This window comes from Polypterus senegalus, chromosome 10 (genome assembly GCF_016835505.1).
Source record: "Polypterus senegalus isolate Bchr_013 chromosome 10, ASM1683550v1, whole genome shotgun sequence".
NCBI classification, from domain to species: Eukaryota; Metazoa; Chordata; class Cladistia; order Polypteriformes; family Polypteridae; genus Polypterus; species Polypterus senegalus.
The window spans coordinates 102,749,701-102,893,879 of record NC_053163.1 but is presented as its reverse complement, the minus strand read 5'-3'; the positions used below and the strand labels follow the sequence as shown (position 1 = coordinate 102,893,879).

The window sequence follows — 144,179 nt, the reverse complement described above, 5'->3', positions numbered from 1 at the left end:
AAAGGGTGGCTTCAGGTTGCCTGCTTGCCAAAACATCAAGGACTTATGTACACTCTCATCTGGTCAACATCCTTCACTCAGGAAATATAGGTAGTCACAGAGTAATGAAACAAGTACAAGTTGGGACCAATTGTTAATGGATATTTACATGCACTGACACCAGGCATGTTGAGCAAATAAACAAATTTATTTCATGATTATTTCACACTACCTAATGAACTCAAGTAGAGTCCCAGTGCCCCACACTGAAAAACCGCCACTGGCTCCTCCCCTCCCTTCTTTAGTCCATTTCTCTGTCATCTAGTGGGCCCACTTAGTCACTAGAGCAGTAAAGACTTCTTAATAGTCTTTAACTTATACACCTAAATATGTCCCAAAATGCCCCAGCATGTATCTTATACTCTGACATGTTGCTGCTTACAGAGACAGTGACAGAAAATCCTCAACAGTATTTCACACCAGATAAATCAGAAATCATTTATCACTAACATTATCAAAGTGTTTTATGTTAGTCCCTGAGGTTCACAAACACCATCATTAAATCACTCTGTACCCTACCAGAGCTACAATAGTGAATACATATTTTCTTCAAGGAAAATCCTGTCTCCTTTTCTCTTCACTCTGTACATCACCGAATACAAATATAACACAAGGCCATATCATTTGCAGAATTTCTCAAATGATTCTGCATTTATGGGGTGTATTGATAAGGGGGATGAGTCAAAGAAAAGGGGTCAAGTGGATAATTTTGTTTTTTTTGTGCAGAGATCATTGTCTCCACCTAACATCAGCAAAACCAAAGACCTTGTTATTGACATGTCCGGTCACAAGAACTTCGGGGTTGTGGGAATTCTGTGAATATTAATCAATAGGACTGTCACCCAGGAGGATATCATAATAATGTGGGATTTGGAAAAGAAATTTTAACTTAGTTAATTAATTATCAGTTTTGTCTTCAGCAATACAGCTAGTTAATCCAATAATTGGGCAAGGCTCCTACTTTATTTACCTTACCTTTCTCTGCTGTTGGAGGCTGGTCTCCGGCCTTTAGACTTATATCAAGATAACTGAAGCACACACATTTTAAGAAGCAGAATAATGCAAGTTATTGATAAACACAAGGATTCCATAAGCATGATAAATGCATATATACTGTATGGTGATATAAGACTGGATACCGGCACACTAGACAAACAAACATATAACTTATAGGCTGGCTGTTTACTTATATTTAAAGCTCTACTTTATCTTGGCATGGATAAATACTTTTAAGATAACAAGTCTTTCTGAATTATGTCCGATGTTGTGTGGCATTGATGCTTTGTTGTTGTTTTGAGTTCAAGTGGAAGATCCTTCATGCATTGAGGTGCACTCTTTCTCTTTGCTGCATGATCCCTATCAGCTGTGTGCTGCTGCTTCCTCAGCTTGCCTGCTGCTGTATTTTGCCTTTTCATAGGGAGAAGGCATCACTCATTCTAGCCTAAGAGTTGAAGTAATGGCTTCTCAGTTTTGTCAGACTACTGGCACACAGCTTTGGTTTGACAGACTGGGTCTCAGATTCTGGCCCACAAAGAAGAGAGTTCCCCATCAATGAGAGACTCCCAGAGAGACTCCATGAACTGCTCTCAACTTGCCATTCTCTCCTTCTACTCCTTCTCGTCTCTCTTACTTTGAGAGATGGGGTGCATGTAGTTTTAAAGGAAGGTTGAACCTTCTCCTGGTTGGATTAAAGTCACTACCTGTTACAAAATCAGTGTCTTTTAATAGATTTTTTTTCTGTCAATCTTAGCTGTCACCTCTTGAATTATAGGTCTTTGTCCTTGCTTGAGTCCATTCCACGCCTTCTAATAATAATAGTAATAATAATACTAATACATTTAATTTATATAGCACCTTTCCCATGCTCAAGGTGCTTAAAACACAAATAAATACAGTATATACAAAGCATTAAATAGAATAAAAGAAAGAATAAATCAGAGTATAATACTAAATTCACTACTAAAACAAATGCCTGAACAAATTACATAATTTGTCATATAATACACAGATTATTTTGAGAATCTGGACAGAGAGGTAAACTGAAAGAAGGGGAAGAATGTCAGTTTACATTAAAAGCCTTCCTGAACACACACGTTTTAAGTTTTAAGTGTGCATGCAATGTTTTAATGGTTGTTTCTTAACACAGATTAGGGTAATTACATAATATGAACCTACAGTATTTGCTACTCTGCAGCTCTAGTTAGTTAAGTGCAGGGAAGGCAACAAAAATGTTTTTTTCATGGTTAAAGTGATATTCTCCTACAAAAAGAACACTTGGAATTATGGTGTTAGCAATCTCAATCACGTTCTGTTACCTATCATCACACTCTTCAGCATCATTGAAACCAAAGCAAGCTTTCATGGCTGCATGGAGCTCCTGTTTCTGATTTTCTCTGAAAGTCTTTTCCCTGATACTTGAATCCTCTTAAAACTTTTCAAAAAGTATCTTTCCCTTCCATGCCAGATCAGCTAGTGTCATTCAAACACCCAGCCATACTGTAAAGAGGGATATTTCCTTGTAAGTATGGGGTACTGGGTAACTCATAATACCAGAACATGGTTTTATAATTATATTTTGTAAAATGCCAAAATTTTCATCTTTAATCTTTCAGAGGGCCTAACCAGGGGTGCCCAATACGTCAATCGCGATCGACCGGTACATCGGAAAGGTAGTGCAGGTAGAACGCGTTGCATTCAAAAAAATGTTTTTTTTTTAAACGTTAGTCTATCATATATCCTCCCTATGGCATTTGCCACTTGATTGACATACAAAGCGGCCAGTCTGAGATCTCTTTTCTTCTATCACACTGATCATCCCACACGCACGATCAAACGCGCGAGCTACTGCAAAACTTTGGCTGTGATCTAGTTAGCCTTCCAATTTATATCGACTAAATTAGGGATTTAAAAAAAATTGTTGGTTATAGGCTGGATGTGGAATTGGAAGAGGATTTTTTTTTTCTCACAATGTCACAATCGAAGTGCATTTGTCTGATCTATCAATCTATCATTGCTATTCCAAAGAAGGAAAAGGTGGAAAGGCACTTTCGAACTGTTCATAAAAAGTACGAAACTGACTTCCTTCCGAAATGCGATCTGAGAAAAAGAAAGGAGAGGGAACTAAAATCGCAATTAATCGAACAGCCGTCATTTTTCACTCGTCTGAATTCCAAAGCAAAGGCAGACACACCTAAGCATCGTTCCTGGTGAGTCACTCCATCATTAAGCATAAGAAGTCCTTCCAAGATGGAGAGATGATAAAAGAGGCCGTCATTGAGGCAGATGGCTAGGGAGATTTCAAGACCCCTGGCCGGAGAAAAAGGAGTTTCTCTTTGTCATTAAACATGCAGAATACAAGCAACTTAATAACGATCAATGGCCGCTAGACTTGGCATTTTTTTCCGATCTGACCAACATGTTGAATGAGCTTAATTTACAGCTGCAAGGAAAAGAGAAAACCATGGTCAATATGATTAGCTCAGTTAATGCTTTCAAACGGAAAATGCAACATCTGTCCTCAAAGCTGCAGCACCTCGATTTGGGGAACATCCGGAACCTCGCATCAGAGCTGGAGACGTAATGGAAGGCGTGTGCGCAACTTGACAGCATCCGCTACACAGAGCAGATTAAAAATTGTCTGTCAGCCTTTGACAAACGGTTTCAAGACTCAGCTTTACTTGAGCCAATTGCTACATTTAATTAATATCCATGTAGGGAAGATGTTGAGGGTGATTCACCAGCATCAAAAATTGCAAAACTGTTTCGCCTAAAACTCTTCTACAATGGAGGATGAGATTTTGACACTACAGGTTGACATTCAGCTGAAGTCTGGGGCTCTTGGACAGTTTTGGAACTTACTCACAGAGGAAAAGTACCCAAACATGAGGAAATGTGCTACCTCCCTGACTGCATTATACGGCTCTACTTATTTATGCGATTCAGCCTTTTCCCACATGAAGATTATTAAATCCAAATACTGTAGTGACCATAAATGTATTGAGTTGTTATTGTACCATAAGGGTCATTCAGTTATGCAAGGTACGACAACATATATTTTATGTATAAAGTATACTCAGTGTATATATATATATAGCATTTTTAATGTAGGTAGATTATTTCAATCTGGTCATTTTAAAAGTAGCTTGCAAGCCGAAAACAGTGTGGGCAACCCTGATCTAAACAACAACAACAACAACAACATTTATTTATATATCACATTTTCATATAAAAAAATAGCTCAATGTGCTTAACAGTTTACATCTTGCCCAAAGAAGGGGCCTGGGTTGCATCAAATGGTTGCATATTATAATGTTTTAGTTAGCCAATAAAAGGTGTCATTTTGCTTGACTAGATGCCAAAGAGAAAGTTACAAGACAAGAAAAACACATAAGATAAGGCAATAATAATTAACAAAGGAAAAAAATATAAATCTAAACAATCTTAAAAAACAGATAAATATCAAGTAGAAGAGTAGATTCCTTATACACAATGTTATGATGTAAGTCTCTAAAGATGATTCTGGTGATAAGGAGGACAGAAAAAAACAAAAACAACAACAAAAATAACTCCAGTTAAGATGGAGAAAAAAACAAAATGTGCAAGTGTTCCAAGGCTTAAAGACCACCCAGTCCCCACAGGGCTTTCTACCTAATATAAATGTTCTTAACGCAGTCTTCTTTGTCTCCAGGCTTCATATGAGAGAATTCAATGATGTCGGTCTCAAGGACAGCTAGGGCACCTGTCTTCATTCCATCATCACAGGTGGCCACATGGTGCCTTGATCATATGGTGGTGGCACAAATGCTACCACTGAAGAAACGACAGCAGATAAAAGAAGAGATTAATAAAGATTTCAAGTCCCTGAAGAATATGATCATTCTATGCTTATATTGTCAAATTGGAGTACATCTAAAATGTAGCTATGAAAAATGGGTTTTTGGCAGTTTTCTAAAATGTTCCACAGTATTAGCTTGGCAAATTTCTATTGGTAAAGTATTCCAGATTTAAGATGCATGACAGCAAAACGCCACCTCACCATTCTATGAAGCTTGGCTCTTGGAATTATAAGCAGACTGCCATTAGAAGATTTAAGGTTACGACTTGGAGTGTAGGGGAACTGGCATTCCAAAATATAGGTCGGAGCAACATTGTTTAAGGCTTTATAAACCATTAGTAGTATTTTAAAGCCAATTCTAAATATCACAGGTAACCAACGTTACAACACTAAAACTGGTGAGATGTGCTCAAATCTTCTTTTCCTAGGTAAGGTTCTGGATGCAGCATTCTGTACTAATTACAACCGATTGACGTCTTTCTTAGGCAGTCCTGTTAGGAGTGCATTACAGTAAATTAGTCAACTAGAAACAAAAGCGTGAACTAATTTTTCCGTGTCTTACAAAGTTATATAAGAGGTTTAACTTCATCTTTATTCCTTAAGTGAAAAAATGCAGCTCCTTTTTTGGAGCGGCCTCTGGAAGCACCCAAGAACTCCCACAGGGTCGGTCTTCTGGACTATAACTCCCAGGTAACTCTGTAGGTGTCCAACTTAAGAGCCAGTCAGAGGAACACTGACGCCTTTTGTGCCAGGGGATGGATTGTCCATAAAAAGGCATTTCCTCAGGTCCTTCAATTAGTAGTCCCTGATAACAATTGAGGTTCTACTCAGCCAGGCTGTGTTTCCATTCCAGTGGTCCTTCCAGCCAGGTAAGGAATCTTCCTCAACCCCCACTGGGATGCATGGCCATCCTCTAATGGCAAATGTCAATATGAGGTAAGACTTTGAAGTTTCATTAACGAAAGTCTATTGACAATGTCAAAGACAGGAATACTGTGGTTGGATGGTGGTGCACAATCCCTTTAGTATGTTAAAACCATTAAGACCGCAATCAGTGGTCTACTAAGCAGTGGAAAAAAGTAATTGGGTCTGAGGACCTATCCTTCACTTTGTTTTTTGCGAGCACATGTAAGTTTTATTTATCAAATGAAATCTACATGTAGTATTTGGGCTTTTTATAGGTATAGGTATAATTTGTGGTTTTATTTTGCTTGTGTGATTTTTAAGTCAAGAACTCTGTTTTGTAGTTAATTTTGTTTAGTTTTAAATTAATTACATTTTTCTTGTTCCTGTTGTTTACTCAATGCTTTAAGTAGCTTAATGTGACGTTTTCGATCACACTGTTGACTTTTAATTTTGACGTTTCAATAATTAATTGTGCTGGTTTACAACCACTGCCTGCTTTCTTGACCTCACTTCTGGTTCACTGGGCCTCACCCAGTTTAAGTTCTCACCTCATAATAATTAAAGACTACTCATCTCATCTCAATCCTGGCTTCATACTGAAGGGTTCTGGTGGTTCTGATATGATGTGACATTTGCTTTCCTGGCATGACATTTATTGATTCCCTGACAGGAATTTTCAAACACCAGTAAATATAAAATAATTATTAGTGGATGTAGGTCCTTTCAGCCTTACAAAATGATAATACTTATTCCACAGGACATGGGTGATCAATGAATACATCGAAGAGCATGTTTGTAATGTAAACCGTATACCATGATCATCCCGGTCATCAGATGTCAATCTATCTGTGAATTTTGATTTAATTAAAGGAAATGGCCTCACAAGAGACTGAGCAATAAAAGAGCTAAACAGTTGGTTGTTTTAGCATTTTATTAATTTTATTAGAATCAAACAAAAATCCATATAAGTAAGTCAAGTTTAACAAAATTAGGTTTTGAAAAGTAAGATTGGCTTTAAAATGCAGTTTTGTGTCTGTAATTGTGCTTAAGAAAAACAAAATAAAGCTTCTTTGCTTTGGCCCCCTGCTAACAACCTTGACATATATATTTTTTTCTCCACAAAGACCTCTTTAAAGTTTTTGTCTGATTGGAAACATCATCTGCCCATTTGAACCCAATAGTGTCAAGATGATTGCCTCTCCTTGAACTTTGCAGAGTCGTGAAGGGTGTGCTTTAGCTGTGTTTTATGAAGAGCAAGCACACTTAGGTAGATGAGTGATATAAAGTGGTCTGTAAAGGGGAAAACTCAGATAGCAGTTTGTCTCCTACTGTAAAGTAGAGTTAAAGTCATGTGCAAATAAACTAAAGAAAGAAAAACAGCAAAAGGAGAACCCTAATCAAGGCATTAAGGTAAGAAACTTAGGATGGTGAGGTAGGAAAGAAAAATGAGGACAAAAATTCAGGAACAAAGATGGTATCCTGACATTTCTTTAAGTTTTGTAGGTGTGTCCATTATTCAGGTAGTGGAGCCGTTTGTAGCGCATTGCACTGTCCATCACAATGGTGTTAAAGGTGGGGTATGGAAACCAAAGGACTGACTGGAGGAGAATCACTTCATGGTGTCCTGAATAAAAAGTAACAGCTGCCACCACATCTCTATAGTATTGTTTTTCCTCTAAGACAAAGAGCATGTGTGCAGCAGTGTGTCTTCACAGCTTAACATCCTTGGTTTAATTCACACTCAGTGATTGTTTACAGCTTGTGTATTCTTAATTTTCACATAGTTTCTACTGAAAAGACTGTGGTATCCGGATGGAGGTGGTACCCAGCCGGGACGCCCGAGAAGACCGGAGGAGGGCTTATGCCTCCTCCAGACCTGGAAGGGGTGACCACCCTGGGGACCGCGGGTAAAGAGCTGGGAAGCTCGACCCTGTAGGGACTCGGAGTTACCGTCAGGGGGACCCCAATACCTGGAAGACCCTGGACCTCAGCACTTCCGCCACACTAGGAAGTGCTGGGGGGAAGAGGAACAGTGACACCCGTCACTTCCGGGGAGACAGCCGGCACTTCCGCCACACTGGGACGTGTCGGTGGGAGGTTGCCAGGAACACACCTGGAGCACATCCGGGTGCTTATTTCAGAGGGGGACAAGTCGGGTGGAAGATTGGACAAGGTCTCTGGAGGAGGCAAGAGGCAGCCTGAAGAAGAGAAGAGAGAGAAAGAAGACATTGGATTGGCCTGGACTGAGGGGTATTGGGGGGCTTGTGAGTTCTGAACTGTAATAAAATAATGAAAAATAAATGTGTGCTGGATGACATGAGTGTGTCTGCCTGTCTGTGTCCAGGGCAATGTTCACAACAGTTAGGTTAACTGATGTCTTTAAACTGGTCCAGAGTGAGTGAGTGTAGGTGTACCTCTGAATGGATCTTGTGGTGGACTCATGTAGAATATGCATCCTAACAATGTGGTAAAAGCATTAACAGAAATACATATAGACTACTCTAGGTTAGATGTTCATCTTCCATGAATTTTACTTTATTCATGTCAAGAAGCTACTTAACAGCTAGGAAGAGCCTGTTCTCAGAACTATGAAGGCCAACCTGAGAACCAAACCTGGGCAGGCAACTATAGTCCATCACAGGGCACACTGAAAACCACAACAGGTTTTGATCAACTTAGAGCAAATGATCACTTTAACCTGCACATCTTTGGAATATAGCAGGAAATTTAGGCTTCAGAGCTGTGTTGCAGCCATGCAAACTATTGGGCTACTGTTCTTCAATAAAATCTTCAACACACATCTTTTCAATAATATCAAAAATGCAAGTTTACAGGGAGATATTATAGAGCTGAGCCTATACAGTTTAAGCAAAAGAAGATTAAGAGGTGACATTATTGAAGTGTTTAAAATTATAACAGGAATTAGTATAGTGGATCATGAATGTTATTTTAAAATTAGTTCATCAAGAACACGTGGACAGAGTTGGAAACTTGTTAAGGATAAATTTCGCACAAACATTAGGAAGTTTTTCTTTACACAAAGGACGATAGACACTTGGAATAAGCTACCAAATAGTGTGGTAGACAGTAAGATGTTAGGGACTTTCAAAACTCAACTTGATGTTTTTTGGAAGAAATAAGTGGATAGGACTGGCGAGCTTTGTTGGGCTGAATGGGCTGTTCTCGTCTAGAGTGTTCTAATGTTCTAAATAAAAATATAAGAACTTTATCAGGCTTACTTCTTCAGCTAATAGCTGCACCGTCCCAAAATAATATAATTTATTTAAATTATATGAGGTAGGAACAACTCAACCTCAGTGTTTAACATGCAATGGTAAATTAGTCATTGATGAATATGTGTCTCTTTGGTTTACAAGTGCTGGGTTCAAAACATGTGACCAATGAATCAGTGTTGGACTTTACCACAACAATCGCTATACAAATATAAACTTACAGGCAGAAAATATAAGGACAAAATTATAGAATTGTAGTTTTCAATTTCTGTCCACTAATTTAATGCGTAAAAAGAAACATAAGGATGATAAAAAGCTTTGAAAGAAAAATAGAAAAATAAACCCTCTATGAGAATGGTGCTAAAGAAGATTAGCTCATTTTCCAGCATGCCCTGCCTGTAATGGAGTCATCTAAATTCAGCATCTAGACATTTTCAAGTAGGTGTGCACGGAGAGGAGCCAAATTGAAAAAAGAAATTTTGCTTTATATTATACATAGTTTGTGTGCACATTATATATAAATATAAAGCTTTGCACTCGTTTTCTTTTAAATTGCTAGCATTGCAGTTATAATTTTTTAGACAAAGTCCTTTCACGCACAGGAAGAGCATCAACAGTGAAAAGGTGACTTTTTAGACATTCTTACAAATTTAAATATTAAAAATGTAGAAAAAAACAATCGAGAGAGATATTAGATTGTAATTGACATTTCATTTTATCCTATGTTAGCTAGTTAGTTAGTTGGCCTGGTGTGAGTTGATGGAAGCATCTTTTATGGGGTAGCAGCACAAAGCTGAGTTTACAGGTAACTGCCAAAATAATGGAAAAACTTGAGTAAATGAGGGATGAAAATTATACTGAAATCAGGTATGAGAGTTAGGTGAGATCATTTAGCAATTAATATCCTGCAATGCTTGAGGTCATGTACAAAAATACTTAGCAGATCGATTGTCTCATTATGTTGGATGCCGACGTGGTGCTGATTAAAAAGAAACAGTGGCTAAGATGATGCTAGCATGGTAATGGGAAAGAAAGATATTATCAGCTTGAAGCAAATGTGGTTGAAATCACAAACCCATTGACCATGATGCTTTTTTGTTGAATTCACATATCTATCTATCTATCTATCTATCTATCTATCTATCTATCTATCTATCTATCTATCTATCTATCTATCTATCTATCTATCTATCTATCTATCTATCTATCTATCTATCTATCTATCTATCTATCTATCTATCTATAGATAGATAGTGAAAGACACTATATAATAGATAGACAGACAGATGGTGAAAGGCATGATAGATAGATAGATAGATAGATAGATAGATAGATAGATAGATAGATAGATAGATAGATAGATAGATAGATAGATAGATAGATAGATAGATAGTGTAACAATAGGTGCTATATTGCGCCCGACCCAACACAGATGGACACGGAGACATGTGTAAAATAGACAAACTATTTATTTTTCTTCCCCTGTGGGACACATCTTCCCCGTAATACCCTCAGGCACAACACAGGTCCAAGTACAGCACACAAAGTACCACAAAGCACACTTCCTTTTTTCTACCACCCCTCCCAGACAACCTTGTCCTCCTCCAACCAACTCTGGCCACTGAGTGGTGGTTGCTGGCCCCTTTTATTGGGCACCCGGAAGTGCTCCAGGTGTTTGATTGCTGACATCCGGCAGCACTTCTGGGTGTGGCAAAACTAATGCCCAGAAGGGTCCAGCAGCTCCTGCTGCAGCACCCCCTGGCAGCGCCTGCTGAACCAACAGGGCTGTGGAGAACTCCATCCCCCATGGAGCCCTGCGGGAGGGTGAGGCACCGCTCCAACCCAGGGGGGTGACCATCCATCGTCCAGGGGGAGGTATTGCACTGTCCAGAGTTGCTCCTCCTGAATATATAGTGAAGGGGCGTCCCGGCCGGGCATGGGACCCGGCCATCCGCCACAGTAGATAGATAGATAGATAGATAGATAGATAGATAGATAGATAGATAGATAGATAGATAGATAGATAGATAGATAGATAGATAGATAGATAGATAGATAACTGGTACAATACATAGGTAAGATGATGGCACAGTGGTTAGTGCTCCCCCTGCCATGTAGCTTTAGTATGCTGGTCCAGGTATTGTCTCTGAGGAGTTGTATGTTTTCTTTCAGCTTTCCTCCTCTTGAATCCCAAAGATATTCATGTTAGGTTGTTTGTGAACTGCACGTTGAACCTCTATAATTAAGCATGATCTTCATCCATGGTTTGTTCCTGCCTTTCATCCTTTACTACCATGATAGACTCCAACAACCCTGAAATTTTATAAATGAATTACAGAGTTCAACCAACATGCAATTAAGAATATCACCATTCCCTGTAAATGTGTCAAGACTTCTACTACTACTACCATTACTACTACCACTAACTTAACAGATGGGCACATATGTCTTTAATAAATATATGTAGTGATTATATTGAGGTGTGCATCTTACCGTCTTTATTCAATAATAAAATTATTTACAGTTTGCTTTTTTTTCTTGTTTTCCATCCTTATTTTTGGACCATTAATGGATTTTTTTCCCCGATAAGCCAGTGTCAATTGCTGGCACCATTAAATACCTTATTATTTATGAGATATCTTCATCCAATGTGACTTATGGATTATGAGCATTAAAGTTTATAGCAGAACAAAAAAGTCACATTCACTGCAATTATCAAAGAAAATAAGAATGTTTGGCAGAAAATCAATTTACAGAGCAGAGTGACCGGATAAGTAGGCAACAACTGATGAGTACACAGGGACACGAAACGATGCGGAACAAAGCAATTTGAGGAGGCTGGAAGGGGACGGCATACAGTGTGCTGAGGACCTCGTGTGTAGATTTGTCACATGAGCCCCACTGCCCCTTCCCAAGGTAGTTGGCTATTTTGACACATTTATCAAAAATAAAAATTCAGCTTTTGGATTTCTTTTTCTGTAAAAAATTAATAAACACTTTTCTTCCGAGCTCCATAAAAGAAATCGTTCATACTGATCCGCCTGCCGCCTCACTCCCCAGCAATAACACACCTATTAGGAAAATTAGTGTTCAACTAGCCATGAAAACGAGATGAGCCATTAAATACTTTCCGGGTGAAAAGAAATGACCCCTCCGTTTCATCTTGACACTCGGTGTGTTATCAAAATAAACTTCACTCCGGCAGGCGACATCATCCATACCTCCCCCCCACCCCCACCTCTGCTTTGACAGCACTGAACACTAAAAACTTTTTTTTTTTCATTTTAATTTTTCCTAAAACAAATAAATAAATTGCAATTTTATCTTTGCTGATTGCCAGGTTTCCAGTGTCTAGGGATGCTTAGTATTCAGTAAGTGGCGTTGGGAGTAATTTGCTGCAAGATAATTCCTTTTGGGCCCTGAATCAGGCATCCCCTGCAGAGGAGACAAACAGAACCATCTAGGATGAAATGGTGCATGATAACACTGCTCTTTGAACAGAGCTATCTAAATGGAAAGAAAATGGACATGTGTTACTGAATACCGAGCTACTGTTTGCACAGAGCTTTGATGTTTATTTCCCTTTTTCCAGTCATTTATCCCACAGAAATTGTATTAAAGGCAGACAATCATTTGAATAAACTCTTGAGCGGTGACGGAGGTCCTGCTGGAAGTTATCTTGAGAACCCAAGATGAACTGCTTTTGTGGAAATCAAATGCTTGTTGTTTCTCATTCTGTTGCTTTAAACCTGGGAACTTGTGTGTGTGTGTGTGTGTGTGTGTGGATCTTGGTTCATCTTGCAAAATAAGGCAAGGGGCCAGGAGACTGAACAAGTAAGTCCCATGTTTAAGTCCCACCACTGGCTCACTATGAAATCTAAACCATTTTTTATATAGTACCTTTTATAGAGAGGTACTTTATAAATAGACCACACTGCCCACTTAGAAATGTCCATGTTTTTGATATAAATTAATACATTTTTTAAGATACCATTCATTTAAAAGTACAGCCAAGACATTACTAGTGTGCTGGCTATTACTGCTTGAATCGACTGATTTTTCATTTATTACATGTGGCTCCTGTTTCATTTGCTACTCCTTCAGTGTCGTAATTGTAAACTCCCTTAGCTTATCCTTAATCAGTCATGTATAAATGCTAGTTGGTTATTCGAGAAACCTTTGTAACAGCATTTGCACCTCTGGTACAGGTTATTCTGTTCACTTTTGTTGCCAGGCAGTGGCATTTCTAAAGTTCAGTTCTGGGTTCAAAAAGTGCCAAAATAAAACATCTTTCTTGACAAACATGTTAGTCTATGTTTTTGCAGAATGAAGGTTATTCAATGTGATAAATTGTAAAGAAACTGAAGTTTTCATACAAAGGTGTCTATTACTGTCCGAAAGAAGATGACAAATTGGATCTGATCAGAATGGAAAAAGGGGAAGGTCCAGATGGACAACTACATAAGAGGATAATGACATCAGAGTCTGAAGTTTGAGGAGCATAAGTCTTATAGGTCTTCAGCTGGCTTCTTCACTAAATATACACCAAATACCAGCATCGGCTGCATCAATGAAAAAATGACTCTGGGACATTGGCCTTAAAGAAAAATATATCTGAAACTAGTAAATAAAATGAACAGGTTGAAACTGGAGAAAGATCATAAGCATTGGACAGAAGATGACTGGAAAAGCATTTTATGGTCAGCATCTAGGAATTTGTTTTTCTCTGTCCTGCCCAGGTCTGCCAAAAAAGCACCCTGTGACCCTAAAGTGGATTCTAAAAATACTACATAAAATACTGAAGGATACCTTACCAAGATATGAGCAAATGTTGTTTTAAACTCATGCAATTATTTAACACTGCTTTTTCAACTGTGGTCAGTGGCCTTGTAGAGGGACACCTACGACTCCATTAAAGGCACACAGCTACAAGAATTATCAGGCCTACACATTTTACTGTAGAATATGTCACATTTACTTTTCTACGGAGTAGGTTTGGAAAATTGTCATCATTGGCCTGGACACGATATTAAAAGTTCTAGCATTCTATCTACCAAATCATATTGTCACCCATTTGTCCTTGCCATTATACAGAATGTTTCTTCAACCCTGTGGAAATTACAAATGAATTGCTTGACAGGCACTTTGTTTGGGAAATGAGCATTTCTGGCTCCCAGCTCCCTAAATTTGAGTTTGATTTTCAGCACTGCCACTGTATGGAGTTTACATGTTCTCTCAGTGGCTATGATAAGAGGTCCATGGCGCCATGCAGGTTTTAAATAAATAATGAAGTCCTGAGAGCATGCAGGCTTAGAACAGGTGCAGGTGGGAGCAAGACAGTGCTGCTTGACTGATCACGCACTCACGTGGAAATGCGAATGGATCAATCAGGTGCCTCATTCATACCTCACGGTGGACAGAGGGTCTCATCTGCACCTGATCAGGTTGTACAAAGAAGCTTGAACAGCAAACAGTAGGGGACATCAGAAAAAGAAAAAGGAATTAGAAGAGATGAATAAGAAAGACAGAAGTTAAGAAGAAAGAAAAAAAGCAAGAGTGAGATGCAGGATCAGGAAGAGGAGCCTGTGTGAAACAGGAATGGAGAAAGGTGGCTGGGAATGAGTCTCAAGAAGAGGAGCCTGGGGCTGAAGAAGGGGCACTCCAATTGAACAATGCTGGGGAGTAGGAGCGGCCCATTATGTGGTGTCTCCCACAAACTCTAAAGGACTGGCAGCATGAGATGTGAGTGTGGCTTTCCGTGGGCCCCATGGATACAAAAGGCCAGGCAACTGGGACCTGAATCAGGTATTTAAGGATAACTGCACCTCTGTGAGGGCAAGTTCACATAAGATAAGTGGAGGAGATGCCAGATGTTAGAGGGGAGCATTAGGGCTCATATTCTAAGAAAGAACTCTAAATCTAAGATTTTAACCTCGTTTAATCGGATTATTTATTGATTTGCTTTAAACCTCCACAAGCACTGAATTTTATTGAAAATTATTTATTTATTGGTTTGATGCACTGCACTATTGGTACTTTAATATTTTGATTAGATTTTGAGTAAAAACACGTGTCCCCTTTGCACCTACCCATTGCTGTGTATGTTCTTGTTTGCCCGGCTCATCTCGGTTTATGACTATTGACGGTTTAGGATCGGAAAGGCACCTGGAAGTAACCAGCGAGCGTGGAGCAACCTGGGCCATCACAGTGGCCATGCCAATTTGTAGACAGATGCAACCCAAAGATGTTGTGCTAAGTTAAATAAACACTCCATATTTAGTGAGTATTAGTGTGTGTTCCATCCAATGCTGGTTGATGCTAAGATAGATGGCCACTTCTTAGCCCATGTAATGGAAAAAGTTAGGTTGGGAAATAAAGTGAAATTCTATGATGACAAGGTCAGATTTTTCATCCAGAAATATATTCAAACACAATCCTTTCTAACTTTGTATCCTGTTTCCTCATTTCACCAATACTGGCATGATTGAAAATCCTAATTTGATTACAAATATACATCTGCACTTGAATTTAATCTCCAGCTTTAGACAGGACAGAGATGGACTATCTTTAAAAATTAAGGTCGCTAAGGTACAAACATAACCCTGTAGTGTCCAAGATGCTCCAACCACAGGTACAGATTGGGGAGCATGCACTGGTACAGTGCATTGCTGTACCCACCACACGACAGAACAGCTTGGCATCATAGTTGGGAACCCCCCAGGGCAGACATGTTTAGTTCCCTTCACCCAAAAATGACCATCTATCTGCTGCAGCCAGGTGTTATGTGGGTGTCCCCTTGGCCTGGTTCAGCTGCTCAGGTCCTCAACAGTTAGGATCCTGAAATCCAGATCACACTTTTCGGAATTGTACCACATGACTGTAGTTCTTTGGGACTATGTGAGCAAGCGCTTGTTCAACACAAAGTCAAGCCAGCGGTACCCAAGGATTCTCTGAAGAGACACAGTACTGAAGGAGTCAAGTCTTCATCTCAGGTCACTGGATAGCGTCCATGTCTCGCAACCATATAGCAAAACAGAAAGCACCAGGTCTCTAAAGACTTGGACCTTCATCCTTTTGCAAAGATATCGGGAGTTCAACACACCCCTTTCCAGCGACCTCATGACCCCCCATGCTCTCCCAATCAGTTTACTGTCTAAATAGGAAGAGTCACCAGAGACATTCATTTTTCTACTGAGGTAAGTAAACCTCTCCACAAGGATGACATTCTTGCCGATGGCTGTGTCCAAGAGGTCTTTAAAGGCCGGGATCTTGGTTTTTAGCCTAGACACTCAGATTCCTTGCTAAGTTTTTTGAGAGCTCCGATCAGAGCCTCCATTGACTGAATGAAGATCACAGCTATCAGCAAAGTAAAGAAGTGAATCTTTATCCAGCAACAGATGTCCCACAGCCACTGGACCCCATGACCCTGCCCAAAACCCAGTCCATGCAAGCATTGAACAGAGTAAGAGTAAGAACACACCCCTGATGAACCCCAGAATCAACTGGGGGAAAACACAGAGGCTCTGCCTCCACTCTGCCCAGCACTCACAATACCAGAGTACAGGCCAGCCATGATATCCAGCAACTTTGGGGGAATCCCACAAAGTTTCAGGATGTCCCACAGGGCAGCTCGATCAACTTAGCCAAATGCTTTATGAAAATTGCCAAAGAAACTCTGACAACATTCATCTTTGCACTCCATGAGAACTCAGTGCCAGAATGCAGTCGATGGCAGACTTCAAAGGTGTTAAACCAGACTGCTCTGGTCACTGGTAGGTGAGCAAGTGATCATGGATCCTACTGTGGACAACCCTATCAAGGACGTTACCCGACACCGATAGCAGTGTCCCTCTGTAGTTGTCGCAATCCAGGCGATCATCCTTCCTTTCCAGATAGGGACAACAAGTCCCATTTTACAGTCAGTGAGGATGATGCCCATCTCCCAAATGGAAGCAAAGATTGCTTGCAATGCAAGGAAGACAGCCTTGCCACCAGCCTGGAGAAGTTTTCAGCTGGTTGACCGCCTGTGCAATTTTAGTGAGACCAGGCTGGTTCACAGCTAATTGGAGGATCAGCCTCAAGAAAAGTAGACCCCAGAAATCCAATGTCCTAGTTGGAGGATTAGCTTTAAACAGCTGCTCAAAGCAGCCTTCCTAACCGGTAACAACTGCAGCATCATCCGTATGGTCCATTCCATCACCTGCCCTGACTCTCTGAGGAACAGATTCGGAGGTGCGTAATGCTTCAATTCCTCTGTAAACAGGACATTGGCCTCTAGACTATAGATGGTGTATCTTTCTCAAAGATTCCTCTAACAAATGCCTCCTTATCTGCCCTGAGAGCCCTTGCAGCCATCCTTCTCAGTTCCTGGTACAGACCGGAGTTGCTATCAAGCCGTGCACTATGACTCCTCTCGATGATATTCAGGGCGCCTGTGAGATGAAACACCTCCTTCTAGGAACACTGGTAACATAAACACAACCCTCAGCAACCTTTAGGGTCTTGTCATGTAAGCTCTCCCACATCACATTAGGATAATCAGTCGCACCCAAATCTGCAGGTTCCTCACGTAAACTGTGTTCATTAGAAACAGACTTATCTTGGAGTCAGGCCAAGTCCGGCTTCATTCTCCAAGTAGTGAGTAGCCTACTGAACTTAAGTTGGATCGTCAGAGTAGCAATAACAAGTCTGTGGTCAGAATTCACAAATTAGGGTTAGGGTACTTCTGTACACTCTGCAGTTCTCTAGGACCCTCCAGCATCTGCCCACGAGGATGTTATCAATCGCCTTCAATGCACCACCAGTATTAGAGTACCAGGATCCAATGATGCAGCTCAGGGTGATGGAACTAGGATCCATTTTCAAAGTCAAGGAACATGGAGCCATTTTCACCAAGATCACCAGACCTATGGGGACTGACACAATCCTCATAGTCAGCCCTGTCAGTGCCAGTGGTCGCATTAAAATGACTCATTACCAAATAAGTATCACCTCATTGACACCCATCAACCACCGAGTGAAGATGTGAATAAAATGCCTCCCTCACCAAGTCATCATTCACTGCGGTCATAGCTTACACTGAGACAACAGACAATGCACGCAGAGAGTGCCTTATTCTGAGTTCCATAATACACTCATTGAAAGGAGTGACATTGGACACCATTGGGAGGAGCCGATCCACCACGGCAACAGCTACGCCCTGAGTATGACAGCCATGAGGATGAACAGAACAATAAAAGGTGTACCCACCTACAACGATCTGGCCAGTCTCAGGTCTGCCCACCTCAGAGAGTGGGGTTGTTGAAGCATGGAGTTTACAAAGCTCCTCCAACAGCAGAGGGAGATGGTCATCATGCTGGAGAGACAAGACATTGCACACGCCTACCCGACCAATCATGTATTTATCAAACCACTTCATCTGGTTCAGGATATAATAAAAGAACTATCTTTATTTTACGGAGCATCTCTCTGTAGTGGATGACATCCCAAAGTTTTTTACAGGTACAGAACTTTTGTACAGTTCTACAGTAAAGTAACCCACTTTATAAAACCTCTTCATCCTATTTTAAAGCTTTCAGGTGAGACAACCTGTCATTTATTAATGGTATATTTTACAAAACATAGGCTAACAATGACTTATTTAGAGTTGGCAGTGTTTTAGTTTAAGGTTCAAAACCTTAGCCACCGGTCCATAATTCCAGCATCCATAATTACAGTGGATTCAGACAGTATTCAGACTCCTTCACTCTCTGCTTACTTAATTGTGCTACAGATTAAAATTTAAATAGACATTGTTATGTTTCAGCCAGCATGTCTCCTCTGGCTGGGGTTCAAAGTGTCATTTCTTGTTGTTTTTTTTTTATTATTTTATATAGTTTATTTGTGTTAATATTTACTTCATGTATTATACACGTTTTTATAATTGTATGTTAGAAAAGGGGAGGGGCTTTAGTTATGTTGTGTTTAGTTAGTTGTGCTTTTTAGTTGTTCCCACAAGGGGCAGGGTCACCTGCTCATCACCACTAGGACCAGCCCTCCACCCTATTAAAGGGAGAGCCTCCCATGGTTCCTTTCGGTTCATTGAAGAGTTGGAGAGTTCTTGTGAGTATTTGTGTCTTTGCTATTGCCTTTTGATTTCCTGGATGTTGAACTTGTGCTGTGTTTCTCGACTTCATCTTTGGATTTGTGTATTGGGATTATGTAATTGATTTTTTGAACCTCTTATGTTTGTTGACATTGATTTTTTGGATACTGTATTGTATTGGAACTCTGTTTTCTGTGCTTACTCTTGCCTTTCAGGCAACTCTTTGTGCTGTTCAGAGCTTTGTGCCTGCACAGACTTTTGAACAAATCAACTTTTTATTTTTATCAAGATTTGTCTTGGCCCTTTGAGATTCTAGTCAGGGTATGTTGACAGTCTTTTCCCCCTGTAGTGGGCAACACTGGAAGTGTTTTTGCCACTGTGCTTTTTGAACTCAGCCAGTTCATGACAGATACATTTGCCATTTTTGCCTGTCAATCTACACTCAATAACATAAGGCATGTTTTCAGAAAGGTTTGCAAATTTATTAAAAACTAGCTGTCCCCTGGGGCTTCTCCCGGGTAGTAGTGAAACAGGACAAACATTAAATATCAATTACAAAAAATAATAAAGTAATAATTTGTATTGAGAAGAATTTATATTGATAGCTTTCGTATCTGAGGGCCTCTTGATATACAATATTTTTGGTTTTGCTATCGGGGTGAGAATGTAGCTGTAATCTCTTTGCACAAAAATGTCAAAAGTTGTCAAGGTATCTCTGGCCAAGCAGAAGGTAGGTTTGCTTCAACGTTAGACATTGCCACCGTATATGATTGTGTTCAACTCTGATGGGAAAGCATCCCCCACGTAGCATGGCCATGATATCTCTGCCAATGAGCAGGTACCCTCTTAAACACACATAGCTCTGATCTTTCTCTCAGAAATCTCAAACGTTGCTCCTAAAAAATCTGTAGATGATAATGTCTGCTGAACAAACAGGTATCGCTAACTAAGTGGAGTCAAGGTATGCTCCAACATATGGCGAGAGGAAGAGCAACTCGAATGGAGGCTGTAGCATGAGTGAGGATGGCCTGAGCTGGCTTCCTACTGCTGAGGTCCTGCCCCCCTCTCCCCTTGGCCCACAGTCTCTCGGATTTGTGCGAATAAATCAGTTCTGCAACCAAGCTATAATACTAAGCATGATGAGAGAATAACAAAATCAACCGGAATGTTCAAGCAAATTAAAGAAAAAAACCCAATCTAACTCAGTTAATTGGTTCTCTCTTTACAAACAGACAGGAATACCGAAAGACAGACAGACAGACAGACAGACATTGGATTTTATATATACAGAGGTAAAAAAATGAATTATTTGATTCACATAGGTATTCAGACCATTAATTCAGTACTTTGTAGAAATCCCCTTTGGCAGAAATTACTGTACTGCTTCAGGTCTTCTTTGATAAATCTCTTTCAGCTTTACACTCTGGGATCTGAGTAATTTATTTCATTCTAATCAGGCTTTGTTAGGCTGGAGGGGAAGGGTCTGTAAACTGCCATCTTCAGGTCTCTCCACAGATGTTCAATGGATTTTAAGTCTAGACTTTCACTGGACCACTCAAGGACATTCAGAAACTTGTCCTAAAGCAATTCCAGTGTTGTGTTGGCTGTATGTTTTGGGCGATTGTTATGCTGGAAGGTGAACCATTACCAGAGTCTTAGGGTGTGTGTCCTCTTGAGCAGGTTTTCTTCAAAACCTCTCTGCATTTGGCTGCATTCATCCTTCTCTCAGTTCTGACCAGTACCCCAGTCTTTACCGCTGAGAAGCACCCCCATAGCAGGATGCTGCTACAACCAAGATTCAATGTAGGGATGGCATTAAACAGGTGATGAGTACTGCCTGGTCTTCTCTAGACTTAGCACTTGGAATTCTTTTCAAAGAGTTCAATTTTTGTCTCATCAGAGAAAAGGCAGCTCTCAGAGTGCTTAAAATTCAATTTGGCAAACTTCAAGCAGGCTGTCATATGCCTTTTACTCAAAAGGGGTTTCCTTCTAGCCAATCTGTCATAAACATCTGATTAACAGAGTGCTGCTGAGGTGGCCATCCTTCTCACATCTCAGCTGATGACTTCTGAAGCTTTGGTAGAGTGACTGTTGGGTTCCTGGTGACCTCCATGACCAAGGTTCTTCCTGCCTGGTTGATCAGTTTTGCCAGACTGTCAACTCTATGCAGCGTTCTGGTGATTCCAAACTTCTTCCATAGAGACCACTGTGCTCCTGGGAACACCGAAAGCTTTAGAAATAGCTTTATAACCCTTCCCAGATCTATGCCTCAACAACTTTTTATTGTGGAGGACTGCAGAAAGCTTCTTGGACTTTATGGCTTGGTTTTTGTCCTGACATGTAGTGTGAATTGTGGGGCCTTTAATACACAGGTGTGTGCCTTTCTAAGTGATGTCCAATCAATTCAATTTGCCACTGGTGAACTCCAATAGAGTTCTAGACACATCTCCAGGATAATTAAAGCAAACAGGATGGACCTCACTGGAGTGCTATGGCAAAGGGTCTGAATACTTACATAAATGAGAGACTTCAATTTTTGATTTTTATTAAATTTGTAAACATTTCTGAAAGCATGTTTTAACTTTGTAGATTTGAGTGTAGATTGATGGTATTAATTTGCAAATTTATCCATTTAAAATTAGATCTACAACACAATAAAGTGTGCATAGTGAAGGGGTCTTAATACTTTCTAAATCCACTGTAAACATAGAGAGTTTAAGAGTGAGCGTGACTGTTTATCGTCAGACATACAGTATGCAAATAAAGACAAAGTAATAAACTAGAATTGTAGAAAACTGATTAGTAGCTACAATTGACTCAGAAAAATTATAAAAAGCATCTGGTTGTATGAGATTTGAAATGCTTTGAAAATCAAATGGAGGGAAATTTTGTATTAGATGGACAGATGCATGAATAATGACAAATATGGGGATTTCCAGTTAACTTTATGTAGGCAGTCATGCAGGTCGTTCAGTATTCAATATGTCACTGTGGTCTGTGTCATTTCTTAAGCTTTGTACACATGTACATAACAGGATTAAAAATAATAGTGAGACATAGCTGACTAAATTAGATTAGATTAGATAAACCCTATTAACTCCATGGGGAAATTCAGATGCATACAGCAGCAGAAACATAAAAATAATGGATACAGTCTCACGGGACAAAACATACAGCCAATCAATCAACTGCAAATAAATACAAATATATTTTAAAATAAACTGAACGAGTATATCAGGAGGAAGTATTGCCTGATAACAGCAAGGAAAAAAGACCCACAGAGGCGCTTCTTAGCACATTATGGTGCAATGAGCCTGTGGCTAATAATTCTCCAAGACAGAGGCTCCTGGAGGGGACAGAGGGAAATTTCAATGATGGCCTCCAATTTTTCCACCATCCCCTTTTCTACAACAGCTTTCAGTGTGTCCTTTGACGGGACAGGCTTTCTTGATATGTTTGTTCAGGCATTGTGTTTTTTTTAGCTCAAGTTTCATCTTCAGGAGACTGCAGTATAGAGCAGCACACTGTGGACACAACTATGGACTGATAGAATATTTTTGAGTCTCCTTAGAAAGCACAGTCTAGCTTGGTCCTTCTTACAAAGTGCCACTGTGTTGTTAGACCAGTCCAGTTTGCTGTTCATGTGAAGTCCCTGGTGGAAATATCACTGTACCACTTCCACGTCCTACCTCTGGATGGTGACTGCTCTTATAGGCTCCTTGGAAAGCAGGAGTCCTCCACAACTTTGCTGTACTTTGACTCATCTTCATTAATAATAGCTGCCTATGATGAAGGAGTCATTTGAAAATTTCTGTAGATGACAAGTGCTGATATTGTGCTGGAAGTCTATTGTGCAGAGGGTGAATAGTCAGAAAGACAGGACAGTTCCCTGAGGTGCTCCAGGATTACACACCCCTCACAGCCTCACACAGCCTCAGCCTCTGTTGTTCAGGTAGTCCATGATCCAGGAGATTATGGGGGCATCAAGCTTTAAAACCTTGAGTGTTTTCTCCGATCGATGAGACAAAATGATGTTGAAGACACTGAAAAAATCAAAGAATATTATCCTGACTGTGATGATGGTAGAACAAGAAGCAAACTGCTTGAAAAACAAAGATCAAAATGGTCAGGTGGATGTATGGAGTAAACGAGGAAGGTGAACATTGAATTAAGAGACAGATTTGATGTGGGGTCAATAGGTGCTGTGCTAATGAGAAACAGATTTGGGTGGTTTGGAATTGTGAGAAAAAAGGTAAAGGATGATTGGGTGAAGAGATGTCCCAAGATGGAAGTGAATGGAATGAAAACAAGAGAGAGGCCAAAGGAAATATATTAAGAGGACAACCTGGCAAACTCAGAAAATGGGCAATAAACCGTTGATGATGAGATTACACTGTACCAGTCAGTGAGAAAGTATTTCTTGGGCACTGAAACTCTGAGGAAACTCTGAGAAAGGTCTTTGAGCAAAAGGGGGCAAAGTTCCAAGTTAAACAAATAATAGCATCTTAAAGCTATGAAAACTGTTACAACACCCTGGCACTTAACAACTCCATAAACACTGGAACTCAGACACTAAAGCAGCACTGCAGCATCTGCCTTCCTGGTAAAATCAAATTAAATTAAATCAAACAAATTGAATTGCATTTGTTACATACTTGTTCAGATCTGGTAGTCATAAATGGCAGCCTCCTGTAATCTTCCATATTCAGCACTTCTGCACATCCAACAGCACCTGAAGAAGATAGTGGCCAGAGTACTGAGCATCTCAACTAACTGGAAATGAGAACGAGAGAGAGAAATTATCCTAACTGCTGCAGAAACATTACACATTTACAAATTTGATTTTCAAGCAGAGCATACCATGGACTGTAAACTGATTGATTAATATGAGCCAACTATAAAATAATATTTGTGTCATGATTGTTTTTTTTTTAAGTACAGTATCTTTTGACAAGTACTAAATTTCTCAGCATGGAACCTGGTCCATTCTTAGAGATAATGCTCCCAGCTCTTCTGTCCAGTCAGAGTGAAAGCTGCCCTCCAACGCACTTTCTAAGAACAAAGCTCATAGCTGCTGTCTATAGACTGCACTTCATGCCACTACATACTTTATGCATCCACTTTTGACAACACATCCTTTGGACTGCGATTCTCCCATCACCTTTACCAGCACTCTTCACTGATCTGCTTATTCTACTGAGAGCTAAGCAAAAGAGAAGTGAAACGGCCTTTTGAAACACTTTACCGATAGAAATATGCCAGGCTACTATCATTGATCAATTTAAAAAAACACTTTTTCAATCTGGCTTTTTCATAATTCCTTTTTGTTTTACTTCTAATAGATTATATAAACATTGCTTTACCATATACTTCATAGATGTGCTATCACTATTAATCCCTACTTTCTCTTTATTCTTTTCCATTTTCTCTGTGGAGGCATTTTCCCACTGCCACTTGATCACAGTATTGTGCAGCCACTTGTGATGATGGAATGAAAGAAGACCTTCTAACTGTTCATGAGACCAACTGCATTGAATTGACAAATATGAGGATTAAAAAATAACAAGACTGACTTTAGTACATTTATGTTAGGTGGAATGCTCAATGGGAGCTGGAAGGTCTTTTGGCCTGGAACCCCTGCAGATTTTTTTCTTTATGCATCTCACTCCTGGAGTGTTTTTTTTTTGTTTGTTTTTTCTGTCCACCCTTGCCATCTGACCATAGGATTGGACATATCTTAATGGACTTAAAAAAAAATTAAATTAGGATTCTAATGCTAATATATATCTGTGTTATGTTAAGTGCGTATTGATTCTTTACACTTTTTTTTATATATTATTTATTTAGTCATATATAATTATCTACTGTGAAAAGATCAGACTCGACACACATAAAAAGGTTTGGGGCAGTCACCCGCATATTATCCCTGGTTGCAATGGGTTGAATTTGTAGACAGACGTGTCTTGGTTGGAGTCCAGACATGTTTTAGGTTTTGGAATTAGGTTTTTTGGAAGATGTTTTAAGGAGGAAGGCTGAAAGTGATTTAGGAAAACCAGAAGTGACCTTCTTCTGACGTCATCTCTGGCACTGGAACCAGAAGTGGCCTCATCCTAGGCACCGGAACCAGAAGTTACGTCTTCCAGGATGGGTCAGAGGTTTTCCCGCAGCTGGTCTGCTAAGACACAGCAGGAGAAGGTTTAGTGCACCCCGCCACCCCCTGGCCTGGCAGGGAATTACCTTCACTTGGTCCATACAACGTCCTCCTACTCGCACGTACGTGACACTACTTTTAACTTGCTGATTTTTTTCTTTTGTAACTCTTCTTTTATATTATGTGAAGCACATTCCTTGTATGAAAATGTTTTATAGAAATAAATGTTGTTGTTGTTCTGTATATGTTGATGAAGTAAATAAAATTTCAAATGCTCCAAGATTGAAAACAGCTAACAAAGTCTTTGAATACACTCAGAGGCATTGCCATGCATGCATCTTTGAATTTGTTTTGTTATTCTCTTGTTTGTTGTAACGAGTGGCCAGACATATGGTGAGCCGGCTTTATTGTTTTCTGAAAAGTGCTGTAAAGAAATAAGACAGATAAACAACAAAAGAAGAGATGGGGGAATTCCTCGTATAATATTGTTGGTCCAAGTAATCGTAAATGACTGATTCAATGGTCAAAACTTGTAAAAATACAATAGACAACCAAGCAATCTCTTCACGGGTCTTTTATGCAATGGTGGCAGGAAATGAGACACTGAGAGGAAGCGGAAACGATCTTGCAGGAAGTGACGTCGTTATTGTGGGTCAGAAATGACGTTGTCATGGGGAGTCGGAAGTGAAGCCATCAAGGGGGAACTGGAAGTGAAGTCATCAATACAGGACCGAAGTGACATCCTCGGAGAAAAGGAAACAGAAGTGATGTCATCATCGCATCATCGGAGAGCCAGAAGAGGTATTATTGTGTGGGACTGAGGCGAGAACATTTTATTAATCTTCTGTTAGTCTGTTGGGAGAAGAGAGAAGGCGTTAGTACTCTGTTCCAATCCCCTATCTCTTGTTCTTTACGCCCAATTGGACCCTTTAGGTGCTCCTTAAGCGCGCGTGTGTCACAGTGCAAATAGCTAAACACTGCTCAAAAGTTTTTTTCCTTTAAGCATGTTGTAAATTCCATTGGGTACGCACTTGTTCACCAAGTCATAGACAGACATTCTGTTTCAGTACGTTTCCTGCCTTATACCCAGTGCTACTGACAGGTTAGGTTGCAGTCCCAGCATGACCCAAAATTAGATTAAGAAGGTCTGAGAATGTTGCGATAAGTTACTGAAGGTCCAACACTTCAGCTGTGCTTCACACCTCAAAGAAATTTGGACATTGGTGCTTTCAATGGAGTAGGATAATAGTGAAGTATTAATGAGCATTGCTTGTATTTGTGTTCTGATGTCAGAGAGCAATTAGTGTGACCAAGCCTTGGTAACAAAACATGGGGATTGGGGGGTGGTGGTGTATAATTGAAATTTTAAATTAGAAATCCTTATTTTCCGGGTGCAACTGATAGAAATGTCAGTGTGTAACATGTAACCTGACAGGCAGTCCTTCAAATTGACTCTTTCAAGTCTTTAATCAACGTTCAGAAAAAGGCCTGCGCTGAAGCCAAAATCCTTGTCATTCTAAATGACCCTGTTTCTTTTTTTCGGGGGTTTTGTTTTGTTTCATGCATTTTGCTGGCAATCCGTTCTGCAACTGACATCTGCTTCACACAGTTAATCTGTGATAGGCCATTAATTTCAATTAGCAACGCGCTGATGTCAATAGGCCTTAAACAAGGCTTAATTTTAATTGTCTACGCTCAAGGAGCAATGATGGGGTTTTTTCGTGGGGAGGGGGATTTGTTGAAGGGAGATTCTGTAAAGAGTGTTTTGTCTGTTAATTGAGCAATTAAAGGAGTGCGGGATTTCGGTTAAGTAAGTGCACACAGGTTCCTCCCCCCCCCCCCCACCCCTTATTTTCTGATATGGTAGGTGCAACAAATTATCCTTTCGCTTTTTACATTTCAACTAATGACTGTTGAATAATCAGTTTGTCATTTAATTGCAGCATAAAAGCCTGTATCCTCATTCTGCACCTGCCACAATTTGTCAGTGTTTATCTATTTTTATTATTTTACCCTGATTTCCCCAACCACAGGCACAATGTAATTTCACCAGGAGCCTGACGCACACATATTCTGTTTATCAGGATACAATACATTTTTGATATTAACTGCAAGTAATTCACTGAACACATTGTGGAAAATTAGTCACATGCTGAACAACTGCGCCCCCCACACGAGTTCATGGAACTGTGAATAAAAGCATTTTTCCTGAAACTAAATCCTTTTAGATCAATACTCTGTCTGCAGGTGGCTTTGCTGACTTAAATAAATAAACATGTTTTTTTCATAAGATAGCGAAAGGTGGTGGGGTGGGATGATGATGACAGAGTGGATTGTGCTACCGCCTCATACTTCTGGGTGACAGTGTGGGGTTCAAATCACATCCCAAATATGACTTTCAATTGGCCATGTATGTGGAACTACACTAGCAGTCAAACGTCTGGACATACCGAGGAATTTTCATGTTTTTGACAGAGATTGATCTTTTTTTTTTTTATCAAGATACTATTAAAACGATTTCAGCCAAGACATCACTAGTTTTTCTAATAGCAATTACTGCTTGGAATGACTAATTTTTAATTGATTATTCACATATGACTTCAAAGCTCCATTTACCTTCAGTGCCCTAATGGTAAACTCCACTAGCTTATCTCTGATTGGCCACGTAGAAACATTAATTGGTTACTCAAGAAATCTTTGTAGTTGCATTATTCTGATCTGCTCAGGTGCCCAAAACATTGCATTAGTGCTGTTAGAAAAGAGAATATCAGCAATTTCGGAAATGTCTGCTATTGCTCAATGAGAGCAGCAACAAGCCATGGAATTAAAGAACGGGTTTAATTAACAATGAGGATCGGCGCCTCATTAAGCAAGTGGTTGGAGTGAAATTGGTTGGAGTTTGAGGCCCTGACTTAGTTGGTGTTCTCTTGACTCGCTCACTCCACATTTTATTTCTGTTTGGGTGCCAATTAAGGAAAGAAATGAAGCAATTCAGATGAACAAATCTTAAAAAAAACAAGTAATTTAAAACTAATTCAAAAGAAGTTAATTACAAGCATAAATAGGTCACTAATTAAGAAAAGGGTTAGAATGAAAACCTGCAGCCACTGCGGCCCTCCAGGACCAGAGTTTGAGAACCCTGCTGTACACGTGACAATTCTATTACTAGTACTACTGGGGGGTGGCAGGGGTTTGAAAAAAGCACTGCACTCTTTGCTTAACTTGAGTACGTGCTAAATGGCAATGTGGTCTCATCATTTCTGGCCATTCTGCTCCGACCTTTCCATGCTCTTTACTGCCGTTCACAGACTGTTCTTGTTTTTTCGCACAGTTCTGATTAAATCCATCTCCTGTCCTGGAGGTCCACAGTTGCTGCAGCTTTTCGCTTTAACCAGTTTCTTAATTAGAACCCATTTATTTACTACTAAAGTGATGTATTTTGTGGGCTTAGTTTTAGTTAACTCATTTGTTGCAATTCAGAATCTTTAATTGTTTTTATGTTAATTGTCTATTTTACTTTTAAAATGCTGCAATTAGGTTTTAGTTGTTGCCTCTTTTCTTAACCAGCCATCAGTTAATAAAGAGGTGCAAACGACCAAGAAACCAGCTAATGTGTTTCCATTTAAACCCGTGTACATACATCATGAAGTATCTGTATCAATACAACATTTTGAAGTAAATGAGAGAGAAGGCTGCATGGAGTTTGCATGGTCTCCCTGTGTCAGTGTGGGTTTCTTCCGGGTAATCCGGTTTCCTCCCACAATCCAAAGACATGCAGGTTATGTGCATTGGCGATCCTAAATTGTCCCTAGTGTGTGCTTGGTGTGTGGGTGTGCGTGCCATGTGGTGGGCTGGCGCCCTGCCCAGGTCTTGCTTCCTGCCTTGGCTGGGGTTTTCTCCAGCAGACCCCCGTGACCCTGTAGTTAGGATAGAATGGGTTGGATAACGGATGGATGGATGACAGATAAAGGAAGGGCCACAAAACATATGGATAAATTCCTCAGAAAACAAAAAATATACACTTTTTGACTTGGAGGAATGAAAGCACTAACAAGCCATATAATTAAATGCCAAGTTTAATTATCTGTTAGGCCTGGCCCCTACTTATGAAACTGGTTGGAATGAAAACCTGCAGCCACTGCAGACCTTCAAGATCATAACTGAGTACCTCTGGTTTAAAGACTGTTGCGGGTGAAAAATCCCAGAAGATCAGCAGTTACAGAAATACTCACATCATCCCATCTGGCACCATGGATGAAGTCACTGAGATCACATTTTTTGATGAGAATATTATCAGATTCTCCTGAAATCTGTCTGCATGACTCTATTGTATATACTGTGCTGCTGCCAAATGATTGGCCGAGAAGATAATTGCACAGATATACTTAGGTACAGGGGTTCCTAATAATTTTCTCAGTGAGTGTATGATGTCTTCTCCCAATGGACCAAGCATGAAACCCAGGGCATCCACACTACAAACTCATACAACAACAATATTAACTTCTATAGTTCACTTTCATATAAAAAAATACCTAAAGTGACAGATATACAGTAAGTAGTAGTCATGGCAAAGGAGGAGAGAAAAATAAAAAGTCCAGCAGGAGTGAATACTGGAAAACCTCTAGGAGTTCCAAGGCCAAATCACCAGCCAGTCCAACCTGGGCACTGTGCAATCATGAATGTCTATCTAGAAGCGGACTCTGGTTCATTTATTGTTTATTCAATACGAAAACCCCCCCTTCCCCCTTTACCTCCATCTCTTCCTTCTCTCTCTTCTTTTTCTTTCACTTTTGTCTCCGTGTCCGGTTCGAATCTTAAAAACATCTGAAAATATTTTTAATAAAGTTTTGGTATCAGGCGTGACGTCAGCAGAAGCTGTAACGCTCCACCTGAGAGAAAAACTGTAAGGCTAGTCGCCAGCATTCAGACATCAATTCGGCTTCACAGCCGAACAGGACACGGTAAAAAAAAAAAAAAATGAATGTCTATTTATGATAATATACCTCTAGCCTCATTACAGAAAAGATCTTCATATCCTCTATTGTCAAATGTGGCCAGAGTCCCTGGGGTGTTTCGGAGGGGTCACCACCACAGGGTATTGGAAAGAGAAAGCAAAGATATATGAAAAAAGATTAGCATCTACTGCATTTTGATTTGAAAATTTTATTCAATAACAGTAGAAGTATTACAATTTTTCAAAGACCTTTTTTCAAATTTAAAAGCTTTTTTCAAACTGTACAAGCTAGATGTACATTGTGTCTACTGGGAACACACCCCAAGTTTTTGATGTACAAAAAGCTCTTTTATGCTTTACTCTAGGAACATTGTGTAAAGCAGAGCTGGAAGATCTGAGATTGAGGTTAGGGATGTATGGGGATAGCCTTATAGGCTATTAACAGAATTTCAAGATCAATCCTAAAACACACAGGTAGCCAATGTAATGTTGCTAATATTGGTGAAATGTTTGATTTTTTGATTCTTGGCTGAAATTCTTGCCACTGCATCCCAAAACTAGCTGCAGTCAAATGATTTCTACATGGCATCCCTGGCAGCAGTTCAGCTCTGAGCACCCTGCCCAGCAACCCCATTCATGAAGATTTTTTCACCCAGTTGTATTCCTGATCTCACTGTTTTGGTCTCCCTTTTAGTTTTCCATTATGGTGATGTGGATCACTAGGGAGTACCCTGACAGTATCCCAGACGAGCCACTACTGTGTAATCTACCTAGAGAAAGCTCTGCACAAAATTATCTTTATCATCCACTTTCTAATAAACTGAATTGCATTTCGTATATAACATCAGCAAAATTACATTCCCTATCCAGCGGATTATTTCCATCAACTGCAGCTCAAAGATTGCTGCCATGTCCAAGTCAAGAAACACTGAAAGCCAGCATTGCTGAAGCCACTGTCCTTTCACCTGGACTTTGATCACATCGAAAAAGGAATGCAAGTGGTGTGCAGCGGAGACCTGGTTGAGCACTTAACTGCAGACCCTTCTCTCTCAGGTCTTCTTTCGCAGCAGCTGACGGAGTTGGACCAGCAGCACACACATTGACAACAAGAACATGTTCAGCAGCTAATGCTGTTAAGCAAACAGCAAATATCTGAGGCACTGTGATCCCAGCGGAGTCACTAGGAGAGATGATTAATCACAAATCAGTGTAACCAGGCTCAACTGGAAACACTCGGCCCTTGCATAAGCGTTTTTAAGCTTTAAATTTATATAGTGTAATGGGTTTATTCTAGCTAATGTACTACTTATTGAACTTGAGCATCAACCGTTACAGGAAGCGTTAGAGCAATTAACCTGAAAATGATGCTCTGCCTCGATGTTCTTCTCCTGTCTTCTTTATCGCTCAATATTTTGTGCAAATACACAAATGAATTCACGGTGTAAAGAGAAATTATAGCTAATGCAATCGCTATCCTGAAAGAGCTGTGTGTGATTAGAGCAGGACAATTAGCTGCAAGCTTGTGTAACAATGACACTGGCAAACTGCAGCACAGACACCACAGTTGTCGGCTGTGTGCTTTTTGATAATGACTTGTATGAAATACATGTATTGCATCTTTACTTTTCATTCTTATTTATTTCTGGAGAATTTGACAAGTGTGTGTGTGTGTGTGTCTGAGCACTATGAAACAACAAAGAAAGAAAGCAAGCTTACTTTTCTCACACTGGCAACCAACCGATAGGCAATTTCAAACCACGTAAAGAAGCTATTTAGTGAAAGAGGACTCCAACTGTTCACTACAGAGCCCAATGAATGGCCCGTAATCCAGACTGATTGAAACTCAAAAGTCATGACTGTTAAGTTCTTTGAAAATGGTCTGCTTGTATTAAAATAAAAAACTACAAACTGCAAACCTCGTTATTGCTAAGCAAGCCCCACTCCCGTTGTGAAAGCTTTCAATGCACAGATCTGTCAGCTCTGTAAAATGTATGGTAGCTCCCCTCTTTACAGCGCCTTGCCTGTAACATAAAGTGCAGCACAGCATGGCGGCAGTCTGTCTTGAATGTTTTCTCTTCTGAAGCGTCTGGTAGGCCAAACCTTAAGCAAAGCTTCTAGAGTGAGCCGGAAACGTGATGGCCCCTACAAGAATATACACTCTGCCAAAACACCATGAAGAAATAAGATGAGCTGTTGTTGGCAAAAAGTTGTGGCAGCTAAAGGAAATCATACTCATCCCTGCGTTTTCATGGTTTAATTAAGTAAGCAAGACAGGTGACTAGGACTGGTCTTCAAGGCCGTTAGTTACACCAAGTCTCACCAATGAAAGGACATCTGTAGGTGGCTGCTGCAAATTGAATATTATGAAGTGCACAAGGTGACAAATGCTTTACTGCAAATACATTTTGAGAAAAAATATCCTCCAATACTATGACAATATATACATCTGCTTAGTCTAAGTTGCATTCATGGGACGTATTGGCCTATCTGGGCAACACAGGACATAAACTAGTAAATAAAACAAAACCCCAACCCACTCAAAGCAGGCAAATTTAGAGCTTCAATAAATTTAAGACACATCTCTATGGGTATCAGATTAAAATATGCAAGGGCCACACATACTGTGAGAAGGACAAAAGGGAGTCCAGGCTTGAGCACTAAGCACTGAGCCAATCAATCCACTTTGAACTGTTATTTACTAGCTAAACTTGTATTTTCCATTACAGGGATGTAGAGGCCAGAGCCAGGTACATTTTAATATTAATATACAGTACATCATTATACATTGTGCCACTGTGGATATTTTACCTATTATTCATTTTGTTTAAATCACTGCTGCTTCATCCTGATTTTGACAGAGATTTCTAAGATTGTAAGAAAAACTGTCAATAGAAAGAATCAGCGAAATTTCATATAAAATTTTGGGAATTTCAGCTAGTAGAAAAATGAAGTTAGCATGGGAACAATAACACCTAGAACCGATAATGTAATACAATCTGCAAGTACATCTACAAGCTCTTGAATATGGGCACAGCAAATGAAGCAGATGGATCCACTACATGATGTACACATTTAGTAGTAAGCTCTTTCAAGGGCAGCTATGATTTGTTTAGTAAATAAAATAAACAAAGGAAAAAGATTAAAAAATTCAGCCATACAATCTTTTGATTCAATTAAGTCTTTTCAAGGTTACAGAAAGCTGAAAGATAACAGATAAAACAGGAACCAGAGCAACATAAGACAACTGCTCTGGGCAGAATCTGAATCAAACATGTGACATTACTATTGTAAAAGAAAAAAAAATCAAGAGAGAAATTAAGAGTAATCAGGGAGTGTTATTTTGATTTATTAATAAACAAAGCTGTTTTTAGTTACATTTGTTTTTATGACATTTCAATACCCACTATAAAGGTTTGGAGCCCCATTTGAAATCTGCCAAAATATACCCACTTCTAATGGCTCTGTCTTCAAGTGGATATTACCAGGGCAAATAAATTCAATCAATTATAAGATATTAAATTATTTCCCCACGTTACATTTTCATTATCAATTTACTCACAGAATTCTAATTTCCCAACAAGTATTTCCTGGTAAGCATTTCTGCTGGTCATTAACATGCTTATTATCTCAGTATTTTCTACAAGCAAAATTGTAAATGAATTGATAAAACCCAGTTTATTTGAGAAAAGAAAAAAGAAAATCCTAATACTAGATATTAACAGTTTAAATCTGTGTCTTTCAAAGAAACATGAGAAACAACCATTCTGCAAACTGATTCTTCAATTTTATGAATTTTGGCAGCTAGAAATTAACTGATTTTTCTGAATGAACTGCAAACAATACAATGACATACAGTAAGGCAAAATCTATACACAATTTCCCAATGTATAGAAAATAAAAAACTGAATACACAGAGTAACTATGAATGAAGAAAATTAACTGTTTATATCCCATCATCATCTTCAATCAAGGTACTTTAGCTTTTCAAATGTAATTCTATGAACTACAAAAAGAAAACTATATAAATTATCTTAAAAGAAACAAAAAAATGTAAGAATAGGGCACTGCTCAAAGTCTGGCTGTTCACCAACATCCAATTAAAAAATACAAAATTACACTGGAATGCATAATATCATTATGCATAAAAATGAAAGCATTAAAATAGTCAAGCCAAAAGTACTGCATTTACACACTGTGCTTCTTAAAAAATAAAATTACTACAATTAAAAGAAATTCACTGTTACATAATGCAGTCAAGTATTTATTGAATGTCAACTCCAAATAAGTATAAAGACTGCAAAGGTTACATAATCTACACACAATCCGACTGGTATTTCTAAACTAAGAAATTCATTACACATTCACACATAATAAAACTCAGATCATACACACATATGAAGCAATCCTGAAATATAAAGTAACACTTTGACATTTACAATTTTAATGGAGTCAGTCATTCATCTTTCATAATCCAGTGCAAAGAGGAGGAAAATAATTGGCATGTTTGCAGAAAACAGCCTCAGATGTCCATACAGTAAAGAAAATCTGAATTTTACCTATCTCTTAACTTTATTTTTCAGAAATGTACAGCTTTTGTTCCTGACAAACTTTCTGGTATTGTTACTCCTATAAGCAAACTGACAAATGAAAATGAAATTATGAAGTTACAGCGTTATGACAACTTTTAAATGTACTCTTTCTTAAGATGGAGTAACAAATAAGTTTTAGATGTTAGAAATTTAGAAAGGAAAAATTAGGAATTCAAAATATGTAAGACAATATGCATGGGCGTTGTAGCTATTTACATTTAAACCTTCCTAGAAAGTAACCATTTCTTACTATATTGTAGGTCTACATGAGTGAAGCTGTATTTTGTAGAATACGCCTCCTCTATTAAAGGTAAGACATTTAAAAAGCAATGTAATCAACTGAAATATCAGTTATTTTTTTTCCTCAATACTTTTTAATATTTACAATTACCCGTAATATTTACAAAAGTTCACATCGGTGTACTGTACAAACAAATGGCTCGACAACACTCCCATCTTCTGGACAGTTTCATGTACTACACCAGGAAATGCACAGGAACGCTTTACTTAACCCCAAGTTAAATAAATTATAATCTCCTGAAAAATTACAGAGAAAAAATATCTGAAAATACTGTCTATTTTCCTGTGTCACAATTATTCACAGATAAATAGAAAACTACCATATGAGAGTATAAAGCATAATATACTGTATTTTTAAAGCACCTTCTATTGAAAGTTCAACATGTGGAAATTAAATTTAGTCCAGAGATGGTATGAAACTCAGGTTTGTTGTTAGAATTCTTATCATTACATAATTTATATTTAAAGTCTGTAAAGGGCGAGAAAAAGACAGCCCACAACATAAGTTTTTTTTTCCCCCAAACAGTATTAGAATTGTGTTAAATTACAGTAAAGGTAAATGAAAACCAAAGTCAACTTCACTCTTACTACTTAGTGGAAAAAATCTGCATTCAACCATTATTAAGTTGAGGTAGTCTCTGATAGAACTTGTAAATCAATGTGACGAAAAACAAGCAAATATGGTTTAGAAAAAAACAACAAAGATGGTTGTGAATGATTTTCAGATCATCATTTTTGGACCCAATATTTTTTGTGCAACTTTGCATATTTTTAGCATATATTTTCTCACAATATTTCTCTACTTAAACAGAAATTCCTAATATTTTCATTATCTAATGTTTTATATTGTCATAATCGTATGATGAAAATAGTTTCATTTTTCTAAAAATTAACCGTTGCTGTTAACTTGCACTTTCTAGCAAGATTTTATTTTATTCAATTTGTAAACTGAGTGTTATATGCGTTTAATAAAAGTCTATCTATATTCCTCTCAAAATATCAAATCAATTTACAGTACAAGTTGTAACTGACATTGCTTTTAATTCACTGATCTGTCATTTTTAAAGAATATCTCTGTTGGTTTAACAGTCACAATTTCTTTAACCATTTAACAGAAATATAAACATACTTTTAACACATTTCAAATAGCAAAGTAAATAAAAGTTGTTCAAACTTAAAAAGCATTAATATGAACATAAAAAAACAGCTTTGTAGTTCACTTGCCTGAAGGCTGGATATGATATAGTGCTCTAACCAGTATCAACAAGCAATAATCTGCATTTCATTCATATTTAAACAAAATGTATCACAAAAGAAATTTAAAGAGACATCTACAAAGTCCAGTAAATGCCCTGCAAACTAGAGAGCAATAGTAATATTTCAAGAGCTCAGTTTTGTTTATTAACTGCAAACTCACAAATAGAATATTTAATGAGTCCTAACCAGCAAAGGTCTCCACAGGTTATGCATAAAATGGTTCACCCAGAAACATCTGTACAACAAATTTATCTACAATGCAATCAAAATACAGCAGGGCGTGGGCTAGAATACATACCAAAGCACAAGTGCTATAATTAAGGTAGGAAAAAAGACACCCCAAAAATATAATACTGCAAGCAAACAAAAATATCCTCTGTCAAGCAAAGGCAGAGACAGTTCCATGTCTTAGTGTATTGTTACATAATTCAAAAATAGTGTGGCTTAATGGCTACAAATGTGACCCATTTTCAACTCTAACTCTCCAAAAAGGAGACTCAGTGTTCCCTCTGTGCTTCAAAACCCTGCACTCAAGCAGGTTTCAATGCATAGTCTAATTTAAAACATATATTATGTTTAAAAAAAAAAAATCACATCTGTCCAATATTTTTTGGGGGTTTGGGAGAGCCACTTGTTTCACTGGTTTGGATTCCTTTGAAGTGACTATGTAAATTAATAAAGTATTAATAAGATGTCCTCAGCAAAAACAGGCTTACAATTAGAAACTTTGATATGAATTTATTTGGATCATTCTTAGCATCTTTTTTTCATTTCAGTATTTGTATATTTCTTTCTTTGTAACTTTGTTTAAAGCTTAGAGGGAGCACTGATATGTTATGTCACATTAAGATATCTACATCGCCTTCATTGTCCTCTTCAGTCACTCTAAGGGAAAGCACCTCCTCGTTAAGGAAGAGTCCACTAAGTCGTTCCTTCCGAGCCTGTCGCTGTTCCTTCAGCTGTCTTTTCCGTAAGGCTTTCTGCTGAAGTTTGCGTTGCTTGGATCTTTTCTGCAAAAAAAAAAAAAATGAAATGTGCAAAACGTCAAGCTAGAAAATTTAGAAGCTATCTCCAATAAATGGCAGATCTGAAAAAAAAAAATATATATATATATTCTGCTCATCTTCCTAGCATTTACTTCCTTCTCTCTCTTCAGTATATGCTACAGGGAAGAAAGTTAACGCTTGGGTGGGTCACTTAAAGACACACTTGCATTTTCTAGCATGTGTGGGTTCTTACCTTGGAGTCACGAATTCTTTCAGCAGCACTGGCAGACAGGTTGCTATCACTGTGTGCACGACTCATGTTGGCGATGCTGCAATTCGAGTTAGAGTTGGATCCTCCACTAGAGCTGCTGGCAGAACTGACCATGCTGGCATTGCTGCTGCTGGCACCACTCACACCACTAGTACTGGCACTGCTATGGGTGCTCCTCTTCCAGCTTTCTCTTGTACTGGTTGGCCGCAGTCGTGGACTGTGCTCCTTGATGTAGTTTCTGACCTATGCACAGCAAATTGATGTTAATGAGTCTTAGTCAAAATGGGATACAGAACACAGACATATTTAGCACCACTGCCTTTCAACTCATTACCCCTTGATGTTCTTGCATGATGCACAGACTAAGAATAAAACAATTATTTTGTGTATTAGAAAAATATATTTGAGAAGTATTAAGACTCAAGTTATACTATAACTGCAGTTCTTCTTGGTGATTTGGGATTCTACAAATCACATTCATTAAAGCCTGAAAAAGGCCAAATTTAACACAACAAATGTTTATCTTTCTAAATAAGACAAAAATACCTACTGTACACTGTGAAAAACATTCTAATAGCTTACTTCAAACTAACTTAATTACACTGACCAACTGAAAGTAATGTACAAATTACCTGTGAAACGTTAAGTGTTTAAAACTTTACACTCTTCACTTTTACTAATCTGTGATAATTGACTATGAATACTAAACCAAACATTAATGAAAGCATTTGACATATTTAATAATATACTTGGGTTGGGTTAATCACCAGCATTAAAACAAATTAAGTTTTCATTTACATACACCTTTATAACAAATTGGTCTGAATCTAACAAGAAAAGTAAGATATTACAGATTGTAACCTGTTTCAGTTTCTCATCCGTCAGGCAGTTGAGTTCAATGATGAATTCGCTATCTGTAGGAGATATCTGTGCACTTGGGTCAATAATTTTGATAATGTCCAGCTGTTCTCTCAATCCCATCTCAGTACTGACCTTTCGACTTAAATACTCAATGTATTCAACCTGAATTAAAGCAAGGATTATCAAGTTAATATTATAAAACCATGCAGCCTAACATAACCTTACTCCCCTTACACTAGAGGTGGAACAGATGTCAAAAACAAAATCACAATATTTGCAGGTACTGTCATGATACGCATCTTGACATTAAGTTTTCTTCTAGCCTGCAAGTTATCGAAAAAGCTAAACCCAACTGGAATTGGGTCTGGAAATTGACAGAGGAGAAAAAAGTAGTTTTTATTCAGTGTTTATTAAAATAAGGAGATATCTTACAAAGCTAATAACCAGTCAGTAACCTTACACAGAATCTCAAAATCTGAAAAGGGAAAATAAACAAAAAAAGAAATACAAAAGAAAAACATCTGTATTAGTCAATTAAACTACTACTCACAGATGCATAGTATTTAGATATTTCAAAAAGCGTTAAAGATGATAAAAGAATCATGCTCAGAAAAGAAGCAAAGATTGATAAAGTAAATCTGATTTCCTTTCATCCTAATAGAAAGACAACTCAAAGATCACAATTTCTAAAGTGAGTATTTCAAAATTCCTTGAAGCAGCATGGCATTCTCACAATAGAAGTCTCCAGTTAAGACACGCATTATACAGCAAGTGAATATCACCTTTTCATTAAGAGGAAGTGGTGATGTCACACAATGGTATGTATGCACATATATCCCGCAAAATAAGGTGCTAGTTAACACCAGATAAACTGAGCCTGAAGACAGGGAAACAATTACTGTGCAATTAATGAATGAAAAAGGAAAAAAGTATAAATCACACTAAAACTTTTCAGAATCTTACAATTTGTACTTTCCAACAAGCCTCAAAACAAATCACAATACCTGCAATACACCAGAAAGGGAAATTCTATACCAACTAGGTTATCTACTGCCATATAGACTATGCGTACTTTACATTTTATTGATAAAAAAAAAACATTTAGGAACGGATATTTGTCTCATTTAACTCAAGCCATTTAACAATGAATATCTTTGAAATAATATAAATAGAAATGAGTGAAAAGAAATTAAGAATTCATCACTACAGAATCAAAAATACAAACAGAAGTTACTCAAGTACCATCAGGTTATGATCTAAAGTTGTGGGTGGGTGTAATTTTGGCAAAGCTTATTTTTACTGTTCTTGCTCCCATTTACTGATTGATTTTATTTAAAATGTGATAAAAAATATTATGCACTAGAAATACAAAACATTCCTCTTCAATATGCCTTGTGCCATGATGCCATAGACCTCAAAAGCTAAACAAAAACGCAGTAACTTATAATCCAGTCCATAAACTGTCTTCTTACTCATACCAAAAACCCCTACTGATCAAATTCCAAAATTAAAAAACATACGCAGTGGATTTAAAATTGATATACATAAAAGATGATACCTGTTCATCATTAGTCATAGCACTCCATGGTAATTCATCCAGATTTCTATGCTGCTTGATTTTTCGTTTTGGGATCAAGCAAGGAGAGCTAGGAACACTAGGTATAATATCAGACAACACATCACTTCCACTTGCAATATCACTACCAGGCAACTTACCAAGAAAAAAGAAGAAAAAAGAGAAACTTAAATGAGTATATACTTATAACACATTAAATTAGTTATTACTTTAAGTAAAAAAAAAACACATTTTTAAAAAAATTGGCAATAGTATAAAATTTAATAAAAACATGGATAATTATATTACACTATCCACTATTCCAATAATTTCTTTTTGAATTTTAGCAGAATCTAGAACTTATATCTGAACACCTCAGAGTAAAAAAAACGAAACAAAAAAAAACTCATATGCTTTTTATTTGAGGATCTATATAGTAACAGAGGTTTTGAGGTAAGAATTTAATAATTATGGACAACGTTTTTGAGAGATAAAGCCCAAAACTACACAAGATGCAGTTCTAGAGAAGCTGTAGATGGACAGGATAGCCTTACACAGGTTATCTTGCAACCATTATATTGTTACACTAGAGATTTTGCTCTTTAAATTAAAGTATTACTGTATGATGTGGGAATATAAGTGCTTCTTTAACTGAGAATTCAGTGTACTGGAAACAGTGAATCCCAGCTTTGTCAAACTGTAAAACAGGAGTATCCAAAACCAAGGAGGGCTACAAGTTTTATTTTATGCTACATTTATCAGTGACCAATCATTGTTGTTAACTGATTTATTCTCCTTTCATTTTAACAGCATGTATTTTAAAACCCAGTCTTCTGGATTGATACTTTTTCCTTAAATGGTAGCCAAACAAAAATGAGATGTGAAGTGAGCCAAAAGATCACCATTTAAGTCTGGGATTCAAACTCCACCCAATTTTTTAATTTGAAGCCAATTCTTGTTCATTTAACTATTACTCAATTCAATGGCATGTTGCTGACCACATTCTTCAACAGAATACATTTTCAAAACAGTTGATTTTCTTTTTGCTAAGAGCACCGTCAAAATACTTTGTAGATCTGAGCAGATCAACATTACCAAGACTTTCATCTTTCTTTATTTTCAGATATTACATGACAGACACAGGATAGCTGGTCATATGTTGGCTCATTTTTTCATCTCACTATTGCTTGCCTGCAAAAAAAAAACAATTGAGGGGTCTGAGTCTTAAATAGCAAGTCAATTGTAATTAAGGCAAAAGAAATTAATTAGCAGCAAAGAAAACTGGTACCTAATTAAGAAAATGCTTAGGATGAAAATCGGCAGCCATGGTAGCCCTCCAGGATCAGATATTGGGCACTGCTGCTGCATAAAGTCAATATGTTTGATGTCACCATAATAGTATACTCTAAACTGTAATGGCAACATATACTTAAAAATCATGTACTTGGGTGTATTTTTTAGGAGTCACAAATGTACAATAAAATTTTTTCTTTATTCATACTTATTGTTTTAAAAGTCAAACTTTACTGGAATTTAACTACAGAAATGAACCAGACCAACTATTATTAAAAACAATTTTTGTTAGAACTCAAAAAATAATCACAACAAAAAGACTGAACATGGCAATGGCAAATTGGATTATGGAGTATATAAATTCCAAGTTTTTATAAGCTGATCACCAATACTTATCATTGCTTTTTCAAATTGTTCAGAGACTATATAACCAAACCAATCAATCACCAGATTTGGGGAAAAAAACAATTTAGGAGTGTACTTGGGCATCAACTAATACATTCTGATGTTTACAAAATATTTTAAGTTGGACAAGGTTCCAAAATTCAGCAAAAAGAGGTATTGCTGAATGGATATCTAGCCAGTTGTCCCTGAAACAAATAGTAGCCTGTCTTTGATCCTAAGAAGTAATCCAAGGCATGTGTTTTAAAGCTGCCTTCAGGTCAAAAGCCAGCCGAGTCTGGAGTTGAGAAAAGGGTGACTGGAGGGAAGAGAAAGGACAGATGTACACAAAACTAGAGGATGTGCTACTGGGAGGTCTTAAGTACATGCTGGAACATAATTTCTTACAACTTTCAGACTTTAGTCAGAAATAAATAAAATATTCCAACATAACTATGACCCTGATTGAAACTTGCCTTTCAATATGAATTGTATTGACCAAGTTAAGATATCATTGGGTACTGTAATTTAATAAAATGAGCCATGAAGCATTGTCTTGAGTGCAAGAATTTGAAATGCTACAATTGCTGATAAGACTATTACCATTTACCTAGTGTGCTACCTAATTGTGTGCTAAGTAATATTCACTTTGAAAATCTATTATATAAATTTTAGTTTACTATTTTTACCGATTGGTCATAATGCAGAACTCTGAACTAGAATTATTTTATTTAGCATAATAAACTGTTAATAAGTAGCCGTTCAATGGATAGCAAACTTGGCATATTTTGACATATAAAATTTGACCAGAATATTATCAAATCTTTAGTTTCTGAACAACCCGATTATTCCACTGGTGTTCCAGACTTTTCTATTAAACATTGAGACTCAACCAACCACTGACCAAAACAGACACACCATTTGCAATACATTAAGTTATTTTTTCTGTAACTTTATTAAATTGCGTGATCTGCAAGCAAGGTTTCTGACTGCTTGCTTGATTCATTTACCCTACCTGCCACTCAAACTCGCTGTCTGACCAGTCCCAATATGTACTAATAGATGAAGACACATCACTACAGACGCTGCCTTCAGGAAAAAAGTCGTAGGATGTAAACTCCTGGTCATCTAAGAGAGAGTAGCAATCATCCTGGTCTCCAACAGACACAGATGAAAACAACTCCTCGCTGCACTCGGAGCTGGCAACACTGGTACCACAGGAGGTCAGATTCCATCTGAAAAACATGTATAGGATTATTGTCATCCTTTTTAGAATGATTACAGAAGACAGACAGAAATGTATAAAAAGCCAGACCATTCAACATGAGGTATGACAAAATTAACAGCAGATAAACCTATATTCTTAAGATTTATAACTCTGAACACCTACAAGTGTGTGTCTGATTTGATTTAATCCCAAATCCCACTTATGGGTTTCTTATAAAATTTAACTATTATTTAAACTCAATTCGCTAAAAATGCACAATACAAAACACATGGTTTGCTTAAAGACTATGTATTTTCTTAACTTATCTGATGCATCAAAAGTAATTCTGAGATCATATAGGACACTTGCTATTGAACAAAAAGAACACTGCTCTGCAGCAAAAATCCCCTTGTGCATTAAAAAGAAAACTGCACACTTTATAAATTCAGGTGTACTAAATCAGAATCTGTAAAACAAACTGTTTCAGTATAATACCAAATTCAGTGGAAAATGCTATTTAAAAAAACTATTGTTTAAAAAATAAGTTACATGTGTTTTATGGCACAAGTATTTTCATGCTCAAAATACTATCTAAAGCATTTTTTTGAGTTGAGTCCTCTTCGTACTTAATGTTAGTTGAGGCGAAACCTCAATTTATTATTTAGTACACGTTTTGATCTCAAACAGTATTTTTCTCCCTTCTCTTATTCCTTAAAAATATGCAGCAATTTATATTTACAAAGTTAGAAAGAATTCTATGTTCCAGAAGAGAGAAAGAGGTTGTTCAAATGGTTTTTACAAAAATATGTAAGGCCGGGTCGATCCATCAATTACCTTAAACAGGTAAGCAAATGGTAAAAGAATACACTCCCTTTCTTTATTTCTGGGGGGAGAGGAGTTTGTTACATGATTTTCCTGGGAATGCAAAGGCGGAAAAAACTACAAGTACTTTATTGATGAGTTACTCTTTCCTACCTAGCAACATGTCAAAATTTACAGTATTACCTATACTCTTATTCTATATATATCATTTATATATATATATATATATATATATATATATATATATATATATATATATATATACACATACACACACACACTAATAAAAGGCAAAGCCCTCACTGACTGACTGACTGACTGATCACTAATTCTCCAAGTTCCTGTGTAGGTAGAAGGCTGAAATTTGGCAGGCTCATTCCTTACAGCTTACTTACAAAAGTTGGGCAGGTTTCATTTCGAAATTCTACACGTAATGGTCATAACTGAGAGCTATTTTTCTCCATATACTGTAAAGGAGTTGAGCTGGATGGCCGTGGGTGGCGGAGTTTCGTGTGACGTCATCACGCCTCCCACGTAATCACGTGAACTGACTATCAACGCAGTACGTAGAAAACCAGGAAGAGCTCAAAAAAGCGCTGAAGAAAACATGCATTATATTATTGAGAAGGCAGCGAAACAATAAGAAGCGAGCGACTGACATATACAACCATATTCATGAGTGCTGCTACTTCGGAAACAAAGCACGGTGTACACCTAAAGTTTAAATTAAGTTCATAGACAGGCTGCCGCTGGTGTTTGTAATTTAGTGCCTGCCCATATAAGGCCGTCCGTCAGCGGCAATCCAATAGAAACACTGGCGCTATATATTCACGGGTGAAGGACTGTGCTTATGCAGAGGAAGATGAGATGGTCAGGGTGGTGTTTGGCACAAACTCAGCGAAACTGCGAGAGAAACTTTTAAGTGCCGGGTCTTAGCTGACATTACATACAGCCATGGACATCACACGAGATGGCACCAGCACAGCTGGGAACCTTCGATGCAAGAACACCAAGCGGCTCACGTGAACTGACGCAGTGCACAGGCAAAAAGCAACAGTTCCAAAGAGTGCTGAACAAAACCGAATTACACAATTGAGAAGGCAGAAAAAAAATATGAGGCGTCTGATACATACAAGCATATTCATAAGTGCAGCTACTGCCGAAACAAAGCACACGGTGGAAAAAGAGAATGTCCCGCTAAAGGAAGACAGTGGAAAAAAAAAAACCCAGTGCATGCAGTGTGTCACGTCTCAGATAAAGAGGAAGACGAGCTGTTTATTGATGCAGTAAGAAACGAATCGATGAATGAAAACTCTTATCTTTACAACGATTGAAATCACGGAATGTAACTTGAACACAACACATCGTACACATACGAGCCTGATTGAAACAAATAATATTAATCAAATCCTTGATGACAGCAACATTCAATAACACTCACAAAACAATTACTGTATATTGACAATCATGTTACGTTATTTTTAAAATGTTCCCTTTTCTTTTTCATAACTTCTTTACCACACTACTTCTCCGCTGCAAATATATATATATATATATATATATATATATATATATATATATATATATATATATATATATATATATATATATATATATATATCCCGATCTACATACTCTCAAATAGACAAGCCACACACCGTGGCGCAATTGTAGAGGCTTCGCCTCTAGCGCCGACATCCGAGGTTTGATTCCCGAGAGGGGATGTATGGAGTACATTCATTCATTTTAACCTCGCATCTCCTTGGTTTGGGACGTACGAAAAAGTATGCGGTTAACGCAGAATCATGTTACGTTATTTTTAAAATCTTTCTTTTTCTTAGCACAAGCACAGCTGAGAAGCTTTGATGCATGTACTCCATAACAAAAAATAACACAACTAATCACACTGACAATTCCAAGCAAAGGGGAACTATTGTCAATGCATGATTTCCTGGTACATCGATTACACTGATGCACACATCACAGCTACAAAAATGTTAAGAGTCGGAATGAAGCGCGTTCCTACGACTGATCGGAGGAAAATTTCATTTCAAAAAACTACCTGAGCGAAGCCTTGATAAAAGCACGGTTTTGTGCACACTGAAAAGCAAGCAAAATTAGATGCATTACTGTGTGTGTGTATATATATATATATATATATATATATATATATATATATATATATATATATATATATATGCCAGCAACACTCATGACAATGACAAAACAATTACATTGTCAATCATGTTACGTTATTATTAAAATGTTTCCTTTTCTTTTTACTTCTCCGATGCCAAACGCAGGTATAGATAGATTGATAGGAATGTTGTTGTCATATCTATCTATGACAAAACAATTACATTAACAATCATCTTACGTTATTTTTAAAATATTTCCTTTTCTTTTTCATAACTTCTTTAACACACTACTTCTCCGCTGCGAAGCGTGGGTATTCTGCATATATATATATATATATATATATATATATATATATATATATATATATATATATATATCTATATCTATATCTATCTATCTATATACATACACACACAGTGGGTACGGAAAGTATTCAGACCCCCCCTTCAATTTTTCACTCTTTGTTATATTGCAGCCATTTGCTAAAATCATTTAAATTAATTTTTTCCTCATTATTGACAGACAAAAAAAAGAATTTTTGAAATTGTTGCAGATTTATTAAAAAAGAAAAACTGAAATACCACATGGGCAAACTCCATGTGGACTGTCATGTGTCTTGCCTCTCCTCAGTGTGTGGAGACAACCAGGCACTGCTCATCACTTGTCCAATACAGTCCCCACAGTGAAGCATGGCGGTGGCAGCATCATGCTGTGGGGGTGTTTTTCAGCTGCAGGGACAGGACGACTGGTTGCAATCGTGGGAAAGATGAATGCGGCCAAGTACAGGGATATCCTGGACAAAAACCTTCTCCAGAGTGCCAAGGACCTCAGACTGGGCCGAAGGTTTACCTTCCAACAAGACAATGACCCTAAGCACACAGCTAAAATAACGAATCAATGGCTTCACAACAACTCTGTGACTGTTCTTGAATGGTCCAGCCAGAGCCCTGACTTAAACCCAATTGAGCATCTCTGGAGAGACCTAAAAATGGCTGTCCAACAATGTTTACCATCCAACCTGACAGAACTGGAGAGGAACTGCAAGGAGGAATGGCAGAGGATCCCCAAATACAGGTGTGAAAAACTTGTTGCATCTTTCAAAAGAAGAATCATGGCTGTATTAGCTCAAAAGGGTGCTTCTACTAAATACTGAGCAAAGGGTCTGAATACTTAGGACCATGTGATATTTCAGTTTTTCTTTTTTAATAAATCTGCAACAATTTCAAAAATTATTTTTTTTGTCTGTCAATATGGGGTGCTGTTTGTACATTAATGAGGGAAAAAATTAATTTAAATGATTTTAGCAAATGGCTGCAATATAACAAAGAGTGAAAAATTGAAGGGGGTCTGAATACTTTTCGTACCCATGTATATACTGTATAATTGTTTTAGCTGTAAGCTAAAAATTTTCAAGTTTAAATAATTCATTTTACAAATATATTTGTTTTAGAGAAAAAGTGTTTTTTTCCCATTTTGAACCTTCATCTCTGAAGAAACTGGATGTGATAGAACAATTAGATTGACAACACCTTAAATTTTTCAGAGAATAGAAATATGTTGTTTTTTTTTTTTTGCAGACCAGTGTGATGTTTCAAAAATATCAGTAACAGTATCACAAAAATAGTTGTGTGAGAGAGAGAAAAATGTCTAAACCAGCTAGCTAAACAAACAGATGAATATCGATAAACAATAAGAATCGCCACTGGAATGGCTCAGAAATCATGTACTTTAAATAAAGCACAGTAACTACAAGGTTCAGAGCAGTACTGTCAGGGTGCCTCATCAAAGCCAACTAGAAAACAATTGTGTTTGCCCAAAAAACATCCATTACTAAATTCATTTAATCACTTTTACGACACAAACCAATCAGAGTTTCATCTAAACATGTTTTGACTTTGAATTAATTATTTTAATAGCATACTTTGCACTGGCATTTCAATCTTTTATCAGACTTATCCATAAATTAATAATGCCAGCCATTGTTGTGTTATTAATCTATGTACAAGTAATATAACATTAAATCCACCAAGTAAAAGATTTGCATAATGGAAAAAACACAATTAACGAACCTGTTACTGTGGAAGCGGTGAAGAGGATCAGTCCTGTGGCAAGATGAAAGTTGGCAACCAAAATCACTAATGTCCAAAGTGCCTTCATCGCTAGCATTTCCTCGTTGCGACAATAAAGGAAATGGCTCTTCGGGAGCCAGGAATTTCTCATATAAATTTTCAGACATTTTCAGCATTAAGTCACTAAAAAAATACGAAACAACAGATATTAATCAAGTCCTAACATTAGAGAAACTATTTCTAGATGTAGGAAGAAAATATTAATAAATTCACTTAAATATCATAAAGTTTCGCCTAGACCCAATGGACTGCCTTACAATCAACAGCATCCTTTATTTGTGAGAGAATATTTTTTTTTTCTTGTTATACTAGACCTTATTGCACTGAGAGACATGTTTCTCCAATCAGATACTAAAATCGTAATATTAGCCCCCTTGCTTAATTAGATAGCTTAGAATGTTCCTGATTTTAGCATAAACATTAAACAACCTGAAAGTTTACAGCCCTTTAAACAATTCGATAGAGTACTGTTAAACTAATCTTCCTTTTCCATTGTTTTTCATTTGAAAAAAATAAGAAAATACCATTCACATAACTCGGTTGTATAATATCTATGGTGTCCGATTTATCTAATATACTTAAGTTATAAAGTATGGTATTTCAGCTACAGTACTGGAATGTCGGTTCCTCATTTACAAGATAAGCAATCTGATGTGTATGCTTCACAACGTGACTGGAAAATTCTAGCACCACTGAAAATGATACAAACTGAAAAGATAATGTTTCATGGACTTGTCAGATCAGGACATGCGTTTTATTGCTAGGATGCACCTCTTGCCTGCCTCACCTTCCAGTGAAATAATCTGTTTTGATCCATCAGAAGGATCATCGCACACAGTGTTTTAAACCCAGTAGTGACCAGTGCTGAACAATGGCATATAATGCAAAAAAATCCCTGAAAAAAAATCTCATGTTACTTATGTTGTGTAATCCATGCCAGTTATTCACTCGAACCATCCAAAACATGTGAAGAGCATGCTTTTTCAATTTAAAAGGCCTTTCCAATGATGCTTTAGTTTCTCATTTATGATTTGCACTTTTAATTCTATTTAACAATACTTTATCAAAATAAAAAAGGTTTTGAGCTTACAACTGAATAACTGATATGTGGATTATGTAACAAAAGTAACATGAGATTTTTTTTTTCCCCTCCCTTTTCAACTGACATTTTTCACATTCTTTGCAGTTGATCATCGTTGGTCACTATTGAATCCCATTCTATTAGAAACTTTGTAATATCTTTTCTACACAAACACGAGATTGAAATTTTTCTTGACCACCACTACAAACTATAAGGGGTGAGTAACATATAAAAGAGCAGTACTTTTGGGTGAAACTTTCCGTTAATATCAGTTTTCATGCAACTGTGAATATTTGACATAAATAGATTACTAGAGAAAGAAGTACAAAAAACAGAATTGGTTACATGACTGGATGTAGGAATACTAGAACACAAGAAGCGTCACAAAGGAGAGGCAGCCACCAAGCTTGTTTTGTTACTTGATTGCATTATTGTCCCAACATCTTGTCCAATATGTTTGTAAAGGTAGCCAAGGTTTAAGCTTCAACTACAGCACCTAACTCTTTAGATTTTTACATTTCTACAATGGATGGACCAATATGATGAGAGATCATATAGTCTGTCAACTCCTCAATTTCCTACTGCAAAATGTGTATCCTATTAACTGGTATACTTTTAATAATGAAAGTCACTTTCAGAAATGTTGTATCATAAAATAACTATAAACAAAAAGACTTAAAATACATTAATGAATAGATTCGTTGTGCTTACCTGTTATATAAATTCAGGAAAGAATCTGAATCTGGTCCATGTGAAGCACATTGCTGACTAGGATGGGGCTGAGCTACTTATCACTCCTCCTATTAACATATAACAAAACATTATACATGTTGTACAATTAATAAGTTTTAAAAACATCTAAATACATTGAAACAATGAAAATAAGACATACATTACTTTGCAAACTGTACATTTAATCAACAAAATGCTTAACTGTATCAATAAATAAGAGGAAAGCTTTGACTCTACCTAATTTCATACTAAATCTTGAACGCATTCAACCATTTTTTTTAAATTCCAAAGAAAATGAACAACACAAATTGTCGACATTACTATTAATAATGTATATCTGCCAGATGCCTTTACCCGAGTCAACCATAAAGTTCGGGCTTTATGACAACTGCTCAGGGTTACATGTGCACTTTTTAACAGCTTAAAGCCTCCGATTGCTTACCTACCAAGACTTGGAGCGGCACATTTATTATATAAAGTCTAAGGCCCTGACCGCTGCGCCACATTGCCTGTAATGCTTTCCTTTTCGGAAACTATAAATAGCGGACTACGTGCCTCTAAGCAGATCCTTTAAGCTAACAACTCTGGAGAATTACCGAAACAATAATGAAGGTGGAACTGTCCAGTTGTCCACAATAACACAACTCGGTCACCCTTCTTTGGCTCACTGGATCACAACAAAAACACCCCCGGATATGCTGAAAACAATCTAATGGTTCTACGGAAACCCCCTAAAGGTACCCGATGGGGCAATGGGTCCTTGTTGACTTGCTCCAAATAGGTAAATGAGTTGGTAACCCAGCATTTATAATAAATAAGATGAAACATAAGCGGTCCTCTAAAGGTACCCGGACAATCCAGCACTATCCCCGTAACACGCCCGTTTCTTCCATTCGTTGTTGCAGTCCCTGTCAACCGAATTGCCACTGTTATAGTCACATAAAGGTAACGATCTCATTTGTTTACTCCGTTCACTCTGAGTGAACTTCACAACGTATCCCCCATGATGACGCCTCGTCTCACAACCGTCTATTTTTTTTTAATTAAAAGCCCTGCCATCGTCATACGTCTGCAGTAACCAATCCACAATAAACATTCAAAATCTAAGGAAAATACTATATTACAAACCAGTTAACCCTGGGCAGGGAATTATTGTTGTTGCTGATGTGATTTGACTAAAGCCCTTCGACGTAGGAAAAATGACTTCCTGTCTCTTTTCCGGGAGCAAGGACAGCCTCTTCCGCCGCTAGGGCGAGCATGTAGAGAATCGCAGCGCCCCCTACAGTTTGGAGGAGATAGAAAGAGTTCAAACACACACTGTTTGGCTTTTCAATGAGGGGACTCTGACCAATTAAACATGTGAGAGCATTAAACATACTATTTCTGTATATACAGTACAGTACATGAATAATAACATAGATAGATATTTGTCATTTCTGTTAAAGCCTTTTAGACTGCCTTGCTTTTAATAGTATAGTGCAACTTTTTAACATTGCAACAGGTTAAGTGCTTTTATTCAAGTACTTGGCAATCTTGCATTGATCACTGATATGTGAAATGGAATGTCTAAGTCTAAAAGGTTTGAGAAAATTGTTTAGCTCAAGAAGGCTCCTGTTACACTTCTTTAAATTGGGGTGGTAATCAAAGCAATAGGTTCACTACTAAGCTTTTACTGTGATGTGTTTAATTATACTGTGGTAGGCTGGCGCCCTGCCCGGGGTTTGTTTCCTGCCTTGCATCCTGTGTTGGCTGGGATTGGCTCTAGCAGTCCCCTGTGACCCTGTAGTTAGGATATAGAAGGTTGGATAATGGATGGATGGATGTTTAATTATAGCATTGCACTGGGTAAGTTTAAAGCTTATCTAAAATATGAATCATTGGGATGTAGGAGGAAAACTATAGAATACACATAGAAAAACAAAAGGAGAATGTGCAAGCCCCACAAAGTAAGTGGTCGAACCAGGATTCCAATTCATTCTTCTGGCATTATTGGGCAGCAAAGCGTGTCAATGACCCAATCGGATTCAAAATCTGGACTTGTATAATCAAATATAAGGCTTTAAGCTTTTATTTTCCTTTACCAACAAGCCAAATGTGCAGAAATAAAAATTATGTTCTGTTTATTATATATTGCAAAGTCAAGTAATATTAAACCTAAAATAAAACTAAACTCCTGTGTGTGTGTGTGTGTGTGTGTGTGTGTATTCAGTCACCAGAAAAGGTTAGTTAAAGTGCATTGACAAGCATTTATTATACTTCACTTAGTCAGCATCCCAGCTGGGTGTTGAACTGACATTACTGTGCTGCAAGCTGGGCTACTTCACCACGTATCCTCATGTTGCTAATAAAAACTTAAGAAAGCTAACATTAAACTCACATATGTGTAAAATAAAAAATGCGCCAACAAAGATATTTGAGCAAACAGCTTTATGACATTTTAAAATATGTTTTCATTAAATGAAAAAGTGAACAGTATTTTCTTTAGATTATCCAGTATTCTGGTGCAAGATAAAAAGACACTTTCTTTTGGAACTCGGATCCCTAGCCTCAGAGCCACCACTCTGCCCATTGAGTCAGAGAAACAATAGAAATAACTATTATTAATAATATGGGCTCAGTGGCACATTACTGTGTACATGTGTATTCATTAATCAAGTTTAATCAACCTAATCTAATAAGAGACAAAAGAAATATGAGGATCCCATAGACACGTTTCACTTGAATCCACTTCCAGGTGCTGGGTAACATCCGGATTCTGAAATTTGTGCTATCCCCCTCCCCTCAGATCTGCTGCTAATAGTTTACTTATATGCAGTTGTTACTACTTTTGTTTTTATTAGTTATTATCTATTACTATTTCAATGTGTTAATCTCAATTAATTTACCTATTATTTATTTATAGCATCGTACACTATTGTTCATTGCTCGCCTTGCACTTGTGATTGTGTATACGTTGCACCGCGAGTCTGGGGAACGTTATTTCTGGTCACTGTCTGCTGCAACACTGTGTATGGATGGCATGACAATAAAGCCAATTGACTTACTTGATTTCGTTTTTATAAGTGTTAACGTCACCGAATTCGTCCCGTTAACTCTACGATTATGCAAGTAGACCTCGCCTTTTAGAACAGGCCTTCCCTTGTCACATGACAGATTTCGCGACCTCATTAAATGAATTGCTGAACACATGATCGACAGCCAATAGTAGTAAGCAAACCTTTCACATGACACACTGGGTCAACCCACGTGACACTTTTAGTCTCTGGTTTTGGAGACTATGTTTTGTTAACCTTAAGAGATTTTTTTCCAGCTTGAATGGATTTTCCAGATAGTAACAGGTGACGTTGTTTACTTAATCGTCAGAGGATTGTTTAGCGAAAAGGAAAAAGAAGGATTTTATACAACCGGTTATTATTGGTGAGATGGCTGGAGCTGGAAAAACGGCGGCTGTACCTCCCTCCGTGGTTCACGACAGAAGCAATTTCCTCGGCGCCAGGATCCCCACAGAGGTGGATGCCTTGCCCAAACATCTTCAAGATCTGGATAAAGAAGCGTTCAGAAAACTTTTGAGGGGTACGCAGTCCTCCTGTTTTTGTTACTCGTGTGTCTTTTGTGCAGTGAACACTAAAGCAGGAAAAACCGTTTTTTATGATTAAATATTCCCGTTTGTCTCTTAATATTTTTCTGCTTATTTCGGGACCAACAATCATAGGTGCTTGCTGCACGTTTTCACAATAATCAGTGTTAATATCGTAGGCTGTTATTCCTGCTTAACTAGAACAAGGTTGATAGTCAGTCAGGTTTTAAACTTTTATAACTTAAAGGAAAGCACGCCATTTTAAGTTGATTATGTTCAAAATGCAAGGCATAGATTTTTGCGTTGGAGAGATGGTTACTGTTGTTTGTGTGTGTTCTTTATCGTTTTATACCCTTTCCCTTAAGATGCACGCAGACCCACTTTCTTTCATTCTGTTTGATATTGATCTTTGTGCAAGGTCAAAAAGAGGTAATTCCCGTGCTAACTATAGTATGTCAAATATAACAACTGCACTTGGTTGTTCTTGTCAATGTGGGGATGTAGGATTACACAACTACAAACTGCATGGGATGACCGAGTACATGACTCCATGCACATTTTGCAGCAAAGTCTCCCATTTGTAAATATTAACACGCTTGCTGCATTCTGACAGTACCTTTTCAACTCACAAACCTGCCACTACGACTGAAGACAAAGTAATATCTGTCACTGGGGATGTCATATTTTTCACAAATTGTGATCTCCTAGCATGCCTATGACTCTCTACGATTATGTAAATGAAGTCTGTGATTGAAAAACCCTGGAAAGTTTAAGCAATTAGCCTTTACTGCTGTACCCTTGTATGTATGTATGTATGTATGTATCTATACTAATAAAAGTCAAAGCCCTCACTCACTCACTCACTCACTCATCACTAATTCTCCAACTTCCCGTGTGGGTGGAAGGCTGAAATTTGGCAGGTTCATTCCTTACAGCTTCCTTACAAAAGTTGGGCAGGTTTCATTTCGAAATTCTACGCGTAATGGTCATAACTGGAAGCTGTTTTTCTCCATTTACTGTAATGGAGATGAGCTTCAACGCCGTGGGGGCGGAGTTTCGTGTGACATCATCACGCCTCCCACGTAATCACGCAGTACATAGAAAACCAGGAAGACCTCAAAAAAGCGCTGAAGAAAACATTCATTATATAATTGAGAAGGCAGCGAAACAATAAGAAGCGGCGGTGACATATACAACCATATTCATGAGTTCTGCTACTGAAAACAAAGCACGATGTAAACCTACACTTTAAATTAAGTTCATAGACAGGCTGCCGCTGGCATTTGTAATTTAGTGCCTGCCCATATAAGGCCGTCCGTCAGCGGCAATCCAATAGCAAACTGCCACTAAATATTCACGGGTGAAGGACTGTGCTTATGGAGAGGAAGATGAGATGGTCAGGGTGGTGTTTGACACAAACTCAGCGAAACTGCGAGAGAAAGTTTTAAGTGCCAGGACTAAGGTAACATTAAATACAGCCATGGACATAGCACGAGATGGCACCAGCACAGCTGGGAAACTTCGATGCATGTACACCGAGTGGCTCACGTGAACTGGCGCAGTGCACAGATAAAAAGCAACAGTTCCAAAGAGCCCTGAACAAAAACAGAATTACACAATTGAAAAGGCAGCAAAAATATGAAGCGCCTGATACATACAAGCATATTCATAAATCCAACTACTGCGGAAACAAAGCACACGTTGAAAAAAGTCAATGTCCCGCTAAAGGAAGACAGTGTAAAAAAAACCATGCAGTGTGTCAGGACTCAGATAAAGAAGAAGACGAGCTGTTTATTGATGCAGTAAGAAACGAATCGATGAATGAAACCTGTCATCTTTACAACGATTGACAAACACGGAATGTAACTTGAACACAACACATCCTACAAATACGAACCTGATTGAAAGAAATAATGATAATCAAATCCTTGATGACAGCAACACTCAGTAACACTCACAAAACAAATACTGTATATTGACAGTCATGTTACGTTATTTTTAAAATGTTCCCTTTTCTTTTCTAGCTTTTTAACACACTACTTCTCGCTGCGATACACGGGTATATATATATATATGTATATATATATATATATATATATATATATATATATATATATATATATATCGATCTACATACTCGAATAATGGATACTTTATTCGCCATCAATGATTGTTTTGGTAAAGCCATACTCAGTGTATTCATTAGATGAGCGGTAAAAAGTAAGAGCGAGGGGAGGATGACTTATTGAGGCATGCAGGCTGTAGTGCGCGTCAACTCTATCTGAATTGCGCGATCACATTTGAAAAAATATATCTTTTCAAGTTCTATTTAGTCCATATGTGTCAAACTCAAGGGCTGCCCAGCATGTAATTATATCCGGCCCGCGAGATCATTTTATATACTGTATTATTGTTATTAATGGCCCGGGTATATGAAGCGCTGGTAACACAATAAACTACAGATCCCATAATGCAGCGCTTCAGCTGCCTTGCGAACACTTACGCGTTAATCAAGTCTAGCTTATGATGCTGCAAGTTATTGCAAGCTAGCTCACACGATGCTGAAGAGAAAAGTTGATTCTGAAAATAGAGCCTTTAAAACCGATGGGAGGCTGAGTATATGTTTACTGAACCCGTGTGTCTCATTTGTGGAGCTAATGTGGCTGTAATTACAGAATTTAATCTAAGACGGCACTATGAGACAAAACATCAGGGTAACCTGAATGCAATGCAGAAGATACAGAAAGCAGAAGAATTAAATAAGAATCTGACACTTCAGCGGACGTTTTACCCGTGCACAATCACAAAGTGATTTCAAGTGAAGCTGCTTTTATGGGAGACACAAATGCACCAGTGCAACTTGCCCCACTTTCCCTGTTGCCAAGTAATGTTAAACCAAGTCGTCACTACGGTGTTCCCAAATCGCACTTTGCTGATAAACTGAGCGCACTGAGTTTGCACGGCGCTTTGGTGACTTTGAAGAACAAAAAAAGTCCGTCTACATGCGGCTCGAACCTTGTGCATGTTTGGTAGCACATATCTGTGTGAGAAGCTCTTCTCAGTGATAAAGACTAACAAAACAGCACACAGGAGTCGCCTCACTGATGAGCACCTGCAATCCATCCTGAGAATCTCCACAACACAGAACCTCACACCAAACAGAAACGAACCTGTTGCCAAAAAGATGCCAGGCGTCCAGCTCTAAAATGACATATGAGCAAAGACAACTGAATGATTTGATTTGTTATTGCTGAAAGGAACACATTTTATTTATATTTCTAGGTTTTGTTATGCAGCATGTTCATATTTGAATTTGTATAATTTTGACAGGATATATTTTTATGGAGAGCAAAATCTTTTGGGATATTTAAAATCTAAGTTTATTTTTATATAAAATTACATAAGAGTAAAGAAATTTGAATGTTTGTTCTTTTAACGTTTACTTTATTTCTAACTTGTATAATTTAGACAGGATATATTTTTATGGAGAGCAAAATATTATAAGTTGTTTAAGGTTTGAGTTGATTTATTCACGAATAATATTCCTGTCTGTTTTTACCATTCCTACCAAAGATATTTCTGTCGACTAAATAAAAATTCCTTCTATTTAAAATTTAAATAGAACTTGAACAAATACGATAGTTCATAATATCCACGCAGACTTGCACGTAAGAGCGGGAGTTATCCGTTTTAACAAGCAGCGTATTGCACTGATACGAAATAGCTGTGTGTGTATATATGTAGATATGTATGTATATGTATATATGTTTATATATGTGTGTGTGTGTATGTATGTATATATATATGTATTTGTGTGTATATATGTAGATATATATATATGTATATATATGTGTGTGTATATTTATGTGTATATGTATAGATATGTATATATATATATGTTTATGTGTGTGTGTGTGTAAATATATAAATATATATATATATATGACAGCAACACTCATCACTCACAACAGTGACAAAACAATTACATTGACAATAATGTTACGTTATTTTCAAAATGTTTCCTTTTCTTTTTCATTGCTTCTTTAACACACTACTTCTCCGCTGCGAAGCGCAGATATTTTGCTAGTGTATAATATGTGGCACTGTGTCTTGGTAGTTAGGACAGTTGTTCCAGAGTCCTTGGTGTGTATCACAGTCCAGGCACTGCCTGCATGAATTTTACATGTATTCCCAGTGTCTGTCAAGGTTGCTCCTAAGACACACACATTCCAAGGAATATGCTGTTTGGTTGGCAGCATTATATTTTTTCAGTTTGTTTAATTTTATGTCGTATTGGATTGGGAACTTCCTATGTTGCATCTCATGTAACTGGAAAAAAATGTTTTTTAGAAATGTGTCTAACTTTACATATAATTTATTAATCTTCAAAGGTAAATTCAAATGCAAACCACAGCAAAAATATAGAATGTATAAGACAACAGAATATGTTCTATGTTCCCATAACCTCTGGCTGGAGTAAATGACAGGATGTTGCCTAGTGGCAGCAGGCAGAAAAGATTCCCAGAGGCAGTTCTTCTTGCACTCTGGTGGAATGAGCCTGTGACTCAAAATACCTTTTGGGCACATGATTCCTGTATATTCTAAGTTTATTGCGCTAACTAAGATGCAAAAAGTTGTGAGAAACAGGAGACAAAGATAACTGAGCAAGCGAATCACATGTGTGGTATTGGCTGCTAAGACAAAGATCTGTGGCATCCCACAGATGAGGTACGTAGTTCAACAGTTCTTTAATGAACTGTAATTTTTTTGATTTTTTTCAAAATTTAAGTTCTGATAAATTAGTGTCGTTATTTATGGTAGTAAACAATGACAATTAATAATATTAGATACAAAAATAATCCAACAAAACACCAAGCACAAAATGACACAGTCCAGTTTTGCAGATGCTGATAATGTTGGTGTAATTATGAAATGAAATACAATGTGAACAGCCTCCTGAAAGTCATGTAAAGTTTTTTATCCTACAGTTTTTATATTAAATGTATTAACATTTATAAATGTAGGCATTAAAGCACAAAATTACATTCAGTAACATGTAGTATCATGTAGTAAAAAATGTTCTCGTATTCAAATATGTTTTTTCTCAAGGACTTTTATTTGGTGTTTTGCACATTTAATTCTCAATTTCTATCCTTATTACCTCAATCTGGGGTGTGCTTATTTGTTTTAGGAATTAAACAAATGTGGCATTGTTTTTCTGATTTTGCTTGGAATTTTTTTTTTTTAACTTTGTTACATGAACAGCTGTTTGTATAATACTTTAAAATGGAAATGCAGTGGAAATTGTTGCTTTTCATTGGCATTCATTATGTTTTTGCTTTTTACTGACTCCAGTTAAGCAGCTTGTTTAATTAAATGGCCTTTCTTGTGGTCATTTGATAGTCAAATTGCTATATTTAATTATAACCTTTTGTTATGAGTTATATTACAAAACTTTTTTCTTTCATTTTTCTTTTTCCCAGAAAAAGTTTCTGTCTTAATTAAATACAAGTAGAGACAAATAAAAAGCTGATTTTAAGTGTGATGAAAATAGTAATGAATAACATAGAGGCACTGTGACACATGAGGTTTCTTTTCCATTTATGAGATTATTCCAAAAAAAGAAACTGTTGCCCTGAAGACACAGGAAATTTATGCATACATGTTAATTCCCGTTAAAGGTGAAAGATCCCAGTTTAAATAATGGGAAAAGCTGTGAAATGCCATTTAATTAAGTAAAGTGCAGGGATTGATTGGAGCACGAACCCTAAATTTTCTAAATACCCCTATGTTAAGGAATTTAGTTTTCTTCTGTTGTCCAAAGATATATGGTCAGGTAGATTTAATTTACATGTCTCTTAATTAACTAGGAATGAGTAAGTGTGCATACAACCGGTGGTAGATTGGCTTATCTAAGATGAACTTGTAGCTTCGTTTTACAGGGTACATTCTAGATTCCTTTTGCTTCAGACAGGTAGGCAGATTTGTAAAACAATTTTGTAAGTGTATGTACAAAGTAGTAAGGGAACAAAGACCAAATATTTGTTAATAATATAATTATAGTGTAGTTTAAAAGGTTATTCAGACAGTTCCACTATAGTATTTTAAAACATGCTGTATGTCGTCACACACAAATGGCAGTAAGCCTTTTTCATATTTCTGATTAGACTAACCAGTGTCCCTTGTTTATTACCACAAAATTAATCTTAAAAAACTTTGTGGAAAATACAGACTATATTTTAAATTAAACTTTTTAATTTCAGCTGTAGTAAAAGCTCTGGAAGGAGAGGACAGCCGAGAATCTGTTAGAAAAATTGCAGAAAGTGGAGTGGTGCCTGAAGAAAGGATGAGCTACATTATTGCCGGAATGTACACTTTATTGAAGGAGGCATTAAGGCTTCCACTGTCATCTCTTAAACAAGAGGTATGGTTTAAATATTTTTTACAGCAACTGTCTTCTCATTCACAAAACTGCACAATATCATAATTGATGTTAAATGGCATGTTTGGTATTGCCCAGCTTGTCCTGTCAAGAATTGTAGACTTTGTAATTTTCCTTTCACATACATCACATTAAATACAAATGCTCTTTTGTGAACTTAGTACCATATTTGTATATCCAGCTTGGCATTGCATATAACAGTCATGCTGTATTGGTCATCATCAGTGAAGGTATTGTCTCTATTTCATTAGGTTTAGGTTTAGTTTATTTATATAGCACATTTACAACAGCCACACGACTGACCAAAGTGCTGTACATTTAGAAACAACAACATAAAATAGAAATATACGATTTAGCCAAAAGAAGCACAGCAGAAACACATAAAAATAATTTGTATAAATATATCTATACATATACATATATCTACACTTACACACATCTAGGTAGGCAAAATAAGGCCTAGTAAGCCAGAGATAACAGATGTGTTTTTAAAATAGATTTAAAAATAGTCAGACTAGGAGCCATTCGGATTTCAATAGGCAGATCATTCCAAAGACGAGGCCCAATTACCGAGAAAGCACGGTCACCTCTACGCTTTAGTCTGGAGTGTGGAATTAAAAGAAGGTTCTGATCACCGGATCTCAAACTTCTCAGGGGTATATTGGTGAAGCAATTCAGATAAATAGATGGGTGCTTGTTGGTGTAGTGTTTTAAAAACAAATAATAAGATTTTAAAATGTATTCTAAATTGAACAGGCAACCAATGAAGGGACTTCAGAAGCGGAGTCACATGATCCATTTTTTTCTTTTTTAAAAGAAATTTAGCAGCTGCGTTCTGGACCAATTGAAGACGGGCAATTTGGGATTTGGAGATGCCATAATAAAGAGAGTTGTAATAGTCGAGGCGAGATGTAATAAAAGCATGTATGGCCATCTCCAGGGTCTTGTCAGTGAGATAAGGTTTAATTTTTGCAAGCGTGCGAAGCTGATAAAAGCTCGATCCGATCACGGCAGAGACTTGTTTGTCAAGTTTTAATGAGTCATCTAACAGGACACCCAGATTCCGAACCTGTGAAGACCTGAAAGCTGATAAAGGTCCCAGGTCAAATTCCGGGGCCTTCATATGTTCAGAAGGGCCAAAGACTATCACCTCAGTCTTCTCTTCATTTAAGGATAAGAAGTTTTGGGATAGCCAAGATTTAACTTCATCTAAACAAGAGAACAAGGCATTCATAGTCAGTGGATCATTTTTCTTAAAAGGTAAATAAATTTGTGTGTCATCAGCATAAAGGTGAAATGATACCCCATGTTTTCTAAAAATAGAGCCTAGAGGTAGCATATACAGAGAAAATAAAGTGGGAGACAACACAGAGCCTTGAGGAAGACCACAGGAGAGAGAGGACGTTGAGGAGGAGAAGTCTCCTAGCCTAACCATGTATTTTCTATCAGATAAAAATGACTGAAACCATTTTAAAACTGTGCCAGAAAGACCCACCCAGGACTCTAGTCTATTCAGTAATATCGAATGATTGATAGTGTCGAAAGCAGCTGATAAATCTAATAGAACAAGGACCACAGAATCCCCCGTATCAGTGGCTAAAAAGATGTAATTTAACACTCTCAAGAGGGCTGATTCGGTACTGTGGGCCGCCTTGAAACCAGATTGAAAATGCTCAAACAAATTGTTTAAAGCAAGAAAAGATTGAAGTTGGAAAAACACAATCTTTTCCAAAACCTTAGAAAGAAACGGTAGGACCGAGATAGGGCGATAGTTTTTTAAAACTGACAAATCGAGTGAAGGTTTCTTGAGGAGGGAGTAATAGTAGCCACTTTCAAATTAGAAGGAACCATGCGCCTGTTGAGAGGCACTTATTAAAAAAGGATGCTAAGCCCTGGTCCGATCGAATCAATGATTTGTGTTAAAACCTAGTCTAGGATGGATAGCGGAATATGGAGAGGCACTTATTAAAATGGCTTCAGTTTAACAATAGTATCTTTGAGTGACTGTATAGAGACTGGTTCAAAAGTATCCCAAGACATAGACAACGGCAGAGGAGCAGGCTGCTTGGTAGAGAAGATATGGGCTCCCAGACCAGGTTTACTTACTTTATCTTTAAAAAATCTCGAGAAGCTTTCACAAAGGGCAACAGAAGCAACTGACCTAGTGTGTACCGGGGGATTGACAACAGAATTAATAACGGAAAACAAGACCTTAGGTCTAGACTGATTATGCAAAATTAAATTAGAAAAATAGGTTGCCTTAGCTGATTTGGCAGCTCTCTGATAAGCCGATAGACTATCTTTGAACAGCTGTAGAGAAATGTGTAACCTGTCCTTTTTCCACTTACGCTCAGCCTTTCTACAAATCTGCCTTAGTAGCCGAGTCTCTGCAGAATGCCACACTTCAGATTTAGGTTTGAGCTTAAGAAGTTTAAAAGGAGCAGTTTCATTCAATACATCAAGCCAAGCATTTTGTAACAGACTGAGATGTTCGTCTGCATCCAAGTCTGATAATGGAGAGTCCAACAGTAGATGAGAACAAAGCTTTGTAAAACACTGACTAAAATTAACACTAAACTGAGGTGAGTATACCCTAGTCAGAGATGTCACTTTAGAAGAAACATAAGGAAGGCTAGGAAGGCACATGGAAAATAAAACAGGCTTGTGATCAGAGAGCATAAAGTCAGAGACAATAACCTCAGTAATATCAACTCCATAAGAGAGGATGAGGTCAAGAGTATGTCCATGAATGTGAGTGGGACTTTTAACCCACTGTGTCAGATTAAAAGCCTCGATTAGATTAAGAAATTCCCTCGAGAGAGGGTTTGACTGACAACAAACATGAACGTTAAAATCGCCCATCAATAAAAAGCGATCAAATTTAGTAACAATATTACCAATAAAGTCAGTGAATTGCTGAAGAAAGTCCTTATCTGAGTGAGGAGGACGGTAAATCAGCCCTAGGCAGATAGGACCGTTCCAGTCGAGGTGAATAAGTTGAGCTTCAAAGCTGGTATAAATATCCGGAGAGATCGAGGAACACTGCGCTCGATGAGAGTATTTCATCTTGGTAAATTGGTCCGTCCCACAGAGAGATGATTGTTCTGTTTAAATTCATTATTCACACTGGGTGACTCTGTTAAAACTGACTCATGTTAGTAATTTAGCATCCTTCAGGTAAGAGTGTCACACAAGTATCGGATATTGTGTGAATGTCCCTTAGAAGTCAAGGCATGGATCAGTATTATGAAATCATGATGCCCCAATTTGACTTCTTTGAATAAAGCAGTTCAGCTTACTTTATAGCCAAGGTTATTAATGGACAATATTTTAACAGATGTTAGTTATTTATCATACACATGCATGCTGTCACATTGTTTTCATGAAAGTTGTATTATTAGCCAGTTTGCTTATCAAAAACAAAGTATATTACCATTTTGTCTTTAAATTGGTCGTTTCTTTACCTGCATGACTGAGTTTATTGCTTCCTGATCCAGCAACCATTTTTGTGAATAAGTGCTTCCTTGTTTCTACACTCCACGTAATTTTTCTCTAGTTTCCTTAAGTGTATGTTGTATTATTTGCTTATGTCATTTAGAATTATGAGAATCCAAATTTTGTATCAGGGTGTAGCATTGCTGTCCTATGGCTATGGTAGCCTGGCCATCATTTACAGCCCAGTCCATGTCTCTGAAGTTTATCTCTCTTTTTTAATTGTATATAAATTCTGCCAAATTTAATGAATGAAGTCTCCATAATGCTACATTTTTATTCTAATATAAAATTAATTTATATTCATTCCATTTATTTGTGTAGTGGAAATGAACCATAGGCCAAAATGGTTCTGTGAAATAACTGTCCTTTTTTTTTAATGTTTTTGAATATTCCCTATCATTTACTGTCAGTGTTGATTTTTCTAATTTTGCTTTGAAAGTGGCCATTCAGCCTGTCAGGGTGTACATGGGAACAGTTAAATAATCCTCCCGTGATATTAGTACAATTGATAAATCCACTCAGTGTGACACAGTGTCATGATATTAAGAATTATTTGAGGGTGTCTATTTAAACCCCTCATATAAGCATGTTAATATGGGCCCAAGTGATTCTGAAGGGAACAATCACTTTCTTGCAGGAAATAAAGCAAGATTTAGGTAATCTGGATCACTATACTTAATAGGCTCGAAAAACTGGCCATAACTTCTCCATATTTTATGCTACATGAGATTTAAAAGTTTTGAAGGATTTTTTACACCCCCTGGCTTTGTAATAAAGTGAAATTTGAAGTGTTAAATGCTAAGTTTTAAATATGTTTTTTTTTAGGTTTCATTCTGATTGTTGAAAATTTTTCCCTTTTATATTTTCAAGGTATTTAAAGAGGACTTGAGGGATCTAAGGTAAATGATTTGCATGCATTATAAATATATATTACAAAATATATAAAGAGGCAAAAAAAATTTGGGCTGGGTTGATCTAATTTCAAAGTTGGTTGCCTGGAATTGTTTTGGATAAGAAAGATCTGATGTTGAACAAATGAATGTGAAATTCAAGATTTGCAAGAAGATGATAGCATTTAAAAGTACCTGCACATTCAATTTATTTCAGTGCCTAAATCAGAAAAGGCAAAATGGAATCAGTGTGAGAAAATATGGATCGAAAACAAAGCCTGTTCCCAACTGACAGCGTCAGCACGTGCTTCAGCATGCACTGCACAAGGTGTGCTACCTGTTATATATCCCGTTAGACAGGATGATTACATTGGGAGAAGAGCGTGCCTTGTCTAGAGGCAGGGAGAAGAATATGCTTTCTTACCCCACAATGGTGGGCAGGCGACAGTGAGGGTAGATGAATGAGGAAGCTGTCTGAAATGTGTGGTTAGAGGGCTATTGGAGGACTCGGACACAGTGACTCCTGTATAAGCAGATCACTCTGGAATCCTGTAGTCATACCTGACCCATGGCTTAGGCAAGCTAGGCAATTGCATAGGGCCATAAGGAAGAAGACAATTGAGCATATAGTGAGTGACATCAAGCAGTCCAGATATTACTCCGTTATTTTGAATTGCATGCTTATGGTTATGCACCTTATTCCTGTTTTGGCCTGATTCCAGTGCTTAAAGTGGTGCTATGTATAATTTGAATTTTTGTGGTAAAGACTGTGATCTTGATTGGTGATATTTATATAAAAAAAAAAAGTGGCAGTATTCATTAAAAGGTTTTCTTCATAAATTCAACACTCAATACAGGTCTTTCACTAGATTGTTGCATGGTGTGTTCTGTAGTGTCTCCAGATGAAAGCTATAACGTAAATCCTACATAATTTGTTGCAGTTACCCATAGCACTTGGAGAGCGGCACATCTCTTGTGTGCTAACTAAATTGATTTCTAAGAACATCTGTATGGTTGTTTTTTTTTTTTTTTGTTTGTTTTTTAGTAGTAAACTCTTTCTTAATTTTTTTCCAAAATTTTTATTGTAACTGTTTCAGATGCAAATCTTTCCTAGTTAGGTCAGCTAGTGATTTTCTTATTTGCATCTCCTATTTAATTGGTAGCAGTTTAAAAAAAACCTAACAAAAGATACATTAGACACAGTTAAGCATTCGGAGTATGAACAAAGAAGTGAGAAGCAATTAGAAAAAAAGTACAGTGGGATGAAAAAGTTTGGGCAACCTTGTTAATAGTCATTATTTTCCTGTATAAATCGTTGGTTGTTACGATAAAAAATGTCAGTTAAATATATCATATAGGAGACACACACAGTGATATTTGAGAAGTGAAATGAAGTTTATTGGATTTACAGAAAGTGTGCAATAATTGTTCAAACAAAATCAGGCAGGTGTATACATTTGGGCACCACAAAAAAGAAATGAAATCAATATTTAGTAGATCCGCCTTTTGCAGAAATTACAGCCTCTAAACGCTTCCTGTAGGTTCCAATGAGAGTCTGGATTGTGGTTGAAGATATTTTGGACCATTCCTCTTTACAAAACATCTCTAGTTCATTCAGGTTTGATGGCTTCCGAGCATGGACAGCTCTCTTTAACTCACACCACAGATTTTCAATTATATTCAGGTCTGGGGACTGAGATGGTCATTCCAGAACGTTGTACTTGTTCCTCTGCATGAATGCCTTAGTGGATTTTGAGCAGTGTTTCGGGTCGTTGTCTTTTTGAAAGATCCAGCCCTGGCGCAGCTTCAGCTCGGATTCCTGGACATTGGTCTCCAGAATCTGCTGATACTGACTGGACCTCAACTTTGACAAGATTCCCAGTACCTGCACTGGCCACACAGCCCCACAGCATGATGGAACCACCACCATATTTTACTGTAGGTAGCAGGTGTTTTTCTTGGAATGCTATGTTCTTTTTCCTCCATGGATAACGCCCCTTGTTATGCCCAAATAACTCAATTTTAGTTTCATCAGTCCACAGCACCTTATTTCAAAATGAAGCTGGCTTGTCCAAATGTGCTTGAGTGTACCTCGAGCGGGTCTGTTTGTGCTGTGGGCGGAGAAAAGACTTCCTCTGCATCACTCTCGCATACAGCATCTCCTTGTGTAAAGTGCGCCGAATGGTTGAACGATGCACAGTGACTCCATCTGCTGCAAGATGATGTTGTAGGTCTTTGATGCTGGTCTGTGGGTTGACTCTGACTGTTCTCACCATTCGTCGCTTCTGTCTATCCGAAATCTTTCTTGGTCTGCCACTTCGAGCCTTAACTTGAACTGAGCCTGTGGTCTTCCATTTCCTCAATATGTTCCTAACTGTGGAAACAGACAGCTTAAATCTCTGGGACAGCTTTCTGTATCCTTCCCCTAAACCATGATGGTGAACAATCTTTGTCTTCAGGACATTTGAGAGTTGTTTTGTGACCCCCATGTTGCTACTCTTAAGAGAAAATTAAAGGAGGAGGGAAACTTACAATTGACCCCCTTAAATACTCTTTCTCATTATAGGATTCACCTGTGTATGTAGGTCAAGGGTCACTGAGCTTACCAAGCCAATTTGAGTTCCAATAATTAGTTATAAAAGTTTGAAATCAATAAAATGACAACGGTGCCCAAATTTATGCACCTGCCTGACTTTGTTTGAACGATTATTGCACACTTTCTGTAAATCCAATAAACTTCATTTCACTTCTCAAATATCACTGTGTGTGTCTCCTATATGATATATTTAACTGACATTTTTTACCGTAACAACCAATGATTTATACAGGAAAATAATGACTATTAACAAGGTTCCCCAAACTTTTGCATCCCACTGTATATTCCATTAGTAGCAATAATTGGCAACTAATTAAGAAAATGGCTAGACTGAGAACCTGCAATTACCTGGTTTAGGATTGGCAGCTGGTCCATTTGGATAATAGTCATCAGACAGGTGATTGGCATGAAGACAGACACTGGCTACTTGTTCAGAAAAACAGTAAGAAATTTTGACAGCAGGTTGTAAATATAGACTTAAAAATATATAAGCATTTAATAAATGCATACTGCACAATGTTCTCATCAGTTAGTCTTTTAAAGTGCATTTTTAAGCATGAGTCATGTTAACTTCAGGAATGCAAATTAGTGTTAGCTTAATGTTATTTCAAGCTAAGACTTTGCTCACCCTATAAGTATTACCTGAACACTGGCAAGTGGCAAACAAATACATAGACCCTTTGTTTATGCTGCTTTAAAGCTAAGTGTATGTATTTTTTCTTTGAATTTATTTAAAAAAAAAATGTGGTTTCCAATATTGTCAAAAACACTACTTTATTGCTGCATATTTATTCTGAAATGTCAAAACATTACCTATACTTCTCTGTAGTTAGAGTCCACTTCCCTGCTTATTTGTTCTGTTGGCACTGAGTTGAGAACCAGAGCTCTGTGTCATTGTGCTGCTGCTCAAAATTAGTTTCAGTGTAGAACAAACATTTTTATTTGCAGTAGGGCTGTCAAAATAAACAAAAATTAAGATTCAATTACACTAATAGTGAATCTGCATTCAAACATAGCTTCATTATTCTGGGTGCAATGTAGCCATTTGAGCTATATGTGTGTTTTCATATTCTTTCTTGTTATTTCTCAGATTTTCACTTTTTGCTCGTGGTATGCCTACAAAGAATTCAATTTGGAGGGGGTTGCCATGGAAGAAGGCTACAGTAGTGTCAGTAATGTTTACAGAAGATTGCACTGTTTTACTTGCACCACTTGTACTTTACTACTTGTAAATATGTAACAATCTTGGGTGATTTAAACCAGTGCACTACCTCAAGAAAAATGTTATTTTTTTTTATTAATGTAGAATTTTAAAACTATTACAAATGTTTCCAAAAGACTGCACTGCTGTCATTTTTGCCATGTTATTGTCTATGTGACAATCTCTGAGGCTTTTGAAGAAGTGCACGCCTAAGAATCGTATCGATAGGTAGAACTTTATTTGCCCCGGGGGGAATTTGGCTTATAACAAAAGCTCTTTAAATACCTAAATACATTGAAAATAAAAGAAAACAAAGATTCTATAAAACAACTGCTGCTTATAGACCTATAGTTTTGTGCGCGTCCCAAATCTAAGGTGTTGAACACCAGCATTTTCATAGCATTGCATCAAAGATGGGAATTTCTGTATTTGTTTCTAACAATATATAGCATACTTTTATTAAATGTGTCTCTTATCAGAAATGTTAAGAAACCTAACCACATATAAAACTATAGTTGGAAGTTTGTTTTAATGTGTATGAGTTTTTTTTTTGTTTTTTTTTTAAATGTCAGGCTTTATTATGTAACAAATGATATACACTGAAGTCTCCACTTAAAGATTTTTCATGAAACTTCAAATTTTGGCTTTGTAAGGTGGCTGCAGTTTTTACTCATAGTGGACTTTAAGGAGTCATTTGCTTTGTTAAGTCTTATTATATATGGTATTTAACAGAAATGTTTTCTGTGTTTTTTTTTTTTGTTTTGTTTTGTTTTTGTTCAGGATACCAGAAGAATTTATTTTGGATTTTGCCAGTGTAGTGTTTGGAAGCAGGTTTGTAGTTTTTTAGTGGTTTTGATAAGAGATTAGTTTGCCAGTTTTGCTTCCCTTTGAGCAAAATACATGCTATTCCAGCAGTTAATTAAATTTTCTTGCTAACATTGGTCATTCTTAAAATATTTAATATACCAAATGTTTTCTAGATGTCTGTCTATTGTTACCCTCTTTCACTATAATTATATAGCACATTTCACCAAGCAGATATGCCAGCCAATTGTTTTCATGGAGAAAAACATAACAATTTGGATATTAAATATTTGATTGTATTGTGTTTTTATTTAAAATATAATTCGAAGCACAATTTAAGTTCTAAACAGAAACTGCCAGTAGCAATGTGTTTGCACAGAACATGGAGAAGAGAGGGTATGAACGACATTTTACAACTTTGTGATGTATCTGTTCAATTTCAGTTTGTGCTGCAGTTTTTTTATTTGGCAGTTGGATTCTTTTCCAAGAAAAATGAGCTGCTATCTGTTCCTGATCTTGACCACCATAAAGACCATAGAAATAAAAAATAAAAGGTTAAATGGTAATAAGTAATGGCAGATTCAGTTGTATTATTTTTGGTGCATTGCAGCATGACTAGTTTGAAGTCAGGAAACCACTTTCAGTATCTGGATTCGTTTGTATTAGCACAACATTTTTTAAATAAGTATTTTATAATAGAATTCACATGCAAACTGTATATTTATATAAGAACAAATTATCTTTTATCAGGCGTGCTGAACTTGAGGCTGCTGCTGCACTGGAAAGGCCTCAGCTACCAAGCATTGTTGATTTTAAGTGGAGAGTTGATGTGACAATTTCAACAAGGTAAACATCAACATTCTTTCTGTGTTTACATCTGTTTATTCTCATGAGAAGTGCCAAAAACGTTTAATATTTTTAAAGTATGTACTGTACATGTCCATTCTACGTGTAAGAAACACCCATCGTCATCTTCATTTATATTTTAATAACTGAGCTCAACAGATACTTGTGTATTCTTTATGCAGAAATGTACAACAATGATTTTAATGTAGATATTAATGCATTTCTGCATGAATAATCTTTCTCCAAGATTTCTAAAAGTTGGCCACAAGTGCTTTTGTCAGTTTATATAACTTGCTTTATGTGTAATGTGATGCATGGCCAAAATTTTGAATTAAAAATTGAGGTGATTATTAGACAGTATTTAAAGTGAGTTCCACACACATTACCTTGTTGCCAAAATATTGCATAACAATCTGGTAAACAGTCAAATCATGGAGAACTTTTAGCCCCTTTGTTTGAATCCATAAAAAATATTCATTGGATTAATTTAAAATGGAACCTTTAATAAGACAGTTTATTTTAATTACAGCTCCCTAGCACGTGCTTTGCAGCCTTCAATACTTATGCAGATGAAGTTGTCTGATGGAACTGCTTATCGATTTGAGGTAAACGTTCAGCAGACAGAATTTTCCTCTGAGAACAATTCCTTCTTTTTAAAGATTGTTGAACCAGTGTTGGCATGTTTGTATTTATTTAGACAACTGTTGTTTGGTTGCAGTGGCTAGTGCTTATTCCAGCAGCACCAGTCCATCCTAGACCCACATGCAGGAGAAACACTGAAGTGGCCAGGTTCTAAATTGTGTCAACTGGAGCTGCAAGATGGCAAAGATTAAAAACACTTAAATCATGAGTGGGATCTTCCTTCTTTATTTATTGCTTTAATAACTGAGCCTAATAAATGAGCCCTTTTATATTGTTGGTGTCCAATTCAGAGTTACTTTATACCTTGCAGCTGACACTCTCTGGTATATGCCATGCCCCAGAATATAAGCAGCTTCAATAATTTATTAGGCAGTGGATTCTGGTCCATACATTATGTAGTTTTCTGTGGTTTGGCTCAGTTGTCCTCTGTGCAATGTCAAGATATTTATCTAATGTGGATGTCTGTTTAATATGAACCAGTTTGTCCATATTTTATGGAAATGTCTTATTCATGTGATATTCAAGTCATGCTTAAATATTGATACTTAAACAAATTTTAAGTATTTTTGCATACTTTAATACTGGACAGACAACATTCTTGTTCCACATAGTAGCAGTGACTTCATTTAGTCATAGATAATGTATACTACACATCTACCGTTTTATATCAGAACCGGGGTAGGACAGTGGCACAGTGTTTATCACTGCTGATCCCTAGTTCACGTGTCCTGGAACTGACTCCTCAACCTGGAATTGCATGTGTGAATTTATTTTATTAATTAATAGCTTTGAATTGGCCCATTGTGAAAGACTGTCACTTACACCATCACCTTTTACTGAAAAACAAAAACAGTTGTGGTGGTTGACCTTATTATGAAACAGTAAAATGAATAACAAGGTATAATTTGGCAAAGTGAAGGAAGGAATAGGTGCCAGCATTAATTCAGATCATAGTAAATAAATGTTTTTCACAGACTTACAGTCAGGAATCTTTCAGAGATAGAATATATAAGAAAAGTACTATGTGCATATTACATTAAAGAGAAGTTGAATAGTTTACAGCAAACACCTTTCAAATGTTACATAAGAGTTTTCCTGCACCAAAAAATAAAATGATTATAAGCATGGAATATACAGTACATACACTAGAATGCAAGGGAAATTAGTCAGTAGGAGTTAGATTTGTAAATGTGACAATTTTACTGGAAGAAATATAAAAACAATTCAGTGATCAAGAAATCGGGTGGTGAAATTTTGTTCAGCCATCAGTATTTCTTATCTTACTTTTACAATTCCATACTTTTGAATTCTTATTTGTTTTCTTTAAAAAATAACAACAGTAAAATCAAAACTTAAATTGTACATTATACCATCCAGCAAAGTGTATATTAAAGGATAAACTCATACAGAAGTGCATGACTTTGTATTGAAGGTTGGCATTTAATCAATCAGGGTGTCATGTTTCTCAGAGTCCTTTTAATAGGTTAATATGTTTGTTTTTTAATTTTATTTACCGTATATACAGATGTATTGTTATGCATATATGAAAGACAAAATAAGTGCACTGAGTAATTACGACTGGCCACTGTATAAAACTGCTGCAGTTTTCAAGCAAATTGTTTATCAAACAAGTGAAGAATGTCCACTTTTTAAGCAGCACTCCACCGTCAGATTCTTGTTTAATTTGAAACTGAAGCACCACAGATGTTATAGGAGACCCCAAGTGGTACTAGCAGTTTAAAGAAGGTTAACCTCTTGAAAATGGCTGCAACAGTCATTGTCCAATAACAATATGGACTGCAAAGATGATCTGGGAGGTTCAACAAATTCATCCATCCATCCATTATCCAACCCGCTATATCCTAACTACAGGGTCATTGGGGTCTGCTGGAGCCAATCCCAGCCAACACAGGGTGCAAGGTAGGAAACAAACCCCGGGCAGGGCGCCAGCCCACCGCAGGGCATGCGCACACACACACCAAGCACACACTAGGGACAATTTAGAATCGCCAGTGCACCTAACCTGCTTGTCTTTGGACTGTGGGAGGAAACCCACACAGACAAGGGGAGAACATGCAAACTCCACGCAGGGAGGACCCGGGAAGTGAACTCTGGTCTCCTAACTGCGAGGCAGAAGCACTGCCCACTGTGCCACCATTCAACAAATTGGGGGGAGGGGGGTAACAAACACAGTTATCAGGTGATAACATAACTATACATTTCACTTAAGAATTTACATGGTAGCTTCACGTTAACAAATGTTGAGCTGCCAGTCCAAGGCCAACACAACACTGCAGCTAAGTGCTTGATTACCTTGATCCTGCTGTTAAAATTTGTAGTATTTGAATTGTAAAAGCTATCAAAAATTGATTGTTGGCTTGTTGCTGAAAAGTGAACATTTTTCATCAAGCGGTTGTGCTGCATACACATTTATATTAGCGCCACTAAACAACTTAGGAACACACCTGAGCGATCAAATACTAGGTGTAGTAGAAAGAGCTGTTTTACCATTATAGTATATTATATTATATTTATATATATAATTCACTAAGGCAAGACACCCATGGAAAACACGCCGGAAGGGTAGATTCACTAAGCTGCCAACAAGTAAGACACCTATGGCGCATGCAGGGAGCACCCATGCCCACCAACTCCAAGACCATTGGATACGACAACAACTCACAGAGCCACGCCCACGAATTCGGACGCGACGACACAGAAAGAACAGCGTCATTTATATACGTCTGTCGTGGAGGCCTCATGTACTTCCGAGCCACCTTGACCTCGTGCACCATAGCAAACTGTTTTACATGCTACATACAGCAATTCGCATCCACGACAAACATGCGTCTTCTTCACTCACGGACAATTATATGTTGCTCTATCCAGAGTTCCATCTTTTCATTCACTTTCTGTTATATCCTCAAACCTTCCCTTTTTCGACAACTGTGTCTTTCCAGATGTGTTCAACCATCAATAAATAATTATGCGGCGTTTGTTATGCCGCGGGTTCACTATTGTGTTGTAGTTTGCTCTCTCCAGAGTTTCATCTTTTCATTCACTTACTGTTGTATTCTCACATCAACCCGTTTTAGACAGTGTTTCCAGAAGTGTTTAGCATTCAATAAATAATTATGCATGAGATTGAGCGTGTGTCTAGGCGTGGGTAAGCCGTTGAACCCCATTCGGGCTGCAAAACATGGAATTCCCTCTAAGTGCGACTCGTACACTCCCACTGTTTTCGTCCCTACCCTTTGTACACACACCCCTCCCACCTTGCTACTACTGTGGTCGGGTGTCTTGGTGGATTATATATAGAAAAGCAGCCAAAACTGCACAGAGCAATGAAACGTCTACGTGAGTCACAGGTGCTTCTGGACTGTGCAAAGATGACAACGACTCAAGTGACGAGTTGGAGGTGGGCACATGAGCGGGAAGTGCATACTGAACGAGATATCAGCAGACTAGCATGACGGAGGGAGTTGAATGGACGTCCTTCTCTCCTCCCGTTCCACACTCCGCGACTGAGTGCCGTGCACCCCCATCCCTCTGTCTGGCAGGAGAAGGCATGAAGGCAGTCCGCCAGTTTTCAGTCACGGACGATTGTGTGTTGGTTCGTTCAGTGCATTGTTACAATGTTGCTTTTCTTGCTGATTTATTACATTACCGATTTTTCAAATTTAAATTTTCTCCCTGTGCTTAAAAATCATTAAAAAACCAGCCTGATTATGCGGCGTTATGGTACGCCGCAGGTTGGCTAGTGTAATATATATATATCTAATGGCTTACAACACAGTGACCATTCCTACAGCTTATTCATTAAACTCTGAACATTTGTTTATTGCAATCCCTTGCAAATTCACTTTTCAAGATTTACAGGTCAATTTGTAACGCTACGCTGATATTCAGTCTTGAGTCCTTCAATATAACCAATACTGTATATGCGCTTTACTGAAGAATTTTCATTTTTTGCGCATTTTCTTCTTCTCTTCAGGCAGTAAATTAGTTCACAGTAATTTGTAAGCTTCCAGAAAAATGAGTTGGTCCCATTTGTGCTCAGTTTAATTCAAACTTACCGATCAGTTTGTATAATATTTTGAGTAATTTAGCAACCCAAGAACTTTCTCATAACATGTCTGTAATAGAGTTAAATTGTGTTGTATTACTTTTAACATACGTTATGTAGTATTCTGTCGTTTGGTCCAGTGGCCAATCTTTCCAAGGTCAAGATACAGTATTTAACCAGTATATACTTCTGTAAACATCATCCAATTCATCAATATCTGTTGGTAATGTCTTAAATTTTTAAATGTTCTGTCTATATTTCATGTTTAAATATTGACATTTAGGTACAAAACATGGAAATGTTACAATTAATGACACATTTTTCTCTATTTTCATTTTAGGGCATAGGTTTAACTTTTTAGCCACAGTCCTTTAACTTGAGTTGAATTTTGCTGGTACATATAGATTCCTCCTGTGTACTTGGGTCATATTTTAGTTTAGTTTAAAAGCATATGTATGCTGGTATGTAACTTAATCCAATGTATTCTGTACTTAATTAACTTCTACAATAATGAAATTAAAAGTTTATAGTTTACACAATACCTACTGATTTATTGTATATTTTTTCTTCCATTCTGTTGTAGGTGCCAGTTTCGAAGTTCCAGGAGCTCCGTTACAATGTAGCACTTATTTTAAAAGAGATGAATGATTTAGAGAAGCGAAGTGTTCTGAAAATACAAGACTAATGGGTGTTTTTTTTTATTTTTATATTTTACATGAAGATTTGGAGTTTTCCTGTAAATAAGACAAAATTCTGTACATAACCTTGTTTTCACTTAAGATAAATGATTTTTCAGCAGCTTTAAGTATTAAAGAATAAAATAACTTAATCATGTTCACTAATTTTTTTTCTGTTTCTCATGTACAATGAGCATTAATGTTACTAGATTGTGAATTGTTCTAGTCCATTTTTGCTTCATTTCAGGCCTTCTTGGTTATAATTTTGAGTGAGTAATTACTTTTGGCTCTTCACTGGCAATTGCTAGATTATTATATTTTAAATGTTTTAGCCATGTTTAACCCAGCAAGTACAGCTAATGTATTCTGTGTAAAATATAGCAGTGTGCTTACCAACATCTAGAGATAAGAAAGAATATCCAGTCATTTTAACAGAAAATGAAATGGTCAATATACTGTATTGTACACCTTGTTAACAAAAGTGGAAAACATTTTGTGTCAGTGCTTCATAATTTTTTTTTTTTAAATAAATTCAGTAACTTTGGTTTCTCAAAAAGACATGCAATATGAATGCCAGCGGTGCCAAGCTCTTTGAGGTTCTAGACAGCTGCATGCTTTGATCATCCTGGAAAACCACTTAATCTGATATTAAAGTAATTCTACAATATGAAGCACGGGTGACCTGGGGATTCAGTTTACTAAATACATAATAATCTTCATAAAACTTGCCTTTTAAAGTATAAAATACAAAAGGTGTTTATTTGTAACCCATCTTGTATCATGGAGACTACAGGAGTCAGACCAGAGTGCAACAGTGGGCCAAATACAGGGCACACACACTTTACTCATGCTATGCCAATGTAGCATTGTCAGTTTAACCATTTTAACAACAACATCTTTGGATTATGGGAGCAAACAAGAATAACCTGCATACATAGTTACTACTTGACTAATTTGAAAGATAGTCTGTATTAAAAAAAATATGCTTAATGTTATGGTGGAGTTGATATGCTTGTAGACTTCATAATGGTGTATGCAAGAACCTGGTTTATAATGACTCCTAGCTAAATGCCTTTGTTACCCCATATCTTACTTGGATTTTAATTATCTAGTTGGTTAATATGAAATCCACTTCCTTGCTTTGTTTTGTAGTCATTCTGTGTAACCAGACAGACCACCATTTTTTTTTTTTTTATGCCTCACTCAAACCAAGCTGTAATCTTAGCACATGCTTTACATGTATGGTCCACATGTTTGGAACTTTGTATTCTTCATAGTGTCGTCTGTGGCTTTTATTTTTTTTTTTTTTTGCACTGTCATTCTGCACTGGTACGTGAATTTGAACTGTATAAGCAGATGGAGTGGAGTATCAGATAAAATGTGCCACAAGCATAAGGACAAAATTGTGAGGGAAGTCTGCCCAGGGTAGAATTGTGTGGTTTTTTTTTGTATAACACTTATGTTTTTTTCCAGTTGAACAGTGAGCAGATGAATGTAAAAATTCATTCATGAAGACTGAAACACAGCACGTCAAAAAATCTGAGGATATTTGGCTGAACACAGTTGTGTTCATCTCTCATTTGTACCTTAGCAATGTCCGTAATCTGTTTTGACTGTAGAAGGAAAATACATGGATGGCAATGAATGTGGACATTGTGCACTTCCCCATGTCAAATGAACAGTTGTAAAACTTGGCTGTTTTTTTTAAGTGAGAAAAGGGTTAAAAAAAAAAAAGTTAAAACAATCTTAAGTTAACATTTTTAAAGGTAAGGCACAGGACCTGCCCTTCCTCAAGACAATGGTCTTCCATTCACTTCCATGTGGAGACTGCAGCTTTTCTGATAGGCTGATTAGCAACCATAAACGGGCCTGCTGTGACTATGTCCATAGATGTGCCTGGCACTAGACTGCTGCCCTGGTTAGAGTTGTTTACTACTGTGTGCCCAAAGCTATCACAATTGGCCTCATCTCTCTACTAGTGTCCATATTTGAGCAATGTTGTGTGGTGGCCAAGAAAGTCAGTTCCACACTGTAGCCGGTTTGATTTCTGGCCTCAACCTACAGGTTAACCTTGAACAAGTCACTTATTCTATTTGCTATGGAAAGGTGTTAACAAATAAAAAATTTTTCATAATGAATGGATGACTTTATTAAGGGATCAAGAGCTTTAATGCACTGAAAATGAGCAAGCCACCAGAGCTGGGATCAAAAACTATGTGCTTAAATGACTACTGATACAGTGCTTAGTTGTAGTGTCTACAGTGGCAGCATAAGTCACAAATGGATCAGCCCTGGACAGCACACCAATTCTAGTAAAGGCATATAGTGGAACAAAATATAATTGTGTTTTTTTAATAGACTAGGAGTGGTTAGTTAAATAGAAGTAAAATAAGGAAAGCCCATCCATTTTCTAAAGTCACTTATTTAACTGAGTATTGGTGCACAGGACAAGGATGTGATGTTAGCAGAATATATATTAGAGGACACACTGATACACACACGTCCACTTTCTATTATGCAGAAAAAAATAGAAACGTGTCTAAGCAACAAAGATGGGAAGGAGCATAACATAGATGGGTACACATTTTTAGGAAGGATAGACAGAACAGAAAAGGAAGTGGGGTTGCTGTTTATATCAAACAGAATTTAACTCTTTAAGTCTTGTTCAGTTGAACGACAAGCCCCATCTTAGTGAGGACATCTGGATTAGTCTGGAAAGCTATAGGAAATGAGGCATTATTTTAGGACTGCATTATAGACCCAGGAAAACCAGACACTAATTTCAATGAACATCTGTTTGGTAATGTTAAAAAGGCACATTTACAGGGGGATGTTAGAGTCAGGGGAGACTTAAACTACCTGAATATTAACTGGGATAACCTTGCAATTAGCGAAGCACAAGAACAGGAGTTTTTAGAAGTAATCAGTGACTGTCTTTAACACATTATATTTAAGCACCAACATTGGGATGAAGCCTGTCTAGATTTAGTATTATGTAATAATCGAGATAGAATTGAGGTTATAGAGGTGATTGAACCAACAGGGCCAAGTGACCATAATATAATACAATTCTCACTGTTTTGGAAGAGTATGGATGTAAACACTAAAACTGTTAGGTTTAACTTTGGTACGGTAAGTCCAAGGAGGATAGACTAGGATAAGCTTTTAAGTGTGGAGCCAGGCGACTGTTGTGCATTATATTTTAAAAGATTTTACATATAAGGTACAAGTACATACCTAAATTTGGAATTAGTAGGAAATTAAAACAAAAACTCAGCAGTGGGTTAATAAAGAGTTGAAAAAGAAGTTGCAAAGGAAAAAACAGTTGTATAAAGGTAAGACCAAAAATTCTAATGTGAATGGTGAGGCATATGAGAACATGAGGGCAACCATTAAGGAAGAAATTACAAAGAATAAAAGGCAAGTTAGAGAGGAATATAGGATATATGGTGAAGTAAGGACCAAAAAGATTATTTCAGTATTTTAGTAGTAAAAGAACAGTCAAGAGGAGGTGAAATGCATCAGGAATTGTAAAGGGGAATTAAAAATACTGACAGTGAAATGCTAGATGTTCAAAATCTTGCATTTTTCTGAGGTCCTCACATGTGAAGAAGTGGATAACCACCTAACAGTAACAGACATACTAAGGGGGGTACTGAGAACTTTGGAAATTGTACAAGGAGAAGTATTGCTCAGATTAAATAGGCTGATATCAAATAAACCAGATAATATTTATTCTCGAGTTCTTAAGGAGGTTAGCAAGTACAATGTAAACCCTTGACACATATTTTCAGGAAGTCAGTGTTCACTGGGGAAATTCCGAAAGACTGGAAAATTGCAGATGTTATCCAGTTATATAAAAAGGGTGATGATGCAGAAACTATAGGCTTGTAAGCTTAACATGCATCACAGGGAATTTAAAAGAATGGCATATTAAGGAAAAGATAGACAAATACTGCGGTGGGCTGGCGCCCTGCCCAGGGTTTGTTTCCTGCCTTGCGCCCTGCGTTGGCTGGGATTGGCTCCAGCAGACCCCCGTGACCCTGCAGTTAGGATATAATGGGTTGGATAATGGATGGATGGATAGACAAATACATGGAAAGAACAGGAATTTTACTGAACAGTCAGCATGGGCTCAGAAGAGGAAGGTTGTGTTTCACCAACAGGCAAAGTGGAGGAAATTATTTATTTTGACTTTCAGAAAGCATTTGATAAGGTGCCACATGAGAGGTTGGGCATCAAACTAAAAGAAGTGGGAGTTCAGGGTGATGTTTTTAGATGGGTGCAGAATTGGCTCAGACAGTGGAAGCAGAAGATTATGATACAAGGAACTTTATCAGAATTGGCTGTTATTAAGAGTGGTGTTCCACAAGGGTCAGTGCTAGGGTCTCTGAAATTTTTAATGTATATAAATGATTTGGATAAGAATATAAGTAAAAAGCTGGTTAAGTTTAAAGATGATACCAAGCCAGGTGGATTGTCAGATAATCTAGAATCATTACGGCGGGACTTAGACAGCATACAGGCTTTGGCAGAGTTGTGGCAGATGAAATTTAATGTCAGCAAATGTAAAGTGTTACGTGTAGGAGTTAAAGATTTTAGCTTTGAATATACAATGGGAGGTCTGAAAACTGAAAGTACACCTAATGGGAAGGATTTAGGAATCATAGTGGACTCTGCGCTATCAACTGCCAGAGTGTGCTTAGAGGCCATAAAGAAGGCTAACAGAATGTTTGATTATATAGTGCCTTGATGTGTAGAGTAAAGTCCCAGGATGTTATGTTCAAGCTTTATAATGCACTGGTGAGGCTTTTTCTGGAATACTGTGTGTAGTTTCGGTCTCCAGGCTACAAAAGAGACATAGAAGCACTGGAGAAAGTTCAGAGTAGAGTGACTAGGAGGATTACACGGCTACAAAGGATGAATTATGAGGATAGATTAAAAGAATTTTGCATTTTCAGTTTAAGCAAAAGGAGATTAAGAGGTGCTATGATTGAAGTGTTTAAAATTATGACTGGAATTAGTCCAGTGGATCAAGACTGTTACTTTAAAATGATTTCAACAAGACTTCACCACAGATACAGTTAGGAACTTGTTAAGGGTAAATTTTGTACAAACATTAGGAAGTTTTTTTCACACAGAGAACCAAAGGCACATTAAATAAGTTACTTGGTACACTTTTAAATATAAAGCTGCCACAGCAGCTCTTCAAAGTAATGCCATAGGGCAGTGGTGGCAAACAAAGGGGGCACTCAGAGCCCTCTCAGTGGGCACGCACGCCGTCGCCCGAGCACAGAGTTCGTTACTATAAAGCCAGAGGAATGCGGGGCCGGGCTGCTCCCCTCACCGCTCCCCCTCTTCACGCGCGCCGGAGGACTTTTCTCACATCACCCGCCCCTCTGCCCAGCAGCCCAATGGGAGCGCGTCCTTCCTCTCCTGTCTGGGGTAAGGCGGGCGGCACACATGATGCTTGAGGGTGCGGCACGGACTGCAGCCTTTTGAGTCTGTGATTCCCGTGGTGGGGTTGGAGGGGATGTGGTATAGCGGGTCCACAGCTCAAAATTGCAAAGGCCAGTTTTAACACATAATTGCCGCACTCGCGGCTTAAACGGGGGTTATGGTAGAGTGGCGGAGCAGTTTCCGGGAGCTTTGTGATGCGGGCAGTCCTCGCTTAAGCGCACAGGTGAGGAGTCGTCCGCATCTGTAATTATTGCCGGGAGTTGCTAATCGCCACACCTGATCCACGACCCCGTAATATATAATGGAAGCTTTGGGGGCGGAGCTTAATAGGGAAGACCTGCGTGAAACACTTGAGAGGATCGAAGGGATGACAAAGGACAGCACAGTTAGTTATGAAAATGAAATCCTTAAAGTGTGGAATTCTCTGCCAAATAATCTTAAATCAATGAAGGCACTTGAGATTGCTTTCCTTACTTTGTTTGGAACATCTTATGCTTGTGTGCAGCTGTTTTCAGCTTTGAATTAAATCAAATCTGACACCAGAAACAGACTAACAGATGACCTGAGTGCTGAATGTGTTGCTCTCAAACTTACAAAGTATGAGCCAAGGTTAGACAAATTATCAGCATGCATACAACAGCAAAAAGCACATTAATTGTTCAAAAGCATACCGAATGCAAACTTTTACCTTTCAACAAAAAGTTGTTTGTATCATTGAAAGCTCTGTTATGTTTTTCTTTTAAGACAAAAGATGTTAATGTATGAGTGGCTTTTCTAAACTAAAAGCTCAGTAGACAGACAGACAGAGCATCAGTATTGGCAGTTCCGTCAAATTTATCATCCAGCTGCACTCCCAGGTATTTATAGGTCTGTACCCTCTGCACACACTCACCTCTGATGATCACAGGGTCCATGAGGGGCCTGGGCCTCCTAAAATCCACCACCAGCTCCTTGGTTATGCTGGTGTTCAGTTTTAGGTGGTATTCAGGTTAAATTGCCATGTTGGCACTTTGCGATAAATAAGTGGGTTTTGGATTGCAGCTTGGGCACTTGGTTTCTAAATGGTTCGCCATCACTGCCATAGGGGAACCATTCTTGGTTCCCAAAAGACCTACTCACATGAAGGTTCCGGAAAGATCCTTCATTTATTTAGGTCCATAAAAGCCTCCATGCAGTAAATAACCATGAACAGATGGTAACAGGTTTGTGAAATACCAATACTGTAACCAAAAAAAAAAAAACCAATATGCAAAGAACCCTAACCACAATGAAAAGGTGCTCAGTCAAGCAATAATTCTACTAGGAACCATACAACCCAGGAAATAACCATAAAGTGCCATTAAAGAACCAATCTTTTTATGAGTGTAGTGTGGTAGGCAGCAGGACTTTAGGGATTTTCAAAATTAGACTTGATGTTATTTTGGAGGAATTAATTGGATAGAATTGGCAAGCTTTGTTGGGCTTAATGGCTTGTTCACATCTACAACAACAACAACATTTATTTATATAGCACATTTTCATACAAACAGTAGCTCAAAGTGCTTTACATAAATAAATAAGAAAACAAAATAAATCAACATTAATTAACATCGAATAAGAGTAAGGTTCTTTGGCCAGGGGGGACAGAAAAAACAAAAAAACTCCAGACGGCTGGAGAAAAAATAAAATCTAGATTGTTCTAATGTTCTAATATTCTATTCACTCATGCCAAGTCAGTGGATTTAAACCTAAGTGCTTATCCAGATGAAAGAAGATAAAAAGTGTAAAATCATAATGCCTTTTCAGAATAGCTATACAAATAAAAATGCAATACCTAAAGTGTCAGAAGACAAAAACACATCAAACATTGTGTCACACACATGCGAATAGGAGGCAGCTGAAGGGCTTAAAGAATAAGGGTAACACATCTGCCCAGGTCTGCTGGAGCCAATCCCAGCCAACACAGGGCACAAGGCAGGAACCAATCCCAGGCAGCATGCCAACCCACCGCAGGACACACACAAACACCCCAAGGCCACTTTAGAATCGCCAATCCACCTAACCTGCATGTCTTTGGACTTTGGGAGGAAACCCACGCAGACACGGGGAGAACATGCAAACTCCATGCAGGGAGGACCCAGGAAGCAAACCGGGATCTTCTAACTGCGAGGCAGCAGCGCTACCACTCCGCCGCCGTGCCACCCTATACAGTTTCCAGTTAATCCAAAATGCTGCTGAAAGAATTATTACAAGAACAAGAAAATACGAACACATGACTCCAGTTCTTAAATCCTTACACTGGCTCCCGGTTAAGTTTAGGTGAAATTTCAAAATTCTCCTTTTAAAATGTAAAGTCTTAAAAGGCCAAGGTCTGGCTTACATGTCTGAACTTATCATGACTTACAAACCAGAGCGCACATTGAGATCTCAAGATGCCGGTCTGCTTATGATTCCAAGGATTAATAAAATAACAGTGGGAGGTCGAGCTTTTAGTTACAGGACCCCTAAATTGTGGAATGGTCTGCCTGCCACTATGAGAGATGCCCCTTCGGCCTCAGCTTTCAAATCCTGGCTGAAGACTCACTACTTCAGTTTAGTATATCCTGACTAGAGCTGCTGATTAACTGTACATACTGCATCTCTGTTGTTAGTTATTAGCACTAAAACATAAGTAATATGATAGTTATAATTTGTTACTAACCCTCACCTATTCTTTTTCTCTTCTTGGTACTCAAATGTGGCACATGTGGCACTGCCCAGTTGCCAGGTTGTTTTGCCTGCCTAAGGTAAAGTCATCTCTGATGGAGGATCACAGGAATCGTTGGGTAGAGGGGTCCTTTCATTGGTTTGGCTGGCCCAGAGCTGTCTCAGCTGTGGAATGGCCAATAGGGGAAGGCAGCTTGATGGCCAAGGTCTCCAGGACTCTAAACAAATCCAAATCATATTATATGATATAATCTACTGTTGAATTCTGCTCTGTACTTGTAATATTTCTATTGCACTATTATATTGTATTGAGGATTTGTTCTGTTTTGTGTATTGTATTGTATTGTATTGTATTTACCCCCTTTTTCAACATCACTGCACACCCAACCTACCTGGAAAGGGGTCTCTCTTTGAACTGCCTTGCCCAAGGTTTCTTCCATTTTTTTTCTCTACTAGGGTTTTTTTTTCCCCCGACCCCCTTATGATCAGCACCCTAGGCAAATGCCTAAATCGCCTCAATGGTGGCACTGGCCCTGAATACAGTGTAGGTCTGAGAGGGTACAAAACAGTGCAACAGATAAAAGCTTCTCTGTCTTGAAGTGCTTCCTACATTGGATCCATATATTGAGTGATTGAAGGACACTTGGATTATTAGCATATTGATGATAATTTGTATTTACTAGGGCACAAAGCAGTGAATATAAAGATGTACTGCATATTCTGAACTTTTTGTGTTAATATACTGCTATATTAACACCCAACATATACCTGCACATTATTTTTTGGAAAGTAAATACAGGAAAACCTGTTTTAAATTATATTATATTGAGAGTTACAAACAAAAGATGAATATATTAGAACAACTTAATTTAATCACATGGAAATAGATGTCATAATTTTATTAAATACATCCATCCATTTTCCAACCCGCTGAATCCAACCAATGGTTCACGGGGGTCTGCTGGAGCCAATCCCAGCCAACACAGGAACCAATCCTGGGCAGGGTGGGTAGAACAACTTAATTTAATCACATGGAAATAGATGTCATAATTTTATTAAATACATCCATCCATTTTCCAACCTGCTGAATCCAACCACTGGTTCACAGGGGTCTGCTGGAGCCAATCCCAGCAAACACAGGAACCAATCCTGGGCAGGGTGCCAACCCACCACAGGACACACACAAACACACCCACACACCAAGCCCAATTTAGAATCGCCAATCCACCTAACTTGCATGTCTTTGGACTGTGGGAGGAAACCGACGCAGACACGGGGAGAACATGCAAACTGCACGCAGGTCTCCTAACTGCAAGTCAGCAGCGCTACCACTGCGCCACCGTGCCGCCCATTAAATACATCCAATAAGTTATATTTTCAGTATTATTTTTTACTTATTGCAAATGAGTACATTTTATATATCATAAACTGACATTTCTTAAATATAGAACTAACTGAATGTACTCAATAACATTGCTTGTAATACTGTATGTTTTTTTGAGTAAATCCAACAAATAATGTTTAGTGTTTTTGCAGTTAACCTGTTGACACACGCATTCAGTTTGTCAATAAAAAATACGAATAGGATACAAGGAAGACGATTCACATTGTCACCCGAGGGACTACCGTACAGTTGAGCCAAGTTCCTGATGATCGAACAAGAGACGAACTTCGATGGAGGCATCCCGCCCGGCTCTCCATAAAATGTAACGGCAGTGTCCATGCTTCAAACTAACAATAACATCAGTTAGACAAGCTTGGTGTTTAATTTATGTGGTTTTGGGGAAGTACAGTACAACGGACTACCTTTGTCTTTTGCTGATATTGCTTTGACCAATATATTTTACGGTGTTAAAAGCAAAACCTATAACAGACGCTGGATGTAAAAAATGATTACGGTTAACGCACCTCGTGTGATGCATTAACCCGAATGTTTAAGACGAACTGGCCGTCTATCGGAGTCCAATCGGCTCGGGCAGGACACACCGCGCTCTCCTAATTAGCGGTCTAGACGCGCTGTCCCACTTCTTGAGCTCACCCGATTACGGAACAACGTCTGAATGCGAAATTGGGACCAGACGAGCAACAAAGGGGAAAATACAATCGCCGAGCGAGACTTCCTAATCGCCTCTCTCCACACACACACGTAGAATCTGAACGTTATAAAGGAAATTCAAAACCAACAAGCAGTCTCACGATTTTGACTAGCTGCGTGCTTTGTGCCTTGAGTGAAATGTCCGAAGTTTGACGATCCTATAACTTAATTGTGTCACTTGTCAGTAACAGGACGACTCTCTATAACTTAAAGAAAGCAAAATATGTTATACGTACTGAATGTTCTTACATTTCTAAAACGTCATGTACTGAAAGGATGAAGCGTTCCAGTCTTCAGCTTGCGCAATCTCTGCACGCACGCCAAGACGTTATAAATCATAAGGTCTCTTATGTGGGGTAAAACATACATTTAATCTTACTCTTTTTGAACCTGCTTTTTCTACTACATAAGTCTAAGCTTATAAGGATATGGTTATTATATATCGGTACCCTTTTATATTACGCCTGCAATTTCTACAAAAGTCATTCGGAAGCCAAGCCTGAAGTGTACGCCAATTTATCCCTGGGCACAGCCGCGTGCGCTCATTCTGTCAATTTGGAGTTGCCCGTGTTTGTAACCGCAACAGAAGCAAACTCCTTCAGCAAAAGAGATCATCAAAATTCTACGCTGTGGGTACTCCAAGAAGTCTAATCAGAAACCAAGGTATATGCTAACTTTCAATGTAGAACCTTTCAAATCACTGTGCATTACATGCCATCACATAAGTACCGGTCGCTTTTATCCAAAATCTCAAGCAAACACATTACAACAATTATTTCAAATATTCTACTGTACAGTGGGAGCAGTGGAAGTCTAAGGGACTTGATTAGAAACACAAAAGACATAGTACTTGGAACTAATAGACCGCACATCAGCGCCTTAGTCATCATTGTCACTTGAAACACAAATATTCTTAAAAAGGACAAACAGACTTGTACACCTTTGATCCAGGACAAGCTCCGCGAACATACAAAATCCGTCAAAAAGTCAAATGAACAGAAAAACAGTAGAAACAATGTAAACAAATTAAATGAATACAGAATTCTTACGGTCCGAATAATAATTGAATTTCACGTTTTCAGTTGTTTCACTGATTATATTGCTTGGTGTACAATCTATTGAAGTTGTTAATTAAATACACTTGCCTGCTCCGATTTATGTATTTTCCTATTTTAAGCAACATTAAAACAATGCCCACAGTGTCGAATTGTCTATCGTTGTTTTTCATAAACTGACCGAGAAATAGCTCCAGACTATAAAGAATGTTACAAAACCAATTCGTTTTGTAACAGTGTTAAAGTCTTACCCAATAGAAGCGATCGCCTGGGGTCATGTGACATGCTTTATGTAACTCTTTTTTTTCCAAGGATCTGGTATCCTAAATGCTACACGATGGTTGTTTGGTGCGTTGCTGATCAGTGCAGTCAGAGAAGGGAAATCGCAATGAATGAAATCCCGTTGTGCCCCCGTGAACTGCTGACTTGAAGTTGTCGCACTATAGACATGAGCCTGCAGAGCAATGTCATGCTGGAGTTGGCAGCCCAGGCTTTCCTAGCCGGAAACTTTGAATTGGCCGCGGATATCTACGAATGTCAGCTTCGGGATTTCGGGGAGCCAGCCACTCAGCGGGAGCTGCTTCTCAGGAGGGCCGATGCCTTAGCGTTTGGGGGGAAGCTGAGTGAAGCCTTTGAGATCTATAGGAGAGCCTCGAAGTTGGAGCGGCTGAGACCGGAGCAGCTGGAAAGGCTCACCGAGTGTCTCAGCCACAGCATCCGGAGCAGAGGGGTGATTGACAGCACTAGGAGCCATCAAGGTGGGACTTGTTACGAAGAATTCGCGTGCCGAATCTGTCAGGGCTTCCTTTACGAGCCTGTCACACTGCCTTGTGGACACACGTACTGTAAAAAGTGCCTGGACAGAGATCAGGGAAGGGGTAGGGCAGCGAGCTGCAAGGAGTGCAAGGACACCAGCAAAGCTGCAGAGGTGACAACCCACCGGGTCAACGTTCTTCTTGGAAGTCTGCTGGCCAAGTGGTTTCCAGCTCAAGTCTTAGCGGTGCAGCTCCGACATCAGGGTAATGTGCTATACGCAGAGAAAAGGATTGACGCGGCACTGGAGAAGTACAATGAAGCAATACGCCTAGGTACATTTTTTTCCTTTTCTGTGCTGGTGGTCACCTCTGGATTTGAACAGGTGTGAAAGTGACGTGCATATTTCTGAATTCTTTGAGTATCTTGTACCCCTTAGTTCCATTTATTTTCTGTTCCCAAGCTCATCGGATCTGTTAGTGCTAACTCGCGCAAAACTGTTGTGTAGTCAATGGCCGTTAATATCATACCAGACAATTCATTTGGCCGCTCGGGGGCAATTCGGTTTGTCATGTATATGAAAGACACTGTAAAGGCACTTTAAAACTGAAAAGTCATTTTGAACAGTACATATTTTAAATTTCATCTTTCTTCATTCGTGGTGGGAATAGAGATTGCTCCTAATCGACTTTATTAAACAGCCCTAACATATATCGGTTATTCTGATGGACAGATATGAATTGTCCCGATGAATGTTCGTCCAAAGAAGTGGCTCACCAGCCCTAAACTCGTTAAAATTAGTGAACTGTAATGGCATTTTACTGGGTGGCGTGCTTCCTTGTAGACTCATTGCTTGACCAAAAAGAAGATGAAAAAAAATTATTCAAGGTTCTTTAAATATGAAATTGTGTAATAGCAGACAGAGTCATTTTACAATAGTCGAAATTTTACAAATCTTTTATCATCCAGTTATAGTTATTTGTAGAGATCTAAATAAATACAGGGTTATTTCTGAAACTTTTATGTGGATAGTTCTTTTGGCAATACGGTTCCCCCATAGAACCACATTGATAACTCTTATTTTATGTGGATAGTTCTTTTGGGAATACGGTTCCCCCATAGAACCACATTGATAACTTTATTTTTAAGAGTGTATAGGAGCCGGGATAGGCTCCACTCCTTGCAATCCAGAACTGGGAAATGCGTGTACTGAAAATGGATCAGTGTAACGTATTTGGCGCAAAGAAGGGGAGATATTCCAGACCGTTGTAAATAATCGATTACTCTTTATTTTAAATATTCGTATGTAAAACTTTATTATAGTACTTTAGACTCCATAGCCTATTCTTACACCTGCGATCGGAGTATACGTTAAATAGTTTACTCAGTGCCATGTCATAAGTCAATCATTATTGTATCCATCCATCCATTTTCTAAACCGGCTTACGCGGAGCAGGGTGGCTGGGCAGCAGCAGTAGCAGCTCAACATGCATCGGGCGCAAGTCAAAAACAATCCCAGGGGAGCACCAGTCCATCGCAGGGTGTATTTTCACACCAATTTAAGCCCTCCCATCCAATGAATTAATGTGGTCATGATTTTATAGTACCCTTCATGTAGTATACTTTTGCAAGACGCTATGAAGACTTCATCTAAGTAACCGTTAATGCCAAGAGATAACAATCCGATGGATTAACAATCAGTGTAGTTGAGCCAGAGAAACTCATTTGAGGCAAGTATAGAAAGATGATGTGAGCTTCACGAACATATCTATATATCATCCACGCCACAATTCCTTGTCGAGACTCCAGCCCATCGCAGGGCACACACCCTCGGTCATACTACGTAAATAGCAGTCACTTTAACAGTAAAAGCCACCATAAACTGACAAGTCGTTCAAACCATACACAGACAATAACGGCACGGGGACTGAAGCACAGGGTCCGGCTCAGCTATGTCATTCATTTTATCCAGCTATTGAGTTATTTGCACCCCATCCAGTGGTATGCAGGTTATGTGAATTCCTGACTTTAAATTATCCCGTGTGTGTCAGTATCGGCCTTGTGCCAAGTGCTTGCTGGGATGGGATCCGGCTGCGACCCAACCCTTCAAACTTCATTAGATCTAAACGCATTTAAGTTATACCCACTAAAATGTCCTACTTGACAAACTGGCCTAATTAGGGACGTTCTTAAGAAATGTAATTATTTGCTTAACGAGGTAGCAGTACGTAATAAACAAAAATAGTTGCGCCAGATATTTGAATTATTAAAATGTGTGCTTCAGTTTAAATGTTTAAAATATAAAAAGTCTCGATTGTAATAGAAATGTGTCATTTTTTTATCCTCTGATAGAAGTCCATAGAGAACTAGAACCCTAGTAAAGGATCACAAACAACATTATATTCTCGTCATTGACCATGAAATAGTCTAAAACGACACCCCACTTACTTATGTTTGACGTTTATCAATTTTAACCTCCTGGGAGTGGCTCAGAGAGGGCTTGGTCCACCAATAACGAATCGAAACCTGGACATAGAATAAAATGACACGCCACATGTCTATATTAGCGATCCTAATTTTTTCGAAGTTTTGTGAAAAAGAATAACTTTGACTCTTCGTATCCCATTATGGGATAAACCCCACCCTGAGGATGGTTGGTGTGACAAGTGCTTCTAATCATTTTTGCTGATTACACCTATTTATTTACCATTTATCACCGGTGGAATTTCATGCACAAAAGATGGTCCAAAATAACCTAAAAGTAGTGACGTTACGGTCCAGAGGGCCAAATAGGGATTGGGGGGCTCAGATCGACGTCTTGCATAACTAAACATTAGACGTGTCTAACGCTATATCTATCGTACGTGAGTGTTTTCTCGTTAAAAACTGAAGTGATTTCAAGGTGTCGTTAAGTATTTCTCGTGAATGAAGTAATTTTGATTTTTTGTTTTTAAATGGAACAATAGGAAGGCTTAAGTATTTTAAAATGAAGTTCTATCATGAGATGATACATTTTACCAAGGCCAAGGCACAAGTGCAAATTATTTAGAAAAAAGTAAAACTGGTATGGAGATGCAACGCGAGATATGAACACTCACTAAAATTTTCACTTTATGATAAAATCTGATGTACAGATAAGAAGTGTTTTTAAATATACACTTTTGTCTGTAAATGTTCTAAACTGGCCCATTTCAACTCCAGATCACACAGTGCGGAGTTGGTCATCGGGCACATTCGCACAAGCACACAACAGGGCAGTACTGAAGACCAAGGTGTATGGTGGAGGTGGGAGGTACACGAGGTCACGACGAGAACATGCACAGTCAGCATCGTAGAACGGAGAGGCAGGAACGTGACATCTGTAGCGTAAACCTTTTGGACGATCGGTGAAAGGAAGAGGAAAGCTAACGTGAGAGTAAAATAAAAGACAAAAAAAAAAACATCAAATAAATAGATCAATTTGAGTTGAATGTTTTAAAATAAGTTAAAGAGAGCGAATATAAAGAGGAGACCCCGCGCAAAGTGGCTATCCTAAGACATACCATTGTAATTTAAACAAATGCACAAGCGATTGCAAGTAAGACGACCGTATAGCTAAAGGGGCAGGCGAGGACAAGGTCAATTCACCACGCACAGATTATGAAACCGGGGAAGAAACGCATCAAATACGACAAGTATGAATTAAAACAAACATTTTATGAGAGGTTTCAGGCAGATTACGTTTACTTTGAGATGTTATAGTACGGACTAGAATGAGATCTGTGGTAAGCGCTGCGCACCCCGGAGCCGGCGTTGGACATGGGTAGGCACTACATAGCTATCTAGGGTGCACACAGCCACCGAAGTCTGGCGCAGCTGCTCCTTAGTGCATGCGTGCGTTTTTGTAACAGTTAGATAAGAACTAGGTGGAGGGTGACGACTGTTTTCATCAGGCTTTCGTCGCAGACTAGAAGAGAGGGGCGTGGAGGCTGGATAAACGCGGAATATAGGTTAAGAGAGCAAATATTACATAAGGCGCGGCGCTCCCCACCCCCTCACCGTCCCGGAGTTGTGTAACAAGCTGTGGAGTGGAGCCTGAAAATGTGGGTCGGCGTGAACTGTGGAGGCAGCAATTAGGCTTAATTGTTATTGCAAGACGATGGTATCTGGAGACAAAGAAAAAAAAAGTTAGTGACGCATCGATTAAAACACCTGTCTTGAGTCATCTGCGTGTACTGTACGTGGCTTAACTTTTGCGTCGAGCTCTGTTTTACTCGTCTGTTAAAGAAGTTCCTTATTTGATGTATTTTTACGTGTAGGGATACGTGTTTTGGACAAACACGTGGAAAGTTTTGTATTGTTAATACATTCTCGACTTATTGTTTAAAAGCAGCAGTGAGTGGTTAGTGTGTACTGCTAACGCGGCGGATAGAATGACGAGTAACGTCTGCAACTCTGATGAGTAGGTTGTCATTCACACATTCCCACCGTTGACATCATCATCTATTTTCAGGCAGAAATGATGCTCAATTCACGTGGTAAGGGAATTGTCAGAGATATCACTTGACGTCTCACCATCCCACTTCGTTAGATGTCGGCGTTTTGGGAGAAACGCGAGATCGCTGTGGATTTGCTCTGTTGATCAGCGCTTAAGCAATTACAGATAAACTTATGATGAATCGCATCGCTCCAAATACAATTTCACCACAGAAATGCCATTGCTTTCTAACCAGGATGTTATTTTATAATCTTGAATGGGGTGAACGGTCAGTGTTTGGCAGCTTGGCTTATTCGAATATTTCGGAATTGTCCCACTGGCAGCTGACACTGTGATCGGGGGTTCACGTGAAATTTCCCACCGGGAAACAAGTGTTTCCCTTCCTGCCCACAACACATTCACGCGGCACGGACTGCAATAGAAATCTGCAGTACTGTAAAAACAATCACAGTGCAAGCAACTCTCAATGCAGAAATAACTGAACAGGAAAGCCGATTAGGCAAGGAGCTCATTTATAGACATGAGTTAAACGGTGCTCATTAAGAGTCGCCAGACGGGGTTCACTGTGAGTCCAGCCACTATCTATGTGGAGTTAACAGATTTTTCTTGGGTGTGTAGGCTCGGTGCTTGAATTCCAAGGCAAAATCATTTGTGTTTATTTCCAAGTTCTACCGAAAACAAATGTGATACCGATACATTTAACTAATATGTTTTAGTATATACACCAGTCATTAAATATTACATAACAGCAGTACCAACTTCCTGATAAGTTATCTCTTTTTGTGTCAGTTTTGTATTTTAGTAATAATATTCAGTTACCCAGATTATGAGAACGTTTGTCTAGTATGAAGGAAATTTATTTGAGCACAGCACTATTACTAAATTTTAGAGAGCTGTGTTAGATCTTCTTTTGATCTGTATTGTCTTTATTTTTGGGTTTCTCTTGAAGGCTGGTGGTTTAGCTGTTACGGAGCTGAAATGAAAACTAGATTTTTCCATAGTTTGAGTCCCACGCATGACTCATTATTCCTATTTATTATCTGGCTGATGCCTGGGCCGTCTTAACATATGGGCACAATAGGTACTGGCCAGAGGTCCCAGGAGCATAGGGGCCCACAATTTGTTTTGATGCTTATGTATGTTTCTGTTTTCCTCACAAAACGGGGGCCTATGATGCTTTTAAGACGGCCCTGGCTGTGATGCCTTTATCTAAGGTGACCTCCAACACTTGAGATACAATTGGTTACATTTCTTTTTCCAGTTGGTGTACAGGCAGATGAAGTAACTTCTCGTGGTCACATGGTGTCAGTAATGAGATTTGAACCCACAATCTCAGAATTTGAGGTCCAAAGTCTTACCCATTATACCACACTGCCTGCTACTGTGCAAGTAAGACTTCAGTAAGATACCTGGCCAGCCACTGCTCACATTACATTCTTGTCAGTCTAAGGAACAATGTTTTATTGTACAGATTAGAAAACAGTGGATTGGGGTGGAGTTTCACCATGAGAATGTTTTATTTGACTCATTTATTAGTCGACGCTGCACTAACGCTGGGGTAGCTTTAACATGCATTATGTATTTTTATGGATTATGTGTGTATGCTGCTGATGATTAGTAACTGTTTTGTTATTGGCTGCAAATCATCTTGTTTAAATGGTGATTGAATGGCAGTTTCTCTGTGAATGTATGAATAATCCAGTGCCGTAATGAAAAAAGATCTCTCCCACAGGGCAACTCTGACAACTTCAGGGATGGTTAACCTTCTGGCCAAGTGACATTCTTGTCATCAGAAACACTTACTGCCCCTGGCTATAAGAATATTGTAATGTAAATTACGTAAAATATTAATATAAACACCCAGGGCTAGTCCCTGCTTGTGCCTGGCATTGCATACGTAGGCATCCTTAAACCTGCACTGAATAAAATGGTTTTGATAATGGGTGGAAGAATGCAATATAAGTGGATTTTTATAAATCTTAACAGAAAAAAATACTTGTTAGGTTTAGACATCAGACGACTGGATTGGGAAAAGCAAATGAATAAAATGATAGAATTAAGTGCATGAACGTCATTTGTTTAAATTTGTATTTTCAAACTGAGGCATCCAAACTATGTGCTCACTTGGTTGTTGCAGAAGCTTTCCAAAATTGAAAGATGTTTTTATGCCTAGGAGTGTGTAGCCTGTCATGATAGCACAAGAAAAGAACCACCTCTGAATGAAGCACCAGTTCATAACAACATCTCCTCGAATTCACACTTAGACACTGAGTAAGCCAACATGCATGTCTTTGGAATATGGGAGCAAACCAGAGTACCCTTTGAAAACTACCATGGTGAACACAGAGAGAACATGCAAACCCGACACAGTGAGGGAAAACTAGGCACTGAACTCAGATCCACTGAGCTGTTAGGCAGTGGTTTCCACAGCACAACCAAACCAAAAGAGTAATTAATATATACATTTATTAATTTAATACATAATAATGTATAAATTAATTATATTCATTACAAATACAAACACACTCTACAGTAATTGATCATATAAGAATCTGTATTTAGTAGATGCACCTTTGGCAGCCATGACAGTCTGGAGTCAGTGTGCACAGGTCTCGATCGGGTTTGCACATCTGGACACTGCTGTTTTTTTTTATTCTTCTTCTTTGCAAAACAGCTGAAGCTGTCTCAGGTTGTATGAAGATTATGGCTGATCAGGCCTTTTTAAGTCCGGCCATAAGTTCCTTAAGGAGTGAATACTCTTTTATAGACACTGTCTACAGGTTAGGTTTGAAGCCTAGTAAGCGTGCCCTGCAATGAACTGGAGCTCTCTCTGCAGCTGCTGTTTAACTTGCACCTGGTGCTGCTTAGATAGATAGATAGATAGATAGATAGATAGATAGATAGATAGATAGATAGATAGATAGATAGATAGATAGATAGATAGATAGATAGATAGATAGATAGATAGATAGATTAGATAGATAGATAGATAGATAGATAGATAGATAGGCTCCAGCTGTCCGAAACAGTGAACTTGATTCAGGAAATAAATGTATGTATGGATGTGGGATTTCTTCAATAGCCTCAACATATCATGCTTGATTAGATAAAGTGAAATCAAATTCACAAATATAAGAAAAATGCAACTGGGCAAAAAAAGAAAAAAAACCTGACCTTCTTACAGTCCATTTTTTTCAAAGAACATTATAACTTACTTCAGGAACATGATTTATTCAATTCAACTGCAGTTCAGCTCATTGGTTTTAGAATTAACTTCCTACTGTAAGACAGACCCAATATAAAACACAGTTTCTAACCTAGTCAGTTATCGCTGGAATTGCATGTATTTTGCTGTGGCATCTCTTACAAGTCCTCCATTAACAGGACATAAATGTTACTGAAAACAACACCTTTATTTACCGCTGTAGTCATTGTAAGGATTTTTTTATCAGGTGTGCCCTTAATTTTTTTCTTACTGCAATTAATCTTCTTCAGTCTTATTTTAGAACTGCTGTATTTAAGGCTTGAAAGGAAGTTTTTACACCCTGCCCCCATATTTTTAAAAAAGGACTTAAGTTAGTGGATTAAGAGGGTTTATTTGCGGATGACACTGTGATCTATAGTGAGAGTACGGAGCAGGTCGAGGAGACCCTGGAGAGGTAGAGATATGCTGTAGAGAGGAGAGGAATGAAGGTCAGTAGGAACAAGAAAGAATACATGTGTGTGAATGAGAGAGGGGACAGAGGAATGGTGAGGATGCAGGGAGTAGAATTGGCGAAGGTAGGTGAGTTTAAATACTTGGGATCAACAATATAGAGTAACAGGTATTGTGGAGGAGAAGCGAAGAAGAGAGTGCTGGCAGGTTGGAATGGGTGGAGAAGAATGTTAGGAATAATTTATGATAGACGGGTATCAGCAAGAGTGAAAGGGAAGGTCAACAGGACAGTAGTGAGACCAGCTATGTTATATGGGTTGGAGACGGTGGCACTGACCACAAAGCAGGAGACAGAACTGGAGGTGGCAGAGTTAAAGATGCTAAGATTTGCATTGGGTGTGATGAGGATGGATAGGATTAGAAATTAGTACATTAGAGGGTCAGCTCAAGTTGTACGGTTGGGAGACAAAATCAGAGAGGCAAGATTGCGTTGGTTTGGATGTGTGCAGAGGAGAGATGCTGGGTATATTGGGAGAAGGATGTTAAAGATGGAGCTACCAGGTAAGAGGAAATGAGGAAGGCCTAAGAGGAGGGTTATGGATGTGGTGAGAGTGGACATGCAGATGGTTTATATAATGGAGCAAAATGCAGAGTGCAGGAAGATTTGGAAACAGATGATCCACTGTGGCGACCCCCAGCGAGAGCAGCCAAATGAAGAAGAAGAATATTTGGTAGAAGTTTATTCTGTCAGGAAAGTTTTCACTTAAAAGAGTTGAAAAAGGTTAAATAAATAAGCATTGATTTGTCAAATAGGAAACAAGTGGATCTCTGGTCCACAAATAAATCTGGTTCAAATATAGCAAGCGTGTTGCTGCTGTTCTTTTTCCTTCTTCCCATTATGGAGCTCCCTGTCATGGTTGATGATTAAAAAACTTAAACTTGATTCTGAATTTGGAAGACATATGTAACATGTCCTGGGGGTTATTAATAGATGAGCTTGCATGGAGTTTTCACTACAAGAAACTTTTTGTGCACCCGTAAGATGCTGAGCAGATCGTACCACTTATCTTTCTGCCATGTCACTTAGTCGCTCATTTTACTTTTTTGAGGTTGATGTAACCTGAAATTCTTTGATTTTGCAGAACATATACAAGGTCATAAGCTTTCGATTAAGACCAAGATGAAGGACCCAGGTAGTTCATGAGTATCAGCAGATTGCCGTACAATATGTGCTTGATGGTCAGTGGATGCCACAGTGATCATTCTTCTTCTTCCTACTGTGTAATTGGTCTCTGTAATTTACTTCATGCTGAGCAGATGTTGCTGCTTTTCTTTTTCTTTTTGCCATGTCACCTTTTTAATGAGTTTGCCGTAAGAAAAATGTGAACCCATCTCAAGCTGCATGCATCAGGTCATAAGCTTTCAATTAAGACCAAGGTCAATGTTTTAGCCTGAGTAGTTTGTGAGTTATTGTGTGACAGATGGACATTCCTTAGCATTTTATATACAGTATATAGTAGTTGTGCTTGCCTTCTAAGATGGGGTGATATCTAAGTAATCAACATAGACCTCATCTTATTAAGCATTATTGTTTGCAGTGCACCATCTATTGGAATGTACAGTATTTGTAATGCATGTAGTAATAAAATGCAGTGTATTTTTCATTTCAACAGGTGACACATCTCAAACATTGGCACTGCTTTTATGGATCCCATACCAAATGGCTGATACACATAATCAGCACTTGTCCTTTTATTAACATGTATATTTAAAAAAAAAAATATATATATATATATATATATATATATATATATATATATATATATATATATATATACACTGTGTATACATATACGTGTTTCGCCCTTATTGGGACTTGTCAGGTGCATGCACTTTTGCATTCAACACTAAGAATATAATACTGTGTTCCAATCTTCACCCTGACAAATAAGTGAATCAGCTGCCGTGGTTCAACTTCAGAGGCTTTCCCTTAGGCGCTGACGTCTGAGGTTTGATCTCCATAAGGGGATGCCAAAGTGCATACACCTGATAAATCCCAATAAGGGCAAAACACGTGTTGTGTACTTTTTGTATTATTTGGCAGATAATGTATAACATATCTATGAGCTGTTTCTCGCAACTGAGAGGATGTGGCAGATGTTTGCCGACTCGCTAACCCACCACAAACCAGATATATATCGAGATATATATATATATATATATATATATATATATATATATATATATATATATATATATATATATATATATATATATAGGGTGGTCCAGATCTAATTATGCAATTTTCATTACGCTATAACTTATTAAGTTTATTACATAGAAAATCACCCGAAAAATCCTGGACCATCGAGAAGTGTGCAAACTGACGACATGAAGAATCGTCTTTGTGCCGAACTGGAATCGTCCCCACATAAATCAAAGAATAATTTATAAGAATAAATAATAATTTAAAAGAATAATAATACACCAGAATAATTCCAGCCAGAAACAATTATAAGTTAAAATATGATAGTTATTTTATAAAAATACCTTGACAGGCTTAACTTAGTCTATCACAGTATAAATAAACATATGTATCTTATGTCACCTTCCATTCCTTCTTGGCTAGCATTTCCCTCTACTACCTGACTCTGACTCGCTGTCTTGGTGAGACAGCCTCCTTTTATGGAGGACCAAAAAGTACATCCGATGCCATGGCATTGCACAATGGAAGCCCTTTTGGGTCACATGGAAGTTCCCCAGAATATGGAGGACCATTCCTTGTGCCCTTCCTGCAGTACCTAGGGACCCCCCACAGAGTCACCCTTTTGCACAACAAGGCAAGTGTGAGTGTTTCCAAACTGGGATCTAGTCTGTACTGCCACTTCTTTCCCTGTGGGATGAACTATTTATAATATCCATTCCCCCTTCCATCCATTATTGGTTCACCCTGAGTAGGCTAGAAACTGACAATCATTACAGGCTCACCAAAGTTAGACAATAGAAGACTACAAAAACGTTGCCTGGTCTGTTTAGTCTCAATTTCTACTGTGACATTCGGATGGTGGGGTCAGAATTTGGCATCAACAGCATGAAGCATGGATTCATCCTGCCTTGTATCTATGGATCAAGCTGGTGGTGGTGTTGTAACGGTGTGTTAGTTTTAGAAAGATGGAGGTTTTATATGCCGTGAACCAGAAGTGATGTCAGTCTGGGCACCTGAACCGGAAGTCACATCAGTCTCGGCGACAGAATTGGAAGTGACAGGTTTTCCCGTATTTGGCCTGCAGAGATAACACAAATAGGTTTAGAATGCCCTGCCTCCCCCTGGCTTGGCAGTTAATTATCTCCACTTGGTCCACATCGCACGTGTGTGACAGAGTGTATATATATATATATATATATATATATATATATATATATATATATATATATATATATATATATATATATATATGTATATATATATATATACAGTGTGTATATACAGTAGATAGCATCTTTTGCAGTTCAGCATATCAACAAATGCTTTTACATAGCAGTGCACAGACAGCAGGTCCATAGCAATGCTTCCTTACAATGCCTGGTCCCCTGTTTGGTGATCTTTTGATGACCTCTGTTTTATTCAACAAGCCAAAGGCATGCTGTCAAGTTTTTTTGTTGTTCATTTGTCTCAACTTGGAAGCATTTCATCGAGCCCTGTAATATCCAGCTCAGCAGTCTTGGCGTGATTCCTGCTTTGCTCCTACTGGTGCCTGGTTAAACGCCACATCTGTGAAAGCGTGAATTGAATAAATGGGTCAAAAATCGATGGATGGAAAGATCGGAGGTATAGAATATAGGGTTTTGAATTTTATCTGTAATCATCTCATCTGACTGTGCTGACATTTCATAGCACTGTTGGTGGTAGATAATAAAATATCACACAAATGAAAGGGCTTTTTGTTAAAAACTAGTAATTAAGCTTGTCTTTGTCTGGCATAGTGTTTCATTGTGGTATTTATATTTGACTTGTAGGCTGAAAAAGTCTCAAACTGTCTTATTTATTAAGCTATAATGACAAAAATGTTAAATGTGAGCGTATCCAATGTCTTACATTTGTAACTGGGTTGTCTTTGCACAAGTGCCATCACCACTGGGCACCAGGGCACAAACTCAAGTCTTCTCTCCATGTGAAGAGTTCCAGCTGAGCCTTTAGCTCAAGTGATCATTTGGACGTTTGTCTGAAAGGGTGCCTTTTCCTCTCAGCAGGATGGTTCTCCGTGACTTCTGTTACACATCATCAGTCTGACATTACATCCGTATGTTTTCTGAAACCACTTATTGTAGTAATGAGCTGGGGAAGATTGATTCTCTCCTGGCGGTAGCAAGTACAAGGCAGAAAACAACCCTAAATACATCTAGAGTTGCTAAATGACCTCTCCACATGTCTTTGGGCTGTGGTTGATAAGTGGTCAGAGAGCATATACTGTTCAAGACCCCTCATCTACTGTCAGAGCTATGTGACACAACAATTCCTTTACTCCACACTAGCATGCTGCCTAATGGATCCAACTTTCTTTTTCTTAGACATTTTTCTTTGATATCCTCAGGCTCAGAATATCCCTGTAAAACCACTGATGCTTGTTATTGATTTTGGAAGAAATATCACCCTAAAGAGCAGAAGTCCTCAAGCCACAGGCACTGGATGCTGGAATCTAATACCTCTCATAAGAAAAGAAAATACAGTATGTTACCATGGATCTTAGTTAGATTCATCTTTGGGAAAAATAATATCAGATTTGTGTTTAGTTTCCTTGTCCAATTTGTTGACCTCTGGCAAATATTACATAATTAGAAGACACTGTGGCTGTGGATAGTGCTGCAATCCTCTGTCCTAGGTTCAAATCCTGGCCTTCATATTGCATGGTATTTGTACACATGTCTACTTGGGGATTGCTCTCAAGATTACGTTTTGTACAAGTTCTGCAAATTAGGCCAACTGGCAATTGTAAATTGACCTGATGTGAGCATGTCATGCAATGGATTGGCACCATGCATATGGCAGATTCCTGCCTTTCACTCAGGGTTGCAGGGATGGACTGGGGCTTCAGCAACCCTGAAGTGCATAAAGAGTAGTTTGAAAATAGGTGAGTAGATGGATACTAAATATCAGTTCAAAAGAAAACACTGGAAACTTTTTGAGTCTTGTTACAGTAAATACAGGCTGGGGGATTTTTGTTGTTGGTTTAAGCAGGCTGTCAATAACCCTGCCAGACCTCAGCCATCTGGCTTGTTTGGAAGTACTACTCATTTTCAGCAAAAGGCACACAAAGAGAATAAGAACGTTTTAGACATGCTGCACATATATACCTGTATATATGTAACAGATACATAGATGAATAAGTTGAATTTCCTTCCATAAGGAAATACATTATACTCACTTGATTGACTGCATTATTTTTCAAACTTTCTTATTAGCTACTGGTGATATAACAGCGTCTGTTAACCTTATTGGGTGACCCACTTGATTACATAAACTGCCGTATCCTGAGCCAGATCCTCAAAATAGAAACACATCAGAATGAGCTGGCCTAGGAGTGCTATTCTATAAAAAAATGTATACATAGAATGAAATTAATAAGGCAAAAGGATCACTTTTTGAGAAAGCCACTTCATTTTTAGAGTTTTCTGCAAAAAAGAGACAAAATCTTTTGTTCAATAACTTCACCCAGAAAAAAACTTTATTTATTTGGACATTATACAAGTTGTGTTTCATTTGGTTTGCATGTCATTAGTTTATGCATATTGTATGTATACCTGTATGTATATATCTATCTTTGGAAAGAATCAAGTTGAACTCATTTCATTGTTTCAGTAGGAAATATTTCAAACCAGCGGATTCTCTCCTCCCCAGTATATTTTCAATGTAATCCACAATACCACCATCTCTGCACCATACATCTAGAGCCAGGTTATTTTTAAATTAGCATCCTGCCAAACACAATTAAGCTACATGTTCTCATCATTCATTTTGGATTTTGTTTTATGTACACATACATACTTTAGAAGGTGCACCTTGTATTTTTAAATTTCATTTTCAATGGGTTAATGTAATGTGAATGGCACAGGAGTTCCAGAGTTCTAGGCTACAGACCCACATACAGTAGGTAATTGTCAATGTGGTTTGCACCCAGTTTCTGTTTGTCTGCATGAGGTTTCTGTCTAGTACTCTTAGTTTTCATAGTTTTATATCCCAAACGTATGCGTTTTAGTATAATTGGTGAATCTAAACTGCTCTGGGCCTTCATTTATAAAACTGCATGAATCTGAGTGTGAAAATATATGCAAAAATGATATTTTTAAAAACTGGTGTATAAACATTTCTACAGATTATAAATCACAATCACCCTGTAAATATGCATATGTGAGCGCACTGCGAACGTCGTCCTAAAACATCTGTATATGATGTTTACTAATCAACCAGAGGTTGCCAGTTGGAATCCCATAAATGCCAGAAGTGATTCCACTCCATTGGTCCCTTGAGCAAGGCCCATAACCTGCAATTGCTCAGACCTAGGTATGACATTAATCTGCATCCAGCCCTGCAGGCAGGTCCTCCAACTTGCAAGGAAACATTTCGGGGTTGGTGGCAGGATTGGTATTTTAGCCACTGTAAAAAACCACACACTGCTCCATTCCATCCAACAAGTGTGCTGCTGAGGTGTCACCCGTTGCACCCAGTCCGATTGTGACCAACGCTAGACATCAGCAAACAATTTCATAAACATTCAAGAAAACAAATCTCATATTACTTGTGTTGCATAATCCAAATATGAAGTCGTCCAGCTGTATGCTCCCAACTTGCAAAATACGTGCATTTTTTGCTAAAATATTAGTAAATGAATACCCCTGGAAAATGAAAGTAGTCCACCAACAGGAAGCCTCTTAACACGCTTTTGAATTGAATTTGAATTTTGAAGATCTGTCTCTCCACCTCATTCATTAGTCATGTATGCAACACGAGTAGAGACTTTTTCATGGATGATTTTGATATTGTTTGCTGTTGTCCAGCCTTGGTCACCATTGGGTCCCATTCTATCAGCAACTTTTTTTATGCCCTTTCTCTATGAAAGCATGAAATTAAAACACTAATTTTGCTACTTTTTAAGTTTTTGTCTCTTTGTTTAAGGCTTGCAGTTTTTTATTTGATGCTTATTTTATTCTCAGTCTTGAATGGGTTGAGGGCGACACGGTGGTGCAGTGGTAGCGCTGCTGCCTCGCAGTTAAGAGACCCAGGTTTGCTTCCCGGGTCCTCCCTGCGTGGAGTTTGCATGTTCTCCCCATGTCTGCGTGGGTTTCTTCCCACAGTCCAAAGACATGCAGGGTAGGTGGATTGGTGATTCTAAATTGGCCCTAGTGTGTGCTTGATGTGTGGGTGTGTTTGTGTGTGTCCTGCAGTGGGTTGGCACCCTGCCCGGGATTGGTTCCTGCCTTGTGCCCTGTGTTGGCTGGGATTGGCTCCAGCAGACCCCTGTGACCCTGTGTTCAGATTCAGTGGGTTGGAAAATGGATGGCTGTATTTACAGTGTGTTTGATGTGTACTCTTCAAACTGCTTGAATTTTGTTAGATATATATTTATTTAATGCTTTTAGTTAACCAGCTCTATAGTGTTCTTACAGAAAACTCATGAGTGCTGTGCAAGATGTCATTGCCATATGTTACAGTGTTTAAAAATGTGTGCATGGCAGATAAAACCCTAATCAAAGACTTCTTGTTTCACCCCATCATGAGTAAATTCCTGCCGGAATGAGTGGAAGTTTCATTCTAACAAATCCAGAAATGAAATGAGATCTAATAGGCTTTTCAGAAGTGTTTTAGCAGTTTATGTCTAAATGATTGTGACAGCCAAGTGGGATAATACTGTCATGAGACCTAAAGCTCGTCATCATGCCTCAGCAAGAGAAAATGTGGATGTGTTACTGTAAATCAAATTTGCAGCTATGTTTCAGAATTCACTGTACTTTTATATTTCCTTACATTCATAGAGAAGTCTTTTACTGAGGGCATGCTTATTCACTCAATTGCCATTTCTGTTTATATACCTTAATGTTTTGTATGTTTTCTTTCAGCTTCCAGAGACCATGTACTGTTTAGCAACCGGTCACAAATAAATTGTAATTTGAAAAAATATGAAAATGCACTAAATGATGCTGAGATTGCATGTTTTCTGCAGCCACTTTCACTGAAGGTGAGTGTTTTTTATTTTGGTTAATGCAGAAATGGAGATGCATGTACATGCTTTACACCACACAATTATTTTACTATGCAGTGCATATACATAGGCATATATGCATTGTATATACATTTATATATATATATATATATATATATATATATATATATATATATATATATATATATATATATATATATATATATATATATATATAATCAATTACAATTAATCATTAGAACACTCTAGATGAAAATAGGCCATTCAGTCCAACAGCTCAGCAGTCCTATCCACTTATTTCTTCCAAAAAAACATCAAGTCGAGTTTTGAAAGTCCCTAAAGTCTTACTGTCTACCACAGTACTTGGTAGCTTATTCCAAGTGTCTATTGTTCTTTGTGTAAAGAAAAACATCCTAATGTTTATCTCTATATATAATCTTCATTTGGATCTTGATCTTTGTTTGTCCGCGAATGAATTAGAAGAAGAAGCACTAGATGGCAGTAGAGAGACAGCTAAAACATAGGCATTGCATTAAGAATCTCCTCCAGGCTTATACTACTGAAGACTGTAGTACTCCAGTCACACCTCAAAACACAGACATTCAAACTAAACAAATTGTTGTGCTTTAAATTAACTAAAGACATCTTCATTTAGATCTTGATCTTTGCTTGTCTGCAAATTTCACGCATGCGTAGACCACCTTCTAGTTTAGTACGTTGTTGTCACTCACGGATGTCAACAATGTGCCGGAATAACGAAAGGGGTGGTGGACAGTGTTATGCTGGTTAGCTCCTGAGGCCTGGTTAGAGAATGAGATTGCCGAAGATAAAAAATACGTGCCTACATAACATATGAATGAAAGAAAGACAGTGGGTAAAATGAATGACAACGTAACAGCACGTTCCGGAAATTATTATTGTTACATTGTAGCCGGCGAGTGCTGCGCGTCTCACAGTTGTACTGTGGCTTGCTCACATGTCAGTGAAGTGATCCCTATTTAAGCTTTTAAGAGCCTGGATACCTATGTGTCCCCCTTTTATAACCATTGCTCCGTGTATATTGCCTTACTCTTTGGATTGCCACAAAGTAACCTGCGAAACTGGAGAAAGTTTGAGAAGAGATCGTGAGAGGAAACGACAGCGTCATGAAAACGAGACAGACTGTGAACGGACAGAAGCAGAAATGCTCCTACACCACCACATAATTACGATTCGGACAGTTATTCTGAGTAGGCCGTTCCCATCGAATCAATATCCAAGGGTTTTCTTTTGTAATTTTGTTTCCCTTAAAAAAAAAATCATAATGCTGTGCAACGAAGGGCCCAGTTCACGACTGGCAGCCGCGTTTAAACAGGGAGCCCTTCACAGACAACTTTAACACGTGCAACGTAGTTGGGCGCACATGGCTAGTATAATATAAAGTTCAAGTTCAAGAGGTTTAAATCATTAAACAGGTGTATAAGATGCAGTGAAATGGTCTTGTATATCTAATTTATAAAGCTCAAAATCACTGTATGTGTATATATTCACGGTGCTGGACCAATCTATGCCAAATTTGTTGACCTCCCTTATTTAATCAGGTGAAGACCACAGTTTTTGTCCCAATCTCAAAATGTTGACCCTGGGGGTTACTGTAAGGTTTTATTTCCCTTTCTACTATAGTTAGCATGATAGTGCCACCTGGTGGCTTAGAGCAAGTGAAAATCTGGAAGACACAGAAGCCAGACTAGCAATTATGCCACTTACCTACTTACCTATGTAACTCGGGGAACTACATACTTCTAGAGTGGATACATGTGTATGTTTTTCGGAGGTGCTGGTACACCTTTCGATCCCATAAGCTTTTTTTTCCCCCTTGGCAAAATAGAGTCATGGTAAATAGTTAATGAATCGATGATAGATAGATAGATAGATAGATAGATAGATAGATAGATAGATAGATAGATAGATAGATAGATACTTTATTAATCCCAAGAGGAAATTCACATACTCCAGCAGCAGCATACTGACAAAAAACAATATTACATTAAAGAGTGATAAAAATGCAGGTATAACAGACACTAACTTTGTATAATGTTAACGTTAAGCCCCGGGTGGAATTGGAAGAGTCGCATAGTGTGGGGGAGGAACGATCTCCTCAGTCTGTCAGTGGAGCAGGACAGTGATAGCTGTCTGTCGCTGAAGCTGCTCCTCTGTCCAGAGATGATACTGTTTAGTGGATGCAGTGGATTCTCCATGATTGACAGGAGCCTGCTCAGCACCCGTTGCTCTGCCACAGATGTCAAACTGTCCAGCTCCGTGCCTACGATAGAGCCTGCCTTCCTCACCAGTTTTTCCAGGCGTGAGGTGTCCCTCTTCTTTATGCTGTCTCCCCAGCACACCACCACGTAGAAGAGGGCGCTCGCCACAACCATCTGATAGAACATCTGCAGCATCTTATTGCAGATGTTGAAAGACGCTAGCTTTCTAAGGAAGTATAGTCGGCTCTGTCCTTTCTTACACAGAGCATCAGTATTGGCAGTCCTTTCCAATTTATCATCCAGCTGCACTCCCAGGTATTTATAGGTCTGCACCCTCTGCACACAGTCACATCTGATGATTACAGGGTCCAGGAGGTGCCTGTTCCTGTCTCATTTCTCCAATAAAGTGGACTGAGTTTTAGCCCATTAATGCCTGTATAGCATTTCACCTTCTCCACATTTCCAAGATATCCATGTCAAGTTAGTTTTCTAATAAGTTTATAAGTTCCAGGGCTGGTTTTTCCTGTTGGATGCTTGGAAATAACAAGTTTAGAAAATGAACAGATGAAACAAATGCCCACAGGAGACAATCTTATTAATATCCAGTATGATCTGCCCTCTGCTTACATCTTTACTATTTTGTGTACATTGTTTAAATCTGGGAAACAGGCCAGCACTTGAAATTATAGCCATAATAATTTTATGATAAAGATCCTTTATAGCTGAAATGTTTAATTCATGCTACATTTTTCATCCTGTCTATTAATCTACAATATTATGCAGTTGTACTATGTATGCATCAAAGTACAATAAATAGTTTTAATATTGCCACAATAAAAAGTACGATGGAAGTGCTTCTACTGTCTCAGAGCTCTTGGCGCCATGTTTGGCTCAGGCTGAGGTACACTCTCTGCTGTTTTTTGGGGGCTTTGTTGTTGTTATGCTGTATTAAGACATGTAGCCATGCAGATTCACAATAAAATGTTCCTAAGTCTGCCTTGATCTTGTGTTACATGCAATGAAGTGATATCAACTTCTAACATAACTTTTCTTTTAATATATGTTTCATGTAAAAAAACAGGGTAAATCATAATCTAAAATAGGCAGCTTTTAACAGTCTGAATTTTATAAAATGAAATATGTCATTTTAATAGGATATCAGAAAATGGAAAATGGCAGTAACATATTTCAAGAGTATTATTTTTAATGATAATTTATTAATGTTAGTAATATAGCTCATAACTTGTTTTAGACTGTTGTTACATTTTTTTATAATGGATTCCTAAAGTAAAGTATGCCACCATGTATGTAAGTATTTGTGTTTGGGTCAGACTAACACTAAATTGATCATCGATTGAAAGTGTCTTTTTTAAAATACAAATATCTCTTAAATTGTGTACTGTAGCTTTGTTGTTACTGCCTGGTAGCAGAAAATGATGTTGAAAATGTAAAGGCTGCTTCATGCATACAAGATGATATCATTAAGATGGGGAAGTGTACGCTTTGTGGTTTGCTTTGTCAAATACATGGTGGCTACACAAACTCACTGTGAGAATCAAAACACTGGTGAATGACATTATCCTTGATTGATGAAAAAATGATTAAGAAAGTGGCCCAATAATAACTTCATAGTCCCCCATGTCTTTCTTTTGAGATATTCTTTGTTGGATTCTCTTGAATGTTTTGGGTCCTTGTCTTTTTTAAGCTTCACTGATGGTTCAATTTCAGCTTTTTGATTGATGGTTGCACAACCTCCTCAAGTACTTACTGTACAATGTGGAATTTATGGTTGACTCTGACCAGGTCCTGATGCATAAAAGCTGTTCCAGACCATAATGCTTCTACCTAGTGCTTGAAATGGGCCAGTGTTCACCAGTATGTAGTAACAGCACCTCTTCCAATTTCAACATAGAATACTTACACTTTTTCTTAGGGTAGCGGTGACAACTGGAACATCTTTGTTAAATTTCAAGAAGGAACCCCTCAACCCTGGCTCTTCAATCGACTATCATTGTATTACAATGACACAACAATCTAAGCTTCACTGTACTGGCACCTTTTGTTAGCATACCAGGGAGTACCGACACCACTTCAGAAATCTTGACAGGGAAAAACTATTTGATCAAATGTCACTGTATCTCCATAAATAGAGCACTGCCAGTAACTTGGTTCCTCTTCAGGTATTGCTTCTACCACCATACTTTCCAGTTGATATGAGTTACTTTTGGTCAAAGAGAGTTTGGACTCCTGCCAAAGATAACTTTTGGTGTTGTCTCATTTGCACATTAGCAAATAGTTTCATTAGTCCTGTTCAAATAGGTGTTATCTGGCAAGCTGCAGCCATGCATCTCTTTTTTTTTTGAGATTATGTAGAGCAAAGTCGTGCTGTCTGTTTTGGGTGGTCACCTCATGCGTATTGACATTAAATGAGGCAAAATTTGCCTGTAACTTTCTTGATTTTGTCCTAGGGTTCTTGGAAACTTTAAAAATCATTCATCGATCAGCTCTTGAACTGTATCTGCTAGGATGACTTGGTCATGATAGACTGTTAGTAGTTTGGAATTTTCCCCATTTTGACAGTGGAGTAATTGAGTACAAATAGCTGCAGATATCTTGAAACCTCTCTCCCGACTTACAGGCATCAATTGCGTTTCTTCTTAGGGCATCAGAAAGCTCTTTTCATCTTAGTATACTGAAGCCACATACCTCAGTTGCTCAGACCAAACCTCACTCTAGGTTTCTGATTTAAAAATAAGACCCTCCAAATTACTCCGTAATGATGTTCTAATCATTTGCATATAATTCTAGTTTTAGGCATTTGATACAATGATAAAGGTAGGGGTTGTACTGTTTTTTTTTTTTTACAGAAGGAAACTGCATTTCTATTAATTTAGTAATAAAAATAAGTGCAAAATGTGTTATTTTCCAATTCTATTTTTAACATTAGGTCACCTTTACCTATCAGTGTTCGTGATATGACAATCAAAAAGCATTTTGTTCAGAAACATAAAAAAGACAAATCTTCTCATGAAGTGTGCTTACTTTTTCATGCTACTGCCCGTGTTTATATTATGTGATACTTTTATGTTTTTTTGCTGTTTTTTAAATGTATATATATTTATATTTTGCATTGAACCTGATAAACTGACATTTGAAAGATGGGTTAATAAATTAAATAATTCAGAGCCAGTATTAGTGAAATTACTTACAATACTGATTACATTTCCTTTTTAGAGTATAATACCCTGAACTTCATTAGGTTGAACTAAGAAAGACTTCAGTGGCCACAATTGTACCTGATAGTGATAAAAAAAAAATGATGTTAGCATTTACTCCCCCAGGTGGAATTGAAGAGTCACATAGTGTGGGGGATGAACGATCTTCTCAGTATGTCAGTGGAGCAGGACAGTGACAAAAGTCTGTCACTGAAGCTACTCCTCTGTCTGGAGATGACACTGTTCAGTGGATGCAGTGGATCATATTGTTTTTTTGTATCAGTATACTGCTGCTGGATTATGTGAATTTCCCCGGGTTAATAAAGTATCTATCTATCTATCTATCTATCTATCTATCTATCTATCTATCTATCTATCTATCTATCTATCTATCTATCTAATTAGGTCTATGCATTAGCAGCTCTTAGCACAGAAACATTTGTGTCAACTGTCAAATGACCTGGAGTAAACCCGATTAGGCTGAAGACTTCCTTTTAGTGTTTCCTTAAGTATGTGTGCACTCTCAATGTAAGGATTAAGCCTCTTTAGTTTTTTCTAATAACCTGGGAGGCTTTTGTGTCCACAAAAGGGTCTAGTTTCTATTCTGAGGATTTTCTCTCGAAAGCTACCATTCCTGTCTTGTGTTACCAAAAAGCCTAATTGTTTAAATAGCTTGGGATGTGACCAAATAAGGCCATTATTGTCACTGCAGTAATATTTCTAGTACATATGTGGGTCTTTGTTAGAGATATCTTTTACGTCTCACATTTCTCAACTGTCTGTCTTGTTTAACAATGTGTATTTTATGTTTTAAAGGGACACTTAAGAAGAGCACAGGCACTGACTTTTCTTCGTAAAAGTGAAGAAGCTTTAACCGAATACCTGTTCTGCATAGCCTTGGACCCTGAAAACAAGATTGCAAAATTGGAAGCTCAGAAGGTACATGAAAAAGGCAGCCATTATTGGCTTACTTTATGTCACTTACAGTCATTTGGATTATTTGTTGAAACCACTTCAACATCATGTACCCCTCACATTCAGCCAAGCAGAAAATGGCTTGATGTTTCTTTAGAAAGGCTGTGGCTACTTAAACGTATAGTACCTAAATGTTAAACAGTTTACCATTTTCTTTGTCAGTAAACATGTTTAATTTTTTCAGATATAAACAATTCAGTAAAAATGGCAGGATTCTTAGAATGCAATGTCATTCTATGCAACAGCAGTAGGATTGTATGTCAGTTGTGGATCCGTTTGTTTCATTTCCTACATTTTGCTAGTTGCAATGACATGCTATACATCTCAACTGCCATGTTTGTCTCTTCTCTGAGAGGGATAGTCACCTTAAAATGTTGGCTTTATAACTCTAATGTCAGTTGACTTAAAAGAATTTTCATAGCACTGGGCAGTTATACAGTTTTTTCATTTGCTTTTAGCTTCTGAGTGGTCTCTTTGCTCCAGTCCCAGAGGACGTTCAGGAAAGAATTCCAGACTGCGTGCGCCTCCTTTCACCTCGAGCAAGATTGAAGGAAGGCACACAGCACACCCTAACGTGGGAGAGCAGCACACCTTCAGGTTTGCATAATGTAAGCAGCAGATTGATTTGTCACCTGGATTTTACATTTGTTTACTTTGTAAAGCGTCTTTGTGTTGTGAGCTGTTTAAACATTAGGTAGATTGATCAGGTTTACTTTTTAACAGGAACATTTCAAAAAACGATGCCTCCTGTCATCTCAAGGAAAACTCCTATCGGTCAGTCTGAAAAAGGCTTTTGAGGTAACGAGCACCATATCTTCAGAAGACCGAAGCCAAGCAGTAGGAATAGAGGAAGATCACCATCCATGTGAATTTAGCAGAAAAAGGAAGCACAATGTTGAAGATGAAGAGACTGCATATGGCTTAGGAGTGCTTAGTAAACATGCAAAGCTTGGTAAAATGATGAGCTTATTCTCTTGTCTAGCTTCCTCATTTGTTTCTTGTATGTTGAATAAGTATTTGAATGTTTGAGCTGTCAGCAGAGTGGGATATGAACACAATAAAAGCTAAACAAGCAAGACACGTTATTTACCTGAATGTTATGGAGGCATTTGTTCTATTTGCAGAGAACATCAAAGTCATGTGCTTCTCCCATTGTATGAGATATATCATGGGCATAATGGCACAAAGCTCTTTATAAACCAGCTCAACACAGCATGGAGGTCAGAGACATGGTGTTTACCTAAATCTTCAGCTTAGTTCTCCATGAAGTCCATTAACACGCTGGATCTCTAGTGTGCCATTTAATCAGAGCTGGTGCAATGGCCATTTTTATATCAACTTGGCAATTTTATCTTATAGCAAACCAGTAAAGCTGTGGCCTCAACATCCTATAATACATGGGGCACTCTTTTATAACATCTAGTATAGTCTGCTTTTGCATGTTTCTGTCCACTGTAGAGTTTTCTAAGGCTAAGGCAGATCATATGCCTGAAAGGTTTAACAACCATTTACACTGGGCCTTTACATTAGTACATTAGAACAATCTAGAAGAGAGCAGGCCAGTACTATATCATACATATCACAGCTTTGCTCCACATTCCTGCTACACCTCAGATTGCAAACTATTTATTTGTGGGAAGCAGGAGTAGCTATGGACTATGTGTGAATATTTTTGTTTTTTTGTTTTTAGAAAAGATAAAAACATAGCATTGGGCAGTTGACTTGCCATTATTTACATTCTTTACATCAAAACTTCATCTTTTATTGTATATTTACCTGACACCTTCATCCAGGATGACTTACAAACCCAGGATACAGTATATACATTTTTACAATTGTATCACAAGCTGACTTGCTTGGGATTACACACTGAACAAGAGGCACAAATTGAACCTTGATTCTTGATGTTTAAAGTCCAGGCCTTCATCATTACCCCACACTGTCTGCCAGTGTATGTCTGCATTGGCCTCACTTGTTAATGAATTAGACTACTTCTTGATGTCTGGATAAGACTCACTGAAAATCCTTTGAAATTGGATGATCCCATTCCCTCAGCAATCTAAATATTAGATATTCTTATGAAGCAAATCAAAGGAGTGCCCGATCTTGTTGTAAAATTACTTTTCTATGGCCTTTCAAATAATACAATTTTTCTTCATCTCAAAGTATTTTAAATCCATAGCCACTTAAACTTGTAAAATCAATTGTCCTAATGTAGTTAGTTTATTGCACTTTTCTTAAAATAATCTTTAGCCAAGCACTGAAAATTGCTGGGTTGGGTGTAGAGATGAGAGGCGTTTGACAGTAGGGTTCTTGAAATGGATCAATGAATGTGTCATGTTATTCAATCTTTTCATTCACAGAGTCAGCGCTGAACGAAGTGCCCTCCCGGTGCAGCCCTGTGATAGATGCCAGTGACCTGGAGTGCCCCCTGTGCATGAGGTATCCACTTATTGTCATAAATTTCCATTTCCTCCTCCAGAGATTCATTAGCTCTAAAGCTGCAGCAGTGCTACTTATTGTGTTTATCAGTAGGCTTAAGCTTATAGCTTTTGAAACAGCAGGAAGTGTATGGATTTCCAATTCTAAGTATACTGTGAAAGCTGTAAAAGAGTTTAACGGTGTAGAAGAAGACATGCAAATAATACTACAATTATGAAAAACCACTTTTAAAATTTAAAAGATGAACAAAGATACCTGATTTACCTTTGTGTTGCTTGAAATCACTGAAGTGTAATGTTTTAATTATTAGTTTCCGTAGTAGTCATGTATTTTTTTTCATTCTTTTACTTATCCAGTACAGGTTATTGGGAGCCACAGTCCACATAATCAGCGTTGGATGCAAAATACAAATTAACCCTGGATGGCATGCCAGTCCATCGCAGGACACACTCAAACACACACGCACATCTATACACACCTGGCCAGTTTTAGTGTAACCAGTAAACCTGCAAACCGGGAGAATGTGCAAACCACACAGACAATATGTAGGTCCTTGGAGTAACTAGTAAGAAACCCTATGCTACCTTGTTACCCTACAATTTGCTATAAATGTACAACTTAGTACTATGGAGGTTAGTGTTTCTACCTTATACCTCTTGGAAAACAAGTTGAAATCTGAACGTAGACAGCGTCTGCTTGGTTTTGCATCTCCTCTCTCTGTTCACATTGGTTCATCCCTTGATATCTAAAATATACGTGTTAGATTAATTGCTTACTCTATAGCTCTATTCTGATCGGTTAGCACCCCATCAAAGATGCTTCTAGGACAGGCTCATGTGCTCATGCACAAATTTATTTCCTTCTGTTGAGATATCTCTTATACTAGCTATGCCATTAGGTTACATCGAGGTCAGTGGTCTACCCTTCTACTCTTCTTGTTTCTCTTAGGTCTATGCTCCAGCTGGTGAAGTTTCTGTTCTCCTTCTCGCCTACTGAGCACTTAAATAGAATGACTTTTTCTTATATTGAGCCTGATATTGATCTTTGCATCTAAAATCTCTGACAATCTGATTTACAGTTCAGGTCTAGAAGCAGCATAAAGCAGTATGTTCCCGTGTACCTCTCAGAAATGAAGTCCATTATGAAGAGGAGCCAGAGAATAAGATTGTGTGGAAATTTAAAGCACATCTTGGCACGTCAGGAGTTTATAACCATTAGTTTCTGCACAGGGTTGCTGGGTTCACTCTGTATGACAGGGATAGGAACACAACAGATGCAGCTTCAGTGTCTGTGAAAGGAATAGGAACACAGCAAACAGAAGGACCTATGGATTGAGAGGAGAGGCTTTGTTAATGAGGCCATCCTTGAATGCCTTCTTTCTATTCAGCTTGATACAATTTGAGAGGCCCTATGGGCATATTCAAGATGCACTGCAGATGTGATATGTCCCCATTGGGCCTGGGAACACCTCGGAATTTTCCACAAAGTTTTGGAGACTATTGATAGGTTTGGCGACATCTGACATGATCAAGTCAGTTTGATGCCATGGTGGCCTTCACCAGGAAAAGTGGTCAGAAAACAGTATGAAATCAGAGTTTTGTAGCATCAAAATTATTTTGAACAAACAGTGAGATTCACTCTAAAGAAGCCCTGAATATTCTGTAATAACTCTCGCTAGGACAAAGCAATCTGAACAAAACAGTGTGCAATGTGCTCCTCAGTATATGGAGCTTCAAACAAGCCACAATACCCTTGCACCTGAGCGATGAGGTAGGCACCGGACAGCTGTTGCGACGTTTAACCTCCGTTTGCAGCTTCTGGGTGCATACCGCCCGTACCCCTTCACTCAGTCACTTGACTTCTCATCAGGATGGTGGTGTACAGTATTAGGCAGTGCGTCTTCATGGTGCGAACCTATTGGATCACCAATTTGTTAAGTGTGAAGCAAGAGTTACAACAGAATATTCGGGGCCTCTTTTTAGAGAATCTCCTTGTATTATACAAGAACCTGAGTAAGATAAGGTTTGAATCACTGCTGTGGTTTACTAATATATCACAATTTGAAAGCAGAACAGTATTATACTTTTACTTTCTGAACAACTATTTGGTTTTAAAAGCTAATGTGAAGTCAAGCAGAATAACACATTTTATTGGCTAACTAAAATGATTACAGTATGCAAGTTTCTAGGTAACTCAGGCCCCATCTTCAGGCAATAGTTAGCCAATAAAAGGTGTCATTCTGCTTGACTTCTCATTGTATCCATAATGGCTAACACAGTACAACACCTTACTACTACATTGTAAAAGCCAACATTCTGTAATACATAGGTCAAATTTGGAAACACGGCTTTTTGTGACTAGGAGGGGTATCCAAGACCTGCTTTCATCCCTGAACACATACATGATCTCATACATGCAGCAATTGTCAGTTCTCAACGTAAAATCTTCTCAGTGACAATTATATTGCCCTTATCCTTTATTTCAGATGTTCAATGACCCTACTGTTATCTGTTGCAAGATATTGTTTCTTTCTCTCATTGATATGCTTTAGGCTTTTCTATGAACCTGTTACAACACCCTGTGGTCATACATTCTGTCTGAAATGCCTAGAAAGATGTCTGGATCATAATCCCCAGTGTCCTCTGTGCAAAGAGGGCTTCTCCGAGGTATGTATTTGCAGAGAGTTTGGATCTCTATTTCAGTGTGTCTTGTCTGTAAATTGTTCTGGAACTGCATAATTGCAAAAAATTGTCTTAAATACTGGTATGTAGTATAACACTACATAATTCTCATCTTATGGAGTTTAGATTAGATTCGAGTTGAATATAAACATGTCCCCTTTTCTTGGATTTATATTTCTTTGAATGAAGTGTCTTGATCAATGTGAAATTATTAGATGATTAAACATTTAGTTCAAATTTTCAAATTTAAAAAGCCTTATGAGCCCCATTGTGAAAAATTACATTGCAACCTAATGTGTAACAATAAAAGCATTGTATAGCAAAATAGGAAATTGTGGGCTAAAATTGACCATATGGCCTATAAAAGGTGCATTAGTTTTATACAACATTTTGAAAGTGTTTAAAGATAAAAGGGGGATGGTGCTAGGGACTTGTTGTCGAAAGAAAAGTGTGGAGGTCAAGTGCAGCCATGGAGAAGTGCAAAAAAAAGACAAAGAGAAACGGAAAAGAGATATAACAATACTATGTACGCATAACAATAAACATGGCTTGACTAAATAGCCAGTGAAAAGATTGTTTGAACTACAGAATAGCAAGGTAGAGAAATCAACAGATTGTGCGGCTGTGAAGGTAGGATGGTAGTGTGAGATATGGCCAGAGGGGTTATGAAGAAGAGGGAAAGTAGCATAAAGTGCTAGAGATTAAGTATATTTGGAAGAGGAGTAGAGGAGGTGACAAAGGCATGCCAGCAACCATACCACATACACTTCTGAATAGGTCATCAACCTAAAGATAAGCATGTTCAAGTCTAGTCAGTACTTGGATGGAAGACTAACCAGGAAAAAGCTTGGGTTGCTTCTGGAAGAGGTGTTGGTGAGGCCAGCAGGGGGCACCTCCCCTGTGGTCTTAACATGGATCTCAATGCCCCAGTGCAGTGACGGGGACACTGTACTGTAAAAAAGGCACCGTCCTTCATGTAAAACTGAGGTCCTGAATGTCAATTGTCTTTAAAGATCCCTGATCATCATTTGTAAAGAGTAGGGCGTATCAAAATGTCCTGGCTAAATTGTCCACTACAGCCTGGTCATTCTGGCCCCCTAATCATCTCCTGTCTGACTGGCTAACTACAGTATATCTCACCACAATGTGTGGTGAGCGTACTGGCGCTAAATGGCTGCTGTCGCATCATCTAGGTGGATGCTGTACTTTAGTGGTGGTTGAAGTGTCTCCCACCTCACTGGGTAAAGTGCTTTGAGTATCTTGAAAGCGCTCTATTAATGTATTGAATTATCATTATTATTATTATTATTAACTTATAAGTAATTTTTGAACCTCAATTTTATTCTCATTGTCCACAATGAAAACAGCAAAAAAAACCAACTAAATAGCAGGTCCTCATGTAAAATTTGTTTGTGGCTATGTGGCTGTTGAAAGAGTGACAATTATTGTTTTCAGGGAGCATATTGGACTGAACACACAAACTTGCACCTTTCAAAACACTCTGGCAGCAGGCAGAAAATCAACACAGTTTTAAACATTTTTTTTTGTGCTGCAGCTTTGTTGATGTAAGGTTTCAGAATTTCAAGTAGACACCATCAATCAGTAGAGAGATACACAGAGTAAAAAAGCGCAAGAGACACTAGGGAACAAACATAATAAGGTAAATGTCTTTAAAAAAAAAGACCATGGGAAAAGACGTGTGACATTGTTTTGATAAAAGAACCACAGAGAGGTAGATGCAGAGAAGCTGAGCAGACTCACCCCAAGGAGAAAATTGCTGAAGTGAATAACAGCAAGAAGCATTGCCGTCCTACTGAAGAAATGTACTCAGATTAAATCAGCTGTCCTATTCTCTTTTGGAAGAATCTAAAAATCCTAACCCACCTACGACAGGGAAAATGATTGCTTATTAAAAAAATAAATAACCTTATGAGAAAAGAAGTTTTTTTTTTCATTTCCAGCAAACCCTCAGCTGATTGAAGGTGCTAAACTGTTACTAGCCTTTTGGCTATGTCAGTGTTATTGAGTGATTACTTCACATTAAGTATTCTCCACTCCCTTTTTGATCTGTGTAAGTGGGTAGGAAAAAGGGTTGGAATAGCTGATATCATTAGACTAAAATATATTTACTAATCTATAATATGGGCATTGTAATGAAATATTAAAGCAACAGAGAAACGAATTTTCAAATCGAATTTATATGTTTCCTGCAGTACCTGGCACAGAGGAAGTATAGCAAAACCATTTTAATGGAGGACCTCATTGCTAAATATCTACCGGAAGAGCTGGTGGAGCGAAGAAAGGTTTATGAGGAGGAGATAGCAGAGCTGTCCAAGTAAGAGCACTTTTAGTAGTTTTTTCGTTGAATATTGTAAGAACAACAACACTGTCAGTCACTCATTCCATTACCTTATGCTGTTCCTTCCATTCTGAGCCCAGTTTTACAGTTAAAGATTTTATCATAAGTATACAATCAGAGAAAATACACTACAGCCACATTTTTTTACTTATTTGGCTAATGTTTTTTTCCAAGGCCACTTGCAACATTTATGGTACAATTTGTTACTTTTCTTTTATTTTTTCCAATTGGAGCAAAAGCTTTGTTAAAGTGACTTGCTCATGGTCAAGCAGTGTCAGTAGTGGAGTCTTAATCTGCAACCTCACAATTTGAAGTCTAGTGCCTTACCCACTACACAACACTGCCTGCCTGAAAAACCCTGAGGATGAAGACACACTTAAATGAAAGGAAGAGCATGGGGAGTATCTTCATCTTCATTCTTTTTTAACTAGGTGTTCTATTTATTTAACCTGTTAATAACTAATGACATCCCTGATGGGTTTGGCTCTTTTGTTTGTTTTTCCAATTGGAGCAAAGGCAGGCCAAGTGACTTGCTCAGGGTCACACATTGTCAGCAGCAAGATTTGAACCCACGACCTAAGAGTTTGAAGTCCAAAGCCTTAACCACTACACCACCCTGCACAATATTTGTTAGAGTCCTGTTCTTGTGGACCTTGTTCCTGTATCTAATATACTTTTTACATTTTTGTGAAAATCACCAAAACATTCTAGATTTGAAACATTGTCTTAATTTTTTTGTCTCTTGTTTTTGTAAATTTTACATTTTAAATTGCTACCTTTTGATAAACATTCTCAGATGCAAGTGACGCCAATTAGTTGTAACTGTTGGCTATTCTGTTATTGACAGATTCTAGACCTCCTAAACACTGACAAAAATAGTAACATTTCAGTTGCATTCAATATTACCACTATTTATATTTGCCTTTTCACTTCTTTGACACTTCTGTTTGCTTTAATGCACCTCCTATTTGAATTCCTTTCTGGATATTTTGATGGAATGTTATTTATCCTTTATAGGGTAGTTTTTTTGTTTTGCAAAAAAAAGAACATGTTTCTTAGGAAGTTTGCTATATAAACACTTCATTGATTAAATTGATTGATTGGGAAAAAGGTTCTAATGGACTAAGTTTGCACAGGACGTCATATAAAATTCACAGTACAAAGAAAGACTACTTTTTTAAAGTAGGTCATAATATGTTGTACTGTTAATTAACTGACCTGGGTTCGCTTCCTGGGTCCTCCCTGCGTGGAGTTTGCATGTTCTCCCCGTGTCTGCGTGGGTTTCCTCCCACAATTCAAAGACATGCCAGTTAGGTGGATAGGCGATTCTAAATTGGCCCTAGTGTGTGCTTGGTGTGTGGGTGTGTGTCCTGCAGTGGGTTGGCACCCTGCCCAGGATTGGTTCCTGCCTTGTGTCCTGTGTTGGCTGGGATTGGCTCCAGCAGACCCCCGTGACCCTGTATTCGGATTCAGCGGGTTAGAAAATGGATGGATGAATGGATGGATGGATGGATGTTAATTAACTGCACTGTAGTGCTTATAAACATCCATGCTTTTCCAACCTGCTTATCAATTTAGGGCATCCATAGATTAAGTAACTTAATATTCTCAGACCTGCCTAATACAATATATGGCTTTCAGAAGAGCACTGGGAAGCAAGGCAGGAGTCATCCCTGGTCAGATCACAGGTCCTGCTCAGTTTCACAGCCACGTTGGATTAATGATGCAGTATCGCTACAGACGGTGCTAACCTGCTGTCCATCAGGCTTTATGTTCATAAATATAATTTGTATTAGGTTTATGCCAGTGTTAGCCATACACATAAATGTATTAAATGCTGGTTGACTCTCTGCTTTTTAAAAAGTGTCCATTTAACTAAGCTTCTATTCATTATCTAACCCATTTAATCCCATTCAGGGTCTTTTAGCCACAATGTGACCTGGTAGCACCAGACACGAAACAGGAAACAACCCTGGCCAAGCCACTAGTATAAAATATTGTGATAGATCTCATATATGAAAGGCACTGTATAAAATAAAAAAATGATTAATTGCTTAGTAAGTAGTCTTCTGGTAGTGTTTTATGTGAATTTAACATTTACATTGGACATATAAACTAAGATTTGGTGAACTGATTTTAAGAGAGATAATCCCAACTGTATATGTACTATATATATTTAAGACAAGACAGATACTTTATAATTTTGTAATTCACTGGAATGTGCTATATAACATAAATATTATTTCTGTCTGCAGCATTATATAATTGTTCTGACAATGAAATGAACTTTTCCATTATTTTTTTTCTTTTTCTTTTTTAGTAAAATGCATCATTATATTGTTCACCATGAAATGTAGTTGATTGCGTAATCCATGTTCTGGTTTATAAATAACTTTAGCTAGTGCTTGAAGTATCAGGCATTACGTAAATTAAAGTCTCATTGGATTATTGCTATGTAAAATACTTTATGATTCTGGACTTTTCATACTTTATTCCTTTAGTGAGGTGTATCACAGTTTATACTTCTCCATTATAAACAGAAGATTACTGTATATCAAGCTTTAAATATGTATTGACTTATAGACACGAAACCAGTGATGATATAGGTGTACGAGCATTCACCTCTTCCTAGTGTCAGTCATTATCCATCCCGCTATATCCTAACACAGGGTCACGGGGGTCTGTTGGAGCCAATCCCAGCTAGCACAGGGTGCAAGGCAGGAACAAATCCCCAGGCGGGGCGCCAGCCTACCGCAGGGCACACACACACACCAAGCACACACTAGGGACAATTTAGGATCGCCAATGCACCTAACCTGCATGTCTTTGGACTGTGGGAGGAAATCGGAGCACCCGGAGGAAACCCACACAGACACGGGGAGAACATGCAAACTTCCTAAAGGGAGGGCCCAGGAAGCAAACTCAGGTCTCCTTACTGCGAGGCAGCAGTGCTACTACTGTGCCACCCTTTTCCTAGTGTCCAGTTGTTAAATCTTTGTTGGGAATAAATACTCAATATACTTTGTACAAAATATATAAAAGGCTAAATTTAGGAAAAGTTAGGATCCCTAATGTTGGACCCTGAGTTAAATCACTCTGAAACGTTCAGAGATCTTTCAGAAAAAAGAAATGTCTCCATGATACATTTATTACAAAATGTATTGTGGGGACATTACTAAAAGCAAGTATGATAATGCTGACCTGGATATGCTTGAGCTGATGTTCAGGAGCAAAAATCAGGAGTGCCAAAAGAAGGTTTTTGAGTTACCATCTGGAATGTAAGTGCCCATATTCAGATTTCCTTCTAAAACAATCTCTTATGGTTTTTTAAACATTCAAGTAATCAGACAAATCCTAACACTTTGCAAACACCTGGATGATTAAAGTATGCAGATCATTTAAGTGACCATCTGAGAGGACATTTGTACAGGGTTTAGACGTAAGACAAGTATTGTTTAGTCGAAACAGTAATTGTCCAACAGGTCCCCCTTTGTTGAGTGTAAAGAAGTTTGCAAATATCCAACCATGCTTTCACCATTGACAGCAACCGGGGTGCTTGGTTATGAGAACTGACAAAGTGGAGAGTGTGGTAGCAGCCTCCTTATTCTTCCCTGCTTTGACCTAATACCTTTTCTCTTTGTTTGCTTCATTTCTCTTCTCAGTCTGAACAAGAACGTGCCTATTTTTGTTTGCACTATGGCCTTCCCCACGGTACCCTGCCCACTGCACATTTTTGAACCCTGTTACCGACTGATGATTCGGAGGTGTATGGAGACCGGCACAAAACAGTTTGGGATGTGCCTCAGCGACCCAGTCAAGGGGTAAGAGATGTGTTTTTCCATTTGTTAAGTTTGTCCTTAATTAATTCAATGAAGGAAGCATAGAGCTCCCAAAGGTCTCATTTACCAAGAAAGACTGGCGATTGCCCATATTTCTTAGTGACGTTTTGTTTGCTGGATCCTTCTGGAAAACTGCACAAACTAAGAGAAGGGTAGGCATTTCAGTGCTGTTTTTGCAGATGTTTGCCACAGTAGACCAGTGCTAATCGGATTAAGGGAAGCATCTGTTTATGGGTATACAAGAAGTGGAACTCTTGGGTGGGATTGTCTCTCCCTGAACTAAAACAGCTCCTGGCAGTATCTTCTCACAAATCCCTAGTCGTTCACCACTCACATACTAGCTCAGTGTTTTTACCATTTGGGACTTGTTAAGAGTTGTTCACAAATCCTGACCCACAGTATCATCCTCTGAATTATTGCTCAGAACACTGAAATGTACTTCTCTCACACATCTCCTTTTTTATGCTTGCAATTTAGTTTCTTCAGGGCCAGGCCAGGGATTCTTTTTTCACAAGTGTGAGAGATACCAGAGGCACTGAGTTAACCTAAATTTGCACCAGCATGTGAATGCTGCTCAAGACTGGAAACGACTGGCTCAAACGCAAGTGTGAAATCTCCCCAAGGTGCTGAGTTGACTTAACTTGTAATATAACATCAAGCCACACCTCAGCACTAGTGAATGCAAAAACAAGTTTGCAATGAAGAAGTCATATAAAGCAGAAGCTAAAATTGCATTTGGCAGACTAGGAGAAATTGTAAGTTCCAACAGTACAACCGAACGAAGTGATATATACGTATGGCGCCATTGATTTTAAAATCTTTAATAGAGTATGGTCTAGTGGCTAAAACTTTGGGCAACCAGTTCAGTTTCTGCATCCTGCTCACTATGTGACTCAGAAAAAAAAAATTGGTGCTCTGATTGTGAGAGATACAGGGATTTATAAAACGTCAGAGTCTTACAAATACCATTGAAATTAAACATGTTATATTTTTCAACATAATTCTGTGGGTATTAATAAATATCACTTGTTTTCCTTTTCTTTTATAAACCACTTTACTGTAACTGACTTGTCATTTTAATAAGTAGGATAACTGTCCTTCAGATTGGGGAACACGTTTTAGTCACACTGGTCCAGGCCTGTAGAACAGGGTGAGTGTGGTATCTACGCAAATCCATAATTCCACTGCGCACCCTAGCAGCCTGTGCTTTGTGAGTGGGGGGCATTATTGTGAAGCAAAAGGAGGACGGTCGGCTGCTTTCCTTGTTGCTTTTCCCTGATTAACTGATACAAACTGCTAAACAAATAGCTTAATATCGCCAAGTTATGGGGACGTTTTAAAGCATGTAATCAATATGGTCAACACCTTCAACATTATAATAAGTTGTGCACATGATCTTGTCGGCACTGGCTTAAACCATGAATTTCATTGGTGTTTGAGAATTGCTGTACTGCCATTGCTTTGATTGCTATTTGGACTCTGGCTCATTGTGATTTCTCCAGGTTTGATCTCTAGTCTTGGTTTATCAGCTTTAGATTTTCATTGGAACACTGAAAGCAGTGAAGCTCAATTTCAAGGAGTCAAAATCCTGGGTACCCAATGCAGAGACCTTGCTCATGTTTAATATTTCATGAAGAATGGATTCAGCTGACCTTCAATTAATCCCTAAAATGTCTGCTGTCTCACACACTTATCGTCCCTTGATTTTCTATCACAATTCACTCCATATTGGCAATACTTTATTCTGTTGCTGATGTTGAATGCCAGCCAGAGCTTGGTTCATCTTTGAGAGGCATCCCGGCCTGTTGGAATTCGAAAATCCACCTCTTGAGTGTGGCACATGAAAGAGACTGATGATGGTACATGTTGACGAGGTGAAAATGAATCTCCAAATTCATACTGACGTGTAGAGTTAGAAAATCAGTGACAGCATAACACTTGGTTTTGTGTTTTTCAGCATTGACTTTTTTGAAACATAAAGCATAAAAAAAAATACAAATTTATAATTAACATATTTCAGTGCGCAGGACTTCATTTTTGGTTACTTAGAAAATCAGCACCACAGGGAGCCCTTTCAAGTCTAAGCACAGAATTTTAATCATACATGTGGAAAATTGATACCCTGGGTATCTGTCTTCAAACCTGTTTAATGAAGTTCAGCATTGTAGCAGCTAGATCCAGCCATGCAAGAATGGGGCTGGTGTCGAGTGAAATGATTTGGACTAAATTGAATTTGTTTTGCTTTGGAAATAAAATTGCAAAATAAAAAACATTTTACTTCCATTGACACCATTGCCATTGATAAAAGAAAGGCATTTACTTCCTTACTGGAAGTGTTTTCATTCATTAATTTTGCTTGCGTCTGTCTGTAGTATTTAAATCAAGATTTCTAGTGAAAAACAAAAAAACCACCAGCCTCATTTCCTGTCACGTTGAAGACATTTTGTTAAGCTATCAGCCATTTGTTGTACTTATATGTGCAACGAAGCCTACTTTACAAATTATGATGACAAGCTTGGCAATTGCAACCCTAAAGATGCATCGAAAACAAGGAAACAATGAGTTATTGAGTTGTGCGTATCCTGAACCTCATCTGCAAGAGTCAAGAATGAGAAAAAACGATTCAGTAACAATTGATGTTTGGGGGTGATTTTCATGTAGAGAGTTTTCCTATAGAGAAAACACAATATTGTGCATGATCATGCATTTATGGTCTCTCGCCGTGTGGAAAATATGCAGCATGTCACAAATTTTAATGTTGGTTTGGCTGAACTATATACAAAAATAAACATAGCTAGGAATACATAATTCACCTATCATGTCCATCACTTCATTGGGTAGAAGATATGAGCCATCCTCATACAGGACACAAGCCCATTCCAGGGCATATTTGCATCCACACTTACTCATTCATTGCTAGTTTAAAGTCATCAGTGAATTTGACCTTTACATTTGGAATGTGAGTATCTGGATGAAAACACACACAGCTATGTGGAATATATGTGAACTCCACAAAAGCAGTTCCCATTGTCAGGATTTGTATACAGTATGGGACTATGGAAGGGTGAGGCAACCGTGTTAACCATTGTGCCCTATTGAATAACTTGAAGATTAAGTCAGAATTTGAATCCAGTCTGCAGAGGCTGTACTACCATATGTTCAGATTGACTTGATCAATAAGTGTACTGTATATAAATATTTTTGCCATGCACAAGTTTAAGGATATACTGTATGTGTCTGCCCTGCATGATGCTTTGCATTCTCTCTTTAAAATTTCACACTACTCGCTCAGTCATTTTGGTTTTTCTTTCTCTTAGATTTGCAGATTATGGCTGTATCTTGGAAATACGGAATGTGGAGTTTTTTGCTGATGGGCGCTCTGTGGTTGACACCATCGGAAAGAGGCGGTTTAAAGTAATTGAGCACAGTCAGAGAGATGGCTACAACACAGCTGATATTGAATACCTAGAGGACAGGAAGGTGCGTATGGAAATTTGAATCTCATGAAGCAAACCTTGCTTTGGAGACAAATTTAAAAATGGTGATGGTGTTGCTGTGTCTACTTTACCTCTTCATCATAAAAACTATGTTAATTAAACTGAATTAAAAACATTCTGATGAGGAATTGGCACCTGTATTACAAATGTAAATACAGCATTGGCAGAATCAGATTAGCACATTGCCTGTTGTGAAATTAATATTTTAATGTGGGCACATTCCCAGAGTCCCAGCTGTATAACCTGGTCTTTATGGTACTTGAGTGGAGTTTGAACATTCTTCTTTTGTCCATGTGGATGGTTCTTCATTTGGCCCAGTTCCCCCCTTCTCAAAGAAGTGTGATTTAATTTAATTGGCACCTCTAAGGGCGGCAAGGTGGCGCAGTTGTAGTGCTGCTGCCTCGCAGTAAGGAAACCTGGGTTTGCTTCCTGGGTCATCCCTGCGTGGAGTTTGCATGTTCTCCCCATGTCTGCGTGGGTTTCCTCCGGGTGTTTCAGGTTTCCTCCCACAGTCCAAAGACATGCAGGTTAGGTGCATTGGCGATCCTAAATTGTCCCTAGTGTGTGCTTGATGTGTGTGTGTCCTGCGGTAGGCTGGTGCCCTGCCCGGGATTTGTTCCTGCCTTGCACCCTGTGCTGGCTTTGATTGGCTCCAGCAGACCCCCGTGACCTTGTGTTAGGATATAGCGGGTTGGACAATGACTGACTGACTGGCACCTCTAAATTGGCAAGATATGTATGTGTACACCATGCAGTAGACTGTCATCCTGTTCAAAGCTGGCTACAGTGCCCGATACTGCCAGATTAGGCACTGAACTTCCATAACCAGCAGATTGGAAAATGGATGGCTGTATGTTCTAATGGGCCTACACCTTTTGCTGCTCAATTTCCATCACAGCCACTGCCAACATAGACAGAAACATTTGCTTCCTTAAAAGCTCTGCAATGTGATCGCCTGCAGGAGCTTTAGGGATCCTTTTCTACTCCCTAAATAAGGGTTTTTACACAGTCTTTCTGAATAATGGATGCATACTTGACCTATTCCAAAAATATCCAAGACATATTTTTTTAATCTTCTTCTTTATGTCATTGATTAGAGGTAATTTACTGACAAAACTGCTTGATTTACTACTAGCTGGTTACATAATTTTTGAAAGAGCACATCACGCACCTGAATTCATTGGCAGTTGTCCAGGTCTGAATTAACAGGTTTGGCAAACGGACTTCTATTTTGCAGGCAGTGAAGAAAATAATAAAGGAAATGCTTTTATTAATGAAATCAAAACCTTAATTAGTTACCTCAGGCTCCCAGCCCTCCTGATACTGTGTTGAGAGTCTGATTACTGTGTAGGACGTGTAGGCCTGTTACAATTTGTCTATAAAGTAACAACTTTACCTGCCACCCACCCTGGGCCTGTTAAGCAGAAAACATCCCTGATCACTAATATCATAGGCATTTTTGTCTAAAGGAAAAGAAAACAGAAATTAAACAATGGTCATGTGATGTAATTCTTCTGTTTATTTATATATTTATTTGCACAATATACTTGAATTACAGGCACATGTTAAATAACATAAAAATCAGTATGGGATGGTCCACTGTAGCAAATTGCTCAACAAAAGATTTTGCAATGCAATGCAAATGATTGTACTTTACAATAATATACAATCAAGTACATTAACGTACCATGCACACAAATAAATGTAGAGTAAAATGAACAGAAAATTGAATGAAGTGAACAACTTAAACAATATTTAATTTTATACTAAAACTTTAGGTCAGACGAAGAAAACAAGCTGCACAGACAGATATGGCGTAGGGATGGTTTAATTCCTCTGTCCATGTTGTAGTGTGTGTGTTTGGGTGTGTTCATTTCCAAACAAGCTGTTAATTATCTTTACTTATGAATTTCTTTTGAGTGTGTGCCTGCATGCGTTGCCTCCATGTGTGCATACGAGCCCATTTAAATAAATTTTGTATCTCAAAAACTACTTGTGCAAAAAGTTTGTAGTCAGTAGATCTGGTCCCATGTGGAGCAGAATTCAAACATCTCGAATAAATTGAACACATTCTTTGGCACTTGTCGTTGGACATAGGTCAGATAGTTTTTGAAGAAGTACTGGATGAAATTGGACCAAAAACAATAGGCCTGGGACCTGTAACAAGATAAATACGAAACAAGGTGAGGGAAGAAGATAGGTCAATTGTTGTACATAGGCCTCTGTGTTCTGGGCAGATGTCACTGAAACTGTGTTTTATCTTTGCTGTGATGTACTCATCCCCATACAACACAAAAAATCTATCATTTTCCTAAGAAAATTGTAGTTTTAAAATGAGAAAGTTGATTTTGATTTTGCACAAACACACACACATACAGACACCATGCTAAAATAAACTTTTGTTAACGTTTTGAGCATCATAGAGTAGGAATATGAACTTAACTTGATAGCAAATATTTGACCCCATCACCAAACTTCCATTTACATGGAAGTAAAAGATATATTTAATGTGAAATTAAAAAACAGCAACTCTACAACAAAACAGTAGATATCCAAAGATGATCACTGTTCATTTTTTATTTTTCCAAAAAATACGTACAAAACTCTTTTTCACTGTGACCTAAATATTGATTGGGAAACAGCAGATGAGATCTCCTTCTTTTCTAGAGAAAACTGCTTGCTTCAGAATCTGTGCAATTTGCAGATGCATTTCAAAGATATAAGCTAAAAAAGCAGAGTTCAGCTAAAAGATCATCCTAGTCACACAGTGGTATACCTCATTGCCCAGGTCATGTCAGTATGCTTTGCAAATGCACTGTGCGAGTAAGATTTTGCTTGTTTTTGTCTGAACAATGTAAAAGTTAATTTTGCTTTCTGTAATGAACTGTTCCTCTGTATGATCTCCCTGAGAGTGTCATCTTTCCCTGGTGGTCCAGAGTGTATTAATTAAAATATCTTTTAGTTCTGGATTTGTTTGTAATGTACCATTTGGTAAAGTCAGAATCCAGAGGCTTCAGGTTGAACTTAAAGCTGACATTTTCATGCTTTAGCCCTCAGATCTATGATTTTGCTCACGTAAAATGACACAGTAAGCCAGGTATAAGATTTAAACTACAGTCTTTGGATCACACACTACTTATAAACCAGGGGTGCCCACACTTTTTCGGCTTGCGAGCTACTTTTAAAGTGACCGGGTCGAAATGATCTACCTACATTAAAAAAGATATATACATGCATATATATACTGAGTATACTTTATACATAAAATGCAGGTGCCGGTCATAAAATTAGAATATCATGACAAAGTTGATTTATTTCAGTAATTCCATACAAAAAGTGAAACTTGTATATTAGATTCATTCATTACACACAGACTGATGTATTTCAAATGTTTATTTCTTTTAATTTTGATGATTATAACTGACAACTAATGAAAGTCCTAAATTCAGTATCTCGGAAAATTAGAATATTGTGAAAAGGTTCAATATTGAAGACACCTGGTGCCACACTCTAATCAGCTAATTAACTCAAAACACCTGCAAAAGCCTTTAAATGGTCTCTCAGTCTAGTTCTGTAGGCTACACAATCATGGGGAAGACTGCTGACTTGACAGTTGTCCAAAAGACGACCATTGACACCTTGCACAAGGAGGGCAAGACACAAAAGGTCATTGCTAAAGAGGCTGGCTGTTCACAGAGTCTGTGTCCAAGCACATTAATAGAGAGGAAGGGAAGGAAGGACAAGATGTGGTAGAAAAAGTGTACAAGCAATAGGGATAACCGCACCCTGGAGGATTGTGAAACAAAACCCATTCAAAACTGTGGGGGAGATTCACAAAGAGTGGACTGCAGCTGGAGTCAGTGCTTCAAGAACCACCATGCACAGACGTATGCAAGACATGGGTTTCAGCTGTCGCATTCCTTGTGTCAAGCCACTCTTGAACAAGAGACAGCGTCAGAAGCGTCTCGCCTGGGCTAAAGACAAAAAGGACTGGACTGCTGCTGAGTGGTCCAAAGTTATGTTCTCTGATGAAAGTAAATTTTGCATTTCCTTTGGAAATCAAGGTCCCAGAGTCTGGAGGAAGAGAGGAGAGGCACAGAATCCACTTTGCTTGAGGTCCAGTGTAAAGTTTCCACAGTCAGTGATGGTTTGGGGTGCCATGTCATCTGCTGGTGTTGGTCCATTGTGTTTTCTGAGGTCCAAGGTCAATGCAGCCGTCTACCAGGAAGTTTTAGAGCACTTCATGCTTCCTGCTGCTGACGAACTTTATGGAGATGCAGATTTCATTTTCCAACAGGACCTGGCACCTGCACAAAGTGCCAAAACTACCAGTACCTGGTTTAAGGACCATGGTATCCCTGTTCTTGATTGGCCAGCAAACTCGCCTGACCTTAACCCCATAGAAAATCTGTGGGGTATTGTGAAGAGGAAGATGCAATATGCCAGACCCAACAATTCAGAAGAGCTGAAGGCCACTATCAGAGCAACATGGGCTCTCATAACACCTGAGCAGTGCCACAGACTGATCGACTCCATGCCACGCCGCATTGCTGCAGTAATCCAGGCCAAAGGAGCCCCAACTAAATATTGAGTGCTGTACATGCTCATACTTTTCATGTTCATACCTTTCAGTTGGCCAACATTCCTAAAAATCCTTTTTTTGGATTGGTCTTAATTGATATTCTAATTTTCCGAGATACTGAATTTGGGACTTTCATTAGTTGTCAGTTATAATCATCAAAATTAAAAGAAATAAACATTTGAAATACATCAGTCTGTGTGTAATGAATGAATCTAATATACAAGTTTCACTTTTTGAATGGAATTACTGAAATAAATCAACTCTGTCATGATATTCTAATTTTATGACCGGCACCTGTATATGTTCTCGTACCTTGCATAACTGAATAATCCTTATGGTACAATAACAATTCAATACATTTATGGTCACTACAGTATTTGGATTTAATAATCTTTATGTGGGAAAAGGCTGACTCACATAAATAAGTAAATAAATTGAATAATGCAGTCAAGGAGGTAGCACATTTCCTCATGTTTGGGTACTTTTCCTCTGTGAGTAAGTTCCAAAACTGTCCATGATCCCCATACTTCAGCTGAATGTCATCATGTAGTGTCAAAATCTCATCCTCCACTGTAGACGAGTTTTAGGTGAAACAGTGTGCAATTTCTGATGTGAGTGAATCACCCTCAACATCTTCCCTAAATGGATAGCACTTCAATGTAGCGATTGGCTCAAGTAAAGCAAAGTCTTGAAACCGTCTGCCAAAGTCTGACATACAATTTTCAATCTGTTCTGTGTAGCATATGCTGTCAAGTTGCCCACACACTTTCCATTATGTCTCCAGCTCTGACGCGAGGTTTTGGATGTTCCCCAAATCAAGGCGCTGAAAAATGATCGCTCTCTGATTAACTGCGATTTTAGTTCCCTCTTTTTTGTCTTTCTCAGATTGCTTTTCGGAAGGAAGTCAGTTTCGTAGTTTTAATAAACAGTTCGAAAGTGCCTTTCCCCATTTTCCTTCTTTGGAATAGCAATGATAGATTGACAGATCAGACAAACACACTTTGGCTGTGACATTGTGAGAATAAAACCCTCTTCCAATTCCACATCCAGCCCATACCCTCCCCAAACATTTTTTTAAAATCCCTTCTATATAAATTAGAAGGCTAACTAGATCACAGCTGGAGTTTTGCAGTTGCTCGCGCGTTTGATCGTGATGACTAGTGTGTTAGAAGAAAAGAGATCTCAGACTGGCCGCCCTGTATATCAATCAAGTGGCAAATGCAATAGGGAGGATATATGATAGACTAACGTTTTAAATGCAACGCGATCTACCAGTCGATCGCGTTTGACGCATTGGGCACCCCTGTTATAAACTATAAAATATAGAAAGTTTACCATGGTGGGTTTATGCAAGATGTTGGTGGTTTAGGTAGTATTTTCTTTTTACTGGTCTTCAAAAAGGTTAAACGAACAGAATCAGCATTACCAATTAAAACCTACAGTGAGTGTTATTCATTTATTAGGTGGAGGGTCAAGAACTGGCTGAGCTGCTGACACTTCACGACACGGTTTATGATCAAGCCATTATGTGGATTAATTCCCTGAAGTCAGAACAGAAGGAGAGAATTGTAAGCCACTTTGGGCCCATGCCTGAGAAGGAGCCAGAACCTCAGGTATGAACCCCTTTTTCTTTTTTTAGTCTTTCAGAATTAATTAACCATTATGGTTGGACAGCAGAGGTGACCTAAAATTTTCTTTAAAGATCTCTACCAGAGATTATTTAGGGGTCAGATAAGGATTCATTTTCTTCATTTACATTTCATTAGAAAAGTGGCTGTATATTCCATTGTGTTTTACCATTGCTTATTATTTCCTTCTAGATTTTGAGCCATCCTGCTTATTACCAAAGTCCACTTCATTGTGTTTACCCCCTTACCCTAGCTAAAATACATACTGTACATGCTAAAGATCAACAGATTAAGATGACCTTATTGGACTGTTGTATGTAACTTGACTTATTTTACCCCAAATCTGTCATATGCAGATTTAACTGTCTGGTTGCATTATATGTATACTTGGGCTTCAGTGCAAGTGGCCAAAGCCCAGCAGGCTTTACCTAAATATGTTTTGCTTTCCAAACTGCACTCTAATGTACATCCAGTTCATCTCTCTGTGTGAGAATTTTAGTTCCTCATGCCCATCCTCATTGTGTTCATTTTCTACTCCCATTTTTCTGTTTGTCATAAGGTACTCATGGAGTATTCTCTTTTATCCTCTGACTTTCAGAACTACACATGTAAAATGTAGGAGCTAATCTTAGATATTTTTGCTCCTGTAGATGAGCCAAGATGCACTTGTGCTTATTTAAATCTTCTTTTTTTCTTTTCAGATGAGTCCCAATGGTCCATCCTGGTGCTGGTGGTTGCTTGCCGTCCTGCCTCTGGAAGGCCGAGCCCAGCTCCCTTTCTTGGCTTTAACAGCACTGAAGGATCGACTCCTTGGTATCCGTCGAGTTTTAATGTTCATGTCACGCAATCGCCCTCGATGACACAAGGCTTGAACAGCTTTCCTATGTGTATAATTGAAACACCAGGACTGTGTTTTTACACTACTTTGACTTCCCTCGTAGTTGAACAAAGTTCAAAACAAAAACTTTAAAGGATAAATAATGTGTCTTTTAGGTTATCGCCCTCCTCCCACAATAGTGGGCTAAGATAATCTTTGAAGTGAACTTCATATGAATGCAGTGACTCTTAAAAAAACAGCTTAGCACCTCATATGCAAAAGAAGGTGACATTTGTGCTTTGCTCTTATAGGCTGTCACCAACTGGGCTTCCTTCAGTAATAACAACCATTAGGTGTGTTTATACATTATCACACAGCTCTGCTTCCTGAAAAATGCCTAAGGGTGCTTCCAGCTAAAAAAATAGACACAGCAAATGACTCAGGCACTACAAAATGTGCTCATCTTTGTAAGCACTGGATTATTGTCTCAACCCTACCAGGAATCCCTTTTCTTTGTAAGTCTGTAAGTTGGATCTTTTCAAGGCTGGGTCACTTTAAATGAGGTAAATACAGAGGATGCTAATCTGAAAACTGGGGTGACTGAAAGATTCTGCATAGTTTATGGTTTAGCTGTACAATCAAAGAAACATGAAAATTTTAGCCTTTGCTGGTGTAAAACCTGAAATTTAGTCAAATTATGTCAAGACTGTTTACACCATTTCATAAGATCTAGTAAACAACATTTAAGTAAAAATCACATAAACCAATAAATCATTTTTAGCAAAATAATCTCAAATAAAAAAAATCAGTGAGAATGCATTGACAATGCATATCCATAGTGTTTCTATATATTAGTCACATATTAAATTTTTAGCATCCAAGTAGGCAGCGTACCCAGATTGCCATTGCTATAATCTAAATTCCTAGTAAATAAATATAAAGCCCCTCCATTTGTCACGCTAATTCAGGTGGGAGGGTTATCAAAGAATGCAAACTACATTGGACTTGCACACAATACACTCCCCTATCATTTTAAGTACATCTGGATGCTTAGCTACCCCTCCCCCGAGACATATTTTCAAGCCTCCTTTACCTAATATAATATTTTTAATTCCATAATTAATTACACCGTAAGTTCCGTCTTCTTTACTATGTTTTTCCTTCATGCCATACCACATGCACTTCAGAAGAGGTCACCCACCAGAAGCTAAGCATGCTCAGGCCCATCCAGTACTTGGATAGGAGACCATCTAGGAAAAAGATTAAGTTGCTGCTGGAAGAGGAATTGGTGAGGCCAGCAGTTGGTGCTTACCCTGTGGTCTGAATGTGGATACCAATGCTCCAGTGCAGTGATAGTTACAACATGCTGTGAAAGCATAAACATAAAACCGAGCTCCTGACTGTCTGCGGCCATAACAGATCCCTGGGCATCCATCGTAAAAAGCAGGGTGTATCCCAAAGTCCTGGCTAAATTGCCCACCATGACCTGGTCATTCTGGCCCCTTAATCCCTGTCTCTAATTAGTTAACTATCTCACCCCTTCACCACCTAATAACTAATGTGTGGTGTGAGCATACTGGCACCAAAATGGCTCCTACCGCATAATCCAGGTGAATGCTACACATTAGTGGTGGTTGAAGTAGCTCCTCATTCACTGTGTAAAAGCGCTTTAAAAAGTGAGAAAAGCACTATATAAATGCGAGAAATTATTATTATTAGTCACGATTAGAAAATCCTGTTATATTTATGGGGAAGGACTTCAACACAATGTTCTCTATCCAACTTAATACAATTCATTGTTGGTGTGAGTGGCCACAAGGGCTGCATGGTGTGATTAGAGGCCATTCAAAACAACAGAAATTAGACTCATTTTATTCCAGCCAGCATCTATCATAATTAAAAAGAGGTACTCACATGAAATCACTGAGGAATCTCAAGCCTTGAGTTGTAACAAAATGTTTCAACGCAGAACTGTGGGTAGATGTTGCTGGGCAGTGGAAAGGAGGATCAGTTAGGTGGTGCCATTATACCTATTAAACATTTGGTGGATATAGCGGAGTAGTGTTTTGGTTTACTAACATTTATATACCTTGATGGGACACAATCCTTACAGATATGAATACGGCTAGAATACATTCATGGTTTATGGATGATGTAAAGACAGGCTTACATCTTCGAGTACCCGCATGAGAATTGCATTTATATCTTTAGATGTTTTCTGCACAAACCTAATTTGTATGTTTAAAGCAATAAATAATAATAAAATTGAAGAAGTCAAACTTCTCTGACCAAGTGTTACTCATTGTGGGCATGTGCAGTACATTGTATAGTAATAATGTGTTTGTGCACTTCAGTAAAGCATACATAATGGTTCAAAAATAAAGGCATGTACAAGAAGGCTAGACTTTTGGCTTAGATGGACCTCTCAATAGATGAAATTACTGTTACTGTATATCTGCAATTGATTATTATACTTTAAAAGATGTAATAGTTAAATAAATGGGTCATGAGGTAAAGAGTTTCCTGGCCAAACACCGATCCAGTGATAACACCTTTGCTTCACCTTTGTACACCGCATTTCTTGCCAGCACCCTACTCCAAGCAGACTGAAGCTTGGCTCTGTGTTTACCTCAGTGCAATGTAAAATATGTGCTACCAAAGCAAGAGTATTTGTTAAGAGACATCAATTTATAATTTTGTTTGCTGCTATTCTATTTTGGATGCTTTTTCTATGAAAGGACATTCATTTAACCTCTGCAAGATTAAACAATTTTTTTTCCTGTCTGTTACGCGTGATGTTAGCTAAGTTTTAATGACTTCATCATCTTTTAGCTTTATGTACACAGTCTGTACAGATAAAACAAACTACTAACAGGAGAAAAGAAAAACATCATTTCACAGTAGCTCCACTTCAGTAACTCAATGGAAGTATTGTGTACAAATCTGGCTTAATAATATTGTGGCCATGATGTTTGATTTAAAAGGTTTTAAATGAATAACCATATTTATTTTTGTTTGTTTATGTGTTTCTGAGGTTGGTCAGTCACTTGATGCCATTTTACAAGTCCATTCATCCCAAAGTTGTAGTTCTGTGCTATGTTTTAGCTGGAAGTACTACCATCTATGATAAACCAATCTTTATTATTATTATTATTTTTATTCGTTTTTTGTAATATTGTAAAAGCACCTTTTGTTATTTCTCCTGAAGCAATATATTTTGTTAAGTACACAACCTTTTTGTATATTAAATGAAAATGTTCTCAAATACATTTGTTATTATATATCATTTCTTATTTAAAGGATTTGACCTAAAGGCATCTGAGCAATGGCTGTGCTTCAACAAATCTGGACAAAAATTGAAAGGATAATAGAATGACTAACTGATTAGCAGCACTTTTTAGCATATCATAATGAATTTGTGCTGTTTGAACTTGCCCTATTCTGACACATTAATGAGAGCCAAAAAGGAAAGTTATTCTAAATTTACTATCTGTTAAAGCTGTGAAACAAAAAAATAATTAAAGTTAAAAAAAATCATATTACCTAATTAAAGTGGGAAAAAAGCTTGTTGAAGTATTGCTGGATGAATAAAAAAATATCAATAAAAAATATAAAATAATTTGGGTTTGAATTGCTATTTTTTTAGCTAGTCTCATAAGCCAGCACTATGACATTAAGCTAAAACTACATGGCTTCAAACACCTTTGGTCAGATTTCATAAAGTGCAAGGTATGCTACTTTCTCACTGAGGTGCTTCACTTGTTTCTTGAAACCTTATGAATAAAGTTCTGTCCAAGAGGGGAACTGTGTAACAAAACTACACCTGAAAAACTTCCTCGAAGAGCTGTATCTGTCTAGAGCAGAGGTGAACGCTGGGGCTCGTCAACAAATTACACAAATAACAAGCATGTAAATAAGGAAGTACTATGCATGCACAGACATTTAAAGACACGAGACTTATGCATAAACGTTCAGTGTAGTGAATCGGAATCATGAGAAAGCTCACATTTGTGGAAATAAATAAATCTAACTTAAGCGTAATTCTGTTAACATTCTCAAATGATTGTAGTCAATAGTCTATTGATATGTAAATAAAAATGAAAAAGATTAAAAGTATGCATGTAATTTATAATGCAAAAAAGTTCACAGCCGAGAACACATCATCAGTATTAGAATAGATAGATAGATAGACACACTGAATTGATGAACATACTGTGACATGGAGCTACAAGTAGAGAAGTGAAATGTCTATATAAGCTATTAACCTGCGAAATGAGGCGCAGCAAAAATTTAAGTATTGAAATTATTTTAACATTTTCCAAAATAACTAGGTAAGAAGAATGTTAGGAATACATTCTTTAAAATTCCAGCTTAATCTGCTTCTGTTTCATAATTCACTGTCTATGATGCAATGATTTGCTGAGAAGAGAAGTCCAATTTTCAGTCATGATTGCTGTAGAAATGTCCATCCATCCATTTTGTGAACCCACTTTATCCAGGGTTGCTATTGCTATCCCTGCAAACATCAGTGCAAGTCAGGAACATTCCTTAGACTGGATGCCAATCCATCACAGGGTGAAAACACACGCACACACATACACATACACTAGGGCCAGTTTAGCATCGGCAATCCACCTACTCAGGATGTTTTTGGACTGTGGGTTGAAAATCCAGGACCTGGAGGAAACCCACACAGACACGGAGAGAACATGCAAACTAAATGTAGGGAGGACCTAGGATGTGAACTCTGCTCTTATATAATTATAATGAAACCTCTTAGCAAACCTCTTAGCTTACATACTAACAACAAATAAACCAGGCTGTTGGAAAAAGTGCTGTGTTTCTAGAGGCTGATTGGAAAACAAACTGTTTATTTTAGTTACACGGAGAGTAAACGTTTTAGTGCCCCTTGAAACAGAACACCAAATGACATTTTTTGTCATTTTATATGTTGCATTTATCATCTAGCATTATTCATATATGCAGCGTATACATGAAGTAATCACACACACTTAAACACACACACATATATATATATATATATATATATATATATATATATATATATATATATATATATATATATATATATCACCCCTTGCTCACTTTACTCGCCACCCCCCCCGGCCTGTGCTATGCACCAGCCACTTCGTGTCTCTGCCACTCACATTGTGAAGAGAGGAGCTGACCACATCCTAAGGAGATGTGGTCGCTCCTCTGAAACCCCCTCTTAAACAGTGATACAATCGAAAAAAATTACAGGTTTTTTTACCTCCTCATTGCTCGATCAGCTGCTGGCTTGCTGCTGTGCCACATGATCTGCATCTTGTGTGGCGCTTCGAACATTTTAAAAGCCTGTACAGCAGCTGTCCTACTCTTTGTCTTTTATTTCCAGCCCCGGGCGTGGTTAAATCTCTTGGTACAAAGTCTCATCTCACGACACATAAGTTCTTGATATTTTTAATAATTATAATTTATAAATGGAATAAGAATCTGAAAATGTAACAGTATCACATTAAAGTTCAATAAATTCTGAAAAGAATGATGCCAAACATATATATGTAGGTTTTAAAAATAAGACCGATTTAAAGCGTGACATAAAAATTTCACATAAAATCGTTGCACAAAATCGTTGCACTTTTAGGCTTAGGATTTTATATATAGAGAGTAGATATATATACCTACTCAGAACACATATCTGATTACATGATTTTTGTAATTCATGTTTCACTAAGCTCAATTTAATATCTTGTCATCTTAAAGCAAACATGCACCAGGATTGCCTTAGCACAAGTATATGAAATTATACATCAAATTGACCATACACTTAAAAAAAGTCTTTGATTTTTCCATCAATCACGATATAATTAAAAATGCTGTTAGACAAGAGAGACATCTTATGTGAGGAACGTAGAAGTGACTGAGGAAAAGAATAAAATATGCCTAGAAATAATCACCTTGAAGAAAGCCAGTCATTTCTTACTGCCTTATTGCGGTGTTTGGTGTCACTGCTACTTTGATGTGTCATTTTTGGCCCTGACTGACCACTCTGTGGATGGGACAAATAGCATCACCAATAGTCCACTTGAGTTAAACCATTGTGATATGTATCAGACACTTGCCTGCTATCAGTGCAGGTGGTAAGTTATTTTGCTCCCTAGGCCAAACTTATTAGTATGCCAATTCACTGTTCGGTAGCTAACCTTGTGCGACTGGGTCCAACCCCCCATTATGAACTGCACCCTAGGCTAAAAACTAATTTGCCTTAATGGTGGTGCCGGCCTTACCTGCAATGCACTAATTTGGGATTGGGCAAGTATTATATCTTGGTCTGTCTAATGGGCCTGAAAAACTGACTTCTTTCCTGAGCTTTTTTTGTCAACACCTCAATTATCAATTCAAATTCGGAGCCCTAACAGTCTAACCCAACTTAAGAAGTAATAAAAACCTCTGAATATACAGTATGTGTGCTGAATGCATATATCTAAAATGGTATATTATATCAGGCTGAGTAAAATACACAAATAGTTGGGATTGAGTTTGTGGGTGCATATAGCTCCCACATAGCAAATGCAAGCCAGTTAAGAGTAGCTGCTATAAATGCACCGCCTAAGAAGAGGAATACAGCATGCAAGTTCTAAAAAAATAAATAAATGAGAAAAAGCAAAAATGTACTCAATTGGCTTGCAAACTGAAGCACCAGTATTGTGGCTGATTGCCTGTTTCAGGACAGAGAATATTAGTTAACTGAAGTATGCATAGCCTGTGACTCCAATGTGAAAATAAGTTTAAAACAGCAGCTCTGGCCATTCCATGATGAAGGTTTGGTGAAAAAGTCTTGTCTTGAAAAAGCATGTCCCAAACCAAACTCATGTAAAGACAGCACCAGGACATGCATACCAGAGTGAAGTTATGCCAAAGTCTTGGACATATTGTTGGCATTTTCACTTTGGAATTTAGGATGGAAGGGCCTCCTACTGTGGATATTAAATAATAATATGACATGTTCCTCTAGTATCTTCTGGGAGAAAAAGCAGACAGAATTTCCAAAATGTGATCTAAAAAATAAATAAGTAAATTCAACTTTTGTAATACCATCTCTGTGTTCAAAGTGCAGGGTTAATGTTAAGCAATGTCAGCTGCTTTCAGTGATAAAAGCAGTTCAAAGAAAAAGAGATGCTAAGGATTTTTGATTCAGTTCTAAAACTGTACGGTGTTTGCACGTTCTCCCCCGTGTGTGAGTGTGCTTTTCTTCAGAGACTCAAGTTTTGTCGCACACGCTTAAGACTTATAGGTAGGTGAACGGCCCCCTCAAAAGTGCTTCCGTGTAAGTTGGCTGTGTGATTGACTGAGATTGGGTTGAGACTTACAACCCTCTATTGGATTAATCATGTTTGAAAATGTAATGTTCTTTTATCAAATATCTTGAATACAATTGTTGCTACAAAAGGGCTTGAATGAATCATTTCAGTTTTTATTTGTCCAGTGCCTCCTGACTCACCTGTATGACTAAAATCCTTGTATATGATATACATTTCAATATACAGTTCGACTTGTCTTGATGTCTAGTTATTCAAGATGTTCAGTGTTTTGCAGTTACCCATTATTTTTGGCTTTCTAGACCCAAAAACCCTAACTTTAGGCCAGTTTCGGTTACATTTATTACAAAAAAATTTTACTTTTATGATAAAGAGCAAACCAAAAGGTGTCTTCTTGGAAAAAATGACCAGAATGTAACTTGAAGTTGTGCATGCCACATCAACTGACCCAAATGGTTCACCCTCTAAAGCAAGGGGTAATCAAAATCAGTCCTGGAGGCCTGCAGTTTTTCTTCCAACCCAGTTGCCTTATTAGAAAACAATTCTTGTCAATAACAGATCCTAGTTAATATCATTACTTATTAGTGTTTTAACTTAGCAATGTTAGGTCATTCTTATATTGTAGATTATTTTTCCTTCCTAATGATATGATTTGAACCCTAAAACAGATGAATAATTAATTCTCAGTCCTTCACTTTCTCTTCAGTTTCCTTCTGAGTACTGTAAGAAATAGCCCAGCCAAAGACAGACACAAAAACACAGTTTCCATCACACACACATTTATTTAGAACCACTATTTACATATATTTACAGTTCATAGTCCTTGGTTCTCCTGGCCGCCTCCACTCCTGTCTTGTAAGCTCTGTCCTTCTTTGGTGAAGGTGAGGTGGCCCCTTTTATCCAGCCCTGGATGTGCTCCAGGTGCCTGATGATGGACTTCCGGCAGCACTCCCCAGTGTGGTGGAAGTGCTGCCCTTTCATCTGGAAGCACTCCGGGCATAAACCATCCCTGGTCTGTCAGCACTTCCTGGTGTCCCGGAAGTGCTGTCCCCCAGGGATCAAGGACCAGGTACCCAGGAAAAAGAAGTGCCGCTCTCCCGGTTCCTCCTTCCTCCAGGCATCCCGGCGGGGCAGAGTTCCTGGCCATGTATCACAGTACTTTAGTAGACAATAAATACACAAACTGCGGTGGGCTGGGGCCCTGCCCGGGATTTGTTTCCTGCCTTGTGCCCTGTGTTGGCTGGGATTGGCTCCAGCTGACCCTCGTGACCCTGTAGTTGGGATATAGCGGGTTGGATAATGGATGGATGGATAAATACACAAAGGTGAAAATAGTAAACAGCCAGACAGAGAACTGCTGGTTCCTTTGTCATTTACATCTTAATGCTAATAAGGACCAATTAAAAACAGCTGATATAGTTGTTTAAGACTAAAATAAGCAATTAAGGGTTCAAAATCTTAAAAAGCTAGAAAACTGAAATGAAGCAGAAAAATGTTACTTGAGCAATAAGAGCTTCGTATATATATATAGAATTCACTGTTAAGCCATCTTAATTATTTTTTGGTTCACAGGGTCCCAGATTCTTTCCTAACAGCACTAGGCACTAGTCTAGAACCAGTCTTAAATGAGTTGACAATGCATTTCTGTGCAGATTCACTCACACCAGGCTAATTTACTGTTGCCAATTAAATGTTCCTGCATGTATTTGGGATTTGGCTGTAAAATACAGAATTCCCTGAAAAAAACCCAAGCAGAAACAAGGCGAGTGTGTTAAACTGCACAGAGTGATCCCAATCTCCTGCAACTGTAATGCAGCAACATTAAAAGAATACCCCATCAAAAAATATTTTTGTAATATGTTACTTATCCCACATATTACATAGTGATGGCCAAAAAAAAAAAAAAATAATCTCATGTTTTCGTGGAAAAAGGAGATCATGTTTCAGGTAGAATGGGAGTCTTTGATGACTAGTGCTGAATGACAGCAAACAATATCATAAATGTTCATGAAAAAATCTCTCGTTATACATGTTGTTTAATTCACATGTCAAGTCATCCAGTCGTAGGCTCACAATGTGCAAAACGCATGCATTTTTTACTAACATATTGTTGAATAAAATAATTCCAGAAAATGAACAAAATTTTGCCTTTAAATTAAAGATACACCTCCACCCCTCATTCACTGGCCCAGAATTCAGTTGTCAATTCAAAAACACAGCCCTGTGTGAATGGGCTTCCTGTTTGTGGACTGCTTTCATTTTCCACAGGTATTTATTTAACAATGTTTTAGCAAAAAATACATGTGCTTTACACATTGTGAGCATACAACTGGAAGACTTCACATGTGGGTTATGAAACATAAGTAACAGGAGACTTTTTTATGGATGTTTTACATGTTTTTTGCTGTTCTCCAGCACAGGTCACCATAAGCTCCCATTCTATCTGAAACATTATTATCTCCATTCTCCATGAGAATGACAGTTTTTCTCAGCCATCACAACAAACTACTTAGGGTAAGTAACATATTAAAAATATCATTTTTGTGCAGAGCATTCCTTTACGCTCTGTACCACCATGCTGACACCCTGTGTACATTCCTCGCTTAAATTGTAATCTGGATTTTATTGTTTTATTTATTTTGTGTTCACCTCAAAGCACCTGGGGACACAATTCATCAATAGACCAAAGGTGAATATATCATATGAGTAAATAAAGTTAATCTTATTAATATAGGCCACATAAATAGACATCATAGAACCTCTAATATCTCTAGTAGAGGTTCAAGTTTTTAAAAGAAATTAGCTCATGCAGAGTGTGACATTTGGATTAAGAGTAGTATAACTCTACTCCTCATTTTGTTTATACTCTCTGTTTGGAAATGTACAGAACACGCATTTTGGAATTCTAATTCAGTTTAACGTTGGATTCATATCCAACACAAGGGGAATCGCCTAATTGGGTGTAAATCTTCTAAAGCCTTTAACGTTAATAAATGAGTATGGAAGATTCAAAGGAGTCTTGGTATTGAAGTCGGATGGTGTCTATTTCCTCTAAGAAAGATTAAACTGTTTTTTATAGCTCACTAATAGCACACCAGCACTGGTTTGACTCTTCAGTGGTTTATAAAGAAGTTTGCATAAGATGAGCTGCCCTGGCAGCCTTAGTCTAGAGTAATGGGGTTATATGCTGTCCTAGATGTAGGTCAGGCTAAATGTGGAAGACAGATAAATGGGTCTCTCCATCCTACTGACCTAATTTCTCTTGACTTTTCTGGGAGGAAATCATCTGGTAATTGTTACTCAAACCTTAGCCTGGACCGGTCAAGCTGGGTGTGCTGTCTGTTATTATTGGCTCATTGATCTTCTGTTGTGTTGGATGTTTGGGATATTAGATGGTTAATGCTAATTTTATTTATCACCTTTTATGTAGAATACCTTTTCAAACAATCATGGACTAGAGGGTTCAATCAGAAGCGAATTCAACATTCTAACATAAATCATTTTTAAATAAGAGTTCTTATTTCTTAATGTGGGAACTCAATGTACAGTATGTCATTTATAAATGGCTTTCAGATTTTTAATTAACCAAGGTATCTATAAGTTCCAATTCTACAACATAATTTTGTATTCTTCTGTTTCTTTTCATTTAAATGATATATAAAATCTGGTTTTCTTTTCAGCTTCATAGCATTTACAAAGTTATTTGTAAACTTCTTGTAGTCTGACTGCAGTATGTTGCTATCTAAAAACATTTCAAAGTCACAGGACTTCTCCAATATAGGTGCCTTAAGTAATGGGGACGCATAAATGTGAATTGCATTTGCTTATCTGAGTGAATTAAAAACAAAATCTTCAATTTTTTTTCTGTTATGTAAAATCTTTCACACTTTCTTTTCCTTTAAGTGTTATTGTTCAATGATTCAGGCTCCATTGACATGGTATTTGTATTGTTCAAAATGGACTGAGAGAACAATAGAACTGAAGATCCTGTCCTGTCAGCAGTCTGTCCGACTCAGGCGCTCATCTGTCTGCAGAATAACATCGAAAATCTGAGCTCAACTCATGACCTGTCACTGAACTGACACACATAGCACACAATGGGGACGTCGTTCTGAGCGTGTCAGCAAATTCAGCTGACTGTAATGCCAGGCAGTTCTTGTTTTGAAAATACTGATTACTAACAGTCACTCCATCTCCTACACGCACCCTGTGACTGACTGGCATCCCATCCAGGGGTGAATGCTGTGTTGTATTCAGTGCTATGGGGACAGGCTGCTGGGAGTAGAATCTGAGAAAGGCTGAATGGCTAAGCAGCTTGTTACATTACTTGTAATGTGCAGACATACAAATTCTGTAAGAAAAATAACATAATGCACTGATTATACATAATATGAACTTCAGTCACATTCACTTTTGTTCATAATCACACAATATGTATTTATTTCAGCCTGACAGATGCTTTCTTTTAATAGTGAAGATGAAAATAAATTTAACTGGACATCACAAGATTACTGTTTGCTTCATTTGTAAAATATTGCTTAATTATTAGAATAAAATCTAATGTCTAATGTTAAAAAGTTTCACCAAGTATGTACTAACTTTTTTAAACTTTAACAACTTGGGAATGGACAAGAAAAGAAGGAATGGATTGTGCACTTTTGACAACACTGATGGTAGGTGCTGTGATGTAAGATTTTGCATATAACTTGATAAATATTTTGTATATCTTTATTTGTATTTTAGGCAAAGCAATGTAATTTAGTGTTACATTAGTGAGAAGCATTCATGTTTACCCCCTTTTTTACGACTGAGTCTCTTTGAATTTTATGACAGAATTTGGGGAGGAAGTGCCTTAAACCATTTTGCCTAGTGTTTCTCTACTAGAGTCTTTCAACCCCCGCAAGAAAGCCAGGCTGCCTAACTGCTAAGCTTTACCTTAACATATGGTTGTGGGGGTTGGCAGGTGTTAAGATGTTCTATTCCCCCATTGGTCTGAAGTATGGCTGTTTGAAATTGGCTTGGATCAGAAGCCTTTAAGTACTATGCTTCACACTATCTCTTACTAACTTCTGATGAAGAAGTATCTCACACCAACTGACAAGACCACCACAAGAAGAGCACAGCTCGGCAGCCATATTGAAACAGGCAT

General features: G+C 38.0%; 3 protein-coding genes across 5 annotated transcripts; 2 read left to right on the top strand and 1 right to left on the bottom strand.

Annotated features, from left to right (window-relative positions):
- Positions 1–33,516: 33,516 nt before the first annotated feature.
- fam199x (family with sequence similarity 199, X-linked) lies at positions 33,517–52,924 on the bottom strand. The gene is made up of 9 exons (XM_039766277.1): positions 52,849–52,924; positions 50,933–51,083; positions 49,784–49,872; positions 47,932–48,114; positions 42,710–42,929; positions 40,024–40,176; positions 38,466–38,627; positions 37,587–37,847; positions 33,517–37,357 (listed from the first exon to the last, which is right to left on the bottom strand). Exons 4-9 carry the CDS (start codon positions 48,105–48,107, stop codon positions 37,187–37,189), a joined length of 1,143 nt encoding a protein of 380 aa, XP_039622211.1. The 5' UTR covers positions 48,108–48,114; positions 49,784–49,872; positions 50,933–51,083; positions 52,849–52,924; the 3' UTR covers positions 33,517–37,186.
- Positions 52,925–53,016: 92 nt separating this feature from the next.
- commd5 (COMM domain containing 5) lies at positions 53,017–75,531 on the top strand. Of its 2 annotated transcripts, XM_039766275.1 has the most exons (7): positions 53,017–53,377; positions 59,645–59,805; positions 64,189–64,217; positions 68,786–68,836; positions 69,560–69,655; positions 70,185–70,260; positions 74,947–75,531. In XM_039766275.1, the coding sequence occupies exons 1-7, from the start codon at positions 53,227–53,229 to the stop codon at positions 75,046–75,048; spliced, it is 666 nt and encodes a 221-aa protein (XP_039622209.1). In that variant the 5' UTR covers positions 53,017–53,226; the 3' UTR covers positions 75,049–75,531. The 2 variants fall into 2 exon arrangements, with proteins under 2 accessions (XP_039622209.1, XP_039622210.1); XM_039766276.1 differs by lacking the exon at positions 68,786–68,836.
- An 11,103-nt stretch (positions 75,532–86,634) lies between these two features.
- Positions 86,635–134,976, top strand: LOC120537372 (LON peptidase N-terminal domain and RING finger protein 3-like). Of its 2 annotated transcripts, none has more exons than XM_039766272.1 (12): positions 86,635–87,423; positions 103,333–103,451; positions 109,708–109,830; positions 110,325–110,474; positions 110,590–110,818; positions 112,230–112,308; positions 114,860–114,974; positions 117,203–117,324; positions 121,011–121,169; positions 124,505–124,667; positions 130,730–130,879; positions 131,596–134,976. In XM_039766272.1, the coding sequence occupies exons 1-12, from the start codon at positions 86,784–86,786 to the stop codon at positions 131,752–131,754; spliced, it is 2,208 nt and encodes a 735-aa protein (XP_039622206.1). In that variant the 5' UTR covers positions 86,635–86,783; the 3' UTR covers positions 131,755–134,976. The 2 variants fall into 2 exon arrangements, with proteins under 2 accessions (XP_039622206.1, XP_039622208.1); XM_039766274.1 differs by lacking the exon at positions 86,635–87,423 and adding an exon at positions 90,933–91,254.
- The last annotated feature ends 9,203 nt before the right edge of the window (positions 134,977–144,179 follow it).

What these genes read in the sequence shown, in the direction of transcription:
- fam199x (XM_039766277.1), bottom strand. Translation starts at nt 48,107, where the DNA reads ATGCTGAAAATGTCTGAAAATTTATATGAGAAATTCCTGGCTCCCGAA. An exon ending in ACAGCGAGTTTGAGTGGCAG is followed by an intron (nt 40,177 to 42,709) that starts GTAGGGTAAATG and finishes TTTCTTGGTAAG; the next exon opens with TTGCCTGGTAGTGATATTGC. An exon ending in CTATGACTAATGATGAACAG is followed by an intron (nt 38,628 to 40,023) that starts GTATCATCTTTT and finishes GCTTTAATTCAG; the next exon opens with GTTGAATACATTGAGTATTT.
- commd5 (XM_039766275.1), top strand. Translation starts at nt 53,227, where the DNA reads ATGGCTGGAGCTGGAAAAACGGCGGCTGTACCTCCCTCCGTGGTTCAC. An exon ending in TGTCATCTCTTAAACAAGAG is followed by an intron (nt 59,806 to 64,188) that starts GTATGGTTTAAA and finishes TATATTTTCAAG; the next exon opens with GTATTTAAAGAGGACTTGAG. An exon ending in AGTGTAGTGTTTGGAAGCAG is followed by an intron (nt 68,837 to 69,559) that starts GTTTGTAGTTTT and finishes ATCTTTTATCAG; the next exon opens with GCGTGCTGAACTTGAGGCTG.
- LOC120537372 (XM_039766272.1), top strand. Translation starts at nt 86,784, where the DNA reads ATGAGCCTGCAGAGCAATGTCATGCTGGAGTTGGCAGCCCAGGCTTTC. An exon ending in CAATGAAGCAATACGCCTAG is followed by an intron (nt 87,424 to 103,332) that starts GTACATTTTTTT and finishes GTTTTCTTTCAG; the next exon opens with CTTCCAGAGACCATGTACTG. An exon ending in GCAAAGAGGGCTTCTCCGAG is followed by an intron (nt 114,975 to 117,202) that starts GTATGTATTTGC and finishes TGTTTCCTGCAG; the next exon opens with TACCTGGCACAGAGGAAGTA.